This window comes from Amblyomma maculatum, chromosome 5 (genome assembly GCF_055883805.1).
Source record: "Amblyomma maculatum isolate TAMU_Amacu chromosome 5, ASM5588380v1, whole genome shotgun sequence".
Classification (NCBI taxonomy): Eukaryota; Metazoa; Arthropoda; class Arachnida; order Ixodida; family Ixodidae; genus Amblyomma; species Amblyomma maculatum.
The window spans coordinates 37,399,751-37,543,929 of NC_139348.1; the positions used below are offsets into that span (position 1 = coordinate 37,399,751).

At 48.1% G+C, this 144,179-nt stretch overlaps 1 protein-coding gene and 1 pseudogene across 1 annotated transcript; both read left to right on the forward strand.

The window, feature by feature from the left end:
- The first annotated feature begins 26,271 nt into the window (after positions 1 to 26,271).
- On the forward strand, positions 26,272 to 120,584 carry LOC146188059 (mucin-6-like). Its single transcript, XM_084603620.1, has 3 exons — positions 26,272 to 26,493; positions 58,276 to 58,496; positions 120,273 to 120,584. Exons 1-3 carry the CDS (start codon positions 26,361 to 26,363, stop codon positions 120,519 to 120,521), a joined length of 603 nt encoding a protein of 200 aa, XP_084459746.1. The 5' UTR covers positions 26,272 to 26,360; the 3' UTR covers positions 120,522 to 120,584.
- Positions 31,874 to 33,071, forward strand: LOC146188060 (uncharacterized; annotated as a pseudogene).
- Positions 120,585 to 144,179: the final 23,595 nt, after the last annotated feature.

Below are 144,179 nucleotides of genomic sequence, written 5' to 3' on the forward strand. Positions count from 1 at the left end.
ACCTCAGCTGTAAGGGGGCAGCGGCGAAGTGCATCGGCGTCGTGATGCTTGCGGCCGGAGCGGTAAACAACGCGGACATCATATTCCTGAAGGCGAAAAGCCCATATTGCCAGTCTGCCGGACGGGTCTTTCAGTGAGGAAAGCCAGCAAAGCGCATGATGGTCCGTCACTAAGTCAAAAAGGCAACCATAGATGTAAGGGCGGAATTTAGTAAGAGCCCAAATAATCGCTAAGCACTCTTTTTCAGTGACAGAGTAATTGGATTCAGCCTTCGTGAGTGTTCGGCTAGCATAGGCGACCACGTATTCAGTATAAACTGATTTGCGCTGAACGAGCACAGCGCCGAGACCAATACAACTGACGTCTGTGTGGACCTCAGTAGGCGCTGTGGGGTCGAAGTGACGTAGGACAGGCGGTGCCGTGAGGATGTGGCGTAAAGCATTGAAGGCATCGTCGCACGCTGGTGACCCCGACGAAAGGTCGGGACAGCCGGACAGAAGTTCTGTCAAGGGAGCAGCAATGGAAGCAAAATTCCTAATAAAGCGGCGAAATGTAAGAGCACAGCCCGAGGAAGCTACGCAGATCTTTGATGGAAGTCAGTTTGGGAAAGGCTGCTACGGCACGAAGTTTGGCAGGGTCTGGAGATACACCTTCTTTGGAAACAACGCGGCCGAGAATGGTGAGCTGGCGGGCGGCACAACGACATTTTTTCAAATTCAGCTGCAGTCCAGCATCAGATAGGCAGATCAAAACGTGCTTCAGACGGTAGAGGTGTGTGTCACAGTTGAAAAGACGACAATGTTGTCGAGGTAGCAGAAGCACGTCTTCCACTTTAGGCCACGCAAAATGGTGTCCATCATCAGCTCTAAATGTTGCGGAGCATTACAAAGGCCAAACGGCATAACTGTAAATACGTACAAGCCGTCGGGAGTTACAACGGCAGTTTTGGGGCGATCAGCCACTTCCAAGGGAACTTGCCAGTACCCGGAACGTACATCCAGGGAAGAAAAGAGGTCGGTGCCTCGCAAACAATCGAGAGCGTCGTCGATCGGTGGGAAAGGGTAGACGTCCTTTCGCGTAATCTTATTAAGGCGGCGATAATCGACACAGAAGCGGATAGAACCATCTTTCTTTTTTACGAGGACAACAGATGACGCCCAAGGGCTTCTTGAGGGTTGAATCACGCCATTCTGGATCGTTAGGTCGACTTGCTCTTGAATAGCCTGGCGTTCGGTCGCAGACACACGATAGGGGCGCTACCGCAGTGGTGAGTGGGTGCCGGTGTCGATGCGATGAGTGACTGTAGAAGTTTGACCCAAAGAACTTTGATGAGAGTCGAAGAGGAGTGAAAGTGATGTAGTAGGTTCAAAAGCCGAGTGCGCTGCTCTGGAGGAAGGTCGGCGTCGATGGAACGGAGGAACAAGTCTGTAGAGGGGGGAGCGGGGGCAGGTGAAGGGGGGCTGAGCGCTGTCACGGCGAGTGCGGCGCGACGTCAGGTTCTTCACAGATCAGAAGGGATGCGATTGGCTGGATACTTTCGAGGCATTCACCATGGCGCAAAAAGCAGTAGGGGAGTTAAATGGGTTAGAGACCCATAACATGGAAAGGCCAGCGGAAATAGTGAGCACTGCGTAGGCCAATGGAAGGCACTTGCGGCGCAGGAAAGTATGGGCTGGTGTGAAAAGAACGGGGTCATCGCTAACAGAGGCACAAACGACAAGAACAAGCACTGAAGAGCAGGGAGGAAGGTCGATATCTTCGGCGACCTGGGCTTTGTCACAGGAATTTGATTGATCAGCGTCTAGTAAGGCACCGGGGACAGCCGAGAAACCCACTTCAGCTCGAGCACAATCGATAATAGCAGCGTGACGCGACAGGAAATCCCAGCCTAAAATTACAGCGTGTGAGCAACATGGCAGCACGACGAACTCAATCGTATAGAGGCAATTCTGGATAACTACTCGAGCGGTGCACGCTGCTAAAGGCTTGATATGCTGAGCGCTGGCCGTTCGCAACGAAAGTCCCGCAATTAGCGTCTTCACGTTCTTTAAAGTGCAACATAGTTTTGCGTTCATTACCGAAATCGCAGCACCAGTGTCAATTAGAGCCATGACAGCAACACCCTCGACGAAAACTTCAATTAGGTTTGCCGGCGACGGATGAGGACTTGGGAAGTTCGACGGGGTCGCAGTTCTTGCCTCAGGAACTGCAGCCTTTAGTTTTCCTCATGTGAAGCGTTCTGTCGACGTCGCATCGGAGAGATAGAGTGGCGTCAAGGCGACGGTGAACGGTGGTCGGACATGGCGGAGCGGACTGGGGAGAAATGACGACGGCCTGCAGGCTCAGTAGGCGCGGAATACTGAGGCGTCGAAGACCAGTACCCAGAACCATGAGTAGGTGGTGCCGACACTGGGAGACGGTTGAGGCAATAACGAGAAATGTGTCCAGCAAGCCCGCAAGTGTAACAAATTGGCCGGTTATCCGTCGTGCGCCAGGGATAACGTGGTCTTGCAGCCTGTCGAATAAACTGCGCAGGTTCTCGCGCAGGCGCAGGAGGCGGCTGAACGAAGACAGGTGGCGGCGGAGCATATATAGGTGGTGGTCGGGCAGCAACAGCCGCATGTGTTACCGGCGCTGCGAAAAGCATGGATTGAGGAGCTGGAGGAAGAGATTCAGCTACCTGTTCTTGAATAATTTGGCGCAAACTGCGAGCTAGGTGTGAGGAAGGTTCTTGATGACAGGACATAAGGAAGAGCTGTCGAGCAACTTCTTCCCGAATTAAGCTCTTAATTTGTGGCAGGAGCACAGAATGTTCGCCTGCATATGTCAGGCCAGCAAGAGACTCAGACTGCATGGTGTTTGCGCGAGTTATGGCCCTTTGTTTCCGCAGTTCATCACAACTTTAACAGTGTGACCACTTCCGCGACGGTGCGGATATTTCGAGCCGACAGCATCTGAAAGGCGTTGTCATCGATGCCTTGTAGAATGTGCTTGATCTTCTCGGCCTCTGACATGTGTGGGTTAACGCGCTTGCACAAGTCGACGACGTCCTCGATATAACTCGTGAAATTCTCGCCAACCTGCTGAGACCGCGCACGCAAGCGCTGTTCAGCGCGGAGTTTCCTCACAGCCGGACGGCCGAAAACTTCGGCGAAGCTGGCTTTAAACGCGGACCATGATGGAATATCCGCTTCGTGGTTTCGAAACTATAGATTTGCTACGCCGGTGAGATAGAAAATCACGTTGCTTAACTTCGTTTCCGCGTCCCATTTGTTGTAGGCGCTCACTCGCTCATAGGATGTGAGCCAGTCCTTGACGTCGTGGTCGTCAGTGCCGCTGAAGATGGCGGGCTCTCGCTGGCGGAGGGAGTCGGTACAGATGGTGGCCGAGCCAACTTGTACGACTTGGTGGTTAACGTCCTCAGGCATCGCAGGAGGTGGTAATCTGCGGCTGCGGAGTTCCAGGGCGAGAGGATAGATCTTACCCAGCATCTCCACCAGATGTAAGATAGGGGTTTATTCAGCAGATCAGCAGGACTCGATCAGTAGGCCTGGGCAGATCAGCGGCGAACACAGCGACAGCGAATACAGTCACGCGCAGCGATCACGATGCCACTGATTGGAATGTTCCTCGTGCAATTCTTCCTCTTCACAACAAAGCACACAAAAAAGAACAATGAGGTACATGGGCAATTTAGGAAGACGGCAGAGCTGTAAAACAATAACAAAATATAATCAGCAAAACAGTATACAATGAAGATAAGCAAATAACCATATTATACGTTTTAATACTAGGCAAGAAAGAAAGTTTGTAGTGCGGTTTAAAATTTGTCTTCTTCAGTTATACTTGTTAGGGATGCAGACAGGTTATTCCAATCATTACAGGTGCGGGGAAAAAAAGGAGTTAGAATATTCAGCTGTGTTTGAGTTTGGAGTGTTTAACTTTTGACCGTGAGTACGGCGAAATGAAATGTAGGATGGTGGTTGATCCCATGAGGAGTGCAATGTTGAGTTATGGTAGTATATTTTATGAAAGAGTGAGAGGCGGGATACTTTTCTTCGAGTCGATAACAGCGGGAGACGTAAGTATGCTTTCATATTAGTAACACTGGCTGTCCTTTGATAGTTATTTAAAATTAACCGGGCTGAGCGATTTCGTGCTGCCTCAACGGAGTGCATGAGTGTTGCTTGGACGGGGTCCGAAACAGATGAGGCGTATTCGAGTTGTGGACAAATGAATGTTGAATTGCATTTGAAGTGGAATATAGAGCATTATTACAAAACCAATTGTAAAAATACATACTGATGCGATTTTTTCAATAACTACCAGGATGTAAGTCACCGCCATAATCAATCGACAAGAGACAGCGCTTGTCTCTTGTCCCGATGTTTTGCGCTGTTCCATCAAGAATGAATAACCAACATGCTCAAGCTGCTGTCCTGGCCATAATCAATGTTTATTTTCTGTACCAGCTGCCTTGCTCTCCCGACCCCCTTAGTGAATTGTCGTGTAGACCTCAGTACGAAGTATGGTCGCTGTCAGTCAGCGTCACATAATTAGTGAACTGTTTATCGCCCGCAGAAGTTTTGATTAACTTCGAATGCCAAGTCGATCCATGTTGCTCAATATTCTCGTTCTGGATGTCTCGACTTGGGACACTGAGAGCCACTTTACAGATTGCTGGGAGAACGTGCCAGCAACTCCTTGTCGTGCAGCATCTTCAACAAGCTGGAAATCCTCACCACATGCTTTACACTAACAGTTTTCGGCGACAGCAAACGAGAGAAGGTCAATCAGGTCATTTAGCTACGGTCACAAGTTTTTGCAATTATGGTCTCCATGCGTCTCACCGAGCGTGAAAGCTTCGCTGAACGCGTACGTGTGGTGACCGCGGCGTCTGTCTCTGTATTATTTTGTGGAGGTTTGGTTTCAGTGCTGATCGATTTATGCTTCTTCCTGTTGAAGCGCAGTCTCATAAACCACATCTTTTTCTTCGCCATTGGATGAGCGCTAAATATCAAGTTTCAAAATAAAGAAAATGTCAGGTGCCCACGAGACACGCCGAAGCGCGAACAAAATGCCTTCAGTCGCGTGTAATCCGGCTGCGTCTGATTATTTCTTTGGCTAAAAAAAGTGCTAGCTTTTCACTCTTGTCAGATCAGTCACAATCATCCCGCTGAATGCAAACAAAATAGACGCATAATTTTTTTTTTTTCAGATTAGGAGAGGCAAAGGTCTGAACCAGGTGTCCAAAGGGGACATTGATGGTCGTCGCCTTGGTTTCGAAAAATGCCGATTTCGGAGTAAATATTTGGCGTGCCAGTAAATGAAGCACTGGACTAAGTACATGATAGAATAGGGGTTTTGATTGGCAGCAAAATAAAAATCGATTCTTTTTCAAATTTGCCTACCCTGTTCCCTTTACTTCTTTTTGCCCATTTTAGTCTTTGGTACTCTCAAATTGCTCGCAGGACAAAATGCGTCCCGCTTTTGCGGTGGCTCTGATTGGCCGAGGCGGGATGACGTCATAGAGGTCTCTACCAATCACAGAGCACCACCACAGTGTGCGCGAATACGTGCCTTAAATGACCATACATGATAAATTACTAACTGATGACTAAATAATAAATAATTAATGTTTTTACTAACATAACTAATTAAGGAATTCATTATTACATATAATGATAAAGGATTACTACTTGAGTAATTCATTATTTTTCTACCTATTGACCAAAATATTAGTGACTAATTAAATATACAAAAATTAATTATGAATTAGTACTATTGCGTAGCGAATGCGGCACTTAGGCTTTCGACTTTCACTACTTTAGTCGTTAAGTCCCCCGTTCTTATTAAAACGGCCTTTGCCGAAGGTGGGCAGCAGTCCGGGGTATGGGTAAGATTATTATTCCGCACTTTCAGAAATGAGGTGTAGTCCGAATGCATCCTTAAAGAGAACAAAAACTTGGTGATGGCTCCATGCTACGCCAGGATGCCCCTACGCAATCCGCTACAATAATTCTAGCTTTGGTGAAGTAAAAGGATATCTCACTTATCGAACAGGTGCAGATTGCTTACCCTAGTTATTTCAGAATCCGCCTCAAATGCTCGAATGAGATGCTTAGTTCGACATACTGAATTCCGCTCGCATCTACCAGCGCTGCAAGGTTCCAATGTTTCTGGTTCTTGGCGTATGAAGGATGAAATGTATTAAACAATTATCGGTGCTACCCCATAATGACTGAACCTGTTAGTCACGTGCTCTTAGTTAAAAAAAAATCCTCTGGCCTAACATTTCTGCAGTTTTCCCAGTCTACGTGGTGCCTCCTAGCGAATGCGTGTCTTCGAAGCGTTAAACCACCTCAAAGGCAAAAGCGCCATTAAGCTAAAGTAGTCGCGAAGTAGAGGCGTTCCCTGAGTGACGCGTTCGACATCCATTTGGAAGTGCAAAGTTAAAGCTCCCCTCCCCTGCCTCCTTTTCTCACCCTTCTCCACTGGCAACCCGAAGGCGCTCGCATTGTTCGAAGGCGTAAATAACAAACACGAGCCCGCATATCTTTAAAATAGAAACAAATAAACACACCTGCGCTATGAGTACAGTTTCAACATTTTGCTTCCCGTTGCCTTGGTCCATGTTGACGCGTTCGGTTACTGAGCGCCATTATCGCTGTCGTGATTAGCCTTTCTGTGGCTTGTCGAGTTCCATTTGATTTTTTCTTGATTCACGAGAAGCAGCGTATGTAGAGAGACAGCTTGACATCAGCCGGTGATCGGCGGCATAATATATCACGGTTTCACGAACGCGAATTAGCAGCATCCAGATCGCGTGCGCGAATGCATGGTCGATGGCAATGAACAAGTATAGCAAAACGGCACCAGCGTTCTCGGAAATGCAGAGCCAACACATGTTCAGAAGTGCCGCGACCAAAGGCTGGCGCGCGTGCGGGGAGAAAGGCGCGCTCCGATCACCACGGGCGAGCGAGGGCTGCATCTTGAGCGAGATTGGATATAGAAGAGGCCGACCGCGGTATCACTAGCGCCAGTCGCGCTCCGGCGTTTCAGAGAACGTTGCGAAGCTCTGACGATGAAGCGTTCCTTGGCCCTGATAGCGACTGTGATCGTGGTTTGCTTTGCCCAATGGGGTGAGAATTGATTGATTGAATGTCCTTTATTGAATGGGAAGGCTCATGACCATGGATGAGGTGAGAAATAAGAAACGCTCTGCAGCTACATATCTGTTTTGTATTATTCAAATCTTTGCGGAGTGGTTTGCTATTCAGGATAAAGGCGGCTTAACCGAATTGCAATCATATTTTCCGAACTTCCTTTTTCTTGCCCAATTACTATATGAAATCAGAGTTTTCATGTTAAATTTAGGTATCCATTATTCTCGCTTTTACATTACGTTGTGTGTACATATAGAGCCTACACCATCTGATTTGAAATGAAAATAATTATTTATTTCGAATTTGCAAAGGAAAAAGAGAAGTCAATATAACCAATTAGAGGAAGAAAAATAATAATAATTTTTGCTTAAGCAACTTTTATGGGCCACGTTAATATATATCTGACATATATTAAACCGATATATTTGATTTGTTAGACTTTCGGGGAACATGAAAAAGATGCTGATTATCGCGCCAAATAAAGGAAAAGACCGCAGAACGTATTCTACTGCCGGAAGTTGTCTAATGGGCCCGTAAATTTCAAAAATACTAATTTACAAACAATTGAGGAAACTTTTTAGATGCTGCAAGTAATAGGTCTGCAAAAACCTGTATCTTTATGAAGTTTTGATAGTGCATCACATCCTGTTTCCTTGGACAAAGGTAAAAACAGGAAAATTAATTACTGATAATTAACGGATTTAAACAGTTGTGAAAACTCCCAAGCTGAATGAAGGGAGTACATTAAAAAAAAATGACGCCTCTTGTTTTTTAACAAAAGCGCATTCCAGCAAGAAGTATTCGGTGTCCATGCACGCATTAGTTATAGAATGGCTACAGTCGTCATACTGGACAAAATGGATGTCATCATCTTCGTCATCAGCAGCCTGACGTTATACCCACTGCTATTATAGCAGTGGGTATATTATACCCTGCTATTATACCCACTGCTATTATACCCACTTCAGGGCTGAGGCCTCTTCCATATTTCTCCAATTAACCCGGTCCTGTGCTAGCTGCATCCACTTGACCCCTGCGAACTTCTCCTCATCCACCAACCTAACTTTCTGCCTCCCCAGGCATGCTAAGCTTTCCTTCCCTTGGAATCCAGTTTCTTACCCTAAGTGACTATCAGTTATCCTATCTTCGTACTACATGCTCTGCCCATGCATTGTTCTTCTTCTTGATTTCCACTAGAATGTCAGCAACTTGAGGTATTTCTCTGACCCATTCTGCACGTTTCCTATCTCTTAATGTTACCTGTACCATTTTTCGTTCCATAGCCCTCTGCGTTGTCCTCAACTTAAGTAGAACCCTCTAGGTTAGCCTCCACGTTTCAGCCCCATAAGTGAGTACAGGTAAGATGCAACTGTTGTATACTTTCCCCTTGAGCGATACCGGTAAGCTTCTAGTCATAATCTGTGAGTGCTTGCCAAATGCGTTCCATCCCTATCTATATTCTTCTGGTTATTTCGTTTTCATGGTCCGGATATGCGGTTATTACCTGTCCTAAGCAGACATATTCGCCTACTACTTCCAGTGCTGCGCTACCTAACGTAAAATGCTATATCTTCCCGAGGCTGTTTAACATTGCCTTATTCTTCTGCATATTGATTTTCAAGACTACCTTTCTACTTTTGCTGTCTAGGTCACCAATCATTCTTTCAAGTTCATCTTCTAGGTTACTTAGCAAGGCAATGTCATCTGTAAATCGCCGATTACTGAGATATTCTCCATCTACCCTCATCCCTCTCTGCTTCCATTCCAAGTCTCTGAATACTTCATGTAAGCAAGCTTTGAGTAGTACTAGGGAGATTGTGGGTTCTTTCCTAACACCTTCCTTTATGGTAATTTTGTTACTTTCTTTATGCAGAACTATGGTTGCTGTGCAGCAACTATATATATCTTCCAGCGCTTTCACGTACGGCTCGTCTACCCCCTGATGTCGCAATGCCTGAATCGCCGCCGAGGTTTCTACTGATTAAAATGATTTTTCGTAATCAATGAATGCTATGTATAAGGGCTGGTTATATTTCGAGCATTTTTCTATCACCTGGTTGATGGTATAGATATGATCGATAGTAGAGTACCGTTTCCAAAAACCTGCTTGATACTTCGCTTGATTGTAGCCGAAAGGTGTCCTGATTCTATTAGCGATTACCTTAGTAAATACCTTATACGTAACAGGCCGGCAGCTGATTGGTCTGTAATTTTTGGGGTACTCGTCCTTCGTCACTGGTGGAATGTCTGATTGTTTTTCCGTATCGCCAATCTCATTATGGTCCTGACTACATTGGCTACTGTAGAGATCAGTATAGAACTCCTTGGCTACTTTGACTATCTTGTCCATATTCGTGATGAAGTTGCCCGCCTTGTCCCATAGCGCATACATCTGATTTTTGCCTACGCCCAATTTCTTCTTCACCGCTTTAAGGCTTCCACCGTTCTTCACAGCATGCTCAATGTTCTCCATGTTATACTTCCTGATATCGGCAAACTTGCGCTTATTGATTAGCTTTAATATCTCTGCCAATTCTATTTGGTCTGTTGGATTGAAAGCTTTCATATTCTGGCGTTTCTTAATCAAATATTTCGCCTCCTTAGACAGCTTACCGGCGTCCTCTCTAGCTATCCTACCGCCTACTTCTACAGCGCATTCAGTAATGACATCTAAGAAATTGCTTATTGCTTCTAGGGTAACGTCGCCATCCTCGGTTAGCGCTGAATATCTGTTCTGTAGCGAGATCCTGAACTCATTTGCTCTCTCCCTCACCGCTAATTCGTTGACGGACTTCTTTCTTACTAATCTGTCTCGTACCTTCTTCAGATTTCCCGATTACCTCTACATCTTGCAGAATGGCGGGGGTTGAACGCACTATGAAGTAAACTTTATTTTAGTCTCCCTGTTAGGAGTTTTCCATGCCATTTCCAATTCTTCCAGGCAGTGCGTGCTCTTTGCCGTTTTTTGTGCGCCAGCGGGCTTGATTCACGCTTGTGAGGCAAGCTACTTGCTCTGTATAGTATATATATCATATGCCTTCTCCCACATCGTCAACCATCATGATCTTTCTTCTCCCCTTCCCCTTCCCCAGTGCAGAGTAGCAGGCCAGATTTGAAATATTCCGGCCAACCTCTCTACCTTTTTTTTCAATAAATTCATCTATCTATCTATCTCCAATTCTTCCGTTAGCTGAAGAAGATATTCATGATTCTTAAGTTATTGCGCTCTGAAAACTCAACTAGTAACTACCCCTTGCTATTCATAGAACCAATGCCATAGACACCTACTGCCTGGTCTCCTGCCTGCTCTTTCCCTACCTTGGCACTGAAGGCGCCTATTAATACAATATACTGCGTCTTTACTTTTCGCATCGCTGGTTCTACATCTTCGAGAAGCTTTCAAATCCCTGGTCATCATGACTACATGTAGGTGCATAAGCCTGTACAACCTTAAGTTTATACCGCTTAATAAGCCTAATTACGATGCCTGCCACCCTCTCATTAATAATATAGAATTCATCTATATTACCCGCTATATACTTGCTGACAAGAAAACCTACTCCCACTTCTCGCCTCACCGGTAAAGATCGATCACACAGTACATGCCCATCCTTCAGTACAGTATATGCCTCCTTCGGCCTCTTAACCTCTCCAAGCCCTATTACATCCCATTTCATACCCTCTAGTTCCTCTAACCGCACTGCTAAACTAGCTTCACTAGCTAGGGTTCTAGCGTTAAAGGCGGCTAAGGTCAGTTTCCAATGGCAGCCTGTCCAGCGGAGCCAAGAATTCTTAGCACCCCCTGCTGCGTCACAGGTCTGACCGCCGCCGTGGTCAGTTGTTCCGCAGCCGCTGGTGACTGAGGGCCGATGTTTCATAGGACTAATATAGGACTTCATATGACTTTTCATACGGAGCCATAAATAGGAATAGTGTAATGACTTATCCTTACTGCAACTTTTCATGTAGCCGCGAATATCTGAAAGCTCCATTTGTTGTTTTCCACAAAACTTATAGTGGAAAAGGCTATCTAGTGCTCTTTGTATTTCTTGCCGTTGGGAGTCACGGCTTTCTTATTATATACGTGTTCAGTATGCTAGTATTGGAATGACGAAGGCGTATTTGGTATTTGAAAAGTATCAGTAATGTACATTCGAAACGCTAAATGACCCATAGACAGGAACGCTGTAGAACGCCGTACGCAATATCTTGTAATTGAGCCGGTCGAATGTCCAAGTAAATTGATATCTGTCTGTCAGAAAGCTGCGAACGAAATTAAGAGGAATTTATTTGTTTTTATTTATTGATACTATGATCTTTTACAAGACCTTCGCAGGGTGGGCACAGATCAATGCTGGGAGCAACACAACAATATGAACGCAATTGCAAAAGTACGAACGAAACATAGGAATGTAGCGGTATAACAATATAAAAAAGTTTGAAGGTGGCTTTCAAACCTTTTTAGTGAAGTTTGCGTTATTGCATCATTAGTTAGATTATTCCAGTCTGTAATATTTCTGGGGAAAAATAAAGTACTTAAAGGTGTTAACTCGTGCATGTAATGGTGTTACTATAACATCATGCCGTTGTCTTGTGTTGTACCCTGAGGAGAACGATATTATATTAGACGTGTCAATATTGTAATGACCTTTGATTAACTGAAAAAAGAACTTTAGGGGACAGATGCGGTATCTGTGAAAGACTGGAAGCAAACCACTCAGTGCAATGTTCTTAGTGCCGTAAAGAAGTTTGCTAAATAATATTTGAATTTAAGTGGAGTCAATTGATTTGCTAAAATCAAGCAGCGGACCTACCGTGTAAATGTTGTTTTCAAAATTATTGACGATGTTATTTTTCATATTCAGAAGAGATATTACAGTTGAACTATTTGCACGTCAACCGTATTGGTCCCTCATCCGCAGCCGTCTTTCACCAAAGAATGTACTTACGCATGATTTTATCTTTTTATAACAGTCTTGAAAATATTGGCGACACTCCAATAGGCCTGTTATTATTATCATAAGACTACCCTTATGCAAAACGACAACCCTTGCAATATTCATGATGTCCGCGACGATACCAGCAGCAAATTAAGTATGGTATAAATGCTGCACGATAAGAAATATAAGGTCAGCAAACGGATACTATAGACAGGGTTTTGATTCCTAGCTCCATAAAGTTTGTCAACAATGGATATTCAGTTGTTTTTATTTTGTTTTATTATGCAGCCTCAGTTTAAATATTAGGTGCCCAAATAAGGATGTGGCGTCAGAACATGGTATGAAATAAATGTGGCACATAAAACCTGGTACATATTTATTGATTAGTATTTTATATCCATGCAAACGTTTACTGTGAGCTACTCCATAAGCAGACGCAGAGATAGTACAAACGGGGCTTTTGTAATCCAGTTCTTTTGAGCCTCACGTCATCCGATACCCATTTGTGACGTGGAAACAAATGTTGTGTAACTTAATAACAGCCCTGTCGGTGGAAGACCTGCAAGTATGTCCTCTTTCTTGATCACAGCTGAATTTCTATGCATGTTTACTAACATATTAACAATAAGCCTAAAGCAAAAATACACTAAAATACCTAACGTTTAAATCCTTATGTGCCCCTCAAACGTTTTCTGATAGAGATGTGATGACCGCAATTACTATTTATGCTAGGAACATGCAAACAAAAGTTGAAATAGTAACTGTTAACCAAAAAGTAAGTTTTTATCGTTTATTCGATTATTGTAATGTGTTTATTGGAACTGCAAGACGGTAGGCGATGACTGAGCATTGCGTCCCTCGGACCATCTCTCAAGCATGAACCAGAATTCCGGCTACACTTCACCGATTTCGCCGTGCCGCGTTAGCTGCTATCTATCGAATTCATTGCATTCGCTCCCCGACAAAAAAAGAGTCATCCTGAAGGTTCACAGTGAGGAATGGATGGGTGGATCATAGTAGGGCTTGAGGAGGTTGACGTGCACAGTTTCTTGGCCGTGGCGCCGATGGTCCGGAGAATGGTCCAGGGGCTCCACTATGTAATTAACGGATGAACATATTGTGAGCCCTCCACGGATCTTCTTTCATTTGTACATACCATGATCTCCTTCTTCCTCTTGTACATACCATCATCATCGTCCCGCGGCGCCGGCGCCCGGCACGAACTTTGGTTTTCCCATCGGTATAAACGCTGACACGGCATACCTTGACTTGCTGTTATGGCCTTTCCGTCTCAACCTGGCCTTCTTTCACAAGTGGTAAAGGTGAAATTTGATCCCTTTGCTGCCTTATGCCCTGCCTCTCGCTGGAGCTACGTTCCGGTCACCGTTTAACAACAGCTACCATCGTTATGTCAACCGAGAGCAGTCCTGACCCGGCCGGACCCTCTACCTCGGCTACACCGTCGCCTCCGATGGTGCCCACACGACAACGCGACCCGCCGCTGTTCGCTGGTCGTCGCGACGAAGACGTCGATGACTGCCTCGACACTTATGAACGCTGCAGTGCCTACAACCAGTGGGATGATGCTTTAAAATTTCTGAACGTTTCTTTCTCCGTTATTGAGGTCGCCAGGACTTAGTTTATCAACCGCGAGCCCCACACCACAAACTGGCCCACTTTCAAGCAGCAGTTCCGACAGTACTGCGCCGACCCGGCTGTTCGGACGGAGATCGCGAGGAAAAAGCTCGCATCCCGCCTTCAAGGTCCAGATGAGTCCTATGCGTCATACATAGAGGCCGTGCTTGCACTCTGTTGGCGTATCAGTCCCACCATGCCAGAATCTGAACGTGTACACCAAGTCTGGAAAGGAATCCATTTTATGGCTTATAACACCCTAGTTGCCCAGAATTCATCAAGTTTTGATTCCATTATTATGACCTGCCAACGCCTCGACCAGCTACAGTCCTCCCGATTGCAGCCCGGCTTCGCTACTGCCCCGACCTCTACTCACCTCGATTTACGAGCCCTGACTCGAGGGATAATCCGCGAAGAGCTCCAAGCCCTCAGCCCTTTCTGCCGGTACAGGTGCGAACATTATTCTTCTTCTAACGGAGCTGGCCTCCGCCACATCATTAAACAAGAGTTGGCCACTATCAACCACCTTGTCACACCTGATCCTCCTGCACCTCGCCCAGCGCCTACTTACGCTCACGTCGCTGCATCCTCTCCTTTTGTTCACCCACCCCAAGCACCGCCCTATAACCACATCAACGCCATGATGACGGGTCAACCTACGCCACCCTATTACGCACCTTGGCGCCCCTCTCGCTCAGTGTGCTATTATTATGGAATTCGAGGACATATATCCCGCCTTTGTCGTCGACGCATTCAGAACGAGCGACGTAGTTACGACGCCTTTGAAAAGGACATACCTGCTTATTATCAGCGACGACCAATTTCCAGCCAACCTCGTCGATTCTCTCCACCGCCGGTATCCACGTCTGAACCAAGTGGGGCTCATGTATCGCGACGCCGGTCTCCTTCCCCACACCACCGCTCTGTTTCGCCACTTCGACCAGCATCAATTCTCCCTGTCCGCCATTCGGAAAACTAAGCGATGCAGTTTCCGGAGGTGAAACTGCACTTTGCGAACTTGCAAAAAGTCCTCCTCATCGCCCGTATAATATGATTTTCGTTTTAGCTGAAGGATTACCGGTCGAAGCTTTGATTGACACAGTGGCTGCACTTTCTGTTATTCACGCTGATTTGTGTCACCGTATGCGGAAAGTAACGACACCATATGATGAACCTGAAATTCGTGGAGCAAATGGCGTCCCTCTGCACCCTTCAGCAGTGTACAGTTCGAGTTGTTATAGACGGCGTCAGCCACCACGTGCAGTTTGCTGTACTTTCACCGTGTGCGCATTTGAGGATTTTTTGGATGGGATTTTTTCTCAACCGCTTCAGCGTTAATTTCTTGTGGCGACCGTGTCATCCATAAGTCCGGCAGTGATTTTTAATCTGACATTTCTGAACGGCATCATTCCTTTATTGCCGCAGCTGATACTGCATTGCCTTCACAGTGCGAAACACTTCTTACCGTTGTATCTGAACACATCACTGACGGGGATGTACTCATCGCACCATGTCATCGTCATCTTGCACGTGGAATCGCCTTCCCATCAAGTCTTGTACGATTCCACCGCAAATCAGCGATAGTAGCTGCCACGAACACTTCCCGTCAATCCATCGTGCTGACTAAAGGAACTTCCTTGCCATGCAGAGTGAATGCTCACCCTATGTCCATGATGGTTCTCACTGCCCCGCGTACCTCAGCAACGTGATTTATCGCAAGTCTCTCTTTCCATGCTGTCGAAGACAATCAATCCGAACCTCATGCCGCAAAAACGCCGAGAATTGATGCAATTGCTTCAAGCGCGCCAAGCCATTTTTGATGCCACTTAATCACCACTGGGACGGATTAGTGTTGCACATCACCGCATCCTTACTTAAGGTAACTCAATTGTACGCCGACTACCTTATCGGGTTTCTCTCTCGGAACGAAAAGTAATTGATGAAAATGTCAATGACATGCTTCGTCGCAATGTTATTCGTCCATCAACAAGCCCATGGTCCTCGCCAGTAGTATTAGTTAAAAAACAGGACGGATCGGTACGATTTTGTGTTGATTATCGCGCACTTAACAAAATTACCCGCAAAGATGTCTACCCGATGCCGCGTATTGATGACGCCCTTGACTCTCTCCAAGGCCCCGAATATTTCTCGAACTTGGATCTCCGCTCAGGTTATTGGGAAATACCTATGCACGAGGAGGAAAAGGAAAAAAAACACCTCAAATGAACAACCTACTTATGTTTATTGGATGACATTGTTATCTTTTCGTCAACTTTTGCTTACCATCTCACGCGCCTGAATGAAGTCCTTACGTGTCTTGCTTCAGCGGGCCTTCAGCTCAACACCAAGAAGTGTCACATTGCACAGAAGGAAATTAAAATATTGGGACATCTAGTCAGCCATGACAGCATTCGTCCAGACCCTGAAAAAATCATCGCGGTTGTGAACTTTCCTTGTCCGCAACGGACTGCAGATTTGCGCAGTTTCCTCGGCCTGGCGTCCTATTTCCGGCGATTTATAAGGCATTTTGCCACCATTGCTGCTCCACTTCATGAACTACTTAAAGCGCGCAGCCCTTTCGTGTGGACTGAACAGTGCAACACTGCTTTTAACGACCTAAAGCACGCCCTCACATCAGATCCCATTCTTGGCCACTTCAGCGACAGCGCTTCTACCATCCTGTGCACTGATGCCAGTGGTCACGGTCTTGGCGCTGTCCTTTTGCAGCGCGATGTAACTTCGCGTGAGAAAATGATTGCCTTCGCCAGTCGCACCATGACTCGAGTTGAGAAACACTACTCCATTACCGAGCAGGAATGTCTTGCCGTCGTCTGAGCTGTAAAGACATTTCACCCTTACCTATACGGTTGGCCCTTCACAGTTGTGACCGATCACCATGCTCTTTGCTGGTTGTCTTCGCTGAAAAATTTGAGAGGCCGACTTGGCCATTGAATTCTACGCCTGCAAGAATACCATTTCGACGTCACTTATAAATGAGGTCGGCAGCACCAAGACACCGACTCTCTTTCTCGCTGTCCACTTTCGGAATCAACCTGCTGTTTTTTTTTTCCCCAACGCATTTCCACCTCTGACCACAGCCGAACATCTCTTTCCCCGACGCATATCACAACAGTTTCTTTTGACGACTCTCAGAACAAACACGCTCTCTGCTCGCAGCAATTAGCTGATGCCTACTGCCGGCCCATCATCGACCGCCGTATCGGCGCTTTGAGCCCACCCAACGCTAGGCTTCACCGACGGCTTCGCAGTTTCAAGCTTGAAGATGGCATACGACGCCGCTACGTGTCGCTGGCTCGCTGGCTCCCAGTCGTACCACGTGTGCTTCGTCCACGTATACTAGCGGCTTTCCACGATGACGCTACTGCAGGTCACCTTGGTTTTTACAAAACATACGACCTCGTGAAAAGACGATTCTTTTGGCCTGGCCTGTCTACCACCGTAGCTCAATACGCTGCTTCCTGCCATCTGTGCCCACGTCGCAAGCGGCCTACTTCTTTCCCCTCCTACAGCCCCTTCCCAGTCCCGCCACGCCATTCGACGTAGTCGGCATAGACTTATATGGTCCCCTACCTCTCTCAGATGGGGTAACCATTGGATTATAACAGCTGTCGACCACCTTACACATTATGCTGAGGCAGCCCCTGTACCGACTTGTTCCGCTGAAGAGGTAGCTAATTTCTTTTCGCGATCAATTGTATTGCGTCATGGCGCTCCTCGGGTGCTCCTAAGGAACCACGGGACGGCCTTCTTATTGACAATCATATCCGAAGTTCTTCATGCGTCATCCATCCTCCATAAGACAACCTCAAGCTACCATCCCCAGACTAACGGTCTGACTGAGTGATTTCATCGCACCCTTTCGGATATGAAATCATGCATGTACATCACACCGGATCATCGAAATTGGGATACTATTCTACCATTCGTCACATTCGCTTATTATACTGCAGTGCAGCGGATTACCGGTTACTCTCCATTTTTCCTCGTGTTCGGCCGTCCTCCTACTGCACCTCGACACTTCCTTCTTCTCTACGCCCGACTACTCCTCATCATTACCAGTCCAGTTCTTATCCCGTATGGCCAGATGCCGTCATCTTGCCCGCCTCAACACAGAAGCGTGTCAGCAAGACCGCAAGAGTCGCTACAATTCGACGCATCGTGTCATATCTTTTCGTCCGGGTGACGAAGTACTGCTCTATTCACCATTGCGCATCCCTGGCCTTAGTGATAATTTTCAGCACCGCTATCTTGTTCCTTACAACGTCATCAACCAAACCTCCCCAGGGGACTACCAAGCCAGACCTGTTGATCCCCCAGCCGACCGACGCCACCGTGGAACTGAAATTGTTCATGTACCTCTCTTTAAGCCGTTTGTGCGCCGCGGTGCATCGGTTGGTTAGGAGCGTCCAGGCTGGCCGCTTCCGACCCTCCGGGCAGATTGTGTGAGCCCTCTACGGATCTTCTTTCATTTGTACATACCATGACCTTCTTCTTCCTCTTGTACATACCATCATCATCATCCCGCGGCACCGGCGCGGCACGCGCTTGGGTTTTCTCCATCGGATTAAACGCTTCACGGCATACTTTGCCTTGCCGTCACGACCTTGCCGTCTCGACCTGGCCTTCGTTCACAATATTTCCAGTCTGTGATAGAAAAGTCCGTGGTAATGAGAAAGCAGTTTTGTTGCGATGCCGGGAGGGGAGGAAGGCACCCAGAGCTAAACGAATGCGCCGAAGGGAACGAAGGCGTGGGGTCCGTAGGATCCTGACTGTGCTTTCGGTCAGCTTAATACTGGGTGGTGGTGCGTGGTGCATGGTGTCGGCATTCCCCGGCATTGTGTGTGCTTCAGAGCGTAGAGTGGTCTCTGAATCGTCGAGGTGGTAGGGCAGGATTCTATCCATAGTGGACGTAGGCTCAAGACCGTATAAACGAAAGAAAGGGAAAACCACAGCAGCGCACAGTCTGTGACTCTGCGTAGCCGTATTGTAGGCGTACAGCCGTCAGCACACTTAACACGAACGCTCGAGCACGTGGCCTCAAAAAATTTCAACGCTGCTCAGCGCTGACAGATGAGTCCAACAGACTGCTAAGGGGGTTAAAGGGCACCAAAAATCTTCGTCGGCCTTCGACATTTTGTGCAGCAAGATTTCAGGCCAGCGGCTAGCGCTGTGAGATGCAAATATCCGTCGAAGTCATGCGTTCGAGCCTTCAGGTTAAGCGCGCTGACGGCTGTATAGATTGGTTGGTTGGTTGTACAACTTTTATTTCCATCGGAAACGGGGAGTCGTGCGCCCGCGGATTAGAGGCTGGCAGGTAGCCCTTGGCTTCTTGCGGCCTCTTCCGCCAGATGGACGGTGCGGTGCTGGATCGCAGGGTCCGCGCTTCGCAGCAGGGTATCCCAGGCTTCTCTACTTGTAATATTTTGCCCTCTCCCTGGAGATTGTGGGCACTCCCAAATTATGTGGTCGAGGGTCCCTCTCGCCCCACAGTGTTTGCAGAGATCATTGTCCCTAAAGTCTGGTAGCGCGTGAAACGCCCAGACCGGGTTCATGAACGTATTAGTTTGTAGCCGCCTCCACGCGACAGCTTCTCTATTATTTAGTCTAACATCTGGCGGGGGTACCAGTCTACGTCCCAATTTATAATGGTCGATGATTTCCCCATAATTTTGCAGACGCTCGTCGTATGCCCAGTGTTCGGGGGGCTCGACGGCTACCCGGAAGTAGAGAGCTCGGGCTAGCTCGTGAGCCGCCTCGTTACCAGGGACGGCAGCGTGAGCGGGTGTCCAAATTAACTGAATTTTCCTATTTATTGTTCTTTGGGTGAGGATTTTGGCCGCCTCCGGCGATATCCTCCCCTTCCCAAAATTTTGAATGGCAGTTTTGCTGTCGCTAATTATGAACTTGGCTTCTGTTCCTACGCAAGCTAGCGCTATCGCAACTTCCTCCGCAGTCTCTATGTTGCGGCCTCTGATGGCTGCCGCGGATACCGGTGCCCCTCGGCCATCGACTACCGAAGCTACCGCCGCACCTGTTCTGCCACTTGCCGCATCAACATAGACTACTTCCTTTGTTCCCATGTTCTTGAACCGTCGCTCTAGAGCTTCAGCTCGTTTGGCCCTTCTTTCGACATTAAATTCTGGATGCATATTCCTAGGGAAGGGGGGGACTACCAAGGCATTCCTGATTTCACTATTAATTGTGACTTTTTTTTGAACTCCCCTGTCTGGGTTGAGGCCTACTTTTGCAAGGATTACCCTGCCCGTCTCGGTCATGCTTAGTCTCTCTAATTGGGAGACTCGCACTGCCTCCGCCAATTCTGCCCACGTGTTATGCACCCCGAGTTCAAGCAGTCGTTCGCTCGAGGTACCCATGGGCAGTCCTAGCGCCTTCTTAACGCATCTTCGAATCAGGCAGTCTAACTTCTCTTTTTCGCCGGCCTTGATGTCCAGGTAGGGCGTGGCGTAACTGATTCTGCTTATTACATATGCCTGGATTAGTTTTAGCAAATTTCTCTCCTTGAGGCCTCTTCCTTTAGTGGCGACCCTCCTCAAGAGCCAGAGGGTTTGCATCGCGTAACTTTCTAATTTTTTCAGGACCTCTCCGTTGTGACCGTGGGATTGAATGACCATCCCCAAAATCCTGATCTGATCTACTTTTGGCACCGGTTTGCCCTCCACCTGAATATGAAACTCCCCGCTATTCTTGCAGCGGAGGTACCTCGGGTTATAAACGAACAACTCAGATTTATGCGGGGAGCACGAAAGTCCTCTTTTAGCCGCGTAATCGACAATGATGTCGGTCGCTGCTTGCAGGCGTTCCTCCGTACTCGCATCGCTCCCATGGTTAATCCAGAGGTTAATATCGTCCGCCTACATGCTAAAATTTAGCCCCTTGATTTGGTTAAGTTTACCCGGGAGGCCTCTCATTGCCACGTTGAATAGAAAAGGCGATAGCACTGAGCCCTGCGGTGTGCCTTTGCTTCCTAACTCTATCGTAGGAGATTCTAAATTTTGAAATATCATGCAGGCTTTTCTGCCCGATAAGAAGTCTTTTATGTAGTTGTACGTTCTCTCCCCTACTCCGAGCACTTCGAGCCCTTCGAGAATAGCCTCGTGCCTGACATTGTCGAAGGCCTTGGTGAGGTCTAGGCCCAGGATCACTTTGGCGTCTCTCGATCGCGAGTCTATGATATCATGCTTTAGTCGGAGCATTACGTCCTGCGTGCACAAGTGTGGTCGGAAACCGACCATTTCATGCGGCCACAGGTTGTTTTGCTCCATGAAGCACGTTAATCTCGTCTGTATTACGTGCTCCAGCAACTTCCCTACGCATGAGGTTAGGGAAATCGGTCTCAAATTTTCCAATTTCGGGGGTTTTCCCGGTTTGGGTATTAGTATTATGTTTGCCGTTTTCCACTGATCTGGCAACTGGCTCGTTTCCCAAACTTTTCCAATGAATTCCGTTAGTAGACTAATAGAGTCATCGTCTAGATTCCTTAGCATTTTATTGGTGATCCCATCGGGGCCCGGGGCTGATTTAGTTTTTAGTCTTACAATTTCCGCCCTTACCTCTGCCTCCGTGATGGGGGCGTCAAGCGCCTCATTGGGCGTGCCACCGTAGCTCGGGAGTGGGGAACGCTGGTTGTCTGCAACGTACGTTTTTACTAACTTATTCATAAACGCCGCATCGTCACCTTCAAAGGCGTGCCTGACTTTTGCCAATCTTATTCCCGATTGAGTTTTTGAATTTGTTGGGTCCAGCAGATGCCGGAGCATGCCCCACGTTTTGGAGAGATTCATGCCTCCCTCCATTTCGTCGCATCTGCTGAGCCAGTTTTGTTCGCACAATTTGATCGCGTAGCTTTCAATTTCCTTGTTATGCCTCGCGATTCGTCTTCTAAGATTCTTGTTCCACTTTTGTTTCTTCAGCCTGCGTTCCATGCTTTGTTTAGCGTCCCACATGTGGAGCAGTCGGCTATCTGCTATACCAGGAGCGTCCTCTCCTACCAGCGTCTTTGTCGCCTCACCAACGTGGCGTTTGAGTGCCTCCGTCCATTCCTCAATGTTCTCAATTCGTTCTAATTGCGCGGTTGCCCTGATTTCTCTAAATTGATCCCATTCTGTAACGGCCGGTTGGCACGCCCTGCGCGTCTTGACGCCCTCTTTGAGGACCGAAACGATAATGAAATGGTCACTGCCAAAATTTTGCTCAGAATTTTGCCAGTCTAAACCCTGTAAGTTTTTTGAAAATGTCAGGTCTGGGGATGTGTCCGCACATACGCTGTTACCCGTCCTCGTTGGATGATCGGGATCCGTATGGAGGGTGAGACCTAGCTCGTGCGTGTCCTCCCATAGCTGCCTACCTTTGGTGTCCTGTAAAGCATAGCCCCATTCTTGATGTCTGGCGTTAAAGTCACCAACAATCAGCAAGGGATTATTCCCGGCCGCCTTGATGGCTTTGCGCATAAGGGCCCTAAATCTAATTTTCTTTTGCTTGGGTGAGCTATAAAGGTTAAGAAGGAATAGACTGGGATCCTTCTTTCGTCCCGTTAATATCTCGAGAAATACGTGCTCGATATCTCTCGAATTCAAATCGTGTTCTATCACCGCTACATTGCGCTTGACAAAGGTCGCCACCGTCGATTTCACGCTTCTATCGCTGTTGAACACCTGGTATCCCATTAGTTTGGCTCCCTTCCCTGTTTCCTGAAGGGCGATTGCGAGGGGGGTCTCAGTTATGAGTGGAAGGTATTGCTGCAGTAGCGCTCTCTTGCGCTGGAAGCCGCGACAGTTCCACTGCCAAATTTGGTTTTCATTTACGCGCCTGGCCATTTTGCAGCTGGGTTAGCGTTTGCTCGACATTCTGCTGCCAGGTGTTGACGGCTACGAGTTCAGTTCGAACTCTTTGCACTTCCCCTGCATGTGCCTGTACCTGGCTCTGAATTTGGTTCATGAATTGGGTCATTTGGCTCATGAATGAATTCAATTTTTCGTCAAGCCTATTTTCGAGGGCTTGAAACGGGTCGGTTTCATTAATTTTGCGCTTCACCGGGGGCGGGCGGGACGCCTCAGTCGCCATTTGCTCATCCCCTTTCGCCGGTGGCGCCGCTTGTGGCGGGGCGACTGGCTGAGCAGGTGGCAGCTGCTTCGCGGGAGTGGGAGGCCCTTGCTTTTCCGCATGCTGTTTCGAATTTTGATTTTGCGTTAGCTTTTTAATCACCCCCTTAAGCTCCTCAATTTCTTTTTTAAGAATTTCGACTTCCTCGCCTTTCTTATCTTTCCTAGGTTTAGCCTGGGAGGCCCCGCTGTTGAAGCTTACATTTTTCTGGTCTCCGCTGGCGTTCCGCTTGGTCCATGGGTTGGCCGCGTCCCTCGAACTCGACCGTCTCCTGGACCCAGACCTGGAGCGTCCCATGGACCGAGAACTGGAACGCCCTCGCTGCTGCGCTGGCGTCTCGTTAGCGGTGGATTCCAAACTTGGGAAGGAGTCTTCTCTAACACGGAAGTCTCCTCCTCCTTCCTGCTTGACTTTCGGTCGCCCTCTGTTGTCGTCGTGTGCTGGCTTATCCTTGACTTTTCGCTCCCATTGCTTCTTCTTCACCTCGTACGGAGTCCTGAACATTTCCTTACATTTTCGGTCACCAAGCAGGTGGCCCTTGCCGCATAGCTGGCATTTTGTCTCGCATTGGTGACCTTGCGGTGGCCTCTCCATTCCGCAGCTTCTGCACTTGAGGTTGCTCGGGTCCGGACAGACGTCCTCCCTGTGACCGAGTCTTCCGCAGGCATTGCAAACCTCATATTTTTTGCGGTAATGTTGACACCGCTGCGCCATCGGAGTCAGGCGAACCCATCGTGGTACTTCTCTCTCTTCAAAGAGAATTAGTACAGTTCTGGAATTTTTGCCGAGTATCCGCACACCCAAAACTGGCGGGTTGCCGTGGATTCTCAGCCTCTCCATGATGATCTCGTCAGTATAAGTAAGTGGCACCTCATGTACCACGCCCTTGCCGCAATCTTCCGGCGTCGCCACGTAGGCAGTCAATTCAATCTTCTCCCCCTCGAACACGAGGTGGGTTAGGCTCGCGTAGCGTCTCTTCCTTTCGGCGCTTGTAGTTGCCACGAGGATCGAGTGCTGCTTAATATTCGTCGAAATGACGTCCTCCCCGGCCTCGCCTGGGTGGATACCAGCTGCCACGATTATTGCGTCAGCCAAGATTGCGTTGCCAAACTTGAGCAGACGCACGAGGCCGCCACGTGGCCTCAAAATGATTTTCTCGGCGCCATCGGGTAGGCGAGCATGCTGCTTTTCCACCGATTTCGCAGCCATTTTTCTTCCAGCATTCTTCTCAGCAGCTCGCTGCTTCTCAACTTGTTGCACGGTCTTCTCGAGCGGCACATATTTCTTCTTCTTGGTGGTATACCATTGGCCAGGCACTTGAAATTCCTCCGGATCTACCGGCGTTCCTTCGACAATTTCCATTTTTTTAAGCTTTAGTCAGCTTCACGAGGCTAGGGGTGGGTCCCCGACGGGGCCGCCGCGATCCCAGGGCGCCGCGAGACGCTAGGCCACGTTAGGCCTAGCTTCAGCACGTAGTCCACCGAACAAAGTCCGAAAAAATCGGAAACAAAGTCCCACCTCGGAAAAACTGGTATTCCTGTGGTCCTCTTGATGCGTTCCGTCGATTCGACACAAAATTCAAAAACGCCGAGCCGATGAATTGCCCAAAATAACCGAAATTGGCGGAGCCCATGAAAGGCACGTCCGCTCCTCGACCACCTGGACACCAGCTCCCACGGCTGTATAGAGCTTTTCACATGACGTCATTGCAGGCTTACTGCCAACCACGGCACGCACAACGCAACTTCAGAGAGGGAGAAACAAAGGGGGAGAGAGGGGGCCTAAGGGGAATAATGGCGCGGCGGCGTCTGTGAAATCCGAGCTCTGGTTGGACGGCGTTGCAAACGGCACCTCAAGTGCGACAAATGACCGTCGCGCAGTAGGGAGGAAGCCGATATATCGGCGCAGATGCGTCGGAAACATTATTTTTTGTTTCTTTTTAGTTTCGAACCGCCCAACAACAACAACAGCGGCGGGGCATTGCGTCTGCGTTTATGTTTTGACGAAAGAAAGATGTAGTAGACACATTTGGTCGGACACCCCGGAATTGTGGACACCCACTATTATCAGGTAAAAGTCCCTTGAATATCAAGTTTAGCGTCACGCGAAGACCGGCTCTATCTAGCGCTGAGAAGGTTTTGCTTCATTGTGCAGAAAGGAAAGGCGCACTATCTGCCACGGTCATCAGACGCTGAGGCTAGGTCTTCCTGTTTGGTTCGGTTTAAAATATTTTCTAGTTTCTCGCATATCATTGTCACAATAGGCTTCTGGGAGAGTCGTTGAAAGCATTCTGAATACAATCCTTTACGCAATAGTGAACGTAGGCTAGTCGCCGAGGATGAAGATGTAAACATTTCTGCTTGCACAATATATGGCGACAATAGTATCGAAGGTATTTCTGGAAACTGTGGGCATTGTCTAAACGCAACCACTGAAAGTCGGCCCTCAAGAAGCACCACCTACTTGCCATTTCCAGAACTAAACCCCATGAAAGAAGACTATCGACTTTATACTTACCCTTAAGAAGCTTAACCATTTGCCAAACTCACGAATCTATATTTGAATTTTTAAACCATGAACCTTGGTTCTTATAATAGATAATTCTTGCGGTTTTCTCTTTTATTATAATGAACGGCGTAACCTGACTCAGGACATTCGTTTTCAAGGCTCATTGCATCTGTTGTTGTTGTGGCTGTAGGAAGAAGGAAAAGAAAATGCACGGGCCTGCTACTGGCTCTGTAGCTGAGCCACTTCCGCTGCCTCGTGCAGACAGAAGAGAAACTAGAGAAGAAAAGAAAGAGGGAAAGAAAGACGCGCGCTGAAACAGCCGTTGTCCAAAACCGAAGCGTTGGCGGGTGCAATGACGGCCTACAATAGACAAAAATTCGGTGGCAGGTTAGCCCCCGCTGCAAGCGGCGGTGACCTACCTGTCCCAGCTCCATCAGGGCTCTGAGCTGCAATTGCCTTTATATAGCGAGAGATGTTGTTATATTTTCTCATGTTTTTGGTTTTGCGTTATGTCGCATTTCAGCCACTGCTTACGCTTCCGCGTAGCAACTGCCCTCATGTATCATCCTCTTTGTAGCGCTTCATTTTATGCGTTTCATTCTTTATATCTTGTAACAAGCCCGCTGTAAATCGAAATAGGTATTCCTGTCTACTGCGTGCAATATTTCCTACTTTCCAAAGCAGGGTTTTTCTGGAACAAAGCTGCTAATTTTCTGCTGCATGGAGAAAGGAGGCGCCATAGCAAGCAACGGAATCGTCCTTCCACCTTTAATAAATTTATTCATAGTAAGAGAGTTGGCGATATGAATCCTCTTTGGCGGTGCCCAAAACGCATCTACTGAACAACATTCTTCATCTTCTCACAGGTGCCCGCGCCAAGGCACGCTTGCTGTTCAAGCAACCACGGAACGTCTGGTCATGCCCCACCAACGAGAGGTGGTTGAAATGCGGGGAAGGAGTCTGCGCAGAGATGGCGTGCGACGGCGAGACCGCCCGTGGCCCCGCCGAAGGCTGCTACTGTGAACCAGGGTTCTATAGGAACGACGATGGACACTGTGTCCAGCGAGACAAGTGCCCAGCTAATAATAAACATGGCCCGTCAGGTATGTAACTCCACAAAAAAAGAATTGCAACCAATCAGTTCGTAAGGTTTAATTCTTATATACTCTGCTGCTCAATATTAGAGCAACAGAGCACAAGTATACCGAGAAAGTGAGGAAGCGATTCTCATGACTGTTGGTGATTGTTCGGCAGTCTTGTTATCAGAGTATTACCGGCTGCAATCGCCAGAGTGTCACGCACCCAATAATCAATAACTATATTTTCGAATCCGAGCCACTTCGTTTTTTTTCTCCTGAATCATTGGCGCGACATCTACACTGCGACACACAGCGCCCTCGCATGCCTATGTCCCTCGAGAAATTATAACTGTTTTGAAAAGAAAGATGAGAAAAGCCATCAGACATTTGCTTTGAGGTAATGCGAAATTTCTTGGTAACTGAGGCACTTGAGACACTGATGTCAGCTGGAGTCTTCAGAAGCTCTCTAGTAAAAGTGTGCGTACGGAGGACAGGTGCGTAGGTTAGGCACACATCTCGTACATTATGTCACAGTCGCTGTTTAATTTTTACTCTGCGTCTAGTTGCGAACAGCCAGATGTGTCGAATATGAGAGTGTGACGCCGACAGCACTGCAATAGTAAGGTGTTGTGAGGTAAAAAGTTCAGTGACAGCAGGTGCAAGTTTCGGAGTATAGAGTTGCACGGTAAGGATACGTTAAATTCTGATTTTTATACTCGAAAAGTGTCACCTATAAAACTGCCACTTTGCCGCTGGAAACCTAAATTAAAACCTATATGGCCTCTCTGTGCAATAGCGTTCATTGGAAGGAATAGATGACAAAATAGCCGCCATTCTGTGCTGAATGCTTGGCATACATTTCATATTTTAAAATTATAATGATATCATAAACCTGGTTAAATGCCACCAGCCGCAAGATGCTTAGAAGAAATCTTAGGTCAGTGGATATATTCAAAAGGAAGAAATATGATCGCTGTGTATTAGCGATTGTTAATTTCGGTCCGCTAACATCAGGATAGAGTAGTCGCAATAATTTCAGCCTTACGTCTTGGGTTTAACCACAGGAAAAAACAGCGCTAAATGTTAGAATACATTTTGTGCTGATTTTCCTTTGGCTGAACACAATGTGACACCAACTAGTCCAGCAAGAGATACTGTTACGTCTTGGGGCATAATTATTTTAAGGAGCTCTATTACAACCTCCCCCCTTTTTTTTCTTGCGATAGTAGACTTAGGTGCTAAAAGGGCTATTTCGCATTGTTTACTTTTGAATTATTAGGTAAATTATTTGAGAACTGCAGTCGCTGCCTAAAAAGAGTCTAATGACCATAAACTGTACACATTAAAGACTAAGAAGTCTTCTTTACGAATCGAAAATTACCAGAACAAGAAATAGTTCTCGAAGTACATGCATATTCGAGTATTAGCCAAACGTTTGAAACTGTCCGTGCCGTGCTAAGGCATCCAGTTTTATTATTAAGGCGAAACCCTTTCTAGGCTCAGGAAACGAAACTCCGTGTGCGAGAATAGTGCGCGAGATCTGTCATGTTTCGCAAGATTCCACGAGATGTGTTTTTGTCCAGCGTTCCTGTCATCTGCAATCCCACACTTGAACGCGCGCCAAGGAACGCTACGCCACAGAAGCGATGGTTTACCGTCCGAACTCACACCTCTCTTGTAAACCAATGACTGCAACGAACGCCGATAAAGGGCAAACATTGAGAAGCAAATGACAGGAGTGGAAGGGTAGTCTTTCGACATTCTCCTCTTAAGAGACATATAACAGGCTCTCCAATTTTTTTCATGACATTCAACAGTGGCACTATACGTGATTTGTCAAGGTTTATCGACCTTATATACTGAAATAAATATAGCAATAAACAATTCTGAGACCACTCTGGAATCTACATTGCAGAAAGGCGAAAACCTAAGTGTTGCTTGTGCGCATGGTGCATCCAGTTTGTCCTTATTATCATTATCGACTAAATGCATTGTTATTATCATTGTTAATGTCATCATTATCGTAATCACTAATTTCAGCTGTATTGTCATCGCTACTATCATCCTCAAGGTAGAGAACGAGAAATATGACGTGCGTTTGACGATACTGTGCGTGGCGCTCGCAATTACAGAAATCATCTTGAAACCGGCCAATTTGAGTAACGAATGTGGATTATAAATTATTTATGTAAGTATTGGCGAGAATTTTTCAAACTGCGATGGGAGACATAATGGGTAGCCGTTAGACATGGGATACCAAAGCAAGCAGTATGGTTACAAACATACAGAAGACGCGCAGTATTTTGAGGTATGTAATGCTACAGGGGACTTGTTGCGATGCTTAAATTAGACTTGAAAAACGCGTTTGACCGTATTTCTCACAATACTCTTCTTGCTTTACTATAGAGCATGTCAATGTTGGGAAGATAATTCACAATGAAGTGAAAATGGTCTGCACTGGTTGCACAATACGCCTTATCATGAACAAAAAGGTTGGAAACAAAATTCAGATCGAACGGTCCGTGCGCTAAGGGTGGCTTTTTCACCGCTGTTGTTTTGCATTTATATAAAACCGTTCTCCTTAAGTGTCCTTCATAACAATTGTATTGCACAATTTCGACTGCAAAGAGAAGAGGTTGATGGGGGAAAGCGTTTGAGACTTTGGCATGTTGAATGGCCTCGAACACCGGCTTTCTTTGCCAGTGTAACGTGGACAACTACTCCGCTTAAGTACTTGGGTGTCTTTCTTGAATTTTACGCTGAAAGTGAAAGTTAATAGCGGCGAAGTAAGATTGCAGAATGAAAATTAAAAACAACATGACTTGATGCATTGCACTTCTCAATGTTTGGCCGTGCCACTGTTTGCAACATTTTCTCGGTAAGCAAATTGTGGTACGAGATGCAAGTGCACCCCTGTTCCAGTCTAAATGTGCAAAAGTGGCATAGGGAGTTTGCAGTGTTTGTGCGGGCTTCCTCTTGGGAAAATACCAATCGAACCAACCTATTTCGGAGGATACGCGCTGGAGGCCTTACTTGGTGTCATGTACCTGTATTGTGCGGAAGTTAGTTAACTGTTTTATTTTCTTTAGGGCTACTAAGGACCGCTTTTTATGTGTTGTTATTCAGTTAAGACTGGGCAGAGTTTTGCCTGAACTGGTCGTTACATCCCATTGTATTCAAAGAACCATTCGGGTGTAAATGAAAGCAGTTGTTCAAGCTTGTCACTTTATTTATACATGGTTTTCATCGGACTATCTTAGTCCTGATACATGGAGGAAACTTATCAGAGATATATGGGACTGGGTGTTCCCTCCGCCAGTGTATAGGGCCATGTACAGTGTAAGCCCTGGTCAAGATATCTTTAAAAGACTCTAAAAAAATGACCGTTACTCCTGCAGCCAATACCTTCTTTTTTCGGCTACATAGCAGGTCTTTGCCGGTTAAAGAGTGGTTGCCAGAGAAAGAAATCCTTGCCCCATGGGGAGTCCGCTGTTTGCTACGTAAAAAAAGATGAAACTATAGAGCAATTTTTCTTGGACTGCTGAGGCGCAGTTTTCTTCTGGGGTACGTCCGCCAAAGGACTCTTGAATAGGATTTTCCGCTTGACCCTAACGGAATTAGGTATCTCCCGACTGAAAACTAGGACGGTATTTCATATGGCCTAGTAATGACGTTGGGGCTGCACAGCATATGAAGAAGCAGGATGGCAGTGCGTCATGAAGATCTTGACGCACGCCCAGTTAGTGGATCCCCCAGAAAAATGTTGCAAGATATTGTAAATTTATAAAACTTGTGAATCCAGCACCTGACTGGTTCGCGCATATTAGAAATTTGAAATCCTTGAAATACTTTTAACCCTAGTATGTCAAATACGGCGGACGGTTCCTGAGTAAATATTGATAAGTGGTGGCATGACAAGCGATGGAACACGGCGACACAACAGAAACAGAACGACGTGATGACATGACTATGAAATATGCTTTAATGGCCAGCGGGCCTGGAGCGAGCGCTCCGCCCCGCGCCACTGCTCGCTTCGTCATCTTCGTAGCACTACCCGGGGCCATCGAGCGATCGTCCCGATCGATTGCTAGAAATCCATTGCATGAAGTGACAATGAACACAGACACAGGATTAGGACATGAAACGCTGGACATCACAATGAATGCAAAGATGGGATGAATGCTTGCCCCCGAGCATCAGGTCCAATCTTCACCGTTTGCCGAAGGCCAAGGCTTATGGACACGCCGAACGACTTGGGCGGGGGTGCTGTCTTTGCTCGAGTGGTCGTGAGGTCGCTTCGTCGTAGGGTCGGTCGGGTCGGCTTCGGGCTCTTCCTGGTCGTCATGTGTTGTGGTCAAGGCTGGGGACGAGGCTGGGGAAAGCAGCTGGTCGGGTCTGAGCACAAAGGGCTGGGGTAAAGCCGGGCGGCGATCTCCACGGGTTCTCGGCCAATGGACCCGGCATATGGTTGGCTTCGACGGGGGCAAGGCGAGGATGGGGATGAACCGCACCTCCAACCAAATGATACGATGCGGCAAGCCGATGAAGACAGGAGACAGAACATGACCGATGGCGATGGTAGATGACGTTTAATGAATGTTCGCGGCGGGCCTAGCGCGAGCGCTCCTGCCCGCGCCACTGCCCGCTTCTTCTTCCTTGTCGTCCGTAACATGACCCGGGGCCACCGAGCGATCGTCCCGATCGTGGACGAGGAAGTTTAGCGATGTTAATGATTTTATGGCGTGATGATGGGCGTGTCTGGATGCTTGAAGAAGAAGAGGAAGAAGGAAGAATAGAACGGCTTGCCGGTACCATGTCCGATGCGTGGGTGATCCGCCTCCCTTGGAGCTGTCAACCATCCGTCACCAGAGTCCATGGGACCGATGGCTCGAGGTCACGTCGGGCAGCTTGGGCGAGGGTTGTGTGTTCGTGTCCATCGGTTCCTTCGGGTCATTCGGATCTTTCGGGTCCTTCATCTCGGTTCTGATTGGTCTGTTCTCCTTGTCTTCAGGTCCGGGCTGGGGACTGGGCGGTGGTAGTTGTTCAGGTCTGGGCTTGAAGGGCTGGGGCGAAGCTAATGAAATTCCCTCGGGCAGAACTTGAGTTGAAAAGCTGAAGTTGAGGACTGGGAGAGTGGTGCGTAACAATATTTTATGATTGCAGTGCTAGAAAAAAAAAAACCGGGCGTTTATAAAACTTTATAAAACTTGTAGATCCGGCAACTGACTGGCTCCCGCACATTGAAAATTTGAAATCTGAAAGAATTTTAACCCTGGCATGTCAAATACGGCGGACGGTTCTCGACTAAATATTTTATAATTTGAGTGCAAGAATAAAAAAGCCGGGCGTAGCGCAGTTGGTGGGGAGTGCACTTCCGGCTTCGCTAGCGAGCGGACGTGTGTGAAATGAGCTCCGTCGGAGCGGCTTCAGCGGCCCAGCAGGGCCGCGGTAACAGGTCTTTTGCCGCTGTTTCTTCAGCAGGGTGTGATTACCAGGTAGTTTTACCGAGTTTGCCTGCAGGGCGTTTTGTTGTGAACACAGTGTTTTTGCACTGTGATATCAGGGCCCGCCCTTAGCGGGTGGAAGATTTCCGCGATGCGCTCGCGGAATTATCGCTCCTACCGGAAGTCATCGCCATCGGAGCCTACAGGATGAGCCATGTGTGGGCGGTTACCTTCAAGGATGAAGACGCCATGAAGAAAATTGTCAATTCTGGTGAGCTGGTTGTGAAAAAGTGTCGGCGTTTTGTTATCGACCCAGCTAACCCGGATGTACGCATGAAAGTACACTGGCTTTTACACAGTGTACCGGACGAAGACGTGAAGCTCGCCTTTGCGGCATATGGCAAGGTCACCGACGTCGCCCACGAGCGGTGGCGCGTGCATGGCATGGTGGACACAGGGTCTACCACACGGCGTGTGACCATGAATCTGAAGCCGGGTGTAAAACTCGACGACATCCCCCACCAGGTGAGCGTCGCCGGCGAGCAGGCCCTTGTGGTCGTGCCAGGGAGAGCTCGGCTCTGCCTACGCTGCCGCGGCACCGGCCACATTCGCCGAGAGTGCCGTGTACCAAGATGCGGTGCCTGTCGACGGTTCGGTCACGAGGAGGGCCAGTGCGAGTGGACCTACGCAAAAGTGACAGGGCCCGTGAACGCTCAGGACGCATCCGCCTTGTTCATGGACGAGGCGGATATGGAAGAGACATCTTCCGCTGCGACTGAGAATGCTGCTGGTGAGAGGGAGACTGCCTTGGGGGTGCCGCCTCAGGAGAAAACCGTGGTTGAGGCGGATGTCACCACACGTGAACCAGCGCCTTACTACGACGTCGGGCCCAAGTCGGAGGGCGAGGCGAAATCTTCAGTATACACTGAAGTTCCTTGCATTCCTCCAAATCCTGAGGGCATGGACATTCTTCCCGGTGCGGCTACCTTGGTGGCCGGAAAACGCCCCCACGACGCCGTTGACAGCGGGACGCTTCAACAGGACCACAGCGGGGGAGACGGACCGCCGCCCAAAACTCCAGGTTTGACGCGGTCTAAACTGAAGCAGCGGCCGAACTTTTCGGTCGATTCAAGGCAGGCGGGGAAACCACCTCCATAGTTTGTTGTGCTAAGTGTCATTTTGGGTTAAGGGTATTGGGGTGTGGCGCGACCCTACTGAAAAATCCTGTATAAAATTCGTACAGGAAATCGTATACAGGTTTACTGTACAGGATCTGGGATAGAGGATTGGGGGCTATTTCAGCAAATTCCTGTACTGCCCTGGAAAGTCCGGAATGAAACCGCGCGGAACTCTGATACGGGAATGTCCTATATGGTTGATGGCCCTCGTTTCCGGAAAGAAACGCGTCGCCAGGGTGGAAAAAGCATGCAACAATATAAAATAAACGGCAACATTTAAAGTTATATATAAAATTAAAAAAAAGAAAAAAAATTTAGTATCGAATGTGGAATCGAACCTCGGCCCTTTTGGTCTTCAGACGGGCACCTTAGCCACTACTCTACGGCGGCTTTTTTTTTCTTTATTGCATGGAAAAACTTCCGTAAAAAGGAACAACTCCACTTAAACATGTCCATGCCTAAAGTTACCGGGCTGCTTAATACGAGCCCGTCATATCCCCAGCTCGACAATGCACAATCATCAGAACATCAAAAGTCTGGGAGACATACACATGCGTCTAGATACGGCATCCAGTTTGGAGATTCTTCACGTGAAGCATATACACTTCTCACCAAAGCACACTGCTCCCGAAACACGGATTTCGACGATCTTGGTGGCTCTGCATACCTGTCGATCATGCGGCTTTTCCAAAGGCTGAACAGTCCCATCAACACAAATAGATCGTAAGGCACGACAGAGTTTTTGTCAGGTGGCAGAAATCTAATTGTATAAGGCGTAATTTCAATGTCCTTTTTAAGAGTTCTTTGTAGTATGTCCCAAAAGAACATAGCATCACGGCACAGAATAAAGCAATGATCAATTGTCTCAGGCACGTTACAGAGACGATAATTTACCGACCAGGGCACAAACATCTCCTTATTGTGAAGAAATGTCTTGACAGGCAACGTCGCTGTATGTAATTTGAAAAAAAAAACGTTTTTGCAGCTGCCTGAATGCACATTTGCCTAACACGCTTTAGAACAGTGGTGTCCAAAAACCCCAGATAAGGCTGCCGATACAACGGTGTAGGGAACAAACACTCAGTGAGAGCCTGGGTCATCAGCTTTCTCGAGAGGCTATACAGGTAATCTACAGAGAAACGCACAGTGAGAAAATTGAAAGTGTCAGCAACCTCCTTAAGGAATCCCCATAAACGCCCCTCACGAGCCTGCCCAGTTGGTGCGAATAAGTAAGGCAAATGTGGACTAAGACGCCTAATGAGCACTGTTACAAGAAACGGATGGTTTGCCGATTTGAAAAAGAAAAAACGGGAGACAAGTTGATGCACAAACAAGTGAACAAGGCCCACTCCACCAGACTCTAAGGGAAGAAACAAGTTGTCACGCCGCATGGGCTCCCATTGAGAGCGCCACACAAATGTTGCAAATATTCTGTGTATAACTTGTACTTTGCTCCTCGCACAATGCAGGACTTGAAGGACATACGCAAGCTTTGCAAACAAAAATATGTTACAGACCTGTGCCCTAGCAAACACTGAGAGTTCCCTACCCATCCAAGCCTGCGTTTGTCGCCGCATAGGTACGATTTGTGAATCCCAGTAGGCTGCGCTGTTACGAACTTGGTGCAGCGGAACCCCTAGGTACTGAAGAGGACTACAGTCCCAGCATATGCCTCCAAACTGGCTTGGTCTAGTGACCCAGTGTCCCAACCAAAAACCTTTGGATTTATCTAAATTAAGGGCCGCGCCTGATACATCGCAGAACTGTTCAGTCAAGTGTAAAGCCTCAAGTACACTCTTTTTGTCAGAAAAAAAGAGGGCGATATCGTCCGCGTAAGCTAAAATCTTAACTTCACATTGAGCCAGAGAGAAACCACGGATGGCTGCACTGTTAATTACACTGAGACAGAGGGGTTCCAGATATAAGCCAAACAACTACTCTACGGCGGCTTATGGTTACAGTGGTTATTATCCAGTATATGTAGCTACTTTTGCTCTTTCGTACTTGTATATTTTCCTTGGCAGTAGAATTTGTGGCCGTAATTCACCGATCGCCCTTTAAACACGCTGAATATCTTTGCAGGCTATCACGAGGGTTCGCAAATGTGGCGTATCTTTATAATGCGTCGCTTTATTGAAGGCAAACCTCGAGAAATCATAATTTACTAATGCTGATGTGTTTTTCATCGTCTACGAACGGTTGTAAGTTTTCCTACATAGAGATATCCGCTGCACTAATACTTGTAATACTGGGCGTTTTAGCTTCATGTGCTACCAGCGGAGCATCGATGCCAATGAATACACTTCCGACTGAGCCGTTTCAATATGTAAACATTCGAGAACGCGTCGCGCGGTGTGCGGCTATCTGTGCATCCTTCGATGGTCAGCGATGTTTGTTTATTTTTTTTAGAACAGTTTTTTGTCATCGCTAGCGAAACGATACGTTCGTGCTTCTACTTTCGTGTTGTAGGCGGCAGATCTTCAGTCGCAGATATGAAGACGCACCGCAAGATCGTACGAGCTGCAGCGACTGTTGTACGCGCAAAAGCGACGCGACGCGCGTATATGCTTGCTAGCGGACACTTCGACGGCTTCGCATTTTCGAGGTATTTGGGAAACGAAGCGCGCCCTTTATATACAGAACAGTTGCATAACATGTTTGGTATCATGCTTATTTAGTGCGCTGGCGTGTCCAGCATGGTCATTCTGGTTGAGCTTCGTCGATCGGCCCGGCTTCTGTTCAGAAGCGGAATACTCTGCCCGGTATCAGTTCCAGAAATGACGCGTTCGTCCGGTTTCTGGTTAATTGATACAGGATGAATAATACATAACACTACTACATTTGAAAAAGAAAAAAGGAAAGAAAAAAGAAAAAGAAACAAAAAGAAAATAGAAAAGGAAAAAGAATTGCATGTGATTCGAACTTCGGTCTTTTAGGCCGGCAAACACGCACTTTAACCACTACACTTTTTTTTTTATTTCCTGGCTTTGGTTCATACCATTTCACAAGAACACAACACGAATAACACAAAACAAAGTACATATTGGAAGGTCATCATCAGCCAATGTCAGGCTGGCTTCGTCTCAGTACATTAAAACTCCCGCAACGACAGCAAAGGCTCTACCCTTGAGAGCCATTCGGGAGGTTCAGCAGCCACTTTCTGTATGGCGATAAACCAATTCACACTTTCTCGAAAGTATATTCTAGCGGGTCGAGCATCCCTGTCGCAGTGATAGCCCGCCATTCTGGAGCGCCATATAGGGTGGAGGCCCATGAGCATGATTAAATCATACGGAACGCCATCTTCATTATCAATGCTTAAATACCGGATGCCGTGGGAGTCTAGTGGAAATTCTTTCTTTATCGTACGTTGCAAAACATCCCAGAAATAAACCCCTTCCCAACAATGCAAAAAAACATGGTCTATTGTTTCCGGCTGCTTGCAGATTAAACAGTGCGCCCCCCACGGTAAAAAAAAATCCCTTTCCTCCAAAAACTTCTTTACTGATAATGTTCCGGTGTGTAATTTAAAGAAAAATGTCTTAGCTCCTGGCGACACCTGCATTTTCTTTACTCTCTTCAAGACATCTCTGCCCGGACCTCCACTGTATAAGGTTCTGTACAAGGGTTGTGGCAAAACAATGTTACATAAATCGCGATACAGCTTTTTTCGTTTTACAGTGGACAAATATTCATTAGAAAAACGCACTGAAAGAAATCTTACACTAGCGACGACCTCCCTGTAGTAACCAAAAATCCTACCCGTAGCTTCTTCGGTGGAGACAACAACCTCCGGCAGTAGGCGCCGTAGCCTAACTTGGCACTACACCACGGCAGGACACGGTGATGGTGGTTATATATCTACTTATGTAGTCGAGATTGCTCTTTTGTAGTTTGTGTATTTTTGTAGGGTGTAGAATTTGTGGTCGTAATTGGACGATGGCCCTTTAAACACGCTGCATCTTTTTCCTGGCTATCACGAAGGGTTATGCGTGGTGTCCCGCATCTTTACAATGTATCGCTTTCTTGCAGACAAACCTCCGAATGTCACAATTTACTAGTGCTTATGTGTTTTGTCATCGTCTTCGAACGCATGCAATTTTTGCTACATATAGATATATGCGGTGCACCAACACTTGTAATACTGCTTGTTTTAGCTTCACCTGCTGCCAGCGGAGCCGCGACGTCAATGAATTTACTTCTGACCAAGTGTTTTGCATGCGTAAACACTCGAGGAAGCGACTCCCGATACTCGGCTGACCTGTGCATATTTCGATCGTCAGCGATGTTTCATTTATTCTCGAGCGTATTTCATCCGCGCTAACGAAACGCTACGTTCTTGCTTGCACTTTCGCGTTGAAGGTGGCAGATCTTCAGTCGCAGATTATGAAGATGCACCGCAAGATCGTACAAGCTGCAGCGACTGTTGCACACGCAAAAACAAAACGCGATGCATGTATGTACTTGCTAGCGCACACATCCACGGCTTCATATCTTCTAGGTATGTACGAAACAACGCGTACTCCACATATACAGAAAAGTTTTAACATATATTATGTATGGTTTCATGCTTATTTAGCGTGAAGGCATATTCCGACGTGGTCATCCTGGCTGAGCTTCACGATCCGCCCGAGTTGTACTGAGAAGCGGAAATACTCTGTCCCGTATTAGTTTCATTCATATCGGATTTGTCCGGTTTCTGTTTAACCGGACATGACCTGTCCTGTATATGAGCTCACAACAGGACTCGTCCGCCCTGTTTCATATCCATACCGGACTGGGATGTCGTGTATAAGATACATACGAGAAATGGTCTGCCCTGTATTAACTCGATACCGGACTGGGTCGTCCAGATTGAGATTCATATCGGACATGACCTGTCCGATATAAACCCGTTTAAGCTTCATACAGGACTGGTCCGCCCTGTTTCACATCAAAACCGGATTGGGATGTCATGTATATGATGCATACCGGAAATGGTCTGCCCTGTATTAACTCTATACCGGACTGGACCGTCCGGATTGAGATTCATACCGGACATGACCTGTCCGATATAAACCTGTTTAAGCTTCATAAGGACTGGTCACACCGGTATCAAATTTATACGGGATAATACAGGACCGGTTCAAACCCGTTTGTCGCGATACGGGATTTTTCACTAGGGGAGGGCAGACACCATTTTATAAGGCATTTTTTTCTTTTCGATATGGCGATCACAGTAAGTGAAGCACTGCGTGTAGCATCTATTAACGTGAGAGGCCTTGGAGGAAGAAGGCGACAGTGTCAGCTCAGTCGCCTTCTTCTAGATAACGACCTACATGTAGTCGCCGTGCAAGAATCGAAAATTGAGTCAAGTTGCTACAGACCGAATGGTGTCCGCTTTCCGTACGCATTTTGATGCATGTGTCTGCCATTCTGTAGGTGCCTCTGGTGGTTGTGTACTTTTTCTTCGCAATAATCTTGGTATTATGGTACAGTCGATTTTCTCGTGTCAAAGCGGCCGTCTCCTTGTCGTTGATTTTTTGCACTGCGGCCTTGATTTCCGATTTATTTGTGTGTATGCACCAAACGCAGAGACTGAGTGAAAATTATTTTTGAAGGATTGGAGTCGTATTAAACAGTGACAAAGTGATAATCCTACTGGGCGATTTCAATTGCGTTTGCCAAGCTTCAGATCGCGCCAAAAAGTCAATTGTATGTGATAAAAGTGCTGATGTTTTGAATGAAATCATCCATGGCCATGATTTAGAAGATATTGGAAGTTTATTTACTAATGGCACCTATAAGCAGTATACCCATTTTCAGGGCAACAGCCATGCTCGATTAGAGAGATTGTATGTCGCAGCTGAACTGGTACCACTTTGCACCTTGTACGAAGTTAGACCTGTGGCTTTCAGTGATCATGCCTTAGTGACTGCAACCTTTGGAAGAAAACAAAGCAAGAATTGGTTTAATTGGCATTTATGGAAACTTAATAAGTTGTTGGAGGACGAAAGCTTTTTTAACGAAACAGATCAAGAATTAAATATATTACTTACAGCGAAACCGTAGAGCTTTGCTGTAAAATGGGAGGATTTTAAGCAGGGGTGAGAATGAGAGCGATAGAAAAAAGCACGAAATTAAGATACGCAGAGAAGCAAAAAGGAGCAGAACTTCGTAAACAGCTCGAATTTCTGACGTGTATAGAAAACGCCCAACCAGGCGCATGCTTTAATGAGATCAAGGGTGTCAAAGCCCAGCTTGAAAAAATGGACACAGATAAGTATAGTGCGGCAGTTATTCGGGCGCGGACGGAACAGCTGTGGGCGGGGGAAACTCCAACAAAGCGTGCGTTATCAGACGAGAAACGATACGCGTGCCGAAAGGAAATACGAGAAATAAGAACTAGCACAGGTATTTCGGCGGACAGTAGTATAATCAAGAACGCAATCAGTGATCATTTCGCAGATATGCTTTGTCAGTCGCGAAAAACTGAACGGGGCTTCTATAGTGAATTCCTTCCACTTATGCCGAAACTTGAGGAAGAAGTTAAAACACGGCTTGAGCAGCCGATTTCCGTGAAAGAAATTGAAGATGCAATAGATGCCCTGCCAGCAGGTAAAGCCCCTGGCCCTGACGGACTGGCCGCAGCTTTCTACAAAGTGTTCAAACCGGCAATAGCCCAGGCTCTGCTGAAGGTTGTTGACGAAAGCTATGAGAAAAAACGTGTTCCGCTGTCTTTCACAACATCCCACGTAGTGCTAATTCCTAAAACCGATGACCCTGATAAGCGCCTGTTGGTGGGGGATAAGCCTCACCAACGTCGACTACAAAATTTTCATGAAGGTGCTAGCGAAAAGATTGCAGGGTGTTATAACAACGCTTGTAGGCACACACCAAACATGCGGCATAAAAGGGCGAAGTATCGCTACTAACATACACGTGGCACGATCCATACTAGAATGGTGTGACTCACTTGATGACCGAGTGGCGATTATACAACTAGACATGGCAAAAGCCTTTGACCGCGTTTCTCACGATGTTCTGTTTGCCGTATTAGATCATGCAAATGTCGGCCGAATAATATTACAGGGCGTTAGAATGGCATAAAAAAGCTATACCACACGGATTGTTGTGAATGGAGTACTCACTGAAAGCCTCCAAGTGCGATCTTCTGTGAGGCAGGGTTGTCCACTGTCGCCATTGTTATTCGAAGCCTACCTTAAACCCCTTTGCTTGGCCATCCGGAATAATGAATGCATAACGGGATTCACGGTACAATCAGTGCATTTGAAAATCCTGGCTTATGCCGACGACATCGCTGTCTTTTGTGCAAATAGAGAAAGTATTTGTGAGGTGACGAATGTAGTACAGAAATTTTGCAGCTGCACAGGTGCCCAGATAAACTGGGAAAATGCTGCGGTTTCTGGCATGGTAGCTGGGGGGTCACACCCGAACACTATTCTCGGATGCGCTGGTCAACCACTCCAGCATTGTATCTAGGAGTGCCCCTTGATTCTTACCGGGACCCAGATCCGTACTGGCATGACCAAGCATCGAGGGCCAAGGAAAAAAGTGATGCGTGGCAAGGAAGGCAGTTGTCCATGTTCACGCGTGCCACTATATGTAATCTGTTCCTCACTGCTAAAGTGTGGTACGTGATGAATGTGCTCAGTGCTTCGAGGACAAACATACAAAAACTTCACCGTGTTTTTGCCATTTTCATTTGGGCGTCGACCTGGGAAAGGACGAGCCGAACAAATTTGTTTCTTACCGTAAAAAAAGGAAGGCTTGGTCTGGCGCATTTATTTTTGCGACAAGTTGTCTCGCGTTTCATGTACCTTCGTGACCAAAATGATGTCTTCCTCAGAACAGTAATCCAAGTTCGCCTTGGTCGACTCCGTCCTAATTTTCTTGTCAGTTCGTGTGTCAATGTAGGTGGTACAGTGAGAGGGTACTTGCGAGAAGTGGTGCTCGCGTACAGATTGCTGCATGTGCGCTTTTCCATGGAGTATTTGTGCAATGTTAAGCTGACAAAACTGTGTGCGGACCTAGTGGACACAATGCTTCCTGTACCGATATACCGTTTGTCGCACTGTCCAGGCCCAGGAGATGATGTACTCAAGAGAGTTAAGAAGATGCCAATATCACCACCAGTCAAATCATTTTTCTTTAAACTCAACACTAGCACATTATCAGTCAAAACATGGATGCACGCTAAAGGCCTGTTCGTCCCTTGGTCAACAAACTGTTTCTTGTGTAAAAGTCCAGAGACGATAGAACAAGTGTTTTCGGACTGTTGGGATGCCATTTTTTTCTGGGATGTGCTTCAGAGAACTTTAAAAAAAGAGCTACCTCTAGATGCATATGGCATACGATTTTTACCTTTTCCTAATACAGAGGAGTTTCCCTTTGATACAATAATGCTCCTGGGCCTCCACAGCTTGTGGAAAACCAGAATGCAGTTTAACAATGCAGATATACAAGTCAATCCTGTACGAGAACATTTCATACACAGTGTTGTGCGGTTCAGGGAAGTGCATATGACACTCCCCGAGCAGCCACAATGGATTCATGTGCTTGACAGTTTGGTAAAACTGAAAAAGTTTTAACCCGCCGTGTCACGCGAAAGTGTGCTGGCACGTTTTATTGTTCATCGTCTTGTTTTGAATGTCCAAGTCGGCAAAAAAGAAAAAAAAAGCGTAGCGCAGTTGGTTAAAGCGCACGTGGGGGTTCCGAAGGATCAAGGTTCGATTCCCTCTGGAGACAATTTTTTGTTTAATTTTAACTTCATCCTCAAGAAGGCAAGGAGAATTATCATACGTTTTACGAAACAGGGTGTGGCGCTGTTGTTTAAAGCGCTCGGCTGGGGATCCAAGGGATGGAAGTTCGACTTCCAATAGAGGCAAGAAGTATTTGTTTTTGTTGTGAGTTTTGGTTGATGACATCATTTGATTGACAGCTATAGTGGGACGTCAGGACGCTTATCGCCGCGGTATGATCCATTAAAGACTTTCGCCTTAAATGGCGGAACCGTTACAGAATCTGACATTTCGCCCTTGTTAGTGCCCAGCGATTGCCCATACAACAGAGGCTTTTGTTTGCAGGCTTGGCCAGCGCTGTACCTACATTGCATTTCAGCACTACAATGACCCCTCAGAGGACGCTTTTGACTTTTTCAGCATAATGCAAGTATTATGATGGCACTTGAATTGCTGATGTCGTTCTCTGCTCAGCTGTCGCGTGAAGCATCCAGTTCCTCCAGTAAATCGCGACCCACCCCCAGATAATAGTCGGGACCTAAATAATTGTTGTATATGCTGAGTGCATCATGAGGAAGGCCGGTCTGGACGAGTCTTCAGCTGGAGTGAAAATTGCTGGGAAACGTAACAACAACCTTAGATATGCGGATGATACCACTTTATGGCAGAAAGGGAAGTGGAACTCATGAGTCAATTCTGATGCGTGTACAGGAAGAGAATGAGAAGTTTGGTCTTAAACTAAACATTAAAAAGACAAAGATCATGGCATCTTGTCCTATCAAGTCCTGGAGCATGAAGGGACAAGGAGTGAAAGCTGTGAAAGTTTTTCTCTTCTTGGGCTCCAAGATTATACCGGAAGAAGACTGCAGCCAAGAAATTAGGAGGCGCCTGCTTCTGGGAAAAAGAGCCATGGCTAGCCTTGACCGCCTAGTAAAGAGCAGAGACATTAGACTGACAACCAAGATCCGTATAGCTCGTGCTATAGTCTTTCCAGTTGTGATGTATGGGTGCGAGAGTTGGACTGTGAAGAAGGCTGACCGCCGAAGAATTGACACGTTTGAATTGTGGTGCTGGCGGAGACACTTGAGAGTTCCTTGGACGGCCAGAAGATCAAATCAGTCGATATTGTCGACCGTAAACCCCGACTGCTCATTGGAGGGTCCAATTCTAAAGTTAAAACTCAGCTACTTTGGTCATCTGATGAGAAGAGGGGAGTCGCCGGAGAAAGATTTGATGTTGGGAAAGATTGAGGGTCACCGGAGAAGGGGTAGGCAGCGAACACGATGGTTAGATGGCATCCTCGAGGCGCTGCAGATGAAGTTATGTTATGTTAGGAAGATAGTGAGAGACCGGAAAGTGGGACGTGATATGGTCCATAGGGTCACAAAGAGTCGGACATGACTGAACGACTGAACTGAACTGAAATTAGTCGAGACCTAAAAGTACTGCGAGTGCAATTGGCCGAAATGCTGATGTCTTTTTCTGCTCAGGTGTGGCGTAAAACATCCAATTCCTCCAGTTAATCGCGATCCGCCCCTGATAATAGTCGAGACCAAATAAATATAGACTGGAACTTACTTCTCTCACAAAGGACACAGGTAGCAGTAGAGGCAGATTTTTATCAGCGTTTTTACGACTGAAAAAAATAAGCCGGGCATACCCTTCTGAACTATTGTCACTGAATCTAGGTGTTTGCAGCATTATAGCGAATTCTTGCAGAAGAAATTGATATTATTAGTATTGAATGACCGGTTCAGGACCAGGAAGCGTGGTGAAGTAGTACAGTTTTTGCGGAGCAACCAATAGATCGTTTATGGTTTTGCAATCGACAACGAAGATTTAGTCTACACAGTGCAACAGCGTGAATGTTTGAGTTTTGTAAATTATGCATTGAATTCGAGATTGCTGCCAGACCTCCTGTGGTGAACATTTTAAATGTTATGGTTCACTATAATTCACTTTTATCGTTTTCAATGGCTAGTCATTTTTTGAAATGGAATGACATTTGTAAAACTTGTACAGTCTTGTGTTGTGTGATATATTTCGATTGTATCCACCAGACGTTAGAACTGTTCTAAAGCGCGAAAGGTAAATAACGTTTTACGTAGGTTTAAGACATTTCAGTGGTTTTAAAGTCACGCTGCTCCAAACAAGATAACAATAAGGTTGTTTTAAATTATTTTGAGCTACACGAACAAGGTCTACATTTTACTCAAGAGCTACCCCGCAGGAGTATTTAGAAGTTTTTAGACCTTAAACTTCAGGTCTTTGGATGCCATGCGTGTTGGGAATACCTACCAAGTGCAGAAAAAAACTTCCGTCCAAGTCTGCACGCTGCAAAATAGTAAAAATGGCAATAGCATCTTCATACATGAACTCGGCTATCCAAAATTTGTGTGTGCATTAAATACAGAGAAGTTTTCACAGTCAGGGCGCCGGCTTTTTACAGCAGGCTTCCCATTGCCGCTCTCAACAGCTGTTGCCAAGGCAGGATTCAAGAGCGAAAAATAAGAACACAAAGTCTGAGGTTTGCGGTAGAACATGTAATGTTCAGGACAGTGGAGGTGCCTTGTTTTCATAAGATTTCACACCATCTCAAGAAAGTAGCAAACAGGCATTCTGCGGGAGGTGGTTCGTTCGAAACCCGCCGCCGGACACCCACCGGTAAAAATGGGTACAAGCGTCCCCCGGCCTGGCGCCCGGCTCTCACAGGGGTGTGCGCTTGGAAGAGGCTCCGCAAACCCCGCTGCGCTCCCTCTGGGGCAAAATAGTTTCGAACACTTCAGCCTGCAAAGGTGGTTCGAGTTACCGTGTTTCACGGGGTTCAAAACTGAAAACGAGTCGTGTCCTGCACACGCGAAAACTCAGAAAATGCCTTGTTTCAAGTGCGAAACGCTTTAAGCCAGCGTGTCGAAAGACGTAAAGGTTCACTGTCGCTGATGAAGTTCACTTCTCAGAGATCACTGCAGTCCCACGGCAAGTCCGGATTTCCGGCCTGTCTGACTTTGCGAGAAAAAAAAAAAAAGGGCCACATAATGGGCTGTTGCCGCGCAAGGCGGACTTATTGTTGTCCGATGGCGGAACGAATCACTGCCACATCGGCGCAACTATTTGGGCCGTGAACCCTTTTCCCAAGCATTTCACCCCAGAAGAGCCGAGCACCAGGCCGGGGGACGCTTGTACCCATTTTACCGGTGGGTGTCCGGCGGTGGGTTTCGAACTGGCCACCTCCCGCAGCCGAGACGGGCGCCCAAACCACTCGGCCACGACTCGGCTTTTTTTTTTTATAGTCGTATGTTGGTTGCACCAAGGCTCAGAGGGAGAGCCAAGACGAACATGAACCACCTTTGCAGGTTGCGAAGTTGTTCGAAACTAGGTTTGGCCCACCAGGGGCGCAGCGGGGTTTACGGAGCTTCTCCCAAGCGAATACCCCTAGGAAAGCCGAGCGCCAGGCCGAGGGACGCTTGTACCCATTTTCACCGTTTTGTTTTTTTTAGGACTGCTGCAGCTGAGGCTCTAAGGGAGCACTTCAGGTGAGGGTCAAAGGAAGTACCTTTGCAAGACAAACAGAACCACCTTTGCAGGCTGCGAGGTTCGAAACTGGGTTTGGGCCCACTGCGGAGGAGGGGCGCGCAGCGGGGTTTACGGAGCTTCTCCCAAACGTACACCCCTGTAAAAGCCGAGCACCAGGCCGGGGGACGCTTGTACCCATTTTTACCGGTGGGTGTCCGGCGGTGGGTTTCGAACTGACCACCTCCCGCAGCCGAGACGGGCGCTTTCCTAGGTAGCACAAAGTGGGCTATGAAGGCGGGCCCCTGGTGGGTCCGATGTAGGCAATGCAGGACAGCCCCGGTGGGCTCAATGTGGGTGCTGCAAGAGGGGCCGACGTAGGCCTGAAGGGTCTGTCGACAAAGCCCCAAAGGTCCCCACTAGGGACCGATGCAGGCAGCCCTTGCGGGGCTCCGTACATTTTTCCCGCATCGACAAAAGGGCACATCCCGCCAACTGCCCACGATGGTCCTACTTTGGACAGATTCGGGCAGCCTCTCTGGATGAACATTTATTTTTTTTATTTCGTTTAGCCCCTCAGATAATGACATAGGACCGATGCGGGTTCTATAGAGCAAGCCGCACTTGGGCTTTCCCACATTATTCTCATAGGGTTCCGACGCAGTAAATTGATGGAAAGCCCCTGTCCAAGTTCTCCCACCCATTATCTATGCACATAATTAAGTAATTATTTTATGCATGTGTGCCCTTTCTAAACAGCCACAAGAATAAATTTTACAATATTTCATAACATTAATCTAGCCTAAATGACTTCGTGTGAATCTTGTTCAGGCTATGGAGATGTGTGTTCTGAACAGTAATATTGTGCTGAGTGTTGCAGGCTATCCCCAGAAACCATATTAGGAGCAACAGTTAGCAATCAGTATGTTTTAGCATTTTTAGCTCAATTTGCATGAGCGCGAGAACTAAAGCCGCGTATTATTTTTAACCGACTAAACATGGCAACAACTGTTATACAAATCATCTATAATAGTAATATGGGGCAACATCTAATACAAATAGAGGTCGGAAAGAATCATTACACAATTGCACGCACGCCTTCTAGCCCCATTGCGGCCGATGTGGTACCTACAGCGGTTTTGTATGGGCAGCCCCAATTGGGCTGAGTGTTGTTTTTGAACCTAAAAGCCACTTGCTGTTGCACGTGCCTTCAAATTCCCCACAAGGGACCGATTTTGGTATCATGCGGGTCGGCCCGCCTTCCAGCCCCATTACGGCCCATGTGAGATATAAAGCAGTTTTGTGTGGGCAGCCCCAATTGGGCTGGGTGTTGTTTTTGAACCTAGAGCCCACCTGCGGTTGCACGTGCCTTGAAGTTTTCCACAAGGGCCAATTTTGGTACCTTGAGGGCACGCCCGCCTTCCAGTCCCATAACAGCCTAGGTGGGACCTACCGCAGTTTCGCTAAGGCTGCCTCATTTGGACTTCTCGAGGGCTTGCCCAAATAGAGCTCTTATTCATATTTCACCTGCCCTCAAGTAACCTACAAGGGGCCGATTGGGGCAGCAAGTGGGCAAGTCCGTTTTTTTTGCCACGCTATGGCCGATGTAGGTCCCACAAAGATTTTATGAGGGCGGTCTCATTTCGAATCTGTGAGGGCTTTCCTATAAAGAGCCCACACTCAGGTTGGATTGCCCTTAAATATCCGACAAAGTACCCTTGTGGTCTGGATGCAGGAATGTGCTCTGCATTAGCCCGAGCAAGCTGCTATGGGACCCATGCAGAAGGAACAGGGGCAAGCCCAAATGGGGCTTGCCCACATTTGCCCCATCGGGGACCGATGCAGGTTTTATGGTGGTTGCCCCAACCCCACTTGACTACATCAGACATACTGGGTCCCCACATTCTGTGCTACCTGGGTTGCTTCCATACTTGCGGTGATCGAAGACGTGGTCGCCAAATCAGGCACGGGACTAACCATGTTCTATGTGTCATTGGAGTGTTGTATACTATCCCACTTTCCTCTTGGAAGACTTACGTCGAGAGGAGTAGCTGCTGTATTAACGGGCACTCGGCGAGAATGCTCTAAATATTGCCATGTGCTAGCGCCGCGCGGCCACCGTGCTTGGTGCCGACGATGACGAAGCGGTTGTTGGCTCGAGAGGCGCGTTGGTGCTGGACTCTGTTTTTGGAGCTTGAAACCGATATTATTCTCGGGTCCTCATCCACGTGTACCTTCACGGCCCCGTCTACTTCAGCCCAGACGAAGACAAGTCCACTTGTCGAAACGGCTCATCTGCGAACTGAGGCGTACCCCGTTTACCCTTGTTCAGTTCTTCATACCGTGCACACCATCTTCTCGTTCTACCTGGATTCACGGCTCCCTGCTGCTTGAATTTTGACACTGGTCGAAGTGCCATCGATGATTCCTTCTCCAGCGGACGACCCGACTTGGCCGCCTCTCTTGACCACTCTTGTTCATCGTGCAAATCGGTGGCTCCAAGGCTTGCCTCCCAAGACCTTCCGTCTTGACGAATAGCCTATAGCTTCCACCCTAGCTATGGCAAGGACGCCGCTCACCCATACCACGATTGCCCCTTCCACCCCTACGTCCTGTCTCATCCTTCAGACTCCAAGCACCCTTAAGCCATTTCACGGCGAGCAGTTCGAAGACGCCGAGGACTGGCTAGCACACAACAAAAGGGTCGCGACGTTTCACGGCTGGGGCGATGGTGCAAAAAGATAAGCGAAATACCAACCCTCCTAGAGCAAGTATTTTGAAAATTTTGCGCTCGAGAAATAGTGTCCGGCATCGCATACGCTACTTGTAGGTCGTCAATTAAAAATTCATGGGCAATGCCAGCGCCCACGTACACTTAGTGACTGCAGGATAGCATCTTCAGTACATACGACAATGCATACACATCAAAGAGAAAAACAGGATATCTGAATTAAAAAAATTACCGACGATTACGTTACTTCCTAATGCGAAATTTGAGCGCAGCCAATAAGCTGTTTCACCATTTCGATAGATTGAGGCAAAGAAATCGAGCAACACATGTATGCGCTGTCACAGAATGTTTTTTATTTTTCACACGTATTCCTTTAACAAAGACTCCCTTCTCGGCGGCGGCGATGAGCTTCCGCTTCAGCCTCGCTTACACCTGGTTGCTCTCGACGGTGGCGATGAGCCTCCGCTTCGGCGGTGCGAACGGCAGGGTCTTTTTGACGGCGGCGATGAGCTTCTGCTTCAGCCTCGCTTACTGCTCTGGATTCTGACGGCGACGGCGCTGGGCCTCTGCTCTGGCAGCTCGTTTAGCAGCAGCAGCAGCAGCAGCAGCAGCAGCAGCAGCAGCAGCAGCAGCAGCAGCAGCAGCAGCAGCAGCAGCAGCAGCAGCAGCAGCAGCAGCAGCAGCAGCAGCAGCAGCAGCAGCAGCAGCAGCAGCAGCAGCAGCAGCAGCAGCAGCAGCAGCAGCAGCAGCAGCAGCAGCAGCAGCAGCAGCAGCAGCAGCAGCAGCAGCAGCAGCAGCAGCAGCAGCAGCAGCAGCAGCAGCAGCAGCAGCAGCAGCAGCAGCAGCAGCAGCAGCAGCAGCAGCAGCAGCAGCAGCAGCAGCAGCAGCAGCAGCAGCAGCAGCAGCAGCAGCAGCAGCAGCAGCAGCAGCAGCAGCAGCAGCAGCAGCAGCAGCAGCAGCAGCAGCAGCAGCAGCAGCAGCAGCAGCAGCAGCAGCAGCAGCAGCAGCAGCAGCAGCAGCAGCAGCAGCAGCAGCAGCAGCAGCAGCAGCAGCAGCAGCAGCAGCAGCAGCAGCAGCAGCAGCAGCAGCAGCAGCAGCAGCAGCAGCAGCAGCAGCAGCAGCAGCAGCAGCAGCAGCAGCAGCAGCAGCAGCAGCAGCAGCAGCAGCAGCAGCAGCAGCAGCAGCAGCAGCAGCAGCAGCAGCAGCAGCAGCAGCAGCAGCAGCAGCAGCAGCAGCAGCAGCAGCAGCAGCAGCAGCAGCAGCAGCAGCAGCAGCAGCAGCAGCAGCAGCAGCAGCAGCAGCAGCAGCAGCAGCAGCAGCAGCAGCAGCAGCAGCAGCAGCAGCAGCAGCAGCAGCAGCAGCAGCAGCAGCAGCAGCACAGCAGCAGCAGCAGCAGCAGCAGCAGCAGCAGCAGCAGCAGCAGCAGCAGCAGCAGCAGCAGCAGCAGCAGCAGCAGCAGCAGCAGCAGCAGCAGCAGCAGCAGCAGCAGCAGCAGCAGCAGCAGCAGCAGCAGCAGCAGCAGCAGCAGCAGCAGCAGCAGCAGCAGCAGCAGCAGCAGCAGCAGCAGCAGCAGCAGCAGCAGCAGCAGCAGCAGCAGCAGCAGCAGCAGCAGCAGCAGCAGCAGCAGCAGCAGCAGCAGCAGCAGCAGCAGCAGCAGCAGCAGCAGCAGCAGCAGCAGCAGCAGCAGCAGCAGCAGCAGCAGCAGCAGCAGCAGCAGCAGCAGCAGCAGCAGCAGCAGCAGCAGCAGCAGCAGCAGCAGCAGCAGCAGCAGCAGCAGCAGCAGCAGCAGCAGCAGCAGCAGCAGCAGCAGCAGCGGCAGCGGCAGCGGCAGCGGCAGCAGCAGGAGGACTTCCAGCGGTCGTCTCGCTCATGGCTCAGAAAGAACTGGCAGATCATTTCGCAGTGGCAAACGGCAGCAGCAATTTCGGCTCGGGCGGTGCACATATACAGATCCGCCACCCATCTCTGATTGCCACCGCACAGGGGTTGCATTGGAGCTGGAGCGAAGAAAGGAATTAAGTTCGAGCCGGCGCTTTGACAACCGGAGACTCGCAGGAAGAGGGGGAAGGGGGCGGCGTGTACACCCAGCGGCAAACGATGGGGGCAGAGGCGCGCGTAGCAAGCGGACAACGCAATAAAGGGAGGAGGGAAGAGATAGCAGCGACTGACTGATGCTGCTGACGCCGAGAGTGAGTCAACCCCAGCTGCGGAGTTGGTTTCAGGGACAACGCCGCCGATGCCGACGCAAACAATATGATACCCTCGCTTCCGCAGCGCCAAGAACCAGGTCTAGCCGTGGGAAGGTGGTTACGTATTCGTTGACGTGCCGGGGCCTACGTGAAATAACCGGTGCGTCGGCAACTGAAGAGCACCCTATCCGCCACACAGGAACAGGGGGGGGACCCTCCCCTCCTCTTTCTGCATGGCGGCGACGGTGTTCTATGCAGTCACGTTATCTTGACTCCCTAGCGGCGTCAGCGGCATCCAGCGGTATCAGTCGGTCGCTGCTAGCGCTAGGGGGATGAAAGGGGGGCGGAGCTGATTACGAGGCCGACGACGACGCCGACGCGAAACCGAGGAACGGACGCCAAAGAGCTGCGCTCTAAAATCCGAAACGTCTACTTCAGCCTTGAAGACGCTGCTCGGAGGTGATTCGAGAACCGCGAGGCCACATTCTCTATGTGGCCAGCCTTACGAAGCCAGCTCCTCGGTACGTACGCCAACAATGATCGCCGGGAGAACGCGGAACGTGCCCTGACCTCTCGAGTCCAACGTCCGAACGAAGGGGTCGCAATGTACGTTGAAGATGTCATGCGTCTTTGTCACAGCACCTACACGTCCATGGGTGAAGAGAAAAAGGTGCGGCACCTGATGCGCAGCGTCAAAGACCAGCTTTTTTCGGGCCTCGTGCCGAACCCACCCATCATCGTTGCGACGTCTCTGGCTGAAGCTGTGATCAATGAGAAACTGCTACAGCAGCGGTGCAGCCAGTACGCTCGGCCACTGAATTCCATCTCCACACTACCACCGACTTACCGCACCGACTACAATCCCGGGGCAGATCTAAACTCCCTTCACGACCTCATTCACACCGTGGTTCGCAATGAGCTGCAGCAACTTCACGGAACACTTCCGCCTGGCACGGCGTCTCTGGCGAGCGTCATCCGCGAAGATATCATGAACGCACTCAGGCCACCGATAAGTAGGTGCAGTCGTTCAACCGCCGCCCCCGTGCTTCACCCAGCTGATGATTTAGGCTGATGTCACATGCCGCCCAGCGCTGCTTCCTGCTCCTAAGCTTTACCCTCCACCTGAGGTCGCTTTGCACACTGCGGAACCGCTGCCCCTCTGGGCAGATCGGCGCCAGGCGCCCCGGAAGACTGATCTCTGGCGCGCTCCAGATAACCGCCCTCTATGCCACCACTTTGGCGAGGCAGGTCACCTCTACCAGCGGTGCCCTTATCGCCAGATGGGCCTGAGTGGATTTTCCCCCGACAGCCCTCGTCCGCGACCTGATCAGCGGCCTCAGGACATCGCCGAGTACGTCACCCGCAAGCATTGTCCACTACATTCTCCTCGTTGTGAGTCGCGCTCGCCTTCGCCACGCCGCTCTTCGCCCTGGGGGCCACCACACCATGGTTCCTCGAGCCCTCGTTGGGAAAACTTGCTCCGGCGACCTTTTGGGGGCGGCGTCGCCGCACACCGATTCGCCGCGGAGTTTTCACCGCAGCACCGCTCGATTTGCCCCGACGTCGAACGCCGAATTCCAGTCCAGCTTTTGCCGCACAACCAGATCGCCCCGACGTCGTCCGCATTGCCGACGAGTTATCACCGCCGTGTCGATTGAATCGCCCCGATGCAGACCGCACAACTGCCACCCAGCTTCCACCGCCATACCACTCGCTTCACTCCGAACCGACGTCGACAGGCCCTGGTCTGTGCCGGGTCTCCCTAGATGTCTCTGTTATCGCCGACACGAAGGAGGTCTTCGCTTTAGTTGATACGGGAGCCGGTTATTCTATCTTTAGCGGGCGGCTGACAAGGACACTGAGAAAAGCGATGAGGCATGGAATGGATCAGGCATACGTACGACAGGCGGATATGTGGTTGGATCACTGGGTATGTGTACGGCCAGGGTTATGGTGCGAGGGTGCACAATTGTCGCCACCTTTTTGTTCTACGCGAATGATGATGCGAAGTTATTCTTGCAATCGACTTCTTTCGTGAGCACGCATGCGGTGCCACTATAGATCTCCCAAACAGCTTGGTGACGTTTTCCGCAAAGCGGGTCACCGAAAAGCATGAGTACCATGGGTCCCACTCCCCGCTGCGAGTCGCCGATGACAGCCTCACAGTGCCCCCACGCTCCAGCATCCACGCGTGAGTTAGATGTGACGAGCCACAACACGGCCTCCGAGTTGTTGAGCCTAATGGCTCCCTCTCACTCACGTTAGGAGTTTCTGTGGCAAGAGGTCTTTGTTTTTCTCGTGGCAGAGAAACGAAGGTACTTTTCACCAATTTCTGCAATGAACATCAACATCTGTTCCGTGGCATTGTCGTTGCTTACGTCGACCATCTGCACGAAGTCGCCGAAGGTTTTGCTTCCGAGGAAGCTAAACGTCTGTCACCGAACCGGATGATACCGTACGCGCTGTGGACATCAATTCTAGCGATTCCTCCGCTGAAAAAAGGCAACTCAAGGATCTATTGCTGGAGTTTCGTGCGCGCTTCACGTCTTCGTCTAAAGTGCAGCAAACGTCCGTCATTAAACACCGAATTATCACGCATGAAGTCACTCAGCCTATCCTTCAGCAGCTCTATTGTGTGTCTCCTCGGGAGAAAGAAGCTATCCAACAGTAAGTCAGAGATGCTTGCCGATGGCGTCATTCAACCGTAAAGCAGCGCATGGTCGTCTCCTCTCGTCCTCGTCAAAAAAAGACGGAACAGTGCGTGTCTGCGTCGACTACCGGAATCTTAACAGTATGACAAAGAAGGTTGTCTATCCGCTGCCACGGATCGACGACTCTGTCGACCAACTTCGCCGAGCCAAAAACTTCTCCTCATCGACGAAGTTTATGAGAGGGACCATGAAAAAACATGCCTTCTAGACACCAGATGGGCCCTATTAATTTCGCGTTCTCTCATTCGGGTTCTGCTGCGCTCCTGCCCCATTCCAGGCAATGATAGACACTGTGTTCATAGGTCTGAAGTGGCAGACATGCCTTGTTTATATCGACGACGTGATAACCTTTTCGCCGACGTTCGCAGAACACCTGCGCCTCCTGAGAACTGTTCTCGAAACTGTTCAGTCTGCCAACCTTTCTCTCAAGCCTCAGAAGTGCCATTTCGGTTTCACGGAATTGAAGTTTCTTGGGCACATCGTCAGTGCTGATGGCATCCGAGCTGACCTTGGGAAATTTGCTGCCGTTGCTGCCTTTCCCGTCTCCGCCCAAAAAATGCAGTCCGGCGGTTTTTGTGGCAGTGCTCCTATTATCGCCGCTTCATCAAAAACTTTGCACAGATGGCCAGCCCTCTGAAACTCCTGACTCGAGATGACGCATCATTTGTCTTGGGCGCAGAGCAGCAGATGATTTTCGACGAGTTACGACGCCGGCTCCCGTCACTCCCGATCCTGGCACATTTCGACGACGATGCCGACATGGAGCTACACACGGATGCGAGCAATGTCGGCCTTGGTGCTGTTCTAGTTAAGCAACAAGAGGGGGTCGACAAAGTAATTGCCTACGCCATCCGTGCACGTTCCCGTGCTGAGTCCAACTATTCCACCACCGAAAAAGAATTTTCGGCGGTAGTATGGGCCACTGCCAAGCTCCGCCCATACCTTTATGCCGACCGTTTCGAGTGATCACTGACAATCACTCATTGTGTTGGATGAAAAACTTAAAGGACCCTTGCGCTTACCACATTGAGCATCGTGGTATCAGGAGTTTGATTTCGACGTTATTTATAAGTCCTGCCGAAAGCACACCGAAGCTGATAGCCTGTCCCGTGCTCCCGTCAACCCTCCTCCATCAGACGCCACCAACGACGATAGCTTCCTCGGAGCATTCAGTACGTCCGACCTCGTTTCCAGACAGCGTGCCGACGCCGAGCTGCGACTGATCATCGACCATCTTGAAAGTGGGCACCTTACAATACCCCGTTACCTTGCTCTGGACTGTCATCGTTCTGCCTCCGCAAATTCCGCCTTAAAGGAGGAATTTTACATCGAGTGCAAAAACATACCTGCTAGTCATACCGGCTATGGTCTTTCCAGTTGTGATGTATGGATGCGAGAGTTGGACTGTGAAGAAGGCTGACCACCGAAGAATTGACGCGTTTGAATTGTGGTGCTGGCGGAGACTCTTGAAAGCTCCTTGGACGGCCAGAAGATCAAATCAGTCGATATTGTCGACCATAAACCCTGACTGCTCATTGGCGGGTCAAATTCTAAAGTTAAAGCTCGGCTACTTTAGTCATCTGATGAGAATAGAAGAGCCGCTGGAGAAAGATTTGATGTTGGGAAAGGTTGAGGGTCACCGGGGATTGGGTAGGCAGCGAACGCGATGGTTTGATGGCATCCTCGAGGCGCTGCAGATGAAGTTATGTGATGTTAGGAAGATAGAGACCGGAAAGCATGGCGTGATATGGTCCATAGGGTCACGAAGAGTCGGACACTACTGAACAGCTGAACTGACTGACTGACTGAGTCATACCGGCTAATGTAAGGAACGAAATCCTTCTGGCCTGCCACGACGAACTAGCTTCCGGTCATGTTGGCTTTCTTGGGGCTGACCCTAAACCGAGCCCGGCAGAACTATTTCTGGTCACATCTTACTCAGAGTGGTAAACGTTACGTCTAGTCTTGTCGAATTTGGCAGCGGCCAAAAAAAAACCCGCGCTCAAGCCATCCGGCATATTGCAATCTATTGAGCCACCCCTCACACCATTCTTGCAAGTAGGCATGTATATTTTAGGCCCATTCCTTTATCCTCGAATGAACACAAGCAGAATCGTAGTCACCGGATTACCTGACATGTTAAGCTGAAACGAAGGCCCTTGCCCTAGGTACTGCCGGGGAAGTTTATTACTGCTGTATGAATGACATTTTGCTTAGACACAGTACACCGTCGACCATCATTACAGACCGAGGCAAGGCGTTTACATATTTTACCATCCAAAGGACGAGACACAGGGAAGAAGAGGACAGGACAAGGCTGGACTAGAAACTGACTGTTTATTGAACGAACGAAAACAAAGAACACTCCTTCCGAAAAGCACGCGCACAACCCAACCGGTGAAATGGGTGCCATTTCACCAGTTGGGTTGTGCGCATGCTTTTTGGAAGGAGTCTTCTTTGTTTTCGTTCGTTCAATAAACATTCAGTTCCTAGTCCAGCCTTGTCCTGTCCTCTTCTTACCGGTGCCTCGTCATTTGGCTGGTTAGATATGAACCCTTACCAACTTTCCAGTCATCAACCTTGTTGAAGGCATTTATAGCTCGGCTACTGTGGGACAACTTAACTCTCAGCCAAACTGATCATCGCACGGCAGCAGCCTATCACCCTCAAATAAATGGCCTAACGGAGCGACTCAACAAAACGTTGGAGGAGATGATTTTAATGCACATCGACGTTGAACATCAAATGTGGGACGAGATCCTGTCGTATGTCACCTTCGCCTACAATATGTCACTGCAGGAAACCCAGCAGTTTACACCGTTTCGTCTCGTATATGGCAGGCAGGTCAGCACGATGTTGGACGTGATGCTCCCGTGCGAGGATGAAGTGGTCGAAGCCGATACCACCCACTTCGCGAAACAAACCGAGCAAGCCCGTCAGCTGGCCCGCTTGCACATCAAGGAGCAGCATGCCTCCGACGCTCGACACTATAACCTTCGGCACAGGGAAGTCCACTTCGAACCAGGGGACCAAGTGTGGGTGTGGACCCCCTTGCCCCACAAAGGCTAGTGCGAAAAACTGCTACACCGGTATTTCAGACCTGCGCCGCTTAAACAGCGTTAACTACGAAGTTGTTTCCAGATGGGAGTGTGACCGTCAGTATTCGATGTCAGCGGCCTGAATTTGTGCATGAGGTGCGCCTAAACCCGTACTTTTCGCATTACTGAGTGTGTGTCAACGTCGCGTTTCGTAATCTTGACGCTTCCCGCAAGTGAGCCCTTGACCTATTGTACAGTTCACCTCACCCCTAATGTTTTTTCTCCTCTCACCTTGATATCGGGACGATGTTTTCTTTTGGCGGAGGGAATAATGCCACGTGCCTAGCGCCGCGCGGCCACCGTGCTTGGTGCCGACGACGACAAAGTGGTTGTTGGCTCGAGAGGCGTGCTGGTGCTGGACTCTGTTATCGGAGCTAGAAGCCGACCTTTCTCGGGTCCTCATCTATGTGTACCTTCACGGCTTTCAGTGGCTTGAGTCGTGGCAATATTAAGAACTGAGATAACAAAGGTGTTCATCTCGTTTCTCAAACTCTTGCTTACAAATGTGCACCGCAATTTTATAAGATGTCGATTCTTGGAGGAAGCAAAAATGAATAGGCGCAGTTGGGCTTCAAGCAATTCATATTGTTACGGACGACAAGGAAGAAGAAGCGGGCAGTGGCGCGGGAAGGAGCGCTCGCGCTAGGCCCGCGAAGATTTATTAAACATCATCTACCATCACCATCGGTCATGTTCTGTCTCCTGTCTTCATCGGTTTACCGCTTCGTAACATTTGGTTGGAGGTGCGGGGTACGACATCCCCATCCTCGCCTTGGAGCATTGAGGCCATCTTCAAGCCGGGACCATCACCGAGGGCCCAGGGACATCGCCGAGCAGCTTCGCCCGAGCCCTTCAAGCCCAGACTTGAACAGCTACCACCGCCCAGCCCCCAGCCCGGACCTGAAGACAAGGAGAACAGACATACGAATCAGAACCGAGACGAAGGACCCGAAAGACCCGAATGACCCGAAGGAACCGATGGACACGAACACGCAACCCCCGCCCAAGCTGCCTGACGTGACCTCGAGCCATTGGTCCCATGGACTCTGGTGACGGATGGTTGACAGCTCCAAGGGAGGCGGATCACCCACGCATCAGACATCGTACCGGAAAGCCGTTCTATTCTTCCTTCTTCCTCTTCTTCTTCAAGCATCCAGACATGCCCATCATCATGCCATAAAATCATTAACATCGCTAAACTTCCTCCTCCGCGATCGGGACGATCGCTCGGTGGCCCCGGGTCATGTTACGGACGACAAGGAAGAAGAAGCGGGCAGTGGCGCGGGAAGGAGCGCTCGCGCTAGGCCCGCGAACATTCATTAAACGTCATCTACCATCGCCATCGGTCATGTTCTGTCTCCTGTCTTCATTGGCTTACCGCTTCGTAACAATATCAAGAAAAAAGCTGGACTGCATTACCGCCACCTCCATTTCTCTGTACAAAGCTGAATATAAGTTCCTGTGCTCGCGACGTTCTTATCTTGGATCAGATAACATCTTATTTTCTCTTCTCTTTGCATATAAGGGTGGCTTGTCTATGTATATGTTGTTGCCAAGAGTAAAGCAGCCCCCGCCGTGGTGATGCAATGGTTAAGATGTCCGACTACTGTATCGGAGTACCCCGGTTGGATCCCTACCGCCAGCGGCTGCGTTTCGATGGAGGCAAACTGGAGTTGTGTCTGTGTACTGTGTGACCTCAGTGCACATTAAAAACCACAAGTGATCAAAATTACCGGCGTCCTTCTCTACGGCATCTTCATAGCCGGAGTCGCTTTAGGACGTTATACTTTGCAAACCCAAACCAAGAGTAATGTAGTTGTTAGTAGGGCCTGTCCTTAGCTCTTCTCCGAGGATCGTCTACTGTTTGCACTCATTAGTTAGCTTCGGAAAATCAGAGCCAGCTCGGCCCAAGTGACATTTCATTGATGAACCGAGGTGCTGAGGCACGCAAGCGTCAATTTTGCTCAGCCGCTCTTGTGTAAACTATTCGCGTATGCGCGTCATATTTACTGTCTAAAAATATAGACACCGTGAAATTTGGGCAGGTGCTATTTTGCGCGTAACAGCCTTGGACAAATATGATTGAACCTTCTAATCCGGAAAGGTGACCAAGTAAAATTCCTGGTTGAGAATATGTGCAAACTTGCCGTGGAGCGTTCTTTGTAGGAACCTGTAAAAGTTGTAAGTTTCTTGCCTCCCAACAGGTGTGTCCCCTGACCCATGTGGGAAAAACGAGGTGTGGAAGCAATGCGTGAGCAGCTCATGCTCTGAGGCCACCTGCGAGAAGCGCGTCATCGGTCAACGTTGCACAGCGGACTGCCGGACAGGATGTTTCTGCGCCCCCGGCTTCTTCCGCAACGCCTATAGCAAATGCGTCACCGAGGACCACTGCCCAGTCTACCTAGGGCGCGCATCCTTGCCATCGGTGAGCAGATACGCTAGGATATGTCTGTAACAGCGCGGTAACCTTAAGTGTCTCTATGTAAAAACAGCGTAAGAAAGGGGCTCCTAAATGGCTTCTAGCCATCACATCCTACGTACGGCACCAGTAGACGCTTTTGAAACCAATGTTTTCAGGTCACTGAGCTAAGTTAGGAGTTTAAATGGAGGCTGCATGCAAGTGACGACTTATGAGTACACATTTGACAGATACGTGGGGAATTCACCCTACTAATATTGTCTAGAAAAGGGATATAACCGGTGACGTGATTGTGTCCCAATGGCCTACGCCATTACTGTAAGATGGCCGTATCAAATTTAGAGGTTCAGGTTCAGCAAGTTTTCTGCTTCTACAATTTTAGAAACAGTTGGTAGTCATTTCTGTTTGCTTCTGCATCCATGCCTATGATTTCTAAACTAATAAACGGTGTAGCCCTAGCTCATGGCAAATCCTGTACCAAAGGTGAACTACAGACTTGCAATCATCACGCCAGCTGGCTGTTTCAAGCCTACCAAATTGGCTAGAAATAAAAGTAGCATTGGAGTTGACCTTCTAATTTCTGAAGAGCAGATATATATGAGACGCATCCAGTGCACCTAGTGAATATGCTTCGTCTTAATGGAGTTTTTAATGTTCATTTTTCTTGTCGGATGGTTTCCAAACACTTCCTGTCATGTAGTTCGGCGTGGGAGAAAACCAAGAGGCTAATTGAAGGTGATGATAGAAAAACAATTATTTATAGGAGAATTATATACAGAGAGAAAACGTGTGATGAGAAATAAATTTACAAAAAAAATTTGCGCTATTTTACTCATTGACCTAACTGGTTAGAGCCTAAGTAGAACCAGGTTACATGACTGCCCATTGAGCCCCAGCTCCGACTGAACTGCACTTGCTTTGATCACATCCCGTTTTCCGCACTCACACAACAAAAAACATAGGCTTTCATTTTTCAGGAGCTGGCTCCACATATCAATTGTCCCAGGAAAAAATAGTATGCTAAATGGGCAGAGCCCCATGGATTATCCTCAGCCTCTAGCTCAGGGTGCCTCTAGTACTACAAATTACATCTACCAGAGTACGGCAACATTCTTTCTCTGGTAAGAGTATCGAACCCGCTCCCGCCGGGAGGCACTCTTCCCGCTTTAGGCCCAGCCACGCTCAGACGGCAGGTTGAATCCTTCTCACAAATGCACTGCCACGCACCACCCATACTTGACCTCAACAACAACATCGAAAGAGAAAAACCACAGGCGCTATGCCGAAGACCCATAACAGGGGAAAAAGGAAGTGTCTGGCTTCCACAATCTGAAAACTATACCCGTGTCAGATCATAAGTTCCTCCTCGGGAACTCTTTGCCACATCAGCGAACAACAGAAATAGACTGCTTCGCACTCCAAAAGTCACAGTGTAAGAAAAGGGCTTAAGTGCCATGTGAGGAGTCGCTGGAGAAAGATTTGATGTTGGGAAAGGTTGAGGGTCGCCGGAGAAGGGGTAGGCAGCGAACGCGATGGTTAGGTGGCATTCTCGAGGCATTGCAGATGAAGCTATGTGATGTTAAGTTGATAGTGAGAGACCGGAAAGCATGGCGTGACATGGTCCATAGGGTCACGAAGAGTCGGACACGACTGAACGCCTGAACTGAACTGTGTTTTCGGCCATCTTGAAGGGTGCCATATGTGCGACAACCAGGCAGCGCGGCATAGATGGCATTCCGGCTAAAAGGTTCTCTTAACGCCGTCGTGAGCCTCCCCTCTACAAACGCGTCTGTGTAAAAGGGCACTGTGTTCAAAATACAAGAAGCAAACAGATGGGTGGCGGCGGCACGCAAAGACGCGCACTTTGAAGTGATCAGCCTCAAGCGGCGGCCCTACGAGCCCCTTCTAGGGGTATAACATAGCTTATTATCAGCTAGTTCATACTAACTACACCAACAGGAATGCTCAACATTCGCTGCAGCAATGTCCGTCCTCTCAAGGCACCAGTTTCTCCAGGTCACTGTGGCACACAGTGAACAACTCATACAAATAAATAACCGCATCATAAAAACCAACACTGGTTCATGCTGTCGTAGAGAACTAGTAAACACTCAGAAGTCTAGCTCAGCCATACACACACACGAAATCTGCCCTTTACGCCGCAAATCTTCTGTAATTAACAGGGACAGCTTTCGCTCATGTCTCGACAGGTCTCGACAGTATGTCTTCAGATTCGTCGTCACTCCTTGTTGACCGTATACAAAGAGCACTAAACAGCGCTACGACTACTACCTGGAATGATGTAGGTCGGCCTGCACTAGATCTTGGCTTGCTTAACTTGTGGGCAGCCCGCCGTCAAGCTGAGCTGGATGCTACGCGAGACCCTACTTCGGGGCAGGCACGTACACGACTGAAATATCTTACTGCGAAGGCTCGGAGATATGAATGCAATCTCTCGCGACGCAAGTGGCATGCATGGTGTGACTACTTTTCTGATAAATCCTCGAATGCCTCACTCTGGCGAACGTTTCATGCAATGGAAAATGGTCATCGTTCTGCTAACGCAGCAGCAACAGCCTGCTTTGCGGCTAATCTGTCGCCGGGCGATTTCGCCAAAGAAGCTGCTCAAAACGTTTTCCCAAAATACTATATATTGCCTTCTTCAGCTGGAAATCTTAATTTAGCAGGTATCCCTGCAGACGCATGGAAACAACCATCTGCTGCCGACGCAGATGGAATTGTAAGCCATTTTTCGATGTCTAAGCTGCTGGCTGCAATTGACGATGCCAAACGGAAAACAGCGCCTGGCCTGGACAAAAGTCATTATGAGGTTTAAAAGAACATTAGTTTTGTTGCACTCTAACTACTAGACACCATAAACAAAGTGTGGCTTGATGGTGTCGTACCCGAGAGCTGGAAAACCGCTGTCGTGATCCCTATTCCAAAACCTGGAAAGCCTCCAACAGACCTCGCCAACTTACGACCAATCTCCTCAACATCAACGCTTTGCAAGCTTTCAGAGAAAGTGCTAGCCCCACGGCTTTCTTGGTGGCTTGAACAGCACGGTTTTTATCACCCTGCTCAAATTGGATTTCGTCGCATCATTTTTAGACGGAAGAAAATTTGCAATACGCCTCAGTGGTGACACAGTTGGTTCATTTGTTTCCCTACATGGTGTGCCCCAGGGATCAGTATTGTCTCCGACGTTGTTCAATACTACTCTCATCCCATTGGCGGGGCGCTTACATGATATCTCTGAAATCAAGTTTTTGCAATACACCTGAACCTGCCTTGAAGCCGTAAATCGATAAGCTATGAGGACCATAACATGCCTTCCATGACTCACACCAGTCGTAGCTTTACAGGAGAATGCACAGCTCAACACCATCTATGAACTGGTGCAGCAGCGCCGTGATTCTCGCAGAATCAAGGCCACTTTGTCACATTCCACGCAAGCACTGAGGGCGTATGCCACGTGACACATTATTCTTTAGCCACCTGCGCCAGTTCGCCCTCCCTGGAAATTTGTACAGTTAGGAGACAACAAGCCAACTGATATCCGCACACTAACGTCTGCCAACTCGGCGTCGTTGCTTCGCCAGAAATTTGAAGAGCAAGATCCTCACCTGCCTCAAGATTCCGTAGTGGTGTACGTGGATGGAAGCCTGCAAGGCTGTGAAGCCAAAACAGCAATCTACTGTCCACGGAGCCCTAGCCTGAATCAGACCACTACGTTTCAGCTTTCGGAACCCCTTACATCTTGCTGCGCTGAGCTCGTGGCAGTTCAGGAGGCACTCTACTCCATGGCTTCCATAACCATGCTCCCTACAGCCAACGTTGTTATCCGCAGTGACGCACTTCAAGCAGTACGTCTACTCCGACGTGTCAGCCGCTGCCCTAAAATTTGCCGAGACATCCACCAGCTTGCGGCGCGCATCCCACAGTCAATACGCATTAAGTGGGTCCCATTAGATCTGCTGCCTTCTCAAAGTCAAGCTGATTTAGCAACCTGCCTCGCGAACCAAGACCTATCAATCCCACGGCTCCTCGAAGTGGACGACGCTATCCTCCTTTTGTCAAGAAAGGAACACCACCGGCGCCTCACACGTGCACTTATCGCTCCGTGCGCGATATCAATTCCCCACGGTCTCACCCGTGCAGAGGAGGTGCGCTTAGGAGGATCCGGGTTGGTGTTGCGCTTACACCAGCTGTCACTAGGACGTGGTTATGCTTCCAACGCTTATATCCCCGCCCAGGGGGCCCGATCTGTAAAAACGAAGGTGTTGAGGTCGACATCCACCACTTGCTGTGGGACTGCTCAGCACTCAAACCAACACAAATCCGGCACCTGAGCATAGCTAGCCTTTCAGCAATCAATCCTGCCTCATATGTCACTTGGGCGCAGGAACCTCATCATCGCTCACTTCTGGACACCATAAAAACAGCCGACCTTTTTCCATTCATTTATTCATCCTTCATCTCATACCCTACTGCTGCCTGGGGCAATTAATATCGATAAAGAAAAGTCACATTGGTTATCGCTGCTAGCAAGCCTGAGTACACCACACATACGAACACGAGCTCGATATCAGCGTGCGGAACTCTCTTCTTAGAATATCCGGCATATCACATACAGCTCGCCGCAAACAGCGTCGGCCGAGTGGGAACGTTCACGCCTCTCTCGGATGGTGTGGTGGCATCGATAGTTCTGACTTTCATGTCAAGTTAAGGAGCCATGAATAGCGCATCTCCTTTTCCATTCCCGATGTCTTTTTTCGGTATTTCACTGTAATGTTCTAAAACTGGAATGCCAGCGCCTGAGTAGCCAAATTTACATTATGTGGAGTACACGTCGTCAGGTGTGACAGCGGGTTGTGGTCAGAGAGGACATTGACCTTAGTGTCAAAGAGACAATAATCAAACGCCTTTAGAGCGCAAATAACAGCGAACGTTTCGTGCTTTATGGTCGATATCCTCGCCATAGTCGTATCGAAACGCTGACATGCGATCGCTATTGGACGCGACTGCCACCACTGGAGTGAACGGCGCATTTGTGCACTTTAAAAGCTCATAGTCGTGTTTATCTCTCTACTTCTGCTTGATAATGAATGGCAGAATTGTATATTTTGATCTTGCATCGTTGCTAAGCTAATGTTTCAGCTGTTGCCATGGTCCGGTACTGCTCTGTACCCGAACGGACGCGACGGAAACCGGTGCAAGTTTCCATTGCTACTCGAAAACTAAGCTCAAAAATTTTTCTCAATCAGGCTTTAAATGAGCAAAGAGGCTAGTGGCTCAACATCCAGCTGTCAGGCACCTGACAGCTCCGCTGCTCTTGCAGAGGAACCTCGTTATCGGGATTCAGTGACAGCGTACATTTGGCTGGTTCATGGCAGCTTCAGTTTGTTTCACAACAGCAACATCAATGTTGCAGCCGGTGCGCGTCGTCGCAGTAGTTGAAACGCGTCAGCTTCGAAACCTCGTGGATTTGGTGAAGTGCTTTCTTGCCATGTTAGTAGGTCTAATTCCTCCAGTTAAGGTTATACACAGCCATACCGTGTATATAATCATTAAATAGGCAAATAAACGTAAAATAAAGGCGCAACTAAACACCTTAGGAAAGAATACCAGAGCGTCAGCTCAACGCGCGCCATCCCACTTAGTTCGTCACGTGGGTGCTTCCGAGAGGTGGGGTCACGGTATTCCATTGCGCCTAATTGGTTTTCATTGTGCTTTTAAGTCTTCTGCCAAGCAAGCCCCGGCTGCCGTCGCTGATGTGTCAGTGAACAGCCAGTATATGGTTCATGAGGTTGCAGAATGCTCAACGCCACTACTCTGCAGGGCCGGTCTTTTAGCCGTCATGTGCATTCCGCGTTTTCCAGACACCTCGCGCATAATCAGCGATGCACAAAGCATACATATTACAATCTGCCAGATGTCGTATGAAGGGTTCCTATTATATCTACATTAACAACCTGAAAGAGATGTAAGACCTCGTCAATGGCTTGATGGGTATTTTGGCAGTCTGACGTCGGTCTGAGCCGATTTTGCATGCATGGCAAGACTGATAGTAGTATGAAAATGTACTATTTCCACACCAGGTCTATTGGGAAGAATTTGGCTGCGTAGAGGCAATCCAGAGCATCGTCAATTCAAGGAAGCGAATAGACATCTTTTCAGCGATCTTATTCAGTTGACGGTAATCTACACAGAAGCATGTCAGGCCTCGTCAAAGGCTTGATGAGTATATTGCCAGTCTGACATCGGTCTGAAGGAATTAGGCGTCCATGCCAAGACTGACAGCAGTATGAAAATATGCTCTTTTCATGTCAGGCCTAGGAGTAGAATTTGGCTCTATAAATCATTTTTAGTGATCTTATTCCGGTGACGGTAATCTACACAGAAGCGCCACGAGCCATCTTCCTTCTTGACCAGGATGACGGGTGAAGCCCAGGGACTACGAGAAGGCTCAATAATGCTCTTCTCTAGCATTTTCACCACTTCAGCCTGGATTACCTGTCGTTCTGCATGGAAGACCCGGTGTGGTCGGCGGCGTTTAGAAAGAGCGTCGCCGGTGTCGATGCGGTGGGTGACAGTAAGAGATTGACCTAGGGCGTTGTTATGAAGGTCGCAGATGTCGAAATAGAACTCGAGAAGTGCCGCGCAGCTGAAAAGATTGGGCAGAGAGCAGATGAGAGGACATCACTGCCATGATAACGCCAGTAGAAGAATGGCTGTGGGCAGGGTCTACAGAACCTAGGGCATGCTCAGTGTCCAATGGGGCAACTTGACAGGAGCCAAGAGGTGAGAATGTAGCCCCGCGTATGCCAGGTGGAAGCCCTTGGGCCGAATAGCTGATGTTGGTCAGCGGCAGCGGCACAGAGTTGCCTTTGCCTGTACGATGGTGTGGGAAAGTGCAACGTTTCGGTGCAACAAGAGATCGGCATTAGGCGCAACTAAATAGTCCCAATCGGGGACATGTGAGGTAGGACGCAACGTAACGAATGAGGCGGCTAGTGAGGGCGATAAATTTGGTCGGGCGAGTACAAGCGGGAAGAATTTGTGGCATTCCATCGTGGTCCCGCCGTAAAAGAAGACGACAGTCTCAGCACCCCAGCTAAGCACGCGCAGTTCGTTTATCGTGGCGGCAGGACTGAATGCTGACGGTTCACTGTCCCGTTCCCACCTGGCTCAGCGTGTCCTGTCAAATATATTTCATCATCATCATCATCATCAGCCTGATTATACCCACGGCAGGGCGAAGGCCTCTCCCATATTTCTCCACTTAACCCGGTTCTGTGCTAGCTGCATCCACTTGACCCCTGCGAACTTCTTAATCTCATCCGCCCACCTAACTTTCTGCCGCCCCCTGCTACGCTTTCCTTCCCTTGAAATCCAGTTTGTTACCCTCAGCGACCATCGGTTATCCTCTCTTCGCACTACATGTCCTGCCTATGTCCATTTCTTCTTAATTTCTACTAGAATGTCGGTAACTTGAGTTATTTCTCTGACCCACTCTGCCCGCTTTCTATTTCTTAATGTTACCCCTACCATTTTTCGTTCCATAGCCCTCTGGGTTGTCCTCAACTTAAGTAGAACTCTCTTGGTTAGCCTGCACGTTTCAGCCCCATAGGTGAGTACAGGCAAGATGCAACTGTTGTATACTTTCCTCTTGAGCGATACCGGTAAGCTGCTAGTCATAACCTGCGAGTGCTTGCCAAATGCGCTCCATCCCAATCGTATTCTTCTTGTTATTTCCTTTTCGTGGTCCGGATCAGCGGTCAAATATATTTGTGGATACCTAATAACGAGCGTGTCTGTGATTCATCTTTACAAATTTGGTGACTCCGGACTTCGCGTCTTCGCTCTCTACTCCTGCCTTGCGCCTGCATCAGCCGCTTCGCTAGGCCTATCAGCGCCCGGAGCTCGAGACCCCGGCTACCTTTCCTCGTGTAAGCCATCGACACGGATTCCCCCCCTCATGTGCCGTCTCCCTGGTCTCACACGGCGCCTCCACTTTAGTTCCCGGTCGCCGCTCTCAACCTCCCTGACCTCTTTCTGGTGGTCGTACTCCGAACTTTGGTTCCCCACCATGGAAGCCTTGCTCCGCCTGCACCGCGTCACTTCCCACGTGACCATGTTCGACCATGTCATTGGCGCGCTCACGCCTGCTACTGCTGCGATTGTTCGCGACGTCCTGCGCTCTCTGCCAGCCGTATGCCCTTACGATCATCTTCGCGCGACGCTCATCCATCGAACGTCTGAAACGGAGCCGCGTCGTCTGCAGCAGCTCCATAACTTAGAAGAGATCGGAGATCACAAGCCCACCGAGCTGTTGCGTCGCATGACCGCCCTGGCTGGAGACTCCGCTGCTTCACACGACAGCACACTCCTGCAGGAACTCTTCCTGCAGCACCTACCATCGCAGGTGCGCATGATAATGAGCGTGTATTCATCTCAGACACTGGAATCCCTCGCTGCGCTCGCAGATAAGGTCATGAATGCTGGTTTTCCCACCGTGGAAACAATTCATTGCCCTCTTGCCCCTCATTTGCCCAGCACAGCTGCTGCTGATTATTATACCCGCCGCAATGATGCTAACAAGTAGCGCGGCTTACAGTTGAAGTTGCAGCCATTGACGCTCGCCGGCCATATTCCTCATCTGCACCTCGCTGTACCAGCAACAGTACTCCTGGCAGCAGTACTCCTGGACCGTTCTCCGTCTTTCTAAACCTTTTGTTTGTACTACCGCCACTTCGGCTCGCCCACATGCCAATGCCGCCAGCCCTGCTCCTTCGCAAGAGACGGTCCGGCCGAACACTGAAGCCGACCGGTATTCTCCGGCCACGATCCAGTCGCCTCTTCCATGTCACTGACCGTATAACGAAAGTCCGCTACCTAATCGAGAGCGGTGCCGAAATCTGTGTTCTTCCGCCTATGTTGGCTGAGCGACGCCGTCCTTCAGACTTTCCACCTCTGATGTCAGTCAACGGATCGACCATAAGGAAATAAGGCCACAAGTCATGACTCTTGACATCGGACTCCGCCATACGTTTCGCATGGTATATGTCATCGCGCACGTGCGCTCGCCAATCATCGGCGCCAACTTCCTATGGCACAACAGGCTCCTAGTTGCCATGCGACAAAACCGCATACCGGATTCTGTAACGCGCCTAGTCGTCCAAGGCGTCTCTTGCCGCGATCCCAGACTACGGCTCCTCCAGGCGCACAGCACAGTTCCCGCCCCTTGTCCAGAGCACTTGCCGAGTTTGCGGACGTCGTTCGACCCCCGTCCCTGCAAGCACCGGTCGCGCACAGCATGATTCATCATATTCTAACAACTGGGCGTTCCGTTTTTGCTCGCGCTCGTCGCATCTCACCAGATCGCCTCACTCTCGCCAAAAAAGAATTCGAGCATATGCTGTGGCTTGGCTTCATCCGTCCCTCCTCGAGTACTTGGGCGTCGGCCCTCCACATGGTGCCCAAAAAGAACGGCGACTGGCGCCCGTGGGGCGATTACCCGGCTCTCAACAAAGCCACAGTCCTTGACCGCTACCCGATTCCACATATATCACGTTTTACAACAGCCCTTCATGGCGGCAAAATTTTCCCCAAGGTTGATCTCGAACAGGCATGTCACCAGATTCCTGTGGAGGTCTCAGATATCCCGAAGAGCTCCATTATAACGCCTTTTGGAATGTTTGAATATCTGGGAATGCCTTTCGGTTTTCTCAATCCGTCCCAGACTTTTCAGTGGTTTGTTGACCAAGTCCTACGCAGTTTCACGTGCTGCTTTGCCTATCTTGATGACATTCTCGTCTTCAGCCCTACAGCAGAGGCCCACAAGGTCCATCTGCGTGAAGACTTCGCAAGGCTCAGGCGCTATAGTTTTGTGGTCAATGGCAAGCAAGTTTGGCGTTGGAAAGTTGGACTTTATCGGTCATCGCGTGAACGGCCATGGCATCCGCCCGTTACCGGCTCGTGTCACCGCCATCACTCTGTTTCCCCGGCCCACCATCACCCGTTAACTGCGCGAATTTTTGGCCTCGCCAACTATTATCGGCTCTTCATTCCTCGCTGCTTTGCAATACTGCAGCCCCATGACGACCTTCTCTGGGGCCACAGCGAGCTGACAGCTCTTGTCGCTTGGAGCAATACCGCTGACCGCTCATTCAGCGGCATCAAAGCTGCCATCGCAGGCGCCACGCTCCTAGTTCATTCCAAGTGTGACGAACCACGTCCATCATGGTTGATGCATCGGACACTGCTCTCGGCGCAGTCTTGCAACAGTTCATGGCTGGTGCTTGGCAGCCACTCGCCTTCTTTTCCAAAACGCCTGCGCCCACCGAGCGCTGCTACAGCCCCTCGGCCGAGAGCTGCTAGCAATATTGTCACGTAACACGGAGCGTCAGGAGAAGGAAGAAATTGAGGCTGGGGAGAAGAAGAAACAAACGCTGGTGTGCCTGGCGGACACTCACCTAACAAAGGTGCACCTCGCACCCTCACAAGCCGCACCTTAACAATATATTTAGCAATAAAGCACTTCCGCCTTTCTCTCGAGGAACGCACTTTTCCCATCCTGACTGACCACCAAAGTTTGACATCTGCGCTGGTGGTGGTGGTAAGAACATTTATTTACACATGGATGTTTGGATCGGCCGATAAGGGACCGGTCCTTACAAACACTAGGTGGAGGTCCCTAGTTGGGGACCCCAGTGGCGGTTGCCGCCGCTCGGGCGCGTCCGACTAAGGCTTGTTGGGCCTGTAAGTCGTGGCAGCCGAGCAGGACCGCCTCCCAGTTCTCCCGGGTTGGGTTGGGGATGGGGGGAATAGCCGGGTTGGAGGGGCAGGCCCACACCATGTGATAGATGTCAGAAGACACCGCTCCACAGTGTGGGCAGCTGCCACTAAAGGAGGGGTCAAAATGTTTTAGGGCTGCCGGGCACAGCAATGTATTGGTGAAAAGGCGGAGAAGGAGCCGCTCATCCGCCTTTTTGAGACCTTTACATGGGCTGGGGTAAAGGCGATGACAATTTTGATAGTACGTCGTGATGTCTTTGAAGGTGTAGGCCGGATTAAAATGGGTTCCTGATCGGGTAGGGAGGAGAAAACAGCCCGGTGAGAGAGCGCGCGGGCGGCTGCGTCTGCTGCCTCGTTTCCTGCCAAACCCTGATGAGCAGGGGCCCATATAAGGTAGCGGTGTGCGGGGTCCGTATCCCGTATGCAATTTAAGTAAATTTTATAGGCTAGTAAGGGAGTCCAGCCTTGTCTGACATTCCGACAGGCTCCTCGCCAGTCGGTAATTATGTATTTTGAGTCGGAATGAGAAGCCGTGAGAGCAATCGCCACCTCTTCTGCGTGTGTTGTACTGTGGGCTCTGAAGGTGAGACCGTTAACCGTTTTGCTGTTGTGAACTACAGCGGCCGTGTACCATCCCCCGTGGTGAGGGCCGGAGGAGTCCACGTAGTATACACCTGTTTTGTTGCCATAATGTCGGGCTAGGGCTTCCGCTCGTGCCAGGCGTCGACCATTATGATCTTCGCGTGACATATTCGCTGGCAGAGGTCGCACGCAGAGGGCGCGTCTCCACAATTCTGGGATGCGAAACCTGTCTTCCATGAGTGTGGTGTGTTGGATACGGAGTCGAGCAAGAAGGCGGCGACCCGACTCCGTTTGCGACAAACGCGTGTACTGATTTGTAAGGTGGGCCTCCCGGAGCTCCCGGAAAGTATTCACCACCCCAAGGGCCATAAGACGCCTGTTTGAAGTAGTGATGGGGAGGTCCAGGGCAGGCTTGACAATTTTGCGAAGGATAACCTCAAGGGCATCCTCCTCTTGTTTCTGTAGGTGGAGATACGGTGTCGAATATAGAATCCGACTGGTCACGAAGGCGTTTGCCAGCCGCAAGGCATCCTTACTTCGCAACCCCCCGCGTTTGTTCGAAACCCGGCGTACCATGCGGCCCACCTGGACCCCCACCTTACGGAGTTTGGCCAATGTATATTCTGATCGTCTGTGTTTGTGTATGTAGAGTCCGAGTACCCGTATCTCGTCAGCTTCTTGTATGGGACCACTGTCTAAAGATAGAGTGATTTGAGTTGTGCACTTTCGCGAGGGGCGGAGGTGCACAAATTCTGATTTTTGCGGGGAACACTGAAGACCACAGCGGCGGGCGTAGCGGTCTACTATCGTCGCAGCTGTTTGCAGGCTGGTTTCAATGTCCCCGATACTTCCATGCGTGGCCAACAGGGTGATGTCATCGGCATATAGGGCGTGCTGCACACCAGCGACACCATCGAGCTGGGCAGGCAGGTGCATCATAGCCAAATTGAAGAGCAACGGGGAAAGTACTGCGCCTTGGGGGGTTCCCCGCGTGCCGAGTAGGTAAGGACCATGCTCATTATCTTGGATGCGAATGTAGGATTGACGATCCGTGAGAAATTGCTTGATGTATTGGAATGTGTTGAGACCACAGTCGGTCTGGCTTAGGTGGGTGAGTATAAGCTCGTGTGTTACATTATCAAATGCCCCTTTGAGATCTAAGGCGAGTACTACCCGGTCATTATGGGGGCATTCGAGTGGGTCAAGGACTTCCCGATTGAGTTGCAGGAGGACATCTTGAGCGGATCTGTGTGGGCGGAATCCGAACATGGTGCCTGCGAATACATGTTTTTGTTCAAGATATTCAGATAGCCGGTCCCGCACCATCGTCTCCATTAGTTTGCCCACACAGGAGGTGAGAGAGATGGGACGGAGGTTATCTGTGTCAATTGGTTTCCCTGATTTAGGAATAAAGGTTACCAGAGCCGTTTTCCAGTCGCTTGGCAGGGGGGTGTCCCCGCGCCAAATCGCATTGATGTAGTCGAGGAGGGACTGGTATGCCGAGTCGGGCAGGTTCGTCAAAAGCTTGACGGTGACCTTATCCCTTCCCGGGGCAGTGCCTCGTTTCATTTTGGCAAGAACCGCCCGCAGATCATGTAGCTGGAAAATTTGATCCAGCTCTGTGTTCTCTCTGCCTGCATAAGAGTATGATGATCCACGGGGGTCTTGGGCTGTACACAGATACTGGTCCCGGAGTTTCTGTGCCAGTTGTGTCGTGTTGCCAGAGAAAGCATGCATGGCTCTCTGCAAATGTTTCTGTGTTTCGGTTCGTGTTTGGGTTGGGTCGATGAGGGCTCGAAAGAGGCGCCATGTGTTGCTGCTAGACATTTGTCGCGCGGCCGTGTTGCATCTATCCACCCAGTTGGAGTCGGCGAGATGGGCCGTGCACTCAGCCGCTTTCTGGGTGAGCTCGGCAATTCGAGCTTTAAGCTTTCTGTTGTGTTTCTGGTGTCGCCAACGGCGGACGAGGCTGCGACGGGTTCCCAGAGGTGTAGGAGGTGGTTATCCACGTCCGTAACCGCCTCTGAGAGCTGGATCTGTGTTTCATGCGAGCGAAGGTGTGTCAGCAGCTGTTGAGACCATGCTGAGTAGCCCTGCTCGGAAATGGGTGTGTTATCAAGTGAGTCAAAATTTTGCCTGAATTTCGTCCAATCTGGGATACGGGCTTGTGTTGTGGGACGTTTGAGCGGGCGTGTGTGTATTGTAATGTTAAGGATGCAGTGGTCACTACCGAGGGTTTCCTTGGTGTTGAGCCAGTCTGCGTGTCTTATGTAGCGAGTGAAGGTTAAGTCCGGACACGTATCCCGTGTCACGGAGTTTCCTAACCGTGTTAGGCAGACCGGGTCAGTGTGGAGGGTGAGGCCCAACGTGGACGCAAGTTCCGCCAACTTACGTCCGCGCGACTCCTCCTTGCGATACCCCCACAGCTGACTGGGAGCGTTAAAGTCGCCCACGATCAGGAGGGGATCGCGACCCGCTACTCTTAGCGCGCGGCTGAAGAGGTCCGCGAATGTCACTCGCTTCAGTTTGGGAGGGCAGTACACGTTGAGTACATGCAATGGCGGGTCCCTGCGGCGGAGTGGTAGGATTGTCACCATTACATAGGAATAATCTAGTTGGAGATCGAGATCCACTAAGTTGGTTGTGCATGCTTTGTGTACGAGAAGACAAGACGCGGGATCCTGTTGGAACGTCGTGTAATTTGAAAGTGTGGCGCCCAGACCTGGCTCCTGGAGGGCAACCACGGCTGGTACAGACTCGAATGTTTCAAGGTAGAGGTGGAAATTGGCCCGCTTATTGCGGTCCTTAAAACCTCTACAGTTCCATTGTTTATTAATGTTGAGATGGCCGAATTGGAGGTAGAAGAGCGTCTTTGACTTAGGTGTCTCGCCATGATTGAACATTTTTGGAGGGGAGGAGGAGGGAGTGGCTGCCCCAGAGCCAGCTACCTGTGGCACCAAGGAGGTTGCGGCAGGAGCGGGGCAGCTGTCCTCATTGTCCGAATCAGTGATCCGACGGTTGAATTTTGCAGGACGGGATACGTCCCTAATGGGCCCCGACCGACGGAGGAGGCGGGGGTTGTCCGAGATGTGTTTTGAGACGACCGCGGGTATGGCAGTTATGACCTTGGTGAAGATCTGGTCCATAGCGGCCTCGATCATAGATTGCATTTTTGAGGATAAGCGTTCCTCCATCGCGGAGATCGCTGTCACGAGGGCTGGCAACAGCTCCGCATCGCTCTCCATCGCGTCCGAGTTCTGTGGGCTCGGAGCGGCGGACGCCAATTTTGATTCTAAATTTTTGAATTTTGTTCAGTAAAATTTCATTCTGTGCCCGGAGCACGTTAATCTGCTTTTTGTATTCCGCATCGAGCGCGGAGACGGTGAGTGGGGAAGAGGGGGGCCGGGGAGAAGAGGAGGCGATTCTCGCCCAGTTGCTCACCTGTTTGCCATGTTGGGGCGCGGATGCCCGGGCGCCGGCAGCGCCACCCGTCTTGAGAGCCGGGAAGTGGTGGTTGTCCGTGCCACTGGGCGGTGGCGGTGGAGGCGCCTTCTTCTTCCCAGGCGGCGTTTTGATGTCGACAGCAGGAGGAGCAGGCGGCGTTCCGCCATTGCCACCTGAAGCTTGCTGCCTTGGCTGCCGCCGTTTTGCTGGGGGCTCACGGCGTTTGGCCTTGGGGCCTGGTACCTTCAGCTGGCGGAATTTTCCTGTGCAGTCACGTGAGTTGGTAGGGTGGGCTTGCCCGCACACTGCACAGGATGGAGTACATTCATGAGGTGCCTCGACCCCGTCGACGGTCGGCACCGTTTGGCCACACAGGCCGCACTTTTCGTTGTCCGGGCAGGGGCATGTGTCCGCCCGGTGGCCCAAAGTACCGCATCGCACGCAGGCCGGGACAGTTCGCTTGTACGCACGTACAAGGGTCACCTCTGAATTATAGTGAATGAATCGCGGCACCACTTTGCCCACAAAAGTGAGCGCCGAGACGTTTGATCTTCCAAGCTTGCGGATATCGGCAAGCTCTCCAGCACGCCACTGGATCTTGTTTTGGAGTGACTCACTGGTCTCGTAGTTGGCTACGGTGATGACGCCGCGACACACATCACCAGTCAGTTTCAATTGGCCGCACATGGGCAGGTGCCCTTTGGGTGACTCAATTTCAAATTCACGCAGAAGCTTGTCAGCGATGTGCGGTTGTCGGGTGCCTGCGACGATAAGATTTTCCTCCCACGTGGGGAGGAGGCTGAGCGATGCTGCGGCCTGGGTGCCCAGGTAGGCCGCGAACGCTGCTCCCAGCTCGCCATGTTGGAAGACATCCTTGAGAGCGACGGTCACCCGGAGCTTCAGGATGATGACAATGTCTTCGGGGTGAAGCCGCGGAAGCGGCTTTGGTTTCCAAACGGGTCCAGAGTTACGTGGGGGCCCGTCGTGAAGTGCTGCAGCGCGCGCAGCAGCGTTTTGCCTTGTTGAGGGGTCATTCAACTTGGTGTCCGCCTTCTTGGCGTTCCGCTTGCGGGAGCGAAGTTCAACCAATTTGAATAGCCTCGCGTTCTCGATGGGCGCAGAATCCGGGCTATCAGGCGCAGAAGTTGCCGAAATCTCGGACCAGGGCATGGTGGCCGGGTCGTAGCCACGTTGTAGCTGTTGAGCCATCTTGCCGCTGTTGGGCGACTCACCCACGGCCGGGCTGCGGCGCAGCCGTTAGGCCTAGCGTCGCCGCCACGACACGCAAGTGATGATCGGCCCTAAAATGCCTTAATAGTCCCACCTGTGTGCGGGTGGTGTCCACAGGTAGCTGCCAATTTCACGCAGACAGTCGCAGCTGGCTTGATGGGGTTGAGGTCGAAATTTTGTTGCTCCAGCCAAAACTTTGGTGGAGCCGATACGCTGCACGTCCTCTCGCTTCGCGCGCTCACAGCGCCCCCCCCCCCCCCCAACTCGACATCTGCGCTGCCATCCAGCAGTCCCTCCTCCACAGGTAGCTGCCAATTTCACGTAGACAGTTGCAGCTGGCTTGATGGGGTTGAGGTCGAAATTCCGTTGCTCCAGCCAAAACTTTGGTGGAGCCGATACGCTGCACGTCCTCTCGCTTCGCGCGCTCACAGCGCCCCCCCCCCCCCCAACTCGACATCTGCGCTGCCATCCAGCAGTTCCTCCTACGCTACATAAAACTGGACACAATCCCAAGATGTAACTGACCAGCGCTGCCAGCGATTCGGGCCCTGGGCATACGTCTAGCGCACGCACACACACTTCGTCTGTCGCATGTCTCATCTTCAGATACCGAAATGCTGAATGTTTTGTTTTTCCCTCTTTCGCTGAGTGTCGAAACTCGAGCATATGAAATATAGTCTAGATCTGCTTATTTGTATTTCCAATAAAGTACAAAAGGAATCTAATTAGGTTGTATAGTCTCATTGGTGAGAAGGTTTTGTTCGGGCGCCGATGTCGATCCACCAGCGGAGGCGCCTGCGATCAGCACACCGACCACAAATGCAGCAGCTGGCAGTTGTCGCGCATCGTTGCGCCACTGATCGTACGTCACGTTACTGTGACGTGACGTCAGTAGTATTCAGTGATAAATTTATGAGCTTCATACACCATTAAATTAAATGGTGCTAACGATGCGTCTCGATCGGGCGAAAGAGCATTTAAAGGCTTTTTGGAGCTCAATTAAGCCACATGTAAAAGGTTTGTTGGAAGGAATGGGGTCGCTCTCAGGGTAAACAGAAGAATGAGCAAAGCTGTGCTAGGGTGCAACCTCAAAAACGACCGAATGATTTCACTTCGGGTCCAAGGTCACCCTTTCAACATAACAGTTATCCAAGTCTATGCACCAACCATTACTGCTGAAGAAGCTGACGTTGAGAGATTTTATGCGGACCTGCAATGTGTTTTAGACCGCACTCCAACATCAGACATCCTTTTTCTCATAGGAGACTGGAATGCTAAGGTGGGGAGTGAAGAAATACCCGAAAAACAGGCAAGTTCGGACTTGGTGAGTCAAATGAAGCTGGGCAGAGGCTAGTAGAGTTTTGTCAGGAAAACAATCTTACCATAGCGAATATTCATTTTCAACAGCACAAGAGGCGCCTGTACACATGGACCTCACCTGACGGTCTGCACAGGAATCAGATTGATTATATTCTTTGCCGGCAGAGATGGAGAAGCGCAATAAAAGCAGTAAAAACAAGGACTGGGGCTGATTGTGGCACCGATCATCAGCTTCTTGTTGCCAAATTTAAGCTTCGATTGAGGGTAACCTTAGACTTCAATCAAGCAAAGGATCAAGCAGGGTTTCGGAAACGGTACTCTACTATCGATCATATCCACACCATCAATCAGGTGATAGAAAAATGCTCGGAATATAACCAGCCCTTATACATAGCATTCATTGATTACGAAAAAGCATTTGACTCTGCTAAAACCTCGGCGGTGATGCAGGCATTGCGAAATCAGGGGGAAGACGAGCCGTACGTGAAAGTGCAGGAAGATATATACAGTGGCTGCACAGCAACCATAGTTCTGCATAAAGAAAGTAAGAAAATTCCCATAAAGAAAGGTGTTAGGCAAGGAGACACAATCTCCCCAGTACTATTCACAGTTTGCTTAGAGGAAGAATTCATGGACTTGGAATGGGAGCAGTTAGGGATAAGGGTAGATGGAGAATACCTCAGTAATCTGCGATTTGCTGATGACATTGCCTTGCTAAGCAACTCGGGGGATGAACTGACAGGAAAAGTAGAAAGATAGGCTTGAAAATCAATATGCAGAAGACTAAGGTAATGTTCAACAGCCTCGGGAAGGAACAGCAGTTTACATTAGGTAACGAAGTACTGGAAGTAGTAGGCGAATATGTCTACTTAGGACAGGTAGTAACCGCAGATCCGGACCATGAAAAGGAAATAACAAGAAGAATAAGATTGGGATGGAGCGCATTTGGCAAGCACTCGCAGATTATGTCTAGCAGCTTACCGGTATCGCTCAAGAGGAAAGTATATAACAGTTGCATCTTACCTGTACTCACCTAAGGCGCTGAAACGTGGAGGCTAACCAAGAGAGTTCTACTTAAGTTGAGGACAACCCAGAGGGCTATGGAACGAAAAATGGTAGGGGTAAAATTAAGAGATAGGAAGCGTGCAGAGTGGGTCAGCGAAATAACTCAAGTTACCGACATTCTAGTGGAAATTAAGAAGAAGAAATGGACATGGGCAGGACATGTAGTGCGAAGAGAGGATAACCGATGATCGCTTAGGGTAACAAACTGGATTCCAAGGGAAGGAAAGCGTAGCAGGGGGCGGCAGAAAGTTAGGTGGGCGGATGAGATTAAGAAGTTCGCAGGGGTCAAGTGGATGCAGCTAGCACAGAACCGGGTTAAGTGGAGAAATATGGGAGAGGCCTTCGCCCTGCAGTGGGTATAGTCAGGCTGATGATGATGATGAGGAAAACGCAGAAAACTAGAAGGCCTTTCAGGTATGATCTGGATCAAATTCCATTAGAATATGCTGTGGAAGTGAGGAATCGATTTCAAGAATGAGATCTAGAAGACAGATAGCCTGAAGAGATGTGGACCGATGTTCGTGATATAATACAAGAAGTTGCTACTAAGGTAGTTCCAAAGCAAAAGAAACTTAAGAAAGCAAACTGGTTATCTGAAGAGGCTTTGCAAATAGCTGAGGAAGAGAGGATGGCAAATGTTATGGGGGAAAGAGAAAGATACAAGGTTCTCAATGCGGATTTTCAGAAAATAGCAAGAGATAAGAATGCCTTCCTGAACTTACAGTGCCAGGCAGTTGAGGACAACAGCCAATTGAGGAACACAAGAGCTCTGTATAAGACAATAGAAGATATCAAAGGAAGCTTCTGTGCAAAGCTGGGCGTGATAAAGGACAGACGAGGCAGGGACCTCATTGAAGCCTCAGAGATAAAGAAGAGGGGGCAGGAATACACAGAACTGTACAAGAAAGACCCGGTTGTGCAAACATAACATAATACATGTTGTGATTACTGATCTCGAGCCGGACATCCTGAAGAGTGAAGTTGAATGGGCCTTAGCAGCCTTGCTAAGAACAGAGCTAGCGGAATTGATGGCATTACAGCTGAGTTGCTTCAAAATCTCAACCATGACGCTGTTGACGTTCTGTATACATTATGTCAGCAAGTTTGGACAACCCTGCAGTGGCCACAGGATTGGAGGAGGTCAGTCTTACATCCCCAATCCAAAGATTTGGTTTGGTTTGTGGGATTTAACGTCCCAAAGCGACTCAGGCTATGAGAGACGCAAGGCAGTGCCAAATATTGTTCCAACTACCGCACGATCGCGCTTAGTTCACATGCTAGCAAAGTAATGTTGAAAATCCTCCAACGTAGGCTGCAGCAGTATGTGGATCGGGAGCTTCCGGACGTGCAAGCTGGATTTCGCAAGGGCAGAGGCACTAGTGACCAGATTGCCAACCTTCGCTGGATCATGGAAAAAGCAAGAGAGTTCCAGAAAGCCATCTACGTCTGCTTTATTGATTATGCGGAACCGTTTGACTGCGTAGATCACAGCAGATTGTGGCAAGCTCTCCAAGAGATGGGCGTTCCAATTCACCTCATCTGTCTCCTCAGGAACCTGTATGAGGGGCAAGAGGCCACAGTCAGATCTGGGCATGGGCTTACTGATTGGTTTCCGATTGAAAAAGGAGTGAGGCAAGGCTGCATACTGTCGCCCTGCTTATTAACCTATATGCTGAGTGCATCATGAGGAAGGCCGGTCTGGACGAGTCTTTAACTGGAGTGAAGATTGCTGGGAAACGTGTCAACAACCTTAGATATGCGGATGATACCACTTTAATGGCAGAAAGGGAAGTGGAACTCATGAGTCAATTCTGATGCGTGTACAAGAAGAGAATGAGAATATTGGTCTTAAACTAAACATTAAAAAGACAAAGGTCATGGCCTATTGCCCTGTCAAGTCCTGGAGAATAAAGGAACAAGAAGTGGAAGCTGTGACAGATTTCTCTTCTTGGGCTCCAAGATTACCCCGGAAGGAGACTGCAGCCAAGGAATTAGTAAACGCCTGCTTCTAGGAAAGAGAGCCATGGTTTGCCTTGACCGCCTAGTAATGAGCAGAGACATTAGGCTTCAACCAAGATCCGTATAACTCGTGCTATGGTCTTTCCAGTTGTGATGTATGGATGCGAGAGTTAGACTGTGAAGACTGACCGCCGAAGAATTGACGCATTTGAATTGTGGTGCTGGCGAAGACTGTTGAGAGTTTCTTGGAGTGCCAGAAGATCAAATCAGTCGATATTGTCGACCATAAACCCTGACTGCTCATTGGAGGGTGTCACCATTAATAATTATAAGGTATTATTAACGATGCGCCCTTAATGGTGCGCACACTCCCAGATACCCTTAGAATGTGTGGGGTAGTTGTTCTGGTCGCAAAGGAGATGTCGACCTGCGTGGCAAGCTCAGCCGGAATTCAAATACCTTGTAGTGACAGAAGGGGGTGACCGTTTGGTGCCCAGCTTTCGCCGGTTCAAGTCAAAGTAAGGTTTGGAGTCAGAAGTAACAAACAAAACACACTTTATGTACAGCAAGAGACGATACAAAGGAATACACAAGAACACTTGAAATGCACACACGAGAGGTTCACAGAATACAAACGCTAAGCATGCACCTACAGAGGCATTCAATAACACAGAGACTTTACAACACAGATCAAAGACGAGAGAGTCACACTAACAAACACCAAATTGCTCACCAGGCACTGTTGCAACCCGACGCCTCGAGTCACGATGTGGCCGCCATGCAAGACGAGCGCCGCTCCATCGAAGGCCCGTGGGCTTCCAAGCAGCGCGTGATCCCCGGGTGTCCAGTTGTCGCACTTGCGAATACGCCGCAAACACTGCCTGACTGACTGACTCAACAAGCGGCGCGGCCTCCATGAATAGGGCGTGGCGCGTCTATCTGTTAAGGCGCGCTAGGGCTAGCGCGCACACACACTTAGCTTCGCTAGTCAGAGTGCTCCCTTTTCCTCCCGTCGACCCACGCGTTGTCATTGGCTAGGTGCCGTAGAATTTTCTGTAGACGTGTGGCATTTTCTGGACTGATCAATCACCGTCATCGCCGGGTGATGAGAAAGAGGGTGTTGACGACGCGTACAATGCTGCGTGCTCTCTCGCGCGGGGAAGGAGTATTTCTCGAACGTTGTGGAAATTTCGATGCGGCGCCGCACGGGCCTCGCGCCGCGCCGGCTTAATAAAAATGTCCGCCGATTTCGTGATACTGCCACTCCTTTAAAGAACATCGTCATACAATATTAACAATATGCACGAACATCGCGTGCACACGCATTCGCTCAAAAACTACATTGGGCAAATGTCCACATCACATTGCACATACATTGCCCAAATTTCACGAACTGCAATCACAAATTACAATTCACATATCACTTTCATGATGTTCACAAACATAACAACACACAGTTGTCAGGATACACATAAAGATTAGCAACACAAAAACACACAGTTATTCAAATGCGAAGCGCAAAAACCTAAGCCACGCTTCCCCTATATTTCCAAAAACGGTTTGTGGCTCTTCGCTCTTCTTTGGAAAAGGCGAGCTCTTCTACGACTACCTAGCACGCCAGTTCCCTTTCTTACGAAGTACTGGCTTTTCTTTCTCACGCGTGTCCTGACTCTTTTTCTGGTTCTAATGATGCTTGTAATTCGCCATGTTATCTGGCTCCTCTCTCTACTCTTGAGTTCTGCTTTCCGGTCGAAAGCTTGGCCAGAACTAGCGCTAACATGCCTAGGACCACTTCTATTAGGCCGTCTCATTCCTTCTCGGCCTGTGATACATTCATTGCACTTGAGCTTTCAGTCCTTCAGCAACTTTTTCCTTATTCGGGTCTTTTCCTGCTCAACCTTGCCTACATCAGTAGGGCTGAATTTTCTTTCCATTTTTGCTTTATTTCGCACTGGTGGCCTAGTCAGCTCTGCTCCGCTTTCACTCGCATTTTATCAACAGTGTTCTCTTGATGGAGCATCTCTTTAAGAAACACTTTGTTCTCCCTTGATTCTTTCATTTTTCTTGCTTTTCTTTACGACCTTCAGTCGTAACTCCTTAAAGCAGGACTCATTTTCTACTGGAGACTTATTATCCTCAATTTGAGCTACTTCTTGTTCATTAAAATTTCCTTTGAAGTCTTTCATCGCAGTGCAGTCCTCGATTTCTTCCTTTTCTGAATCTCCCAGTCTAGGATCTGCACTGGCGGTCTCCTCTGACAAAAAGGCTTTCTCATCTTCCTCAGTGGGAAAAACCTCCCGGTAGTCCAGCCGTCCTTCAATACCGGTTCTTGAATTTCTTGAGGATTGCTGTCCTCAGCTTTAGCTTCATTCGAGCTTTCGCGCTCGCTGTTATTTGACAGCTCTTCCTCCTGGTTAGTCATGCACTTCGACATGGTGCAATCTAACGTGGAGCTAGAATTCTGACCCTCATATTCAGGCGAAGAGTACTCGAATGAAGTTTCCGGCTTGGCAACTGCCTTTGCAGCTTCGATGCAACCTGTCATCTCGGAGGGCACAGTCTCATTTTCTGAGAATTCTGAGCTCCAGTTAAGTCCTCTCTTCCTGAAATTTCTACTGCAGGAACGGTATGTTCCACAACCTCACTCTGCCTTCTGGAGCTAGTTTCAACAGCACCTGTAGTCGCCAACGAATCACTCGTTTCTGTCTATCTACTAACATAAGAAAAGGTAACCTCCGGAGGCTCAGTGATACCTTTCAAACGCCGAATCTCAGCCAGCTTCTTCAGAAGGATATCTCTCTCTTTTACGTATTAACTTTCGTTCTCAAGCCTACGCTGTTCCGTTCTCTCTCTCGCTCTTCTCGTTGCCTTTCTGCCTCTGCCCGCTTCCTATGCCATTCTCTCTCTCTCCTTCTTCTCGTTGCCTCTCTCTTTTCTTCTTAGCTTCTTCTAGAACCTCCTTTTCTTTTCGGTCCACCCATTCTCGCAGTTCAGCTCCTTTAAGACATTTCTCTAGGGCAAACGCAATAATCTTTTTAAGATTAATCTTCAATCTGAACTGCCTGATGCTAACACACAGCAATACTCAAGGGACATTCATAACCGCTTCAGCGCGGCACCTCTCGCTATCACTCTGCTGCTACACAGTTTACGACCTCTTCGTAACCTCTTCCAACTCGTTCTCCGTCCTCTGAGCTTGAGTGCACCAAACGTCCTGCCGCGGACGCGAGAACAATTGTCACCCGTTAATAATTATGGGGAATTATTAACAATGCGCCCTGAACGGTGCGCACACTCCCATACACCCTTAGAGTGAGGGGGGTAGTTGTTCCGGTCGCAAAGGAGATGCCCTCGACCTGCGTGGCAAGCTCAGCCGGAATTCAACTACCTTGTAGTGACAGTGGGGGGTGACAGTTTGGTGCCCAGCTTTCGCCGTTCAAGCCAGAGTAAGGTTTGGAGCCAGAAGTAACAACAAAACACACTTTATGCACAGCAAGAGACGATACAAAGGAATACACAAGAACACTTGAAATGCACAGACGAGAGGTTCACCGAATACAAACGCTAAGCATGCAACTACAGAGGTATTCAATAACACAGCGGCTTTACAACAAAGATCAAACAAGAGAGAGTCAAATAAACAAACACATAATTGTTCACCTGGCACTGTTGCAGCGCGACGCCTCGAGAGTCACGATGCCGCCACCATGCAAGACGAGCGCCACTCCATTGCATGTCCGTGGGTTTGCCAGCAGCGGGTGATCCCCGGGAGTCCAGTTGTCGCACTTGCGAATACGCCGCAACCACTGACTGACTGACTGACTCAACAAGCGGCGCGGCCTCCATAAATAGGGCGCGACGCATCTGTCTGTTAAGGCGCGGTAGGGCTAGCGCGCACACAAAATTAGCTTCGCTTGTCAGAGCGCTCCCCTTTCCTCCCGTCGAGCCGCGCATCGTCATTGGCTAGGTCCTGTAGAATTTTCTGGAGTCGTCTGGCATTTTCCGGACTGATCAATCGCCGTCATCGCCGGGTGATGAGAAAAAGGGTTACGGCGACGCGCACAAAGCTACATATTCTCTCTCACGGGGAAGGAGGCTTTCTCGAAGGTCGTGGAAATTTCGATGCGGCGCCGCACGGGCCTCGCGCTGCGCCGGCTTCATAAAAATGTGCGCCGATTTCGTGACAGAGGGTCAAATTCTAAAGTTAAAGCTCAGCTACTTTGGTCATCTGATGAAAAGAGAGGAGTCGCTGGAGAAAGATTTGATGTTGGGAAAGGTTGAGGGTCACCGGAGAAGGGGCAGGCAGCGACCGCGATGGTTAGATGGCATCCTCCAGGCGCTGCAGATGATGTTATGTGATGTTAGGAAGATAGTGAGAGACCGGAAAGCATGGAGTCATATGGTCCATAGGGTCACGAAGAGTCGGACATGACTGAACGACTGGACTGAACTGAAAAGGTTTGTTGTGCCCACATTTTGGCTTTGAGTGACCTCACATACAGAGAAAACTCATAACGTGCTATAAATCCTCAAAACCTGGCGTCGCAACCTAATAAAAACAATATGATAAAATTTGAATGCATGCAGATTGAACTGGGAGAAAAAAGTCTGAAGGTCAACATGAACGTCCGTTTATTGTATTCAGTAGAAAAAACTGAATACACGCAAAACAGCATTTTCTTTGTCAGATGGCTTGCTGTACTAATGAAAATTGCGGTAAATGTAAATTACCAACATTTGATAAAGGAAAAAAGCCGTTGATATTGTCACAGAAGCTAGTGAAACTGGTTCAGCAGGTTTACTTAGGACTAAGTAAAAGCACCGGCAAGATCAGGCACGGAACCGACTGGCGGGCGAGCACCGAAAGCGAAGAAGACGAGCGCGTGCCAGTCTCCCGAGCTCGCCACATGGCAGCGCCAGTACGATAACATTGCGGCATTGCCCTCCCGGTGGAAAAGGCATCGTCCCGATGCCGAGTGGCGAGATCGAGGATAACCGTAGTCGGCGAGGATGCGCGTTCACATCAAGTAGTTAAAGGAAGCAAAGAAAACAAAACACATGTAGCTTGACCTAGCGGGAGTAGAACGGCTTCATCCTGGCGACATATACGACTTCCGATTGTGGTTGCCGTCGGGATGAGCGAACAGTTCCTTGCGGGGTCACTTCGTAGGTGACGTCGCTGAGTTTGCGTTGTACTTCGTATGGGCCGAAGTAGCGGCGCAGAAGCTTCTCGGAGCGACCCCGCTGGCGAACAGGTGTCCACACCCAAACCTGATCGCCAGGGTTGTAAATTACCTCCCTGTGACGAAGGTTATACCGTCGAGCATCTTTAACTTGCTGTGCCTGGAGTCTCAGTCTAGCCAGCTGGCGAGCGGCCTCGGCATGCTGGACGAATTGGTCGGCACCGGCAATCGATGGGTGGGCAACATCTGGCAGTAGCATTGCATCCAGCATGGTGACAGCTTCCCGACCGTACACCAAACGAAACGGTGTAAAACGGGTCGTTTCCTGGACGGCGGTGTTATAAGCAAATGTTGGATATGGTAGTATCTGGTCCCAGTTCTTTAGATCTTCGTTGACGTACATAGAAAGCATATCGGGGATGGTCTTATTGAGTCGCTCAGTAAGGCCATTCGTCTGATGGTGGTAAGCTGTTGTTTTGCGATGACAAATGCCACTGAGCCGCATCACTTCCTGGGTTAGAACTGAAGTAAATGCCGTGCCTCTGTCAGTTAAAACGATCGCAGGGCAGCGTGACGAAGGACCAAATTAAAGATGAAAAGTTCGCAATATCATTAGACGTGCCGCTGGGAAGAGCTCTCGTCTCACAATAGCGGGTTAGATAATCTGTGGCGACTATAATGTACCTGTTGTACAATGAGGACGTAGGAAATGGCCCGAGCAAGTCCATACCGACTTGGTGAAAAGGTACTCGCGGAGGAACAATAGGCTGTAGCAGGCCGGCCGGCTTGACAGGTGGTATCTTCCGACGTTGGCAATCACGGCACGTCCTAACATAGCGCTGAACCACAGCGGCAAGCTTGGGCCAGTAGTACTTTTGTCGTACTCGTGCCAAGGTGCGCGAAAAACCGAGATGTCCGGCAGAAAGCTCGTCGTGGCATGCCTGCAAAACGTCGGTACGGAGCGACGTTGGGACAACCAGCAGATACTGAATATCTGTGGAAGCGTAGTTTTTCTTGTAGAGGACGCCGTCACGCAAGCAGAATGACGACAGGCCACGCGTGAAAAGGCGAGGCGGCGATGAGGCGGTTCCGTCGAGATAATCGATGAGGGGCCGCAGTTCGGTGTCGTCTCGCTGCTGTTGAGCGAGATCTGGCGTCGAGAGAGCGCCGAGAAAGACGGAGTCATCTGCTTCAATTGAAGAACACGGGATAGGGTCTCGGGATAGGCAGTCAGCGTCACTGTGTTTCTTGCCGGACTTGTACACAATAGTGACGTCGAACTCCTGTAAGCGGAGACTCCAGCGGGCTAACCTGCCTGAAGGATCTTTAAGGTTCGCTAACCAACAGAGTGGGTGGTGGTCGCTGACCACTCTAAACGGCCGACCATACAAATACGGCCGAAATTTTGTTACCGCCCACACAACTGCAAGGCACTCCTTTTCAGTAGTAGAATAATTCGCTTCGGAACGAGACAGGGTGCGGCTAGCGTGAGCTATTACCCGCTCGACGCCTTCTTGCCACTGAACGAGAACTTCACCGAGGCCAACGTTAGTGGTGTCGGTATGCAATTCTGTGTCGGCCTCCTCGTCGAGGTGGCCAAGTACGGGCGTTGTTTGAAGCCGCTTGCGAAGCTCCTCGAAGGCCCTTTGCTGCTCGTCGGCCCAGATGAAAGGCTGGTCGTCCTTTGTTAGACGAGTCAATGGTTCCGATATTCGGGAGAAGACGTGCACAAATCTCCTGTAATATGCACAGAGGCCCAAAAACCGACGCACGGAACTTTTATCAGTGGGGGTCGGGAAAGCAGCTATGGCAGCCGTCTTCTCTGGATCAGGGCTAATTCCCTCAGCACTCACGACGTGACCCAGGAACTTGAGCTGTTGGAATGCAAAGTGGCATTTTTCTGGTTTTAGTGAGAGTCCGGCCCCGCGGATGGCATTTAGCACGGCCGTCAATCGTTTGAGGCGCTCTTCGTAGGTCGCAGAGAAAATTACAACGTCGTCAAGGTAGACGAGGCACGTCTGCCATTTCAGGCCGGCTAGGACAGCGTCCATCATTCTTTGAAAGGTTGCGGGAGCGGAACACAAACGGAAGGGAAGCACCTTAAATTCGTACAGTCCGTCAGGAGTAACGAATTCGGTTTTCTCTCGATCACGTTCATCGACTTCGATCTGCCAGTACCCAATGCGTAGATCGAGCGATGAAAAGTATCGGGCGTGGCGAAGTCGGTCGAACGAGTAATCGATTCGAGGCAATGGGTAGACGTCCTTTTTCGTAATTTTGTTAAGCCTCCTATAGTCGACGCAGAATCTGAGTGCTCCGTCCTTTTTAGCGACCAGCACAACTGGTGAGGCCCATGGACTTGTGGACGGCTGGATCACATCATCGCGGAGCATTTCATCAACTTGCGCCCGAATAGCCTCTCGTTCTTACGGCGATACTCGGTAGGGGGGTTGGCGGATAGGGCGCTCGGTGGTATCAACTATAATTCGATGTTTGGTTACTGATGTCTCTTTCACTTTGGAAGTGACGGCAAAGCAGTCATGGTAAGTGTCCAGAATTGCTTGAAGGCGGCGTTTCTGGGTAAGAGACAAAGCTGGGTTCACGTCAGTTTGAACAGTATGTCCAGTGTTCTCGGGAGGGTTCTCGTTGGCCAGCGAAAGGGCGCAATGGGCGGATGGCGCACTGACTTTGTCAAAATAGCGATAACTGTATCTTGCGGTAAATGGCGGTATTCGGCACTAAAGTTCGTTAAAAGTAGTTCCGTTCGTTTATTTCTCAAGGAAAAGATCCCCCGAGCGACGCAGACTTGTAGGCTCAACAATAAATTCACGTTCGCTTCCGCGAGGCCATGCAAGGCGGGGGGATTGTCGCACTGCACTGTAACAAACAAGCTGGTGCGTGGAGGTAGAGTGACATGGTCGTCGCACACTCGGAAAACTGGCCTGTCTGTGTAGTCGTCGCTGTGCTGTCTGTACTCGTCGGAAATTGGGCGGTGAGTGGAAAAAGTCATCATGAAGTCGCGGAGGTTGATGATTGCGTCGTTTTCTCTAAGAAAATCAAGGCCGAGAATCAGGTCCTTGGAGAATTCTGCTAGCACAACAAAGCAACACGAGAAAGTTACGTGGTGAATCTCGACGCGAGCGGTGCACACTCCGAGCGGCGTTACCACATGCCCTCCGGCTGTCCTTATCGGGGCTCCGTGCCATGGAGTCCGGACTTTTCGCAGAATGGTAGCAAGGCCATGACTCATAATGCAAAAAATCAGCGCCGGTATCTACAAGGGCAGTCGTGTTGTGGTTATCAACGACGATCGGTATCTCGGCGGAATGTAGCTCACCGTCTACAAAGTGCGGCGTGTCAGGGATCGTCGGGCTGACGGGTCGTTCGTTGCGTCGAATTACGGCGTCGAAGGTAAGCTTCTGTGATCGCCGGGAGGTCGTCGGACTCGTTGGCCGCGAGGTGCGTCGATTGGGGGCGTCGGAGGAAAGCTTCGGCGATCGTCGAAAAGTGGTCGGACTATTGGTCGGAGCGAAGGGTCGGAGGTCGGTCTGTCTGATCGAATCGGTGAGCGGAGGATGTTGGTCGTAGTGTCCATCGACGGCGGCCCTACCCCCGAGGGTCGCCGTCTTCAGTTTTCCCGGTGCAGACTTGGGGACTGCCTGAGGAAAGAACAGCGGCTAGTTGAAAACCGTCTCGGCGGTGGTGACCTGGACTGGCGTCGCTGGAGGGATGCAGGTGGGACGTGGTCGCTGAGGTATTGGTCGATGTCCCGGGGTCGTTCGCCATAGCGCGGCCGAGGGGCATCCGGGGAAAATCCGCACAAGTCCATCCGACGGTGCGGGCAGTGGCGCAGAACGTGACCGGCTTCGCCGCAGTGAAAGCACAAAGGCAGATTGTTCGGCGTGCGCCACGCGTGTGCTTTGCGAACGGGTGGTCGAGCTTCAGGCACGCCAGTCGAAACTGGATATTGGGGTGGAGGACGAGAGGGAGGAGCAGGGTTGCAGGGTACCAATGGTTCAGGCGCTGGGGTACGCAACACGTCGCTGCACGTCATGATCTGTGGCGCAGGCGGCTGGGGTGACGTTACTGATGGCACTGCTTGGCGGAGCTCTTCGCGCACAATATCCTAGATGCCCCCAACACGTGGATGTTGTTCGAGAGAGGGCAGCTTTTGCAGCTCTTCGCGCACGATGCTTCGGATAAGTTCGCGAAGGGCCTCCCTGTCGTTTCCGGTCATTGGCAAGCGGAAGTCCACGGCAGCGATGTTCGCAGAGCGATCAAAATGTACAAATCGCTGATTCAAGGCACGCTCGATGCTTGTTGCTTCTTTCGTAAAATCAGCAACAATACGTGGAGGGTCACGTACAAGGCCAACGAACAGCTGCTCCTTGACGCCTTGCATGAGGTAGCGCACCTTCTTTGTCACCGACATGGACGGATCCGCCCGGTTGAAAAGGCGAGTCATTTCTTCCACAAACATGGTGACGCTTTCAATAGGCCGCTGTGCTCGGGACTGTAGAGCGAGTTCGGCCATCTCTTTTCTTGCATCATTGCTGAATGTTGCTAGCAGCTGCCGCCGGAAATCCTGCCAGGTGGAAATGGTAGCCTCATGGTTTTCGAACCACATTTTGGCGGCGTCTTCTAGTGCAAAATAAACATTCTGCAATTTTCGCTCCTCGTCCCACGCATTAAACACAGCGACCCGGTCGTAGCTGGTCAGCTAGTCCTCAACGTCTTCGAACTTGTCGCCATGAAACGGCGTGGGCATACGTGGAGTATGGCAGATCAGCTGCTGGGCACTCACGGGAAGCTAAGTGGTGGTCTGAATTGCCGCTGTAGTGATCGTGGTTCGCGGTGGGGAAACAAGAGGACCACACTCGGGTGCTAAGCCTCTCAAGCGACGGCTCGCCTTGTGCACAGGGGTCGAGTCCATGGTATGTAGATGGGCGTAGGGGGCAGCCAGAGACTCTTCGTACATGGGATCTACCCAGAAGCTCCATCAAAAATCTCACAGAAGCCAGTGAAACTGGTTTAGCAGGTTTACTTAGGACTAAGTAAAAGCACCGGCAAGATCAGGCACGGAACCGACTGGCGGGCGAGCACCGAGAGCGAAGAAGACGAGCGCGTGCCAGTCTCCCGAGCTCGCCACATGGCGGTGCCACTACGATAACATTGCGGCAATATTAAAGGACTAGAGTATAGCTTTAAATGCAGAAATGTCCGATGCTTATTTACGCATGGTTTATTTGGAGATAAATGTGGCAAACTTTATACTGCATGTTAACATTTACACGAGAAAAATTAAAGCATGAGCAATAATAGGCATATTGTTACGGAGATGTACTTAATGTAACTGGTGCTGCGATGGGCTGAACTCGACGCTAAGACTTCACTAGCCGTGCAGTATCCACTCCGTCAGCGTCGTCGTCTTTCTGAACGCTTGGTCGTGCCCGTGTTCTTCGGGCGTCGTCTTTCTCTGTGAGCACATCACTTTGGTCACGCGTTTCCCGGTAACAGTATCCCCCTCAGCAAATGGCAATGTCCCAGGGCTGGACCATTTATCTAGCCTACCGAATACTTCAACATAGCTCCTACATTAGGGACCCCGCTACCCAATATATTTGGGCTCCTGCTTATCAGGGGCTGGCTGAAAACGAGGCTGCCGACGCCGCCGCCCGCGCGCTCTCTCTCCGGGAAGTTTCCTCCTCCTCCCCCTCCGACCAGGATGCTGATCCTAATCCGGCGTATACATTCAAAGATATCGTAAATTACTACCAACCTAGCCACAGCCTTTACCCCCGTTCATGTAAAGGCCTTTCAAAGGCGGATGAGCGGCTCTTACTCCGCCTTTATACCAACACACTGCTGTGCCCGGCAGCTCTAAAACACTTCGACCCTGCTTTCTCTGGCAGCTGCCCGCACTGTGGGATGGTGTCTTCGGACATCTACCACATGATGTGCGCCTGCCCCTCAAATCCGGCTATCCCCCCTCACCCCAACCCAACCCGGGAGGACTGGGAGGCGACCCGGATCGGCTGCTCCGACCTGCAGGCCCAACGGGCCTTAGTCGGGCGAGCCCGAGCGGCGGAAGACGCCACTGGGGTCCCGAACTAGGGACCTCCACCTAGTGTTTGTGAGGGTTGGCCCCTTCAGGGTCAGCTCATGCGAACCCTCCTGTATTCGTATCCTATATAAATGTTTTCCACCACCACCACTGGTGCGTATTAGGTGTGCGGTGTGGAGGGGGAGTAATATGGCTTGAGGCGGGTGACATGCACGATTTCGGGAAGTGGGTGTAGCAGTCGGTGACTTTTGGCGGAGCGGTGCAATCTCACAGGTCACGTCAGTCACTGGGGGTAGTACACGGTAAGGGCCTGTGTAGTAGGGCAGAAGTTTTTCACACAGCCACACACGAGGACACTGAAGCCAGATCAACACCAGAGACCCGGGAGGATAGTGAACACCGCGGTGCTGAGCGTCGTAGTGGCGTTTTTGAGCTTCTTGAGAGAGGATGAGATTGTGACGAGCAATCTGGCGAGCAGCGCCGCCTCGGGCAATGTTATCGCGGGCATTGGTTGTGACGGGGCCAGCGACGGGAAGCGAAGCGTCGAAGGGCAGTAAGGGGTCTCTTCCAAAGAGTAGACAGAATGAAGAGTACCCAGCAGTGTCATGATGCGAAAAGTTATATGCAAAGGTGACAAATGGCAGACTAATGTCCCAGTCGCGATGACTGTCGGATACATAAATTGCGAGCATGTCAGTGAGTGTGCGGTTAAGACGTTCCGTAAGGCCATTCGTCTGAGGTGGATACGCAGTGGTGAACTTGCGCCGAACGGAGCAAGAGTGAAGTATTTCCTCAACAACTCGGGAAAGTAAACAGCGGCCACGGTCAGTGAGTAGTTGACGGGGAGCAGCATGATGAAGTATGGCGTCACAGGAAGTCAGCAACGTCTGCGGCGCAGCTAGTTGGAAAGGCGCGAGTGATCACATACCGCGTGGCATAATCGGTGGCCACAGCGATCCATTTGTTTCCTGACAAGGACTCGGCGAAGGGCCCTAAGAGTTCAAGGCCAACACGAGAAACGCCTAGTTGGGATAGCAATAGGCTGCAGGTGTCCAGGTGGTAGCACAGGGGGGTTTCTTCCGGCGTTGACAGAGGTCGCAAGCAGCTACATAACGTTGAATGGAGCGGTAGAGTCCAGGCCAGAAGAAACGCTGGCGCACGCGGTCGTATGTGCGTGAGAGGCCAAGATGACCAGCTGTAGGGGCGTCATGCATTTACTCAAGAACGGCAGAGCGTATGTGTTGGGGAACGACCAGCAAGTGCTAAGCGCCATCAGGTCGCATGAGCGGCGGTACAGCGTGTTCCCATGAAGGAAGAACAGGGAGAGAGAGTCACAGCTATCTGTGCGGAGGCGGTCGATAAAAAAATTGGGGTTTGGGTCCAAGCGCTGTTCGTCGGTTATGTGGGAAAAGTCGGATATAGAGAAGACACAGGGGTCCGACACACGGGCAGTAGGAGAAGGGGGATCGACGGGATAACGGGACAGACAGTCTGCACCTTGGTGGAGCCGACCGGATTTGTGTACATCGGAAAAGATATACTCCTGCAAGCGCAGTGTCCAGCGCCCGAGGCGGCGAGCAGGATCCTTGAGGGAAGAGAGCCAACATAAGGCATGGTGATCGGTAATAACAGTGAAGGGTCGGCGAAACAAGTAGGGTCGGAATTTTCCAATGGCCCTAACGAGAGCCAGGCACTCCCGTCCCGTTATGGAATAGTTCTGTTCCGCTGATGACAGGAGACAACTGGCGTAGGTAATCACGCAATCAGTGTGGGCTGTGTTGGCGTTGTTGCTGGGCAAGAATGGCACCAATCCCATGGCCCGTGGCGTCATTGCGAAGTTCCGACGGGGCAGACCAGTTGAAATTAGCCAACACAGGAGGATTGGTGAGAACGGCGATGAGGGCGGAGAATGCGTTAGCCTGCTCTGGTCCCCAAAAGAAAAGAACGCCTTTTTTCAGCAGATTGATGAAAGGACGAGCAGCAACAGCGGAAAAGTTTGGGATGTACCGGCGAAAATAAGAGCACAGTCCTACAAAGCTGCGGACATCGTGGCACGAACAGAGAGATGGGAAAGCATTGACAGCGCACACTTTGTCGGGACTGGGTTTTACGCCGGTGGCATTCACCAAATGGCAAAGCACCTTAAGTTCGCGGCGACCAAACTACACTTCTTTGAGCTCAGTTGAAGTGCGGCATGACTGAAAAGTGCCAAGATGGAAGAAAGGCGATGAAAGTGGCTTTCGAACGAGGGCGAGAAGACAATCACGTCATCCAAGTAACATAGACAAGTCAATCATTTGAAGAAGCGGAGTAAGGAGTCCATCATCTGTTCAAACTTGGCAGGGGCGTTGCAGTCCAAAAGGCATAGCCCTAAATTCATGAAGTCCATCGGGTGTGACTAAAGTTGTCGTCTCGCGGTCTTGTTCCTTAACAAAGATTTGCAAGTAGCGGCTGCATCCGGTATCGCTGCATCCGGCATCCGGTACCGGTATTGCTCTAGAGGAAAGTATACGACAGTTACATCTTACCTGTACTCACCTATGGGGTTGAAACGTGGAGAATAACCAAGAGGGTTCTACTTAAGTTGAAGACAACTGAGAGGGCTATGGAACTAAAAATGGTAGGGGTAAGATTAAGAGATAGGAAGCGTGCAGAGTGGGTTAGAGAAGTGACTGAAGTTACTGACATTCTAATGGAAATTAAGAAGAAATGGGCATAGGCAGGGCATGTAGTGCGAAGAGAGGATAACCGATGGTCGCCTAGGGCAACAAACTGGATTCCAAGGGAAGGAAAGCATAGCAGGGGGCGGCAGAAAGTTAGGTGGGTGGAGGAGGTTAAGAAGTTCGCAGGGGTCAAGTGGATGCAGCTAGCACAGAACCGGGTTGATTGGTGAAATATGGGAGAGGCCTACGCCCTGCAGTGGGTATAGTCAGGCTGATTATTATGATAATGATGCTACGAAGGTCGATGGAGGAAAAGTAGCGGGCTCCATGTAAACAATCCAATGCATCGTCTATTCGCGGAAGCGGGCAAACATCTTTCCTTGTTATCTTGTTCAGATGTCGGTAGTCGATTCAAAAGCGCCAACTGTTGTCTTTCTAACGAGCACACGACAGGAGATGCCCAGGGCCTGTTCGAAGGTTCGATGACAGCGTTGGCCAATATCTTGTCGACCTCCTGCGACTTGGCGCTCAGCAAGGGACACACGATAAGGCCTCTGATGTACAGGTTTTGCATCGCCGGTGTCAATGCGGTGAGTCGCAACTAATGCTTGGCCCAGAGAACCGGCAGCGAAGTCAAAAATGTCCGTGAAGGACAACAAAAGGCTGAGCAGGTCTTGAGCATGTTCGGGACTGAGGTCAGAAGTAATTATCGCGAAAATAGGGTCGGTAATTGTGGCGGGGAATACGAGCGTTTGAAGGACGCTTGAAGGTATGGCAGGAGTGCAGGAGCGAGTGCATAAATGGTGCAGTCTGGGAGAAGGCACAAGGTAGTAAGGGATATTCCTCTGGGGGGAACTTGAGGCGACAGATTGAAGTTCAGGATAGGAAGGAAGGTGCTGTTCTGGGTAACGCGTACAATGAGATGAGGGAGAACGACGTTGCCGTGAAGAAAGACCTCGGTGATTGGGCAAGCAACATAGTCACCATCTGGCACAGGCGGGAAAGGTGACAGAGGTAGGTAAACAGCAGAGTCAGGGGACAGGCGAGCAAACTCGGTGAAGCGAAGGCGGCAAGATTGAGGATGTTCTGAGCAGACAGGTAGGTCCAAACGAAGAAAGCCGCTGGAGCAGTCAATAAGGGCAGAGTGGGCCGTTAAAAAGTCAAGGCCGAGGATCACATTGCGAGGGCACTGGTTGAGGACGGCGAACAAAACAGGGATGTGATGACCGTCAAGGATGTTTCGGGCAGTAGACAGGCCAATGACGGCAGCAGTACTGCCATCGGCAACACGAACTGTGGGCGATGCGGCGGGGGTCTGCACTTTCTTGAGGCGGCGGCCAAATGGTGAGACCATCATTGAGACTTGGTCACCAGTGTCAGGGCACAGAAGGGAACACTATCCACGAACAGAGAGAGGAGGTTACATGGCGAAGAAATGGGCAGTAGAGGATTTCCAGGTCGGGGTACCAATGCAGCGTCACCTCCGGGAGCTGCATTGGCTAGATTCCCCATGAAGTGGCCGGCAGATGATGGTGAGCAACTGCGGCGAGGAAGAGGGGAACGGAAATGGTGAGCTGGCGTGGAAGGAGAGCGACTAGACACAGGAGGAGGCGGAGTGGTATTGATGCGGGGCGGTGCATAACGAGGTGAGAAACGACGGTGACCGTAATCGGAGTAGCGGTCAACGTAAGTGAAACGTCGAGGTGGTGAAGACCAGTGGCTACGGCAGTGGCGAGAGATGTAGCGAATACGCGAGCACGTGAAACAGATCGGCCTATCGTCAGGGATGCCCCACTCATCAGGATTGCGATATCGCTAGCGTGGCGTGTAGGTTTTGCGGGGCGTAGCGGTGGCGACCATGGCAGGAACGGGGCTCGAACTCTGGTGTTCCATGGTGCGGCTACAAGGGACGCCCAAGTTGGCAACCTCTTGACTTACGATGGCTAGAATTGAATTCACACATGTCAGCGTCGTCGCCGGCATTCCTCGGTCGTCTTCTTTGTCTGTGAGCACATCACTTTAGTCAAGCGTTTCCCGGTAACAATATATAAAAACACATGATGAACATGCAGAATGTTGCATGTAGATGTAGGTCCATGTTTGATGTAAGAGAAAATGAGATTAATCTCAAATAGTACAAGATAGCTAACAGGAATATAAAAAGCACAATCAAATGTAACCGTAGAAAGACGAGACTAGTACCAGGACGGAAAAAAAACACGGAAACATGGTCGGACCTTACTGCCACATAATTTATTGCAGAGAAAAATTAGATATAGAATAAACTCCGCATAAGAGTTTGCCAAAAAGTCAGAAGTGAAATATATATATATATATATATATATATATATATATATATATATATATATATATATATATATATATATATATATATATATATATATATATATATATATATGAGAGGAAGAAAAGAAAAAGAACGAGCTAAAGAAACGGCGGTATAGAAACAAACACACAACTTTGCCTATGCGCACTACTACGAATACGTGCTCCTCTCATTTCCGGCGCCGCTCATCAAACTAGACGCTTTAAGCTGTATGTTTTAACGAATGAACACAGCTTCTGTACTCTATGCGCTGTGGGGGTGTGCCTGCACTAGATTTGCACACTGACTAAATTTGACCTCTTCTTCTGGCACGCTACTGTGGACGTTGCAGCACGCATGGCAGTATTTTTCTAGAACCAACAAAGGTGACAGGTGCGATTTTTGACTTTACAACGTCTAAAAGCGGCGCGACATTTGCACGAGCAGCACTCTGCTCGAAAAAAAAGCTAAACCTTTTGTATAATACAAACAATCGATATTATTCAGTTTCTAATATGACAAGAAAAAAAATCTTGTTTTTTTTCAATCTTCCAAATTTCCGGAGATTTTACATCCCTTTTAACGATGCGACAGTGGGCAGAGTTGGAAACAATAAACAGGAACGTAATGCTGACAATAACTGCCTTACCAAAACTTACTCCAATCCTTATTCTTCAGGAATATGCGCAGCTCAACACACTGACAGAGCACCAAGTTCCAAACACTAATGCACCCCCCACCAAGTTGCCTTTTGATGCCCGCTCTGTTGTCCACATCCTAGGATCCTCTTTGCGGAAATGTACACGTGGCATCATTCCACCATGTACTTACCAACCTCCTAATGAGTTGAGCAGACTGGAGGAGGTATCGCTTAGAAGGATAAGGGCTGAGACGGCCCTTACCCTTTCGGTCAAATGTCGATGGGACTCCCAAGACATAGGACCGACCACCTGCCTGAAATGCTCTACACTGGCTGTAGAGGTGCATGTTCGCCACCTGCGGTGGACTTGTGCAGGGACGAGGGCGTTAAGGCGACGGATTCTCCAGGAAGTGGGACTGTCGGCGACGAAGGAAAAGGATTTTTCCAAGTGGAAAACAGACAACACTAAAATCAAAACCCTTCTCCAATTTCTGCTAGAAAACGAATTAAATGACTTTCTAAAGTATGTCTCATGGCAAGTCACGAAATAAAAAGGTGCCATGTTCGCTCTGTCAGTTTCGGCATATTTAAATGCACTCTGCTATAGCACGGCATACTGAAAGTTGTGAACTGCTTCTCCACCTCCTCAAACACCAGTGGAACATCAGCATCATGTGCAATTATATAGCCCTTCAGAACTTTCGCACTTTGCGTTACATAATGTGTGCTTATATCTCGCTCATCGTTCTGTCTCGACCCAAACGGTGACAGTCGGCTATCCGACAGCCTAAGGTTCACCTGTTTTAAGGCTAGTTGCTCCCGGGATTCAATTTCACGCATTCGAAGCTTCATTCCCACTTTATACACCGTACGGAAAATAACCAGTCCTTCTGCCTTGGCTCGTGTCGCGTCTAGTGAAAATGTCTCTGGTCGGTGATCTGTAACCTGCTCTCCATACTGAAATCGTCCTTCGTAGTCACTAACTTGTTTTGGTCAATACCTGATCTTACTCTGCCCTCTAGCGATGCTGCTCCTGGTGAGGATTCGACCTCGATTCACTATCAGGATTAGACTTGCTATGTTTAGCGGCTAACATTCTCCTCGTCTCAACCACAAGCGTCATAACCCAACCACTATGCAGACTTCAAGGAAACACTAGAAATGCCACTTACCCGGAGCAGATATTTTGTTGCCTGCCGCCAAGAGCGCGGATGATGCGTCCGTTCTAACAACGTCGGTGGCAGCCAAGGTGCAGTCGTTTTTGACGGTTCCTCCCTGCTCCTTGTCGGATGGCCTGTGATTGAAACTGCGATGTAGCACCTTGTAGATAAGACATGCCGAACCATGTCGAGCTGCGCTAGAAGAATTTATGTTCGTTTTCCTTGTCGGAAGGTTCCTAAGTCAAACTAAATCAAATGAAATCAACTTTATTCCTGTCATGTAGTTCAGCGTGGGAGAAAATTAGAAGGCATACTTGAAGGTGATAAAAGCAAAGCATAAATTTAGAGAACATATTGTTACGAAGCGGCAAGCCGATGAAGACAGAAGACAGAACATGACCGATTACGATGGTAGAAGACGTTTAATGAATGTTCGCGGGCCTAGCGCGAGCGCTCCTGCCCGCGCCACTGCCCGCTTCTTCTTCCTTGTCGTCCGTAACATGACCCGGGGCCACCGAGCGATCGTCCCGATCGTGGACGAGGAACTTTAGCGATGTTAATGATTTTATGGCATGGTGATGGGCGTGTCTGGATGCTTGAAGAAGAAGAGGAAGAAGGAAGAATAGAAAAGGCTTGCCGGTACGATGTCTAATGCGTGGGTGATCCGCCTGCCTTGGAGCTGTCAACCATCCGTCACCAGAGTCCATGGGACCGATGGCTCGAGGTCACGTCGGGCAGCTTGGGCGGGGGTTGCGTGTTCGTGTTCATTGGTTCCTTCGGGTCATTAGGGTCTTTCGGGTCCTTCATCTCGGTTCTGATCGGTATGTTTCTTCTCCTTGTCCTCAGGTCCGGGCTGGGGGCTGGGCGGTGGTAGTTGTTCAGGTCTGGGCTTAAAGGGCTGGGGCGAAGCTGCTCGGCGATGTCCCTGGGCCCTCGGTGATGGTCCCGGCTTAAAGATGGCCTCGATGCTCCAAGGCGAGGATGGGGATGTCGTACCCAGCTACTCCAACCAAATGTTACGAAGCGGCAAGACGATGAAGACAGGAGACAGAACATGACCGATGACGATGGCAGATGACGCTTAATGAATGTTCGCGGGCCTAGCGCGAGCGCTCCTGCCTGCGCCACTGCCCGCTTCTTCTTCCTTGTCGTCCGTAACAATATATACAGACAGTAAAAACTCGAATCAGCAATGAATTTACGAAAAGGACAACTTTGCGCTACTTTATCCATAGGCAAAGCTTTGTATAGAGCCAAAGAGTAAACGCGTTACATGCCTACGCACGGAGCCCCAGCTCAGATGGGTCTGTACTCTCTTCGATGAGATCACGCTTTACACACTCAAACAACAAAAATTAGGGGCGGTTATTTTGAGAGGACGGCCCCACACATCAGTTGTCCAATGAAGAAAGAATGCAAAATGGTCACAGTCCCATGGGTGTGCCTCAGGCTCTAACCCAGAGTCCCACTAGCAATATAAAATACATCAAATAAGGAGTATGGCAACGCCCTTTCTCAGGTATTGATATCAAACCCTCTCCCGTCGGGAGGCTCCCTTAGCGCTTGCCTCCTCTAAACCACCGCATCATCTACGCTCAGGCGGCTGGTTAAATCGTTTCCACAGATCCACTAAAATACACCACCAATCCTTGACTCTAACCACAACAACATGGAAAGAGAACGACGACACAGACGCTATGCGAAAACACAGAGCAGGAGAAAAGGGAAACGTCTGGCTTCCATGCTCTGAGAACTATGCCCAAGTCAAGTCCTACGTGCCTCATCAGGCGCTCTTGGTTCCATCGGCGAACAAGATAAAGAGTTTAGGAGAGCATGCTGGCGGGCTTGTTGGTGACCCATAAACTCAAAAAGTCAGCCCAAAATAAAGAACAATAGACGAAGAAAGACACATAAGACAATTGACGAGCGCTACTTAAGATGAATGCGTCTTGCACCGCACAAAGTCACAGTGTCAAAGAAGGGCTTAAAGACGTCATAACAGCTAACATTTGAACACAATCTGCTTATTGCATTTTATTCCACATGCGTGAAATTATATCAGCCTTAAATTAAAGCTTATTCGGTCCAGCTGACATTTTTCAATTGTATTATTCGATCATTTTGAAAGGAGCCTACTGGCCTGGCAACCGTTGGCCGATGAAGTCACAACGGCGTATTATCCCCATGCCGTCTGCTAATCGGTGTTTGCTGCACTGAAGTTCTTGCATGTACGCCGTGGACGGTGGCAGCTGAGATATACTTTTCTTCAGCAAATATAACTTATCAGCATTTTTCTTTTCTCTTTTAGAAGCCTTCGCTATAACACGAAAGCTTAGGGATCCTCAAAGTCGACTCGTTCTGAGCATCCGTCTAGAGAATGTTGAGGAGGCCGAAATTGATTGGCTCATGTATTATTTAGCATACAATATGAAGCATTTTGTTAGTATGCTTTGAAAGTTGTCTTGTTTTAGCAACCCAGCACTACGGCATATGAAAAGCGTCACGTCAAAACTTTGCTTGCGCCGTGTCCGCTGAGAAATTGGAACCGTTAACACTGCTTTCCTGATTGCAGAGATATCTCGCTGATCTTTCAGTGAAAAGCTAAGAAAAATTTCAAATAAGCGAACGTTGACGCGAGAGTACTCGTTGTGACTTTAGAGGAACAAAGAAAACTTTTGAACGAAGCGCTACCTCGCTTACGCTTGAGATGCTGCTATGTGCGCATGTGCGTGTTAATAAAACATAATTTTTTTTCCGCTATAAAGCCTTTTGGGCAAATGCATGTTCAGTGTGGCCATGACCAGCGCAGAAAAGCATGCTCCGTTGCTGCGGCTTCAGTTCCGTTATCGTAAAAGTCTCGCCTCCATAGAAGACGCGCGCGCGTGAGTGCGGCCGGCTCCTGAGCTCAGCATCGATTTTTTTCTTGTGCTTACTAGCAAATGACTCATGCGTGCTGCAACATGCAATATATACCTTTTAGTATTTGTTATCGGAGCCCAAAAGTCCCACAGGAATGCGCTGATTCGCATATATTACGGCTGCTCCCCCGGCGCATTTACATGACTATATGCTGCTGATTCGTACGGCATAAAAGGCGAACTGAGGTACCAATCATGAAAAAATGATCTTTTAACACCAGTGGCAGCTGTATTGTTTGCTAACTGTAACAGCGCTGTAAGAATCGCTACGGATGCTACATCTTCCTGTGCCGGATGCACCCACGAGGGGCGCTGACAGCTGCCGGCTTCCTTCAGCATTGGTCTCCAGGCAAGGTCACCTCGACGCATTCCGCTCAATGCGCACGCGATTTGCGAGTCGTCAATTTGGGGTCACTTTTGCCAGAACTACACCCGATAGACACATACAACCGCAAAAGATTTGTGAATGCACTCTCAGTAATTGCCGAAATTGCAGACACGAACATCGCAGACTCGAGCTAGGCCTGTTCGTCGCGGAACGGCCCGGCGGTAACTGAAACTTCTGGCCAAGCTCATTGCTGATCAGTGCTAAAGTTGAACATATGACGTGTAGCTGTTTGTTTTCTTTTATCTAAGATTGTTTAGTTGCAGACAAGCACGACTGTTGAGGTCGTGGACTCATCGAGCGTCAATTAAATTCTCGCTCGGCTTCCGACCTGAGCAAAACAGATCGGGCTACCATCCACTGATCTGCTCCGTCCGCGTTACGGGGCCGAACTCCTCACACAACAACAATAAGCCGCTGTTGGTCGTGCTGGCGTCGTCGCCGGTATAAGGTGAAAGATTAGTGCGTCTATAAGCTAAGGAACTTAATTGCGCAACTGTGACCGTGCCTTAACTATGTCGAAGAAAGCATACCTTTCCCGTTATCATTTTTGTGCATTAATATTGTTACAGGGATGGGTTTATTATTCAAACAATATCTTCATCAGCACTACTGCATGACCGATGCCCACTACGTTAATCGCCCAAAAAAGAAAAAGAGGAATGCCCTTTGATATTTCAACCTGCATTGAAGACGACGCTCCGCGATTGCGTCACACAAGCATTTCAATATGGCGGTCGCCGTCGATAGGTGAAACTTCCAGGTTATAATTATTATCGCGTTTTTTGTAATATGCGCCTCGCGTTAGGCGCTAAAATTTTGCAAGTAGAGTTTGAGACTTGTATACTATTCATAGAAGTGAAAAACTACGACACATCGAACCAGCCTTTCATCATCCCTTCAAGTGCCATTTGCGTGCTCATTCTCGGCTACTTTGAAGGATGCTACATTTGCGACCACCCGGCAGCGCTGTCAGCTGTGCGTCTCCCCAAGGATGGCCTTCCGGCTGAGAGGGTGCCGTAAAGCCGGCTGCGTTGGTGCGGAGGGCCACCATCCTACACGGTGTGTGTGTGTGGGGGGGGGGGGGGGGACTGCGTTCACAATACAGGAAGTGGACATGCGGATGGCGACGGCATGCTAAAGATGTGCACTTGGAAGTGATCAACCTCAAGTGGTGGCTCTTGTTAGCCTTAGAAGGCTAGATCCGCTCGAGCATTTACTGCCACGCGTGGAATCCCACATCCGCATGGACATTTGCTGCATAAAACGTATAAAACGCGAAGCAGGAAGCGTCGCCTGGGTGTCAGCTTTGCCTCTACACAGCCGATCTCGAGGTAGAGTGTGCTTAAAGGCGCGCGCTCTCCTTCGAGACCGGCCGTGGCTTCTAGTCAGGGCTTTCGCGAAACTAAGCCCTACTTGAGGCTGTTCACTACTTTTTCTTTTCTCCTGCTGAAGGCCCAGCGTAGCGTTGACAATAATTTCAAAGGCTCCTACGGAACGCATTATTTTTCGGCAAGAGCTTGGTGTGCGTCTTGCGTCATTCACTGAATCCTTGCAACTGCGCTGAGAAAAGAGGTTCGGATGTGGAGGTAATCAGTGACTGGTCAACTGCTGGAAAAGCGGTCCATTGATGGACGCAGAGCTATGTAGTGACGAAGTGGGCCAGAATGCTGCTGCCCTGAGTTTTTCTTTGCGGATCATACACAAGATCCTTTTGTGAGTCATACTAAAATTTCTCACTCATGTCTGCAAAGATGCAGCCTCATATACGATATATACGGCATTGACCAATCCCTATAGAACAAAGATACCCGGTGCACACATTCTCTTGTCAAAGGTGCAGCTGTGCCAATAAAATGCTCCATCATCGTGAGATGCAGCGTCTTCTATGGCTGAGCTGCAGTCCTCTATAGTCGACAAATGGTAAAGTTTTATCTCACTTTTTAGATTGAAAACTTTAAATACCAAGTTCTGCGGGAAATCAATCATCAACATTTCTTCTTCAACTGGAGCCAGTAAAGTTAACCAATCCTTAAGCCTAAATTTATTTTAACGTCGCTACACTTCCGCAGGCCGCTGATAAGTTCTTAGAGTATACAAACCTTGACGGGTAGACAGGACTTTAAGCTCGTAATGTGTTAGACCGATACATAAATAGCCTTTTTTTGTTTCACGCTGGCTCACTCCTCGAAGAAGGCGAATGCTAAAATACTGTTAAAATAAATCGTTTGCGCTGTCTTCTTGACGTTTTTCTTTTACTTGGCGCTGCTAGTACTAGACGCCGCAGCGAAAGCTTTCGTTCTGCTTAATAAATCTAAACGCTTCCAGTGGTGCATATTGTTTCAGACATCTTCTAATGCCATGATGCCAATTTTCTTTACTTCAACATGCCTGTGAGGTATACTGTAATGTTATCCTTGTTTTGATTTATTACTTCTGCATAAACCATCATAACAGTTCTATTATTCATCGCCGGCTTTGTGGACTGTAGTCCTCATTGGCATGCGCCATTGTTTCGATGCCAAAAATAGCAACATAAGAAACAACCGTCGATTAGGTAAATGAGAGAGAGCGTGATGGTGGTGAGGAAAATTTAATCAAACTGTTGAGGAGGTTGTAGCGAAGGTTGGAGTCCTCAATCCGGAACACCATTGGCGTATGCGGCTGCCCGCCCTCTTTCGACCAGTTCTTCTTGACTTCTTGCGTCCGAGCTGGTCAGAGCAGCCTCTCCTCTTTCCTGCGTTGGTTGATTATTAATAGTGACAGCCAAAGGTCATTGGCCGGCCTACACCTTGTGGTGCTGGTCCACCTTCTTCACGCAAAATTTATATTGTGAGCCAAATGGCTCTGGATTTATTGAGTGTAGTTTAGAACCGCTGTAAAAACTAGAGCGCAGAAAGCTGGGCTAGTTAGTTTCTAGCACAATTGTGAGACACTCCTCCAGCGCACGAGAAACACAAAGTTAGAAGAGTTAAAGGGGATAGAGATATGGTTCTGAACATTCTGGAAATTCTTGCTAGCAACGCGTCCGGCATGAAGACATTTATTTATTTATTATTTCTTTATTTATTAAATACTGCCAACTACCTCTTGGCAGTCAAAGCAGGAGTGGCTACAATGTTCTTGAAACCATGCCGAGTTGCATTTTAACGGCAGGAAAACAGCATACGGTTTGCATACAAAACGCAGAAAGGAAATCGAAAGTTCGAAAGGCATCAAGACGGCGAGGAAAAATGAAGCATAGTTACTTAGAAATACTTGCTATCACAAATAAGGTGTCACGGCATGTACAAAAGATTCAACAGATGACGCATCAACAAATTCGTAAGGCAATAGTTCTGGGAGAGAAAGAAAAGCGGTAAGCACACACTAAACAATTTCTGACCCTTAAGGGTGGAAAAAAGGGTGCGCCGTGTATTTGCACCTCATAGCGCACCCTTGAAACACCCTTTTTGGCATTATCTCACCTTTAAGGGTGAGAAAAAGGGTGCGCTACAAATTGCACCTTGTTTCGGCCGATGCACCCTAAATTAAGGGTGCAGAAAGGGGCATTAACCAAAAGGGTGCAAACGACGGCGCTGAAAGGGAGCGGTAACAAATGAGTGCTGAAAGTACAGTATATGTTCGAATGGTGTCACGTCACAAAGCGTCGTTGTTAATATGTATCACGAAAAAATAAAGTGGAATTGAGCGAAAGGTAACCACAGAAAATATTGAACGTTTGTATACGATATATAATCTGTCAGGAAAGTTGATTAGTTAGATTTCTTTTTTTTTTCAAATGTATTGCAGTTAGCATGCACATATCACTCACATGATCTTTGCATCAGCAAAATACAATCAGTACTGGTTTAGATAGTGCTTGAAAAATTGTAATGATTATAAAATTGATGGCAGTGTGGGAAATTTGTTTGGGAGAATAGAAGTACTAAGTCATATTGGAGGGACGTTGGGTTCATGCAAGAAAATTTCGGATTTTTGGGTTGTTAGAGTTGTATGACAATGAACAATGAATGAACCAAATCTTGGAGGGTGAGGCGACATAATTGGTGAAGGTACTCTTAAAACTAAGTCAGCTGACTGAAAATTCTATATAATTACGTGTTTGCGCGTTTTTTGTTGAAGCTGTCAAGCGAATGTGAGCACCAAGCCCCCACTTCCAAACATGGTTTTATATTGCAGAGATTCAACTGAGTACGGGCATTCTGCGATATTCTCGGTAACACACTTTCGCCGCCGAGAATACCTACATTTCATCAACACATTGACTGCGTATACACGTGAAGAGTTTGCAGCCTTTGCACCTTAGTACGGCACCTCTTCGAATTACGTACTGCATAGCTGTTTTAAAAAGGCTGCATTTGATTTCCTTACACCACATCGAATAAAACACTTTTAAAGGACAATAGACACTAAATGTTGTTGGCATTTTTCTTTTTGTTAAGGTGCGCAAGACATTCCTATATATGGATTACCAATCGGCTTTTGCCTACGGCCACTCAGTATTTTTTTTTTTGCGTTTCTTGCTAGTTTTGGTTTCAGCAGCTGAGAGATAGCTGTGATATCACAATCAAATCTACGTGACGCTAGGCCTGAAAAAACAGCAATATAATTGCAGACGCTTCATCTTTTGTAATTCTTGTCCTCCAAGAAAGACGGCTTTAGTTTTCTGCGAAATTAAAACAACACTGGAGCGATTTTATCGCTGTTTTATTCATGCCTCACGTGACCTAGACTTGACTGTGATGTCATAGCCATAGCTCGACGCCTTAGTCCTTAGTCGCGGAGGTTCCAGCCTCCGTTCCTCAGGCCTGCGTGCCAGGAGCGGGGAGTAGGGGGCCTCCTAAATCGATGGAAATTAAAGTTTTTGTGATGTGCTTAGCCGACGACGAAGTGAAGTGTGCAGCAGCGGAGAAACAGAAGAAGACGAAGACAGAATAAAGCAGGGCGTTCGAACGAACGGCCGTGTTTCTGCTTGCTCTTCGTTACAATGGCGCAGTCGGCAAACTTCGGGCCCGACCCGGACCTCCACGACCCGCCGCCCCTCCTTCGAAGCGGCCGGGCAGTCACACGACCGGCTCACTCGGCGCCCGGAACTTCTATTCCGACCGAGAACGGTGTCCATGCCTCCTCGGTGGATTCGGCTCTGGCAGCCCTCCTTCCCGAAGTGCTCTCCACCCTCCGGGAGATATCCGCCACTTTCGCCTCAGCGCTTGGCCGCGTTTCGATGTCCTCTGGGTGCCCAGTACCACCGGTACCGCTTCCGGAGTACCGCGGCTTCTCTGATGACGCCGAAGCATGGGTTGAACTTGTCGATGCTGCTGCCAGGCGTTCTGCCTGGTCTCCAGCCACCACGCTCGCCGTCGCGGAGGACCATCTCCGTGGTGCCGCCCGCGCCTGGTACCAGTACGAAGGCCACCGCTACACCACTTGGTCGGCCTAGACCTCTGCCCTCCTTTCTGCGTTTACGCCTCTGGCCAGTGCGCACGACGCCAAACTCACGACGATGAAAGCGCGGCGCCAGGCTCCAGGTGAAGACGTTGCCCTTTACATTTATGATAAGGTCCGTCTTCTTCACGCCTGCAACATCGAGTGGCCCACGTCCGCAGCTAAACAGTACATCGTCGACGGGCGTCACGATGACACCCACGCATTGATTATGTCCACACTGGGCACGGACAGCCTCTGCATGTTTGTCCACCGGGCGGCCGCCTTGCATGACACCGCCAGTCGTCGCGGGGTCCTTGCTGCTGCCGGGACATCAGCAGCACTTCAGCATGCTGTCCGTCCATACATTGCTCTATCCATCCAAAACGACGAAGTGCAGCTCCGCTCATGCCGGACCGCCTCTAGCCCATCTGTGGACAAGCATCCTGAAGGTGAGGCTAATCGCATGCAACAACAACAGGAAAAGGTGCAGCACGAGCAGGAAGCCTCTGTTTCCCGATGGAGGATGAGTGGGACAGTGGAGTGGTTTGATGTGATCGGGGGCTACGGCTTCATCAACCGCGCTGACACTGGCGAGGACATTTTTGTCCACCGCACCGCGTTCCAACACTCGCGTAAACTTCGCCGCATCCGGAAAGGGCAGGAGGTTCAATATGAGGTGATTCCAGGAGAAAAAGGCCTTACTGCTGCCAATGTCAGTGTGCTAGACGTAAAGTCTGAGCAGAAACGTCGCCAGTTTATTGGAAAAGAGCGAGACCGCGCCTACCGGTGTACGCAGCAAAGTTGTGCACGGCACGGTGCTGCCGGTGGAAGCGGTGGCAGCAGGAACAAGCATTTCGGTGCAGCTTTCTCCATTTCCGTCAGCACTATGGATGCATCACGAGTGCAGTTACAGATCAGGAAAAATCGTCGAATACCGCAGAAGGAGAGCAAGCCAGCACCAAGTAGCTGGCACAGGAGAAACTTTGAGGTACTTGACTCTCAACAAGGCCTTAGAGGAACGCCCAAGTGGCAACGACCCAAAGAATCTTTACCAGAGAGCAACTTGCCACTGACTGGACCAGACAAGTGCAAATATTATCGATGCGAACATCTTCATGGCTCCGCAAAAGGACAGCCCGGAAAAAAAACCGTCATGTGCAACAGATGCGACAGCAGCGGTGTGGGGTGATGCATTTAAAGACCGCAGTCGTGGCCGAGTGTGATGTGCTTAGCCGACGACGAAGTGAAGTGTGCAGCAGCGGAGAAACAGAAGAAGACGAAGACAGAATAAAGCAGGGCGTTCGAACGAACGGCCGTGTTTCTGCTTGCTCTCCGTTACATTTTAATCAATCAATCGACTGTTGAAAGCGAAACCAAAACTGTTGATAAAAGAAATTCGATTATAAATTATACAGCGAGCGTAAGCGAATATCAAAAGACGATTCATATACAGTAATGTCTTACGCATTATTACAAATGATAAAACACGAATTCAAAAATGAGTTGTCTATACTCCTTTAAAATGCGTAGGAAACGACGCGCAGGACTAATTAGAAAGTAGAAAAAGAGAAAGTTATCTGCGTCGTCTGTTCTTTGTCGGCACATCTACCAGGCAGCTTTGTTCAGCACCGTATTATCTGCACGCACAGCGAGACACTTCTGTGCATAATAGACAACGGACTTCCTACTCGGGTTCCAATTCTGCTGCTTTATTTGCTGTGCTGCCGATTATATATTTTAGACAGTTGCCTCGTTTTCGAAACTACTGATTTTCTACAACAAAATTTCATGTGCACTTTGTTCGGCTTCGCTGATCCACCCCCGGAAAATGAGAATCGTGTTAATGATGTCATCTGAACTGGCACGTGCACATTTCAAACTCAATGCAAAGCAAGCAACAGGTCGTTATTTCACATTGCCCCCAACTGGCAATTTCCTGGGTATTGCTCCGATTTCTGAGGCCGTCAATATGCCTTTATGTCAAAATAAGGCACTAGAAATAACACTACAAAACAAAAAACACTCAAGCTTCATTTTTCTAACGAAACCGAAACAGAAACGAACTATACTCTATGCATTCACCCTTTCACCGCCCGGCGGCCGCCGATAGCTACCCAGGCTACCTTCCTCTCGCCAACATGGCGGCTTCCATGCTGCGGACTTGACCACGTTTCGACGACCGTTAATCTGCAGCATCGATTGCGAATCGTCGGTCGTGAAATGTGCTGCGTTTCGCGTGCATAATTGTTGCAGAAGTGTGTACGCCTGTGATGTGATGTTTCGGGCAAACGGGCATTAATCGTGCCGGCTAGTTTTCAGTGTTCGTGCTCTTTGCTTTGCTCAAGCCTATTGGTTGGTTCATCTTGTCAAGTTTGAGAAGCTCGAAGGAAGAATGCGTGAAAATGTTTTTCTGCGTGACCAACTGAACCCACTTGTTGATTCGGCACCGGTGGTGCGAAGGCGAACAGCTTTCTGAACGGCTTACGCAATCGTATGTAAAGGTAAGCATACTCAATCACATTCCGAGGCGGGCAGTGCGGGAACAGTAACAATGGCCTACCGCATTGCTATACTGTTTGTCGTTTGTTTGGGAACGTGACAGAACGGGCTGGAACGGAACGCGCTTGATTTCAGCTGGCTGCGAAAATAACGCTCATGAAGTTTGATGTCGCGGTGATTATTTTCGCAGATTTGCTGCTAGAAAATAGAACTCCTTCCTTAAAAAAAAAAATACACATGCTGGGCTTTCTTGCCTTACGCGCAGGAGGTTCACGAATGGAAGTTGGGTGATGAGCGCTGATTTGTCAGTCTCGGCCTCGTTCTACTCGTTTCTATTAGTGCTAATTCTCGTTATGGGGCAAAGTAAAGGAAACGCACTGTGTTGGTACATAAAATGTTTAGCTGACTTTCGAGATAACGCTAGCACTTTGCGAACGTAGGAACTCAAACCACTTTCCCATCCGTCATCGCGGCTTTTCCGCTCCGTTGATCATCCCTAGGTAGCAGGTTAAATAGAGGTGAAATAGAGAAACGCATGGTATGGTGCCTTGTGAGTGCGTGTAGCGGATTTACTGAGGTCTAAAAATATTCTTTAGCCATCCTGTATGGTCATATCTCATTTGCCTCTGCGGGACATTAAACCGCATAATTTACAAAACACCATTTTGAGTGGCTACTATGCCCAACCGATGTTATTTTTCCCCAACAGGATTTACATTTTTAATCGCAATATGAGCTGATTTTATCGACAGGGTCTTGTATCCGCTTGCCTGGCGAATAGTCTTGCTTTTGGGTTGTGATGCTTTTCTTATGGTTTTTACACTTGCTTCCTACAGTCCTTTATATTTTGTGTTGTCAGTAGTGGGCATTACAGTGAATGGATATTTGCAGCTGATGCTTCTGCATTCAAGTAGAAGCTGACAGCTTGGATTCTAGGCCAAAAAGCGTGCAGTAAGTTGCTGTGACAGTGTTGCTATGTTTTTTGTTCTGCCCAAATGTTCACTTTCTTCGCTCTTTTCCTTAAATCTACTTTTTGGAGCAGTTCTATTTGCCTGTTACAATAGCCATTATGTAGGCCAGCTAGTTTCTTTGTTTTCAGTTTCTGCGTTTGGTTTTGAATCAGCATTTTCGTTTTGCTTTGTTTTCATACTGTGCTTGCTTTGGGCACAGGCCGATCGATCGCAGTCATGGCTTCAAATTGGCCTCTTCTTGGAGCTGTTCTTGGGCGACACAAGCTATGGATTTCGTATTCAGTAAAACATTGCTTTATGAGTCTTGCGAGCAAAATGAGATTAAAATTGACAAACCGCTCTAGAAGCAGAAACAAAAAAAAAAAAGGATTGCATATTCTCTACATTTTTTATTTTTGTTCAGTCCCTGAATTTTGAAAACTTAACCTCCTCGGTTTTATGGCTCACATTCTTTTTTCTTCCTTTCGTGTGATAGCATGCCTTGCAATAAAGAACGATTTTTTACAAAAATTGGTACACACCGGATTCCTAAAGGAAATGTAATAATCCCCATTGATAAGTGGTCCTTGCTAAATTTCCTTTGGATCACATTCATACCGTCCGATATTCACATCTCCATTTTTTGTTTTTGGTGGCAAAAGTAAGGTTTCACATTTGAATTTTATGCTGTCATTATTGTTTTTTGAACCTAATGGATGACATCTCATCAATTGGTTTCCTTCCACAGTTTCTGCCAAGATATTTAAAAACAACTTTCTTAAACACCATTTATTCAATAGGAATTTTTTTTTCATTCCTTCTGTGGGCCAGTATACAAAGATCTGCATGTTTTAGAACTCTGGAAATGCCTGTGTTGTACTGGCACTCATGTAGCTGCAAAATGCCTGCTAAAAGTTAGCAGAATTTCTGACCAATACTATTTTTGATTTTTTTTTCTGGGACTCAAAAAGCTATCTCTTGTAATATTTTAGTAAAGGGAGCAATATTGTGCAGAATGGTGCATCAAAATTTGCATAATGTGCTCCAGCTTCTTTCCGCACTCTTGTGGATTATAATTCTTGCAGTGGTTATATAACTGAATATGTAGCTTGCTTTTACATTTTTCAAAATACTTTTTTGCCAAATCTGATTGCACTTTAGGGCATGCCAATGCCATTATTACTGCTGATCAGTCTTCTTTAATACAGGCTTGTCTACTTTACCTGCAGCTACTTTGGAACCCTCTTCTATGTCACCACTCATCACTGACAAGGACAAGGTGGCTCAAGCTGCAATGCATTCTGTGGATCCAGCTTCAGACCATTTCTTGCCTGTCGACTGCACTGCTGCACGCCCTCTGAGCTCTGGTATATTTATTCAAGCCATCACCCCCCTGCAACTAGAGAGAATGGAGTCATGCAGTCACGTTTTCAACTCAGGTTAGTTACGAGACTGGTAAACAATTCTTAAATTTTATATATCGCCTCCTTTGACATTTGTTGCTGATTAGCATAATGCATACACCTACATGGCCTATCAGGACAGTAGGAACAAAACCCTAGGCGACACATAGTAGCCTGCCTGCATTCCGTACAATTTATCTGAAAAGCTTTATTGTAGTTGGAACTTACAGAATACAGAATTCTCGCTTAACTCACTCTTATTTCCTGCTCTATGAATAATTGAAGGTACATTTGGCTGTTGGCCATTTTTTGCTGGCGCACTAAAAAAGGCTGGGCAAATTGAATACCTGTTTCATTCTGCACACTGATGAGAAGCATAGGAAATCTGCACATATGACGAGGATAAGGGTGTGTTCAGATAAGAACGGTAATCAAGGTCCCATGGCCATTTTTTGTCTTCAATGAAATCTTTATATGTGGTGGGCAAATGTCTCGATACAAAAAAGTAAAAGATCGCAAACATTACTCCAGAAACAGCGCGCTACAAGAAAGTCAATTTTCAAACTTATATATGGGCTTGATGTATTATGTCGTTAGCATTAAAATCTTTTTCTGTTTATTATTAAGATTCTTTGCTTATTTCCTTAATTTCATGCAAAATTGGGAGCTCATCAAATAACATATCATATAGAAAAAAAGTTAAACCAAGTTAAACCGTTCTGGCGTTCTGCCATGAAATTTTAAGCAATAGCGAATTTAATCCATTTCAATCAATCAACACTGCCAACAAGCAGAAAAGTGACTTTATAAGTGTTGAGAAGGCTTTGAATATTGCATATGTTAGAATGAAACTAAATTCAGCAAATAATAAATTGAACTTTTGACTCCTACTTCTTAAGAGGAAGCCATAAGCATTTCTACAGAGACAACATGCGTTCAGTTCTATATTTATTTTTATACCTTTAGCTTACATAGCCGAACACACTTTAGTACCAAATGTTTATAAAGTACTAAGGATTGTTTTTATGGGAGTTCAATGAAAAAGAAGATGCTGTAGTTTTTGAAATTCAAGTCACAGTTGTCTGTTTTTTTTGTTTTTTTTTTTTGTGGTTTCAAATTTTTGCCAATTGCAAGATAATATGGAGGAAGAACAAGCAAGTCTAGAACTTCCAATTTTTTGAGAAATAGATAACTTGGCCAGGATAATGTGCAGAAAGAGTTTTAGTGGCAGCACTTTATTTAGTTGTGCCAGAATGTAATGTTGAATATTAACCAGCTTCAAAACAAGTTCTCAATTTTAAACTTTTTTTATAATGTTAAACAATATAATGCAGCCCTTCTTCAAGCTGTAATATTCATTAGGTACTGAGGATTCTTGAGAGGGATTTTCATAAAAGTCGATGATATTTAAAAAAGTTGAAATCAAAGTTTTGCATTTTTGCGGTTTTCAAATCTTGGGCAGATTTGATCCATTGGCAAGAACACGCAGGGCAGTCTAGAGCTCCCTGTTTTGCCTGAAAATAAGGAAATTATCGGATTTATAAACGAAAAAAGGCTTCATAAAAATATGGTCATCATGCCCCTATTTAAGGTTGAAAATGGATTTTTTGTAGCGTGGTGCCTCTGGAGCAAAGTTCCGGATTTTTTACTACATCAACTACAACAACAAAACATGTTTTTAATAACTCCCATAAAAGCAAAATTTGCATAGATTTAGTGGATAAAAAGAATAGCTGGCAAGCTTTTAGTACGCTAGCAGCAGGTCTCCAAACTTTCAACATTTTTAAATAGCAAAACTGCATTTTTCACCTGCAGCGATATACGACTTTTTTCCCAAAGAAACTACACCACACCTTGGAAAACTATACCCACCACATATAACAATTTCACTGAAAACAAAAAATGGTCGTAGGACCTCAATTACAGTTCTTATCTGAATACACCGATAAGATATTGTAGATTGCTTTTTTCAATGACAACTATTTCATATTTCAGCAAATCATGAAGCTGCTTAACCGGCTTCAATGTTGTGGTGTATTGGGCAATATGGCCCATAGGCTGCTAAGGCCATTATGCATTAGGCTTATTTCTGTAACCGGAACCACAACATTTATTTCACTTTATAAGGTTGCCTTGCCCGCTTTTCGGAAAGTTACTACTACCACTTTTTTACCCATACCTGGCAAACAGTACAGAAATAAGATCAATAAATCATCTTAATTCTGCTCACAACAGTACATAGAAGAGAAATCTCTCGCTTAAAGGTATTTTATGACAATTTTTTTTCTGCTGTTTGGGACATAATTCTACTGCCACCTATGAGCATCATTGCAGCTCTCATGTGGAGTTCTCCCGTTATCACTGATGAAAAGAATTCATTATATTGGACCACTCTCTCATTAAATGCGACCCTTCCAAGTTCAGTCGGCAGCTTATATTTCACTTGGAGCATGAGCACATGCTAATTTTGCCTTTCATTTCCTTTTATTTGTATTTTTCAAGTGCATTAAATGTGTATATGGCTTTTCTTTCTTGGTGCCTGCAGTATCTAAACTGTAAGACTACTGCCACTCTTCAAAGTTACCTCTCTTCAACTAGAGGACCTTAAAAGACAATAAAATAATGATTATCCTTTGTATTGTGCATTATCTACACATTGTTTCCAAGAATACTAAGCAAGGGTTGGGGGTGAGCCTCAGTCCAGAAGCCAGCATTTCAATAAAGGTACTTGTCCTCATCTTGGCAGTGTGGTCGTCAGATGTGGAGCTTGCATATGCTTTTGTTTTACAAGAAGAAAGCAGAGGAGGGAAGGAGAATAGAGCTAAGGGTTAAGAGAATGTTATCTTTTAAATAGCTTTCCCTGAGCTGGGCTACAGCAGCAGCAGCAGCAGCAGAGTACTTTTGAAAAGCATTTCGGAGGTGGCGAATTATATACCAGCGTTAGGTGTCCAGGAGTGTAGTGATAAAAAAAAGAATTATATGTCGCACGTGAATAGTGATAAATTATCAAACATTATCAAGAAGAAAAAATATAAAAAGACAGAACTTTGGGTAAACACATTGAGTTTGCTTCGGAAAAAGTATTCATTAGCTACTGTCTAGATAAACAAAAATTGGAGAGACAGGGCAATGAATGAGCATAACATGAAATAGTCGTCGGGCAGGCACAAGCGAAACCTTCCTTAATGCAGTCTATAGCCTTTAAATAAAATTGGCCATAATTTTGATGAAATTAGGGTATTTATCTCGAGTAAGCTTTAATTCTACAAAAACCAACTATAGGGAGCCATTTCTAATCCATGAATTTAGAGCAGTGGAAAATAAATATCTCGAAAGGAACGTTTGAATCCCTTAAATACAATCCCCCCACACCATAAGTAGTTGGCAAGGCAGTCACATGCACCATGAATGGTGAAATTTATTTACGGCAAGTGTATCTCCACTAGCATAAGCTCAACGTGTCTTTTAAACATTTCCTCTTTATCACAAGTGACTTTGATTACTCCTTGAATCTTTCGTCTGATAATGCCTTTTTTTGGCAGGTAAGGCTTACTCAAATTTATTTTTTCAGTTGTCCTTTCTCCTCAGCATTTCATTTATGTTTTGCATGGCATTCTTAGCCTATGCTAGTACTTAACCATTTCCAAATAGCTCTTAACAACTATTTAACTGCAGCTGTATTGCCTGTTCCTTTCAAGAAACATGTGCCAGTGTTGAACCTGCTTTAGATGCTGGCTTTTCTACCCCATACTGTAGTTTTCCCTGCTACTTCCACCTTTTTTATTTTGTTTTTGTTTTTTGGTGATAGACCACCCAGACCAAAGTCATAGAAGTTAATACCCAGACAAACATAATTTCACTTCTCGCTCTGCCCCTCTTTCTCTCCCCTCCTTTTGTGTGCATAAATATCTCAGTTTTCTTCTTGGGAAGTAAAAGGTTCTTTCTTCCCTGCCAGTGATGCTCATGGTGTCCAGATAGACAAGCGCCTTTTTAAACTTTTGGCTTGGCTTGCAAACTGAAGCTTCTCTGCTACCCTTCAATTCTCTTTCATGCTATGGAGTCACCTTGCTCTTGTTCTATCCTGGATCATTTTATAACAAGTAGTATGTTTATGTGCTGGTAATGGCCACAGTTCTATGGGCCTCTACCGCCCAAAAGGGAGTCTATAATCTGAAAGACTAATAGTAGTCCTGTCAATCTACATGCAAAGTAAAACCATATATAAAAGGTGATCTAAAGGCCTAAAAACATATTATGGCGAGCTGCAGAATGTCATTTTGATTCCGTAGCTTACTGTCTTCAGGATTTGTTATAAGCTTCACCATGTAGCATTTAAAATTGTATTGTGCAGAAGGAAATAATTCCTTTAGAGCTATGACGTTAAAGAGCAACAGAAGCATCAAAAAGCCCTAAAACTGTGAGCAAGAGCAGGTGGCACATTGTATCTGCAGGTAGAGCAGTTTTCAATCATACAACATGAAAAAAAACAAATGCTGCTTTCACCTAAAGGCTAAGTTTTAAAATGTGCGGTCTTCACGCGAATGCCAATTGTCAGAATTCCACCTGCACTCGTGCCATTTTTTTTCTGTTTCATAACGAATTTTTAATGACATCTCTAAATAACTTGCAGATTACAGTTGGCAAAGAAATTGTGTCGTGTATTTTCATCAGTGTTTAATTGAATTACAAACATATTGACATGAGTAAATTTGGAATAATTACAAAAAACGAAAGCTGCCAATTTAGACATTGTAGGTTTACTGGCCTTTGCCCACAAATTTACATTTGGCTTAAGCAACTTTTGTGTGCATAAATATCAAACAAGCAGTTTTATTTGTTAACATTCTTTGTATTAGAGTGAGATAATTTGTAGCATTTGAGTAGCTATAAAAGAAGTGGGTTTGAAGGAATACTTTAACAAATCTTGAAGATGGGCTAGATGGTGCATTTCAACTTGACGAAAGGTAAAAGCGCACAGGAAGACACAAACCCAAGTGAAGACGACACAGGACACACGGGACAGCAAGTGTCCTGTGTCGTCTTTACTCAAGTGTGTCTTCCTGTGCACTTTCAACTTTTTTTGCAAGAATACCTCTTCAGCAATCTGCACTGATGCAATATTTTTTTGCCACTGCAGGACTCGTGTACCACCTACTCTTGTCAGCATTGATTCTGGGGAAAATATTGAAGATGTCGACCTGCTGCGCATCCAGGTGGACAGTGAAAAGCTGTTCTCTGCGACAAGTGGGTGGAGTGACTGGCAGCGGTTCTGTCCGCCAACATGGTCTTCAACATTCAGTATGACTGCAAGCTATTCAACACATGTTCTAGGTGCCTCTTCTTTCATTATGCATTGTACCTAGAGTGGTGGCTACCAAGTTCTTGAACAGTCACCTAAAGTATCTCAATTTTCATGTGCTAGGAGTTGTATGTTCTGCTGTCTTGTCATAATGATACATGCCTTTTTTGTATATCTACACATTTCTTAGCCATTTGTGTAGGAGAGGGTGCCATGCACTAAATAAGTGATGCACTATTTTGCTCTTGCTCTGACATGTCATTATGTTGTGATACTACACTAATAAATTGTAGACATTCCTCCAAGTAATTTTAAGTTGTCCAACCCTATAAACCAGCCAAATAACTTGTTGATAGTGTGAATAAACTTTGCTACCAAAACTGTAGGTGTCACTTGTATATGATTGTAAAGCTGCCTCTGAGTAACTGCAGCACACACTTTTTCCCATTATTGTTTCAAGAATCTCCATGCCCTATTTTTGGTATGTTTTTGCTCAGCATGCTTGTCTGAACAGTTGCCAAGCATCTCCACGACATGCACAGATAGACCGCAAAATTGAGCAGTATACATGTCATTGTGCCTCATCAAAATTACATCTACCTAAACATGGAAAGTATTTTTGTTAGATGCTTATAGGATGTTCTTCATAGACTCGCGCTGAAGCAGAAGCCTGGGATTGATGTGTGGCAGGAAATGCAAGCACAAATATAGGATTCTGTGGCCCCATATTCTTATTTGCATTGTTTTTGCCCTCAACTTATTGATACAAACACAGGAACTCCTCGTCAATGCTGACTAGCAACCGAGCAAACTTCTCTGCAATGCTTTAACCAGTGCAGGGGAAAGTGAAAATGACACTTCGGACAGATCACAAGTGCATGAAAACTTTTGAATATGAGTTTTCATGCACCCTTGACCTGTCCGAAGTGTCATTTTCACTTTCTCTTGCAATGGTTAAAACATTTCAAAGATGTCTGTTGGGCTGCCAGTCAGCATTGACAAGGATGTCCTGTGTTTGTACCAACCTGTTGAGAGCGAAAACGATGCAAACTAAGAATATGGGCCCACAGAGTTCTATATTTATGCTTACAATTCCTGCCGCATATCAATCCCAGGCTACTGCTTCAGGGCGAATCTATGCGGTGCACCCTTTTGCCACCTATTTCGTTAGGGCGCAAAGGAAAAAGTGCACCCTTAGAGAAGGGTGCAACAATTGCACCCTCTAAAATTTTAAGCTGGGCACCCTTCTTTAAGGGTGCGGTATCTTCACCCTATTTTTTGCACCCTATTGGTGGCACCCTTTAGGTAAGAAAGGGTGAGCGTCTGGAGACAAGCCAATTTTCACCCTTAAGGGTGAGAAATTGTTTAGTGTGCATTGGTTTTATCTTGCGGGATTACAATTGTCCTAATCGGCTTTCCCGTTGTTTTTCTGTGCTCCTTAAATTGCTTGTATGTGTAAAAATTGATTCTTACGTGTTTGTTGATAATATTGTACATCAAGTGTAGGTGGTGTAGTTGACGGCGCATTTCTAGCATTAGGAGCCCACCTCGTATTCTAAGGTCCGGGACACAGCCACCTCTATTGTAAGCGTTGTAGATTATTGTTAGTCCTTTCTTTTGCACCCCTTCAATAATTAATTTTTTTCTTGGTGTGAGGGCCCCACACAGTGTCTGTGTAGTCGAGTACTGGCCTGACAAGCGTTGTTAAGGCTGCAAATATAGTTGCATTGGTGCAGTGCTTCGTACAGTGTTTTAGTACCCAAAGCTTTTTCAGTGACGCCGAAACAACATTATTAACATATGCGTTCCTCGTTAACTTGAAGTCAATTATAACGCCCAGGTATTTAAAACTGTCAACCTGTCTGACATCCACTGTATTAATTTTGTAGGTATGAATAACGTTTTTTTCTTTCTTTTTACCATCATAGCACATTTTGAGGCATTTAGGTTCATACACCAGGAGTTGCTCCAGTGGCTAATTGCCGAAAAATAATCACACAGGGCAGACTGACCACGCACTGATTCAATATTCTGGTACACAATGCAGTCATCAGCAAAGAAGAACCGGCATTGTTAGCGAGGAATTGAAAAACACATCATTTAGAGAAATAAAAAAATGAAGATTATTCGCGAATTACGGCAGGAAGGTCGCATCCAGTTCCTAGATGTGTGCGTTATATTCACTGAAGCGCGCGTGTGCTGGCAGTACAAGCCAGAAATTCTTATGTACCAGTCGGCCCATTCTGAGTTCGTGAAGAGACCTATAGCAAAAAATTGCACCTGCTCTACTCTTGCAAAGTCCTGCGAGCATGAAGTGCGTGACAGCGTCCATGCCCAGATAAGGCGACTGGAGAAGGCTGGGTTGCCAACCGAAAATTTGGCCTCTGTGCTGAAAGCCAGATTCGCGAGTTGAAGTCTGGTCAGCAGTACCAGCAAGGAGAAAACGCACGTTCGCTTCAATGACCTGTAGTTGTGTCCTACTGGCATCACCTGTCGCACTACCTCAAGAAGATTGGCAACAAGTGCGACGTGCGTGTTGTGTTTTCAGCGTGAAAATCTGAGACGCATGTTCCGCCTAGTAAATTGCACCAGGAAGAGGCCTATGTGCCAAATTAGGCACACCAAACCTGGAGGTAAATATGAGGTTGGAGTGACCTACATCATTCCTCTCGCCTGTGGCAGACAGTACATCGGACCGACGGGACGCTGCATTAACGAACGCTTGCTCGAGCATCGCAGGACCGCACAATAGTTAAATGGCGCAGGTCACTTAGCTGACCATATTCGCCATTGCTTGACAAGCTAGCATGCAAGGCGCTTTTGAATGAGACGCGTGTGTAGAGCAAGTTTAATACTCAAAAGAGCCGACAAATGTTTGAAGCCTTCAGTATAATAAAGGATAGAGAGAACTGTTCCAGCGTCCGTTTTGTGGCGCTGCACAAGAAATAAACTGCTTTCTTCACGACAAATCTGATGGGTCGACCAGATAGACGATAGGTGTGTTGACGGGAAGAGATAAGAAAGCGCCTGATATGTGTGTATCGATATTGTTATCTAGTCACGGTATACTTTGATGGCATAGCCCCCTTTTGTGCATATATACCTGTTCGTAGAATAAACCTGAGTTTAACTCCGGAGTTCGTGTGTGTCTCTTAACTTTGGCGGTGTTTCTGCGTGCGCTGCAAGAATGTCACACAATTGTGAAGATTACTATATGACATTGGTTTGGTTTGGTTTGTGGGGTTTAACGTTCCAAAGCGGCTCAGGCTATGAGAGACACCGTAGTGGAGGACTCCAGAAATTTCGACCACCTGGGGTTCTTTAACGTGCACTATCATCGCACAGCACACGGGTGCCTTGCTTTTCGCCTCCATCGAAAAGCGGCCGCCGATGCCGGGCTTCGATCCCGCGCCCTTGGGAACAGTAGTCGAGCGCCGTAAGCACTGCACCACCCCGGTGGGGCTATACGATAATGGAAACAGCACAAGTTATTGACACAGGAAGATATCTCGCACCAACGTCGCACATGGTCAGAGTCGCCCAGTGACCGCGAAATGTTAATTATATAATTGGTATAATACCCAAAGTAGAAATTGAAACAGTGTTTTTTAAATCTTCCAGCTACAAAGGTTCGAGTGTATATAGTGTGCGAAGGAAACACGTTTTGGTTTATACAACCGTCATTTAAAATTCTGGCACAATTGCCGAATGAAATTGCGATACTGTTTAGGCTTTTCCGAGCATCCAGGGAGTACGAAATTGCTGCGGAATAGCTTTGTTGTTTACTGGAATTCAACTTTTCACTGTCTCCACCCACATCCTGCCTTGCTTTCTGCGATGACGCAAAGCAACATTTACAGTGGTTTGCCTTTCATGGCCTTGGTCGTTATCTTTCACTCGAACATTTTTGCACCGTAAATGCACCGTCACTATTCACGACTTCATTTGCGGACTCTGTCGACCGCTGTGCGCGACGGAGTAGTTTAAATGCAATGGTGGCTCTTTGGGTTTGGTTTGGTGTGTGGGGTTTAACGTCCCAAACCGACTCGGACTATGAGAGACGTCGTAGTGGAGGACTTCGGGAATTTCGACCACCTCAGGTTAACGTGTACTGACATCGCACAGTACACGGGCGTCTTGCTTTTCGCCTCTATCGAAAAGCGGCCACCGAGGTCGGAAATCAACCCCGCATTCTTGGGAACAGTAGTCGAGCGCCGTAACCACTGCGCCACCCCGGCGGGGTGGTGGCTCTTTTCGTCATTAAATCTAAATTTCAAGGCTAGCTCCAACAACAGTCCGAATATGCTTTAAGCTGTAAATTGCGCTCATACTTGTGAAATTCTAAAACCACTTGGTTAATACTTTAAGGATTCCCCCGAAATGTCCGATTACATTTTTCTCGCTTTTCAGTCATGATACTTTTTTTCTTCATTACTTTATCATTTGCCTTTTTTTTCTACAGGATGACGGGAGCCGGATACCAACAGCCCGATCGTGGAAAGGAGGAAGTCAAGGTGGCTGGAAAAGAGGAAGTCAAGATGGCTGGAAGGGAGGAAGTCAAGGTGGCTGGAAGGGAGGAAGTCAAGGTGGCTGGAAGGGAGGAAGTCAAGGTGGCTGGAAGGGAGGAAACCAGCGCTTCTGGAAGGGAGGAATACAGAGCCCCTATCTTCCAGGAAGCACCGCAATGATCCCAGAAGTGGCAGAGCCTTGAACTGAATGTTCGTTGTTGAAGACAACCATGAGCCATATCTACTGTAAAATAAAATAGTCGGCTGTGCCCTTCAACTCCGATTTCTGAACGTCTTGACTGCCTTTACATTTAGCACGGGTCTGCATTTTTGAAGCAGCTCTTAACTACGTGCTTGGTATCCCTGTGCTTCCTTTCCCTCTTTGAAGTCGAGCAGTAAGACGCGAAGGAGCCGAAGAGGCTTCATGGTTCAGCGCATTCACCAACGAAAGCTGTCGTTGCTATAGCAAATCAGTAGGTCCTGGGATTCTGCCGTGGAAACACCTTGAGGGTGCGTATTCTTCCACTTTCCCCACAATCACCCAACCAGCTAGGTACTCGTCACGTGTCGCCCTAACCCTCTTCCCTCTCCAGCTTGCACGTGGCTACCGTAAACGGACGGACTGGTGACTTCTGGAGCTTCCGAAATGTCAAATAGATAAGTTCTTTTATTAACTTTATTTCGTTCTTAGCTAGTTAGGTTAGGTGCAACCTAAAGAATAGATTTTAGCTTTTTTTCATAGCGGCCTGGTGTTTTGTGTCGGCCGCTATGTTTTCTCGGCGTTCATTCTTTAACCATTTTGTTTAGATAAATACTGTTTTTCTAGGGTATTGGCATTCGCAGAATTGATTTTAACGCGTGTTTTCTAGTCGTTTCTTGTGTCTTTTTTTTGGCAGTTTGTATATTCTGAGAATTCGTAATAGAAATAGTTCAGTCGATACATGCTTAAGATGTGCAATAAAGAGAAGGTAAAGTGTACTCATTGTGAGTCGCAGGTTAATCTCAAGGAAACGCGTTTTGACTCTGTAGATGAAGCGGCAGGCAGCGACTTTTTGGGTCGGTGTTGCGTGCTGAGTCCGCGCCTAGATAGATTTGATGGAGAAAGGGGCAGTTTAGTGTCTCGTGTGGATGATTTAAAAAACGAAGTACGTTTGTTAACAGCAGAAAATCAGAAACTGCATGGACAGCTTCCTCAAATGGAAAAAAAATGGCCGACTTTATCCTTGGAACCAACGAGGACGAACATTCCAGAGCGGGCCACGTGGCTGGGACCAGCACAGGCATGGAAGAGTAAGCAAAGTAGGTCAGGCGGATTTTGTCCTTGGAAACAACGAGGAAGAACATTCCAGTGCGGGCTTCGTGGCTGGGACCAGCACTGGCATGGAAGACATAAGCAAAGTAGGCACGGGTGGATCCTAACCGACAGAGTTATTTAGCAGCAGCTACTAAGAAGCCGCGAACAAGGAAGAAGTAAGCAGAATGAAAATCCCAGAGAGAAGGACACAGATAACCGAAAGCAGGAGCCAACAGTTGGGAGAGGGAGAGAGAAGGCCCAGGTGCTTATCGCCGGAGATTCTAACATGAGCAGGTGCCAGCGAGATATCTTGGAACGCGTAAAGGGTGATAAGCGAGTGTTAGTTGGAGCCTTCCCAGGGAGAAAAATGAGGGCAGTGCTTAAAGAGAGTAAAAATAGGCTGTTGAAAAATTCCACACAGCGCAGTATGGTGATAGTAGCCGTGGGGCTAAACGATATCCTAAATGGTGACGCTGCAGGAGTGGTGGAAAGTTTAGCTAAGGGAGTTGACTATATCAAGGAGATAGCACAGCAAGCGCTGATAGTTGTATGCACAGTACCGGAGGAGCTAGGATTGAACGGAAAGCTGGAAAAGGACGTGGTGACAGTTAATCAGGACATAAGAAAGTTAAGCCTGGAGAAGCATTTCGAAGTGGTTGGGGCAAACAGGGAGGTGCATAAAGCAGGTTTTGGTAGGGCTTTTCAGCGAGATGGCATTCATTTTAACAGAAGGGTGGGAGCAGAGATCGGCTGTCGCCTGGCAGGCAGGACTGTGGCTTTTTTAGGGGGTCCGCGAGGACTCTGTGCACAGAGGTAGTTCAAAGTGAAGCAGAAGAAAGCGTAATAACGGCGGCTGAACCACAAAAAACGGCCAGGAGGAGGTTGAGAAAGAAAAGTACAAAAACGAAATTATAACTGGGATCAGCTACATAAACATGCAAGGAGGTAGAAAAAGAGCGAGACGGATAGAGATAGAACAGCAGTTGAAGGACGACAAAATAGGTGTGTACGCTCTTGGCGTGACTCATCTCAGGGATCTAGAAGATCCGCCGTTTTTTAGAAGGCTACGTCTGGGAAGGGTGCAACACAACGAGAACGGAAAAAAGGGTGGAGGGGTGGTTATGTTGATACACCAGGGAACAAATTGGCAAAAAATAAAATCATCTTCTAAAGAACGTATCTGGGTATTAGGAACAATTGCCGGCATAAGGACATGGCTAGGGGTAGTTTATTTAGGAAGAGGACACCAATGCAGGCAAGAAAACAGGGATCTTGTTGAATGTCTCAGTGACGATATAAGCCAGTTTGGAAACGGGGCCAATATTATTCTGCTGGGGGACATGAACGGCCACATCGAAGATATGGATGGATACACGGATTGTAACAGGAAGCTAATGCTAGATTTCTATGAGTGACACGATCTAGTTATAGTAAATAAAGAAACAAAATGCGAAGGCCAAATCACGTGGGAATTCCGCAACTGGCCGACGGCCATTGACTGCTGTCTAATGTCGCAGGGAATTTATAGCAAGGTCACAAAAATGGAAATAGACGAAGAAGGGGAGTGTAGTCTGGGAAGTGATCATAAACGTATTAGTCTGCAGATGGGGCCCTTAATGAAAAGATTGATGGAACTTAGACAAAAAAGCAATAGAGAAAAGCCCCATTGAACAGGTAGAACTACTGAAAAGGAGGAAAATTAAAGAGATTAAAGCAGCAAACCGATGGAATGGAAAGAGGAAGCCTTGGAGCTGGTGGGTTAAGGAAATCAGGGAAGCTATTGAACAACGACGGGCTGCTTCAAGGGAAGACCGAGTGGCAAAGAAAGCACAGTTATCTCAGGAGGAAATCGACCAAAAATGGGAATCATATGAAACTTGAGGTACAGGCCCTCGATCGTCCAAAGTAAAATAAAGTAGTCCGCCGATCGCTGGATGGCTGACATACACGATGCCTCTAGAGGCGGAGAAAGAAAATTCTGGAACCATATAAGCTGGCTAAGGAAAAGGAATCAAAGAAAGCAAGATCGGATTCAAGATAACAAGGGAAATTGTTTAAACGGAGACAACGCAGTGAACTACATTACATCAGTTATAGCCGAGTCATTTAAGAGTGACGATAGGGTAATCTCCGCAAATCAGGAAGCAACACAAGGTAGCAGAATATAAAGCAGCTTAGAATTGACCAATTTAAACTGAAAAAAGGCACCAAAAATTATTCCTTAAAATACAACTACAAGAATAGATGGAATTTCGATCAAGCTGATTAATGAACTTGGTCCAAAAAGTAAGGAAACGTTTATAAAAGCTCTGAAAACAGTCATAACGAATAAGCAAATTCCGGACAGCTGGCGGCAGAGTAAAATGAATTTGATTTATAAAGGGAAAGGAGAAAGCATGCACATAAAATGCTACAGGCCGATTACCATAACATCTGTTATGTACAGGTTGGCCATGTAGGCGGTGAAATAAAATGTGCAAGCATGGGTAGAAAGTAACAAGATACTCGGATAACTTTAGAACGGCTTTAGAAATGGTAGGCGCGTAGATGATAGCTTTCTCGTGCTTACCCAATGCATCGAAATATCTAGGGTGAAAGATAGACCTTTGTATTTGGCCTTCCTGGACATAAACGGGACGTACGACAACGTAAACAGGGAGCTCCTGTGGAACATATTAAAAGAATAAGGTATTGGTTGTGGGATAATAGAGTTCCTACAGGAAATATACCGGGATAACAAAGTAGAAATTACATGGGAAGGGATAAGAAGTACGGAAGATGTCAAAGTATGCAAAAGCTTAAGACAAGGCTGTTCTCTATCTCTGCTGCTGTTCATGCTTTAAATGATAAACCATGAACGGAGGATAGAAGACAGTAACGTAGTTTTTAACCTGTCATATAAATTAGGTGGAAAGGCGGTAGAGCAGCGCGTCCCCGGTTTGATGTATCCAGACGATATTGTGCTGCTAGCTGAGAATATGGAAGAATTGCAAACTCTAGTTTAGTATTGCGGAGACGAAGGGGACGCTCTAGGCTTCAGTTTTAGCGCAGTTAAGTCGAGTCTGATGATTTTCAGCTTCTCAACTGATCAAGGTCTTAAAATACAAGGCCATGAAATACCCAGAATAGCAGAATACAAATATCTGGGGGTATGGGTAAACGAAGGATTGGTATACATTGGAAAGCATGAGCTATCACTTAAGGCCAAAGGGCGAAGAAATGCCGGGATAATGAAGCATAAGGCATTGTGGGGATACAACAGCTATGAGGTTTTGAGGGGTATTTGAAAAGAAATTATGGTGCCCGGACTTACTTTCGGAAATGCGATTTTGTGCCTAAAATCAGATGTAAAGTTGACGTTAGAAATAAATCAGAGAGCCGATGGACGATTAGCACTAGGTGACCACGGCAAAACCACAAATGAGGCGGTACAGGGAGATATGGGCTGGGCATCTTTCGAAATACGGGAAGCACAGAGTAAAATATTATAACAGGAACGCCTGAGGAAATTGGACAGTAAAAAATGGGCAGCTAAAGTATTTAAATACCTGTACTTAAAAAGCGCTCACTCACAATGGAGGAAAAGAACTAGGAAACTAACTAGTGAGTATGCTAGTCACAAGGACGGAGAAATAAAGAGCAATAAGCAACAGGCGAAAAACACAGAAGGTAAATATTGGATAAATTTGATGGAAAAGAAACAGAGTGTGGAATTATACCGAAAGTCGAAAAGGCAGATCAGGAAGGAAGCTTTCTTTGATAACTCAAGAAGCAGTGCCCTACTTTTTGAAGCTAGATCAGGGTGCCTTAGAACACGCAGCTACAAAAAGAAAGTTATCAATGAAGATGAGGCATGTGCTGTATGTGGTAACTCCAGTGAAACAATTGACCATATTATACTCGAATGTAATGGTATCCATCCGGAAGTTGATGCAGGCGCAGTCACTGTTCCTGAAACTCTGGGGTTGGAAGATACCAATGGCCGGGTGAATAAACCGGCGCTGGAAGCTAGCAAAAAACTAATGGAAGATTGGTGGCTTAAAAGCAGAAAAGTGACATAATGTTAGTTCTAGAAACAAAATTGAATAAATTGAATGATGCTAGTGTTCACCAATCTGAAACTGTAATTAAGATATAGGGAGAAAAATTAGCATGATAGCTACTGCTACCGCCCCGTTTCAAAGGGGACGCTTCTATATTCCATCCATCCATCCATCCATCCATCCATCCATCCATCCATCCATCCATCCATCCATCCATCCATCCATCCATCCATCCATCCATCCATCCATCCATCCATCCATCCATCCATCCATCCATCCATCCATCCATCCATCCATCCATCCATCCATCCATCCATCCATCCATCCATCCATCCATCCATCCATCCATCCATCCATCCATCCATCCATCCATCCATCCATCCATCCATCCATCCATCCTTCCTCTCACATATTTTCCTCTTGTCTTCTAAGGGTGGATGCGGAGATTGGTCTGTCTTCGTTTTTCGCACGAATAAATTTTAGATACATCTTTGGAAACAGTTTCTGCGAAATTATGTTTTTCACATAATGTATAATTGCACCAAAGTAATGCATATGTCAGCAGATCATGCTTTAGCAGTAACGTTGCTTTCACTTTCACTTTCAAATTCGCAACCGACGAGTGTTCCAACTAAGGACAAATTTAAGGACGAACATATTGCGGAGCATCAAAAGCTCGCGTCATATCAGTCAATATTTTGATAAAATATTTTACAATATGTTACAGTTGCCTTAATTTTTTTAGAGACGCATTCTATTCGTTTTTTAATGACAGTGGTAACAACGTGATGCGAGGGCAGGAAAAACATTAAAACAGATTTGTTGTTATGCATTTCAGGCTTAGATTTTGTCGGCAAAAATATGCATAAGACTGGTCTACTCAAATTTGGCTCAGAATTTTTTGTAGCCTTAAGAAAGCTGATGCTAACCAGTTATACGAGGTAAAACTTGTCACGTATATCAGAAACCTAACTATACTAGGGCCATCTAGAACATCAGGCTTGCTCTTGCCCAGCAATACCCGGTATGACATAAGATATAGCTTGTACAAACTGTCCTCTGTAGGAACGAGTTATGGTACCCAAATACTGGGCCCGCTTGCACAAATGATCTTAAGACTGTCTTAGCGAAATCCAGACCTAACTGAAGTCTAAAGGATAGGCCGCTAGCTTGGCTGTTTAAGACTGGAGCCAAGACTGGGCTTCAGCCTTGACTTGAATAAGTCGCTTGCATCGCTTGCACGATTACGACTCTGTGCCATCTTAGTTAAGACACTAGGACGCCAGGTACCTCAATAGCAAAAGAGGGAAAAACAAGGACGCGCTGGCCCCGTTCCCGCTTTGAGATGTAAACATTCCGTCAGTCTTGCGTTGTGTTAACTCCACGCCATTGCTATTTTGCGGCTTAAGATTGTGTCATATGGTAAAATGACCAAAGTGGTTGCTGAGGGCGTTCAGGGAAGCCACTCTGGTGAACACGAGCCGAGACGAAGTGAGCAACGAAGATTGCAGTCGGGTGTTTTGCTGTTGGGCCTGTGCACTCACTAGTTCGTTTTTTCCTCTGTCAGCATTCGTTCTCCAGCAGTGTATTTCTCTGCAACTGTTGACATCACTGGTTCTGCGTTTTGGCACCCGGCTCCAAGCATACAAAACCTTTGGGCCCCTTTCGCGGCGCAGTAAGGCAGCCAAGCACATCGTGAATCAGTAAAAGTTCAGTGAAAAGAAAAAAAATAGAACGTGCTATAAAATCGTCCTTGTGACTAAGTGCGTCTCCGGTGATGGCCGAAGAGCTTTCGCGTCCAAACGCGTGTGCTGTGATGTATACTTTCATTCGACGTGTGTGTGTGTGTGTGTGTGTGTGTGTGTGTGTGTGTGTGTGTGTGTGTGTGTGTGTGTGTGTGTGTGTGTGTGTGTGTGTGTGTGTGTGTGTGTGTGTGTGCGTGCGTGCGTGCGTGCGTGCGTGCGTGTGTGTGTGTTAGCATCTTGTGCTCCGTGTGCATACGTCTTGTGGCGAAGTGATGAGTTGTGCGCGTGCTCACGCCTGTGTCACATCGGTGGTCGTCTGGGGCTTTATTGCAATGCTGTGCTCTCTGCATGCTTCTATTGTACTGTCTCCGTACTGTAAACGACCAGTGATCAGCTCAAACTTTTCTCCTTGAATCGTGTTTGTGTTCACAAAGACTTTGGCCTGCGATTGGCGTGAATTGCAGTAACATTCGCGCTGCAATTAACGCATAATTGGCAAGAAAGGTTTTATGAAGTTGATGTGAGGAAAAGGCAGGAAAAGACAAGCATACACCATCGTTTCACTAGTGGCTGCTATTGCAGTATTTTATTTTATTCTTTTATTTTTACACTGTGCGCCTAAGATGTGGCGCCATTTTTTTCCCGTTTTAGTGCAGATATGTTTTCTGTATGAAGATTGAGTAAAGACTCAACCTTGCTATTATCTTCGTTTTCGCTGGTCGTATTTTTACCTTTTGACATAAACGTAATTGCGGTATGGTGTGTTGCACTGCGGAAAACAGTCTAGTTTGATAGCTAACAAGAGATTTATTCATTACCTGTGTTGCTTGATGTTGATTAAAATAATAAGCTTGATGGTCAGGACTTTTTGTGTGGCACATGTCCTCAAAAATAGGAATAGCTGTCTGGTGATTTGGTGGTGCTCCACATTTGTGAACAGAGCATACACATGCTTTCACATAACAGCGCATACAAATAAAACATTAAGTGCTTAGGCGACTCTTAGTAAGCGATGTCAATGACAGGGCTTGTTGCCCCATGGCTGGAATTCCAAGCGCTCATGAATCAATGGAAGTCGTAACAAGTCACTGTTACACATTTGGTCATTACAAGTCATTTTAGTCATTTCTAATCAATTGCAGTTACAGGTTGTCTATAGACATATGGGTCATTACAAGTCATAACCTCTATTAATCAGTATCACTATCTTTTTTTCTTCCATCTGTCCTCATACGGCCGACACTTCCCGATGACGGGTCTGCCGGTCACCTACTGAAAATTAACAAACCGACTATGTCCTTACTTAAGCACTCATATAGTGCTGTCTCTACATCTTCTGCTCATACATTTTTGTCTACAGGATTTAGCATGTCAAGTTTTATGCAATGCCATAGTCGGGATGTGCACAAGATAATTGCGGCTTTTTTTAATACCTCTGTCATACGGTCACTTTCGGTCCTCATTGCGCTCGATCTGCATTGAGGTTTTCAAGAAGGATTGAAGCTTCACGTGCTACACTGGCGTTCTCAATGAGCATTGAGAAATTTTCCTCGTGTGCGCTTTAGAGCTCACTGATGACAAGGGTGTCGACGACCGCTTTCGAGTGTGCTTGAAATCTCAAGAGCGCTTGAGGAAGCAGCTTGAAGTCAAGCAGGATCGAGCTCGATTGCACTTGAAAGTTGCCGCGTGACAACCTCGATCTACGTTGAGTTGAATGCAGATCGAGTTTAATGAGGATCGAAACTGTCCGTGTGACAGGGGTACAACATGCACCGAGATTGTACAGTGTCCGGCCAGCTTTGTGTTTATCCACCATCGGAACGCAGATACCAAAGCCAGAATCGAAGTAGGATTCTCGGGATATAATAGTCAAGTTCCGTAAACTGGGCCACTGGGTTGTGCTCAGACAACGAGTACCCACTGGATGTCAGGCTGCAAGCTGTGATGTGAATGATGTAATTTTGGGCCTAGCAACAAAAGGGCTTGGTTATGAGAAATTATGGGGCTGGAAAAAGGCAACTAACGAAGGAAATACTTCATTTTGCAAGAAGAAATTACTGAAGAAAAATTACCCCCCCCCCCAAAAAAAAAAAAACTCTTCATAAACAACAGGCATGCAATTGCTTTCTGGGCACTGTCCTTATTAGACAGTGACCAACTAGCATAAAACCAGAATGCAGTCCACCACCACACTGAGCCTCTTGTATTGGCTGAAAACATTTTGCATGTACTTGCACAATGATATAAGCAAAGATGTTCATAGAATGGCTGAAAAAAGGAACATGCAGTAGACTGAACTCAAAGAACACAGAATCTTAATAATAACTCTCAGCATTTCGAAACCAGGACTACTAAATGGGAATGCTGCATGTTTATATAATTTTGTACTTGTGTACTTATTACGAATTGCATTGCAATACTCTAAACCCTACACAGATATCACTTGAAACATTCAGTGCACTATGCATCATACTGTGAAATACAAAACAGAAATTTCTCTGCACACAATATTTGGTAGATATGTGTCCCCCCCCCCCCTTTTTTTTCTCTCCCGAAATTTCGTTTAAATCCAGCCAAACCCCCCATGAAATTTGTAGTATCCCATCGACTTTAGAGTATAGGTTAACCATTGTCAATACAAGCTATTAGTGCACATGCAGTTAAAGAATCAGTGTTCGGATATTAGCAATGACAAAGAAGATACTTTCAGCAACGATATTTCATGTCCTTAATAAAATCAGATATGAAGGAGAGTGCATAAATACGTCAAGAACCATTTATCGGTTCTGGGTAGTGTGACCATGACCTCCTCTGCCTGCTGTGATCTTTTAAGGTATTGACAGCACTTAAAACCTCATGCCTGGAGGCTTTGTTGGAGGCTTTCACTTGACAGCAAAAAGCAAAGATTTAGATGCTAGACAAGCGACGACGTTGCACCTATAGAGCTGACCTGAGGAACAGTATGCAACTTTGTTTCCTGTAATTCTGCAATCAGGAAAGTCACATGTGTTGGAATAAAATGCTTTCAAACTTGGCATATTGCAATCATTACATTCAATTGTAGCCCTTTGTGATTTACACAAATATTTCAATAATGACCATTTGGAAGTGCGACATAGCACAACCACAAGGAATTGTGTACAAACAGTCAATATACTACGGTACAGAATCTTAGCAAAATAGCCTGTTGTGCACACTATTTTTATTCCCTCAGCCTGCTCAGTAACCTAAAAAAACTGCAGCAATTTAAAAAGATTATGAGCCTTAAAGGGTTGAATGTTGAAGGATTCTAATTTATATTGACACATGCCATTCATAGGCGACGAAGATTTGAACCGGCGATTCGGAGAAGACGACGAAGCGAAACAGTGCTCCGCTTTCGTGCTGCCCTGACTGGCTGTTGGTGTCCTTCGGTGTCAGAGTGTAACCGTGTTCTGTGTAACGTTACGTTACAAATCTGGTGGAGGAATCGCCAGGTATCGATCCAGTCCTGCAGAATCAACCTGCCAATACGGACCTTACCCCCGTACATCAACGCCTCGGCCGCAGCCTACGTGGAGAGCCCCCTGAATTCGGACCCCTTCCGGCTGCTACCAGAACGACGCATCCTCAGACGGCCGTCGAACCTGCTGCAATGACATCTGAGAGCAGGCTTCCCACCCACATCCTGTGTCATCAGCCGCGAACACCCCCCTCCTTTCATGGCGACGTGTTCGAGGACGCCGAGGACTGGCTTGAGAACTACGAGCGAGTTGCTCGTTACAACGGGTGGACTGATGAGCGCAAGCTCCACAACGTGTACTTCGCCCTTGAAGAGTCTGCACGGACATGGTTTGAAAACCATGAGGCTGCCTTCCCATCCTGGGCAGCCTTCTGTCGTGATTTCAAAGCCACCTTTCCTAGCGCCGACCGCCGGGAGCGAGCAGAAGCTGCGCTACACTCGCGCAATCAGCGCCCGAACGAGAGCGTGCGTATGTTCTTTGAGGACATGACACGCCTTTTCAAGCGTGCAGACCCACAAATGACTGAAGATAAGAAACTGCGTCACCTGATGCGGGGCGTTAAACAAGAATTTTTCGCCGGACTGGTGCGCAGTCCACCGCGCACTGTGGCGGAGTTTCTCAGCGAGGCAGCGACCATGGAGACAACGCTGCAACACCGAGCCCGTCAGTACAACCGTGACGTGAACATCATTGGGTCCGACGCACCTCCTGTGCATATCGGCAGCGACATGGACGCGCTACGAAATCTCATCCGTTCTGTCGTGCGGGAGGAACTGCAAGCGCTCCGGATGCCTTGCAACACAACAGCTTTTCCTTCACTGGCTGAAGTCGTCCGGGACGAGGTGCGTATGGCAGCTCAGCAAGTTGCTGACGTTCCCCAGCAGCGCATTCCCCACCAGACGATCGACGCGAGGCCCACCTACGCGTCCGTATTACGTAGGGCTCCCCCGCCGGATCATAGTATCAACGCCGCAGCTCCAGCAATGGAGCCGCAGGGTCCTCGCATGGAGGGACTCGCATGGAGCCGCATGGGGCCTCACTACTCCCCTCCGCCAATCTACCAGCGACCCCGTCAAGTATGGCGGCCCCGGGACCATCGCCCCCTGTGCTATCATTGCGGGGAAGCCAGTCACCTTTACCGGGCGTGCCCGTACCGCCGCGTAAACATGCGGGGTTTCGCCTCGGAGGAACTCCACCCTTGGAATGACGAACGGCCTACTGAGATTGCAAGCGACCTTGCAGCGCGACAGTATTCCGTAACGTCCGGTTACCAAGAGCGTCGGTCTACGTCCCCGACGAGCTACCGCTCTACAAGTCCCCATACTTCCCGACGCCGCTCCTCTCCCAGCCCTAGCCGGGAAAACTAATACTAGCGGCCTACGGAGGCAGGGTCGCTGATGTCGGGAAATGTGAAGATCCTCCGTCATCGTCAGGCCGACCCGACGAGATATCGCTTGTGTCAGGTAGCGACAGCATCCGGCATACTACCTCCGATTTATGTGTAACGATTGATGGAGTGGATGTCACCGCGTTACTCGACACTGGTGCCGATTATTCAGTAATGAGCCGTGGTCTCGCCCGAGAATTGAAGAAAGTTTTGACACATTGGTCCGGCCCGAAAATTCGCACGGCGGGAAGTCACTTGATCGAACCTGCAGGCAAGTGCACAGCGCGGGTCGGCATCCGTGGTTTTGTGTATGTCGGAGAATTTATCGTGCTTCCTGAGTGTTCGAAAGACTTGATCCTCGGTCTAGACTTCCTGCAGACCAACGGCGCTGTCATTGACCTGAAAGAAGCGCGTGTTTCCTTTTCGACGAAACGAGCCGTGGCGCGCATTGAAAACGAAGATCCGGGTCTGAATGTTTTGCGTATAGTCGACGATGACGTGAGGGTTCCGGCACGTTCTAGTGTGTTGGTTCTTGTAAAGCATGACTTATTCCACGATTACGAGAGCATCGCGGATGGGCACCTTCCGCTACTACTCGAGAAGGAATTAGCCGTTGCTCGAGGACTCGTACAACTCCAGAACAGTTGTGCTACTGTCCTGCTGACAAATTTTGCTAAGGAGATGCGGCATCTCGCCAAGGACACGGCTGTTGCCGTCCTTCACGATGTTACTGCCTTGCCTCATTTATGCACCACCGGAGCGAACCCTAAAGAGGAGGCCGCACCTTGTCATGCTCTGCAGACCGTTAAAATTAACCCCGACTTGAGGCCCGATCAGAGGAATCTTCTTTCGGCTCTTCTGAGCGATTTCGCAGACTGCTTCGCCACAGGCTCTAAGGTTGGTCGTACTCCTGTCGCCAAGCACCGAATCATCACCGATGAGACCACGTTACCGGTATGCCAGCGCCCGTACCGGGTTTCTCCTAAAGAACGTGACGCCATTAAAATGCAAGTGAATGAAATGCTTGCGGACGACGTGATCCAGCCTTCGACGAGCCCATGGGCATCGCCAGTGGTCCTTGTCAAAAAGAAAGATGGCACCTTGAGATTCTGTGTCGATTACAGAAAGTTAAATAACGTGACTAAAAAGGACGTCTATCCGCTGCCCAGGATTGATGATGCCCTCGACCGACTACGCGACGCCAGGTACTTCTCCTCATTAGACCTCAAAAGCGGATACTGGCAAATTGAGGTGGATCAGAGAGACCGAGAGAAGACTGCATTTGTGACGCCCGACGGCCTATACGAGTTTAAGGTGCCTCCGTTTGGTCTTTGCTCTGCACCGGCCACGTTCCAACGTATGATGGACACGGTTTTATCAGGTCTGAAGTGGCAGTCGTGCTTGGTGTACTTAGATGATGTCGTTATTTTCTCGCCTACTTTCGAGCAACACTTGGACCGGTTGCGCATCGTGCTTCAAGCACTCAAAGGCGCGCAACTAACGATCAAGCCTGAGAAATGCCACTTTGCTTTCAATGAACTACGCTTTCTCGGCCATGTTGTCAGTGCACAGGGCGTTCTCCATGATCCCGAAAAGACTACCGCAGTGTCAAATTTTCCACGCCCCACCGACAAAAAGGCACTTCGACGATTTCTAGGTCTTTGTTCCTACTACCGACGCTTCGTCCAAGATTTTTCTAAGATAGCTGAACCACTGACAGCACTAACCAGAGAAGACATACCCTTCCTGTGGGGAGACGATCAAGAACAAGCCTTCCAGGAGCTTAGAAGCCGCCTACACAGACCCCCAATACTCGCCCATTTCGATGAAGACGCCGCAACCGACGTACATACTGATGCCAGCAACGTTGGCCTCGGCGCGATACTCATTCAGTGGCAAGGCGGAATAGAACGGGTTATCGCCTACGCGAGCCGAACACTCTCACGATCAGAGGCGAACTATTCGACAACAGAGAAGGAGTGCCTTGCGGTAATCTGGGCCATCAGCAAGTTTCGACCATATTTGTATGGACGAGCCTTCCGTATTGTCAGCGACCATCATTCCTTGTGCTGGCTGGCAAGCCTTAAAGACCCGTCTGGACGCTTAGCTCGTTGGAGCCTCCGTCTTCAAGAGTATGACGTCACTGTTGTGTATAAGTCGGGACATAAACACCAAGATGCGGATTGTTTGTCACGCGCGCCATTGGACTCCACTGCAGTGGAAAACGCCGACGATTTTCCCTTTATTGGGGCCATTACCCAATCACATATGGCTGACCTTCAACGCAAGGACCCGGAGCTGGCGCCGCTCATCGATTATCTGGAAGGACACGGTGGTAGAGTACCGCTTGTTTTTCGCCGTGGCTTGCAGTCATACGCTTTACGAAGTGGAGTTCTCTACAAGCGCAATTTTGAAAGATCCAAAGAGACATTTCTACTCGTAGTGCCTACGCACCTACGGCCTGACATCTTAAGCGCTTGTCACGACGAACCGTCCTCCGGCCACTTGGGAGTTAGTCGTACGCTTGCAAGAATTTGGGAGAAATACTATTGGCCGAAATTATTACCTTCAGTGCGATCTTACGTAAAAACCTGCCGTGATTGTCAACGCCGAAAGACTCCACCCGTGAAACCAGCTGGATTTCTTCAGCCGATCGCTCCACCGAAAACTCCTTTCCAACAAGTGGGGATGGATCTTCTTGGTCCTTTCCCGAAGTCAAGTAATGGAAAGCGTTGGATTGTTGTCGTGACGGACTACTTGACCCGATATGCTGAGACCGCGTCGCTCACGAATGGAACTGCCGCCGTAGTCGCAGAGTTTTTTGTCCACGACATTGTGCTGCGTCATGGCGCTCCGGCTGTTATCATTACCGATCGCGGGGCAGCTTTTACGGCCCGCCTGACTAAGGCTGTACTGAACCTTACACACACTAGCCATAGACGGGCCACGGCATACCACCCACAAACTAATGGCTTGGTGGAAAGGCTAAACAGAACTCTGGCTGACATGCTGTCTATATACGTGGATATAGAGCATAAGACCTGGGATAAAATCCTCCCATATGCCACGTTCGCATATAATACGGCACTTCAGGAGACGACGCGGCTCACACCCTTTGAGCTTGTCTTCGGCCGTCGAGTGACCACTCCACTGGATACAATGCTGCCCGTATACACCGACGACGAAGATGAGCTTGACCTGGACATCGCTAGTTTTACCCAGCATGCGGAAGAAGCACGGCAGCTGGCAAGGCAGCGCATATACCTACAACAGCCACTAGACGCTGACCGTTACAACAAGGGACGGCGATTCGCTGCCTACGAGCCTGGAGACTATGTCTGGATTTGGACGCCCGTTCGTCATCGTGGGCTGTCTGAAAAATTGCTGCGCCGGTACTTCGGCCCATATCGTGTCCTCCGCCGCCTCAGCAACGTTACTTACGAAGTTGAATCCGCGACCCAAGATCCCTCAAGCCGCAGACGACGCAAGTTCACTGATGTTGTACACGTCGTCCGGATGAAACCCTACCACGATCGCCCCGCTGACTATTCTTGAGACTGATGGTGCCCCGTTTTGTGTTGTGGTATCCCACACCAACCTAGCATAACATCTGTCAGCTCACCGCATCAAGCAGCATTTGCAGCATCGAGGCGATGCTGCCAAGAAGGGGGGCAATGACACATGCCATTCATAGGCGACGAAGATTTGAACCGGCGATTCGGAGAAGACGACGAAGCGAAACAGTGCTCCGCTTTCGTGCTGCCCTGACTGGCTGTTGGTGTCCTTCGGTGTCAGAGTGTAACCGTGTTCTGTGTAACGTTACGTTACAAATCTGGTTACAATATGGTGAAATTTTGTGATGCTACTATCTCAAGAAGCCTGAGCCAACGGCAAATTAAGAGGAGACGGTTTTCAGGCTTCTGTAATAGCACAGGTCAAGTGGGAGTAGAAGTCATGGGTAGTAACAGCATCTTACATAAAAAAAAAACTGTTTGAATACACAAAAAAGCAACCAAAAAGCAAAGCCCCAATGCAATGTGCGGAAGCACCTGATGAAGCACCATTTTGTGATGGCGATGATAGTGGAAATGAAATATGTTACCTTGCGTATTGTGATTGAAGAGCTTTTCTTCACTTCTGGGGCATTGTGAGTAGAAGTCATATTTTTGATCATCGATTCCTTCATACAATGAATACCCGCATAAAACTTGGCAAAGTTTATGTCCAACCTGTACAGCAATGAATGTTTAATTATTATGGCATTGTAAGAGCGATTTGCTGCCCTACTATACTGGTTATCTTTATTCATAAAGGTGTTCTTGCATAGCTCCCACTCTCACACTGCATTCACATTCCATTAGGTAATTGTCCTGTGTCTGCCTCTATGAGAGAGAGTACCACTTGCAAATGGTGTCAAATTAAAGGTGCTTACATGAAAAGAAACAGTTACATTGTAGATAAACTTCAAGTAAATCAGTACTTATAATCAATTAGTGTTTGTAAATGTAACTTAGCTAGAAACGTTGTGACCTGAAAATGCATTGCAAACAACAGTCATTAACAGGGAGATGAATTTGGTAAACAATTTCAGATTATTAATTGCATAGATGAATTCCTTTGAAATGACCACTATAACCAAATACGCTTCTGATCAAGTAAGTATATTGTTTGTAATGCTCTGTTCAACGGTAATGGTTACCATGAAAGTATAAGATTACACAGCAGCTCGGCTGGTACTGTTCTGTATGCTACATATATAAGTCAGAGTTGAGGATGTCCACGTAATGTGCTTTACTTTGAAAAAAATTACATTTCAGTCATCACATGATTTCATTGTCCGTATGGCAGTGATAAATACAATTTTTATGCATATTGTGTGCACTGTGTGACACTTCATCTTCCAAACGTCTGAATGTGCTGCTTCATCTTCATCCTGCTCTCTCTTGTAGATACCCACCGTCATCGCGGAGTGTGGTTCGCTACGCTGTGCGACCAGGGCTTCAGGTCTCAATAAAACCTGATCCGCCAAGTCCGACCTTCGCATTAAATACACGTGGTGGAGGTTTGCCTTGATTTCCCCGCTGCTTCGTCACCTGCACCCACCTGGAGCTCCGTTCTGGACGCCGTGTGACCTCGACCATCATCGTCATGACCCAAGAGGGCCACTCCGCTGTTCTGGCTTCTACCAACTCTACCTCAGCTCCCCTTGCCACTCGGACTGTCAGCAGCCGTCAGCGCGACCCGCAGATGTTAACCGGTCTCCGCGGCGACGAAGCTGATGACTGGCTCGACAGCTACAACCGGGTCAGTGCTTTCAACCCGTGGGACGATTCTCTTATCTAATTAATTTGTCTTTATTTGATGGATGTGGCCAAAACGTAGTTCCTAAACCATGAATTGACGATTCCGGACTGGGCTACCTTTAAACAAAAGTTACGCAAGATTTTCTGTGCTCCTACAGTTCGCACGGAGTCTGCCAAGAATAAGCTAGAAGCTCGATTTCAGCGGTCCAGTGAGACTTATACCTCTTATACAGAAGACGTCCTTGCACTTTGCCGCCACCTACATGACACCATGCCAGAGGCCGAGCGTGTTTGGCACGTCCTTAAAGGTATTGGGCCACTCGCCTTTAACGCCTTGCCCGTCCAGAACCCTACCACCATCGACGCCATCATATCTACTTGTCAACGCCTTGACGAACTGCAGTAAATACGCCTGCAGTCTGATCCCACTTCCATTGGTTTCACTGCCGACGCTGACCTCCGTGCGCATATTAGCTGATTAATTTGTGAAGAGCTCTCGGCTGAAGGTAATTAGTGCCGCCCTGCATCTGAGCCACATCCTTCAAGTGCCGGCATGCGTAGCATTGTCAAAGAACAGCTGGGCACAATGACGTCTTCCTCCCCAAAACCGGTCCCTCCTACCATCTGTCATGTGCCAACGTACGCCAAGGTCACATCCTTGCCGCCTGCAGTTGGAGCGCCTACGCCACCGGCGCCTACCACTGCTCATGTCGTCGCATCGGCACCACCTGCCGCGGCGCCGACATACTACCCCACCTGGCGCCCAGCCCGCCCTGTTTGTTATTACTGCGCGTACCAAGGTCATATTTCCCGTTTCTGTCGTCGCAGGCTCCAAAATGAACGCCGCGGCTACGACGCATTTGAAGCATACTACCCTCCTCGCTTCTTCGGCTCTAACCACCGCCCATTCCCTGATTATCCCCGCCGTTCATCACCCCCGCCAGAAAGTCGCGCTCACCACTGCAGTTTTAGGAGGCAAAACTGCACTCTTCGACCATCTAAAAATTCCTCCAAAACATCCCTCGAATATGATTTTAGTTTGGGTTGAAGGTTTATCTATTGAGGCTTTGGTTGACACGGGTGCTGTTGTTTCTGTGATACAAAGTGACTTGTGCTCCTGCTTTGAAAAGTAAAAACACCTTACGATGGACCTGAACTCCGTGGAGCTAATGGTGCAATAATTCGGCCTTTTGCTAAGTGTACAGTGCGAGTTTTTGTTGAGGGCGTCCGCCACCATGTAAAATGTGCCGTGATGTCACCATGCGCTCACCCAATTATTTTAGGCTGGAATTTTCTGTCTGCCGCATCAGCCAGCATTTCGTGTCGTGACAGGGTCATTTACATGTTTGAGAACGATCAATATTCTGAACCTCCCGAGCCCCGTCATCGCCTGCTTGCCGCTACTGATCCAGTGTTGCCCCCTGGATGCGAACAACTTTTCGCTCTTACTTCTACTGACATTGATAACGGAGATGTGTTAATCGTGTCTTCTGATCGCCATCTAACCCGTGGAATCGCGTTACCACCAAGTCTTGTTCGGTTTGAGCATGGCACAGCGCTTGTTGCTGTTTCGAATACTTTCCCAGAGACCAATGTGCTGGCTAAAGGGACATCTTTTTCTTGTGCCCTGGACATTCACCCGGTGTCCCTCACCACCCTTACCGCCCCCTCTTCCTCACCTGTAGCCTCTTCCGATGCCTATCTCTGTGTTCTGTTTGGCACCATCAATCCTTACCTTCCTGGGACTCACCGCCAAGCTTTGCAGGAATTACTTCGAAAACACCAAGCCTCCTTTGATGTCACTTCTCCGACCTTTGGCCGACCTTCTTCTGCACAGCACCGCATTATTACAGAAGGTACTTCTATTGTTAGCCGCAGCCCTTACCGCGTTTCCTTATCATAACGTAAAATAATATAAGGTAATGTGAATGATATGCTCCGACGAGACATTATTAGGCCCTCAGCTGGCCCCTGGTCATCTCCAGTCGTCTCGGTAAAAAACGGATGGGTCCGTGCGTTTTGCGTTGATTACCGCGCACTTATCAAAGTCACTCACAAAAATGTGTACCGTATGTCATGAATTTACGACTCCCTCGACTGTCTTTAGGGTGCCGAATATTTCTACGAAGCCGACAGAGAAAAAACCGCATTCGCTACTCCCGATGGGCTTTACGAATTCAATGTCATGCCTTTTGGACTTTTATATGCCCCCGCTACGTTTTAGCGCATGATTGACACTTCTTAGAGGACTTAAGTAGAAAACATGCTTGTGCTACCTGGACGACATAGTTATTTTCTCTGCGACTTTTTCTGATATTTATGCCGCCTTGATCAAGTATTAACGTGCCTGGCATCCAACGGTCTACAGCTGAGCACAAAAAAGTGTAATTTCGCCAAGAAAGAAATCAAGATCCTGGGCCACCTCGTCAGCCGCGATTGCATTCGACCCGACCCTGACAACCTTGCTGCAGCTTTGAACTGTGCACGCCCTCAGCGGGCTAAGAATCTACGCAAATTCCTTGGCCTATCTTCATACTTTCGCCATTCCATTCGAAATTTCGCTACCATGCTGCACCGCTCCACCACCCTCTTACCCACCGTACTACTTTCAATTGGTCCGAAGAATGCGAAAAAGCTTTCCAAGCCGTAAAGAATGCCCTCACTTCGGACCCTGTTCTCGCTCACTTCGACAACACTGCTGCCTCCATTCTCCTCACCGATGCCAGCAGCCTCGGTATCGGAGCCGTACTTCTGCAACATGATACCGCTTCTCGGGAAAAGGTAATTGCATTTGGCAGTCGAACTCTAACAACAGCGGAACGCAAATACACAATTACTGAGCAAGAGTGCCTCGCCGTCGTTTGGGCAGTTCAGAAATTCTGCCCCTACTTCTACGGCCGCCATTTCACGATCGTTACCGATCACCACGCTCTGTGTTGGTTATCAACCCTCAAAAATTTGGCTGGACGCCTGGGTCGTTGGATTCTGCGTTTGCAGGAATACACCTTCGAGTTCACATACAAATCGGTTCGCAAGCTGATGCTCTTTCCGTTGCCCGCTCCCAGAATCACCACCTTGTGCTTCTTCGCGCCTTCCTGCATGCACCCTCGACGTCCCAATGTCGTCCAGAGCTCCAAACATCAACTGTGCTTCTCCTACCGCTGCTCCAGATCGCTACGATATTATTTCACTCTCCTACCTCTAGGATGCGCAGGCAACTCCAAAAGTGCAAACTTGACAATGGCGTGCTCTCCCGTGATATTTATTGCCCTGAAGGCACCCTTTGGGTCACTGTTATCTTGAGAGCGCTTCGCACCCGTATCCTGGCGGCTCTCCACAATGATGCTACAGCCGGTCACTTAGGCTTTCATAAAACTTACCATCGCGTGAAAACCCGTTTCTTCTGGCTAGGAATCGCCTCAAGCGTGGAAAAATACGTCGCCTCTTGTCTGCCATGCCAGCGTCGCAAACGGCCGTCTTCTCCTCCTGCTGGCCTACTACAGCCGCTACCTTGCCCTGCTATTCCTTTCGCCGTTGTTGGCATAGACTTATACGGGCCACTTCCACTGTCCGCAAGAGGTAATCGCTGGATCGTCACCGCTATCGACCACCTAACACGCTACGCTGAGACCGCTGCACTGCCTAATGGCTCAGCCCCTGAGGTCGCGACCTTCTTTTTGGAATCGCTCGTACTGCGCCATGGGGCCCCTCACGCGCTTCTCAGCGACCTTGGTCGGACATTTCTGTCAACAATTGTAGCCAAAGTTCTTGAGGCATCAACCACACATCACAAATTGACCTCCAGCTATCACCCGTAGAGCAATGGGTTGACTGAGTGGTTCCACCGCACACTTTCTGACATGTCTATGCACGTCGACCAGGACCACCGAAACTGGGACGTAATACTTCATTTTGTTACGTTCGCCTATAAATACGGCTGTACAGCAGACCACAAGTTACACCCCTTTTTTCCTTATTTACGACCGTTCTCCCGCTACCCTTCTTGATGCCTCTTTCCTTTCTACACATGCCAGCTCCTCATCCTCTCTTCCTGACCAGATCCTTTCCTGAGTGGCGAAATCTCGCCGGCTTGCTCGCGTCAACACGGAAGATAGCCAGGAAGACCGCAAGTGCCGCTATGATGCAACCCACCGCCAAGTTTCGTTTCGTCCCGGCGACGAGGTGTTACTTTGGACACCATTACGCACTCCTGGCCTTTGTGACAAGTTCCACCGTCGTTACATTGGTCCTTACACAGTTCTTGCAAAAACCTACGCGGTCAACTATCGAGTCTCCCCTGTTTACCCTCCTCCGGACAGTCGTTACCGTGGCACTGAGCTTGTCCACGTTTCACGCATGAAGCCTTTTATTCGGCGCAATTCTGCGGACTAATTGCGGCCAGGCTGGCCGCTTCGACTGCGCGGGCGAAATAGTGTGAGCACTGTGTGGCGCTTCATCTTCTACATGGCTGAACGTGCTGTTTCATCTTCATCCTGCTCTCTCTTGTAGATACCCATCGTTATCGCGGAGTGTGGTTCGCTAGTGTGCGACCAAGGCTCCAGGTCTAAAACCTGATCCGCCAAGTCCGACCTTCGCATTACCTTACAATATATACTTTCAAAACGTCAGAATACTCTCAAAGCTTTTGATGACTTGTCATTTGACTCTTGTCTACTGCCTGTGTGTTGTGCGACGTCAGTGCATGCTAAAGAACCCCTGGGGGCCGAAATTTCGGGAGGCCGTCACTACGATGTCTCTCATAGCTTGAGCCTCTGTGGGATACAAAACCCCACGAAGGAAACGAATTATGTGTGTGCCATTACGAGCCCCTCAGTTTACTACACTTGCTTAGCCAACACTGACAACATTTATTTTTATTTATTTATTTATTTACAACACTGTAAGCCCTTACGGGTTGTTTCAGGGTGGGAAATAAAGAGGAAATACAAAAAAAAAGCACGAACATTACTACAAGAAATACAATTCTAGTTTTTATTCGAAAGCCTCAGCTGAGCTGGTGCTATAAAAATGTGGGGGTTCAGGTTAATAAATTTCACAATGGTTTTCGGAAGGAACGAGTGATTAAACAGGTCAATTTTAGGTGTGTACGGCTCGATGGCATTTGAGTGATTAGTACGGGCTGATACACTTCTGTGGCTTCGGATATACAGAGTAGTCTAAGTTAAACTTATTTTCACGGAGCATATAAAGAAACTTGAGGCGCGCCATTTTTTCCACATGTGGCTAGTTCAGGTAGTTAAGCTTGGATGCGTAGAGCAGTGACTGACTGTGTTTTCCAGTAAGCGGAAAATATAGCTCTTAAGGCTAATCTTTGCATCTTCTCGAGTTTATTGATCTGATATTGGCAATGTGGGTCCCATATAATACTTGCATACTCTAACTTAGGTTAGACCATACTTTTAAATGCTTGAAGTTTAACATCAGGTGTTGAGTGTTTCAGTTTACGTTTTAAGAAGACAAGTTTTCGTTGCGCTGAACCACATATCTGATTAATGTGTACGCCCCAATTTAAAGTTTGAGTAACTGTGACACCTAAGTATGTTAATTTGTTACACCTGTGGATAGGAAAGTTGTTATACTATAGGTAAAAAGTAATGGAGAGTTCTTGCCGGTTATGGCCATGGCAACAGATTTTATTGGGTTGATTTGCATATCCCATTTCATACAGTAATCATAGACTTTTTTCAAACATTAATTCAGCAACATTTGATCATCATCAGTTCTTACACGGCAAAAAATAACAGTCGTCTGCGAACAGCCGCTATGTATTTTAAAAATACCACCGGGCCTAAAACCGAACATGCGATACGTAGTATGATACATGAGAGGTGGATGAATGTTCGCCGGCTATTTCGATAAATTGGCTCCTGTCGGGAAGGTAAGCGCGTACCCAGTTAATAATTTGCAAATCAATGTCATATGCATACATTTTTTTAAGCAGTTTATCATGACACACTTTTTCAAATGCTTTACGTAGGTCAAATGCAATAACATATATCTGTTCCTTTGAGTTGATGGCTGCGGCGAAGGTATGAACAGTTTCAAAAAGTTGAGTTACTGTCGATAAGCGATGTCGAAAACCATGTTGCCTGGGGTAAAACAGATTGTTATTTTCGAGAAAGTCCATTAAATGTTTAGCTATAACATGTTCCAGTAGTTTGCACGAAGTAGATATATCAGATACAAGGGGATAACTTTCTATGTTAACGTTTTTACCCGATTTATGAACTGGAGTAACCCTCACGAGCAGCCAATCACTCGGAACAGAACATTTACGCAGAGATACAGTAAAAATCTTTACCAAGAACTCTGAGACGCATTCGCAATAACGCCTGAGGAATTCATTAGGAATCATATCGGGACGTGCCGACTTTTATGGGTCCATCTTTAGTAACAAAGACAACACACCTTCCTTCGAGATAACAATGTTTTGATCCTTATTACAATCAGTGTTGGCCTTATACATTGCTACCGTTGTACTATTGTCAGGCCTTGGGATAAAGACAGAGCTGAAGAAACTGTTAAAGCGTTAGCAATTATGAATGGAGTAATGCAGATATTTACA

Bases quoted from the DNA above. Each gene is read 5' to 3' on its own strand.
- LOC146188059 (XM_084603620.1), top strand. From the start codon at position 26,361: ATGGCGTGCGACGGCGAGACCGCCCGTGGCCCCGCCGAAGGCTGCTAC. The intron at 26,494-58,275 runs GTATGTAACTCC...GCCTCCCAACAG, and splicing joins TAATAAACATGGCCCGTCAG to GTGTGTCCCCTGACCCATGT. The intron at 58,497-120,272 runs GTGAGCAGATAC...TTTTTTCTACAG, and splicing joins GGCGCGCATCCTTGCCATCG to GATGACGGGAGCCGGATACC.